This window comes from Polyodon spathula, chromosome 1 (assembly GCF_017654505.1).
Source record: "Polyodon spathula isolate WHYD16114869_AA chromosome 1, ASM1765450v1, whole genome shotgun sequence".
In the NCBI taxonomy this organism is placed as follows: domain Eukaryota; kingdom Metazoa; phylum Chordata; class Actinopteri; order Acipenseriformes; family Polyodontidae; genus Polyodon; species Polyodon spathula.
In genome coordinates, this window is record NC_054534.1 from 87,389,108 (window position 1) to 87,533,286 (window position 144,179).

Here is a 144,179-nt window from a genome sequence, read left to right on the forward strand (position 1 = left end):
CGTAATGTCCCCCGGTAATGGGGAGTCCCTCTGTTCATACACCAAGCGTATGACATCCGTCACCCATTGTGGTAGACGTTGTCAAAAGGGCCTGACCTCTAGAGCGGGACCCGTAGCAGACAAACAGCTGGTTGGACTGTCTCCACGATGCCATCCTATCCAAATAACAGCACAGAGCCCGAACTGGGCATAGTGTATGTTGTCTACGGTCCTCCTCTGACTTGTGCGGGGGAGGTCTGAAAGTTTCCAAAACCACTGATTGGTTAATATGGAATGAGGATACCACCTTTGGCAAAAAGGATGGATTTGTTCTTAATGTTACCCACAAGTCACTTCCAGTGAAAGCCATACATGTGTCATCGATGGACAGCGCATGAAGCTCACTTACTCATCTGGCAGACGTAATGGCTATTAAAAATGCCACTTTTATTGAAACAGGACGCAGTTCTGCTGACGCCATGGGCTCAAATGGAGGACCCATAAAGGCCTGCAGTACCAGTTCTAGATCCTCCTACCAGTTATAGCCCCTTTAAGAAATTGCACTGCCAGGAAATATGCCCCAGGGGACACCGAGTCAATTTTGTCATGGCACACTGATATTGCTACCAGGTATACCTTCAAGGTGGACGCTGATTTTCCTGCGTCAAACAGGTGTTGTAAGGAGGTTAATATCGTCTCAATCAGGCAAGTCACTGGATCGTTAGCTTTGGCAAGGCACCAGTCTTACATTTATATGAATACTGGGTTCTAGTGCTTGGCGTCCTAGCAGACTGTAGTGTTTCTGCTACTGCTACTACTCCATAGACCCAGAGATGGAGCTGGGCTGCGACTGGTTGCCATAATAGCCCCTCCGCTTGGCTCAGGAGGTCCTTCCGCAGTGGGAGCTGCCACGGCTGATCCGACAACATGTCGGAGAGGACAGCAAATCAGGGGCGCCTCAGCCACCTGGGTGCAACCAACAGAACCTGTGCTCTCTCCACCCTGATCTTCTCTAGTGTCAGGGGTATTAATGGTAGCAGAGGGAACGCATACAAGAGCCCCAGTGGCCAGGGGTGATCTAGCGAGTCTACTCCCAGGGGGCCCATAGGGGGCAATGAGTAGACTCGGCTATGGAAAAAAGGTCGACTCATGACTGGTGAGTTATATAGGCTACCACTGTGGTGTTGTCCGTCTGGACCAGCACATGTTTGTGCACTAATTGCTGGTGAAAATGTGATAACGCCAGGCTCAATGCTTGCAGCTCTTGTTGCCAATGTCCCTTCCACTGACCTCTTATTCCTCTCCCGTTCCAGACCGCTCATCCAGCCCAGACTGGAGGCATCTGTAGTGATAACTTCCCTTCTGTGAGGGGATCTGAAGGGAGAGCTGAGGCGCATATTGCCGGGATGGAGCCACCACTCCAATGTCTTCCGGCATTGTCTGGACACTCGCACCAGCCGGTACCAATCTCAGACCAGGTGCACCTTGAACGTATTCACCCATTTTCAGCAGCCCTAGTGGAAGGATTCTTGAGGCGGCTGCCATCAGCCTCAACAACCTTTGATATAGTTTGTCCTGTAGGAGAGAATCTTCTCTGAATATGGAGTGTGGTCTCCAACAACCGAATCCTGTCTTCCGACAGTGAGGCAAGCATGCTCACAGAGTTCAGTTTGATCCCCAGGAACACAGTGGACTGAGAAGGTATGAAGTTGCTCTTCCGTTGATGTATTGAGAGCCCTAACTTCACCACATGATCTATGACCTGTTTTGTGTGTGCCTCTGCGCGTGCTTTTGACTGCGCGCAAACCAACCAATCGTCCAGATAGTTTAGGATCCGAATACCCCGCGGCCTGAGTGGAGCCAGTGCTGCATCCATGCACTTTGAAAATGTGCGGGGCACCAACGAGAGGCCAAATGGCAGCACACAGATTTTGTACTCATTGCCTTGAAAGGCGAAGCGCAGATATTTTCTGTGCGCGGGACGGATCGGGACGTGAAAATAGGCGTCTTGCAGGTCGATCGATGTGAACCAGTCGCCCGGTTGGATGGACTGGAGGATACGCTGTGCTGTCAACATGTTGAACTTCCTTTGTTTGAGGAACAAGTTGAGGAACAGCCATTTTGAAATTGTGTTAAAATTATCAGAGTTATCATGAATCAAAATATATAACTATATATTCATATACAATTATATCAACTACAAGTGCGTATCAAAATTTTACGTATGTTTGAGTTGATTTTGTTTTACTAAGATCTAAAATCGTAACACAATGAAACATGCCATATTAAAAAAAAAATCAGAATTTCTTAAATATCTATTTTCATTTTAGATATGTTTAAATTAAATGAAAACTGTTTGTAAAAGTCAATTCATTACGATTGACCTCCCTATTATTATCCATTAAGTGAAAAAATAAGTGATATCTGAAAAAAAACACATTGGAAATGTGAAAAAATGCAAGTTATCAAAAGTGACCAGCCATTTAAAGTAGAGATAGCAAAAACACAAGCCAAGTTTCAAGAAACCACTGGGGCAACCTTGGCCAGCACAAAGCAAATAGACACAACTGTAAAACCAATGGGGGCCAAGGTGCCCTAATTGTTTCTATTAACTTGGCTTGTGTTTTTCAGGCACAATAAAAGTGGCTCGAACTTGCATCAAAAACACAAGCCAAATTAGAAAAAACAATTGGGGCAACCTTGACCCCCATTGGTAATTAACAAATAGATATGTTTAAAAAAACATTTGGAAGCAAACTTTCCTTTCACTGGGCGCTGTCAAAACTGCCATAAATAAGAACACTTCTACAAACTATATAACTTCAATTGCAACGCATTATCTGAACTGATTTCCGTCTGATCAGCAGAACTATTCACAGTTGGAAAACTGTAGACAACAAAGATAATGTTGCAAGACTTGAAGATCAACAAGCTAATATCCATTTGAAAATAACTATTTGTTTATTGCGAGCGTACACAATACAATTCGTACAACAAAGTACCATCTTCTTTCATTGGAATTTCAGATCCATAGAGCTGCAGTATTCATCTACAAAGATTGACTTCTTTATATGGAAATTGATAAGTATTCAACATATCTAATATTAAATACTCAAGAAAGTAACTGTAGTAAATGCTATCAAGTTAGTGGATAAACTGTTCTAGGAATAGAATATAACTTCCTGTTTTAGATTGTGTAAGAAATGTGCTTTACTGAAATGTGCGGCTCAAAAGAGTTGCCTCGTAAATGCAGAGAATTTGATCATTGCGCCATTTCTGAGTTAATTTAAATATATAATCAACTGAGGTTGATAACACATTATTAGTTTGCTATATCAAGTCTAAACTAAAGAAACACGGTAATTTGCTAAATTAGGTACTAGAATGCTGGATTCCATTCTGAATGGGAAGTTGAATTAATTCTTGTGCATATTGGCATGATTAATTACAATGAGAAAAGGGTATTGAAAATACTAATGCAAAATAGACACTTTGTGTGATAAGCCATATTTAATGTTAGTGTATTAACAATGTAGCTAATGATGTTATAGTCGTTGTAATTGGTGGACTATGCAATCAGTGAACTGTATACTATTCATGCATATATCTAACCAATAGCTATGAAACTATTGTTTTATATTTCTGACACGTCGTGTGAATGTCAGTTATTGTCCAAGGGAATCCGAGTTCTACATAGTCCAGAACTTAAATATGGTATGTCTCATTTTTTACATTTTGACGTTCTTAAACAGGATAACTAGAGACTAATTTACATTTAAATAAACTGTATACCTAATTCACTACACATTGTTCAGAAGTCTCAATATTCAAATGTTTCAATGGGACCAGACTTGCAAGATCCAAACCAAGCTTTATACACAGCTTTAATGTGTTTGCCCTTTTCATTTGTACAAAAATATTCAGAGTAACCATTTTACAATATTGTTTATATGCATAGCCATTAGCAGCTGGGATGTGTTCATTTTGGCAGCTTCTGTTGTTGTGGTGCCAAGTTTCATTCAAATAGAAATCTTATCCTTTGGAAAATAATATTCTGCACCCTTGGGGTACAGCAGGAAAACAAATTAAATCAAACTTAAATGACTAACAACGGATGAATCAGAGTCTTTATCTTTATCTATGCTCAAATCCCTGTTAAAGCAATGTGTAAAAGGGCCTAACTATATAAATGTTAATATGATTTTAACCGTGGCCAGTGCCTCATAGCTGGCTACGGCCTTGTAGACTATAGGGAATTGTGATGGGGTGCCCACCCCTTTTGGATATTTGTGTATGAGTATTGTTTTCATTGTATTATTGTTGTTGTGGATGTTTATATGCGGACGGATGAAGGCCTTCGGTCGTCCTTATTATTTATTATTTGAGACCGGCGAAAAGTAATGTTTAGTTGGCATAGATGAGGTTAAATCCCCATCCCTATAACCTTGTGGGAATGTGGCTGGAGCCTTAGTAAGGTAATTGTTTGATTATTAATGGGTAATTAAGGCTCCAGCCACAGAATATAAAAGGACCAACTCCAGGCTTATAAAAGAGAGCGCTTAGGAAAATGAAGGCATACTGAGAGCGAAGGCTACCAAGCCTGTTAGGTATACTGAGAGCGAGAGCGAATGCTACTAAGCCTGTTAGGTTGAAAGGTGCTCGTTTTTTTTAACATTCAGTTATTGTTTGTGTTTGTTTTGTTTTGGCCAATGTGCCTGTAGCAGGGGGAGATCTGTGCTGACTCTGCTGGCGTGTTCACAGTGCTGCAGAAAGAGGGCGGCAGTCGTCCAACAACCACCTGTGAGTCATGGCAGTGACACAGGGAGGTGGGAAAGTGGGTGTGTGGACTTTCCCCCTCTCTGAATGGCTGAGAGGCGAGTCATGGGAGATTGTTAGCCCTATAAGATAATGCTCTGCTGTTTCCTCAGGTCTGCCCTTTTAAACACACCGAGAGTGCGGAAGCGCTGGTCCAGGACCGACAACCAGTCGGGAGAGAACGAAACTGAGTGTTTCAGAGCGTGACAGTGAGGGCAGGGAACCCTTGGGCAGAACCCGGAATATTATAGCTGAGCAGGCTAGTTAGCCGGCAGTGTAGGTCGGTGATCCGAGTCACACGGGCAGCGGCGACCGGGATATCGCTGCAAAGTGCAGCACCTTTTCTTTGTAGTTTTGTTACCGTTTTATTTTCCCTGTTTCTTTGTGCCTTTGACATTATTGTTTTGAAGCACCTGCGAGTGCGCCTGGACTGTTTACCTTTGCTTGGTATTCTCGTGGTTCTGTTTACCATAGTTGGTAAGCAGACCATGGACCAACAGCGCCCTCTGCAGGTTAAAGAAACCCAAAGCACCCCTGAAATAAAACTGGTCACCTATGCGGTGTTGTCAAGTTCATCTGTCTGTCTCCTGAGTCAGTGAATTACCCACCACCCTTCCACAGTGCCCTTTTCATTTGTGGTTTTTGTAGCAGTGTTTACTTTAGTATTTAATAAATATACTGCTGCTGCAGTTTCAACTCCGTACCTCTGTCTGCACTGCACTGCTTCCAAATATGGTCATTCTCCATAGGCGGCATAGGGTTAATGTGGTAGATCCCTCTATGCCTTCATTAGGCACAACGGTCCTTGATGTTGCAAGCTTGCACCTTGGTTTTGTGGTCTCAAGACGTCCCTCATCTGCTGTCTTCACGCACACTCCCTCGTGATGGCTTTGGTATACTTCTCCCAAAAGTATTGTTAGTGGTCATCTTCGAATTGAAAGGGAACGTTAGGTTATGGATGTAAACCTGGTTCCCTGAAAGAAAAGACGACCACGAACCTGCGAGATTGCATCGGTAGCCTTCGCGAGTTCGATGGAAAAGAGGAAGTGAGTTTTGTGGAGTGACTATTAGTTCCCTCGGAAGGTGGGACCGAGGATGTCCCTCCCCAGAGGGGCCTATCGGCAGCTCTGATATAACATACTCAGTGAATACCTGACCTGTGGGAGGCATATACCAAAAGTATTGTTGGTGGCCATCTTCTCTTTCATGGAACCAGGGTTACATCTGTAACCTAACGTTTTCATTGACGACCTTTTGAAATTCTTGCCCATAGTGTTTTAAAAATGTTCTCAATGTTATGATGGTTTTTTTTTTTTTTTGACTTTCTAAATCTCGAAACCGAATGATGCAATTTCCATTATTCAGCAATTCACGCATAATCGCGCATAGCAAGTCTACAGCATTGCTTCAGCAGGGGGCAGGAGGGTTTGAGTTGCTCTTCCAATTAAAACCAGGGATCAGACTACATCATCTGCCATTGCTAGTACTGTACTGTCTGTTGTTCTAGCTGATAGGAGTTTGTAATAGAGGTGTGTCTCTGGTGAAAAAAACTATATTGGCTCCTCCAATTAAAATCTGTGCTTAGATCACATGATCTGCTACTGCTAGCACTATGATTAATAGCAGATATGAGTTTATAATGGAGACTTGCCTCACCTGAGGAGCCATAACTGCTGTTAATATAGGCATGCTGAGTCTAGGGTTTGTTTATTATTATAACATTATATATATATATATATATATATATATATATTTTTTTTTTTTATTTATTTTTTTTTTTTAAATTATTATTATTTTATAACTTTTAAGGAGGCATTGACTACTCTAATGAGTCTACATTGCTCTACAGTAACAGTGAATTATACATGTTATAGTTCTTACATTACAGTAAAAATATTGCTTGTAAATTAAATATGTGGATATTCAAATCAACAAACATGTTAATTTCAAACCGTCTGTCAGTCAGCAGTTTTTTTTATTGATGCTGTACTTTCCATGCTTACTTTGCTTGCCACCATAAACAATGCTAGATATTAATCAAATAATTGTTTTCTTTTACTTCACAGTACATATTCACTTTCATTATACTGTAGCTCAAGTACGACAATTTAACAACCTTCCTTGTCTGGATGGTCCTTAGGGGGGGTCTGTTGCTGCATAATTTGTCTATTTGCTTGGCACCAGCTCGCTCACCCTGCATTCATTTAAGAATGCCAACAGAGTTGGTTTCACTACCCTGCACCGCCCAGACCACTTTGTTTTTCTTCTGAGTAACATGATGTGCTATTTAAAAAACATGATTAAAAATGCTTTTTTACTCAACTTGTTTGTGACCATATTCAGAGAGTTTACATCTTCAAAGCAGGGCCAATAGCACAATCAAACATGGTTAAATTGTGTTTTAAAGTAAAATAAAAATATAATTTTTAAGCAGTGCTGACTTGTTCAATTTTCATTTGATTACGGTCTTATTTAAGTTTCAGCACCCATTGAGAACTTTATTGAAATTGAGCTGAGCTTGTATGTTACAAACTTTTTTATATTAAATTGACCATAATCATAATAAAAACTTGATTGAAACATTGATCAGAACAGTATTATCTTTCAAGAGGAAAACAATATTTTACTGTGTGCCAATGGCTTTTGAAATTAGACCCTGTATCTTAGTCAAAACCTTCAAATTGAAAGGACATTCAAAATATGAGACTTTTACAGACAAAATGTTGGATTGTGTTCTGAGAATGTACTGATAGTAATGTAATATACAATACATTATCATCTCACTCACTGTCAACCCATTTGTCAGTTTTTTTCAAATGCCCATACTATTGACAAACAGCACTGTAACATGATTTTGAATGGTTTGCATGTTAACCACAAAATAAGCAAGCTCACAGACCTCTTTTTGGCAGCTTGGCTCCTTCCACAGGCTTCATCCACTAACACTCTCAGCCCCCCTGCTGTTGGCTCAACCGAGCAATATAGCCCTCAGTCTGTGCTTGCATTGTTTTCAGTTTCTCTAGTTGTTTTCAATTTCTTTGTGTCACTCTGAACTTCTGCCACTATCTATCTATCTATCTATCTATCTATCTATCTATCTATCTATCTATCTATCTATCTATCTATATATATCTATATATATATATATATATATATATATATATATATATATATATATATATATATATATCTAAATAGGGTTATCATTTTATTACATTTCACATGAAAAGGTATGACTATGTAAAATGAAAATGAGATGAGACTTCTTCAACAATGATCTGTAACCCTTTTTAAATGTGTGAAAAACACATTATTACAAAAGGACATCGTTTAGGGGTGACATCTTCTTCAAGAGTTATTTCAGGAGGTGATACTTCCTCTCAGCATCGAACCATTTTTCTGAGTGCAGTGTTTTTTGCCAATAATGGGCTATCAGAAACATCCGAATACAACAAAGACTAAGGGAGCCTTACATTAGCATTAAAAGAGTATAGGTACAACAGAAGTCAGTACCAGCCACAGCTTGTAGGAATTATATTGCATTATTTTAAATGCATTTTGCAATCTTCACTTTTAATTATTTTAAAATTTGAATGCCACTGTATGAGTGAATCTGTGTTCACCTACTTCTTAATGATTATTTTTATTTTCTATGAGTGTGTAATACAGTCATTTGATGTGCCTTCTGCCAGCTTATAAAATGTTTTAAATTAGAAGAGCGGTTCCATTACTGTGGGCCTGTGGCGGTGTGATTAGAAATGCAGGTATAAATAGAAGTTTAAATCATTTTAGTTCCCACTTGAAGGCATTTCAATAAAACATACTGTGACTTGTATGATTTGTTTGTGTAAGAATATGTACAACATATAGGAGTCCTGGTTCACCTCCATGAATAGCAGCCACTTGCTCTATCATAGAAAAGGATGTTGTTATGTGGTCGGGAGTTACAGACAAAATACAACGGTATTAAAAAGCCCATATTTGACTTCCCCTCTAAACACACTGTATCATATTATCTATATGTTTTGTTTACTTCTTTCAGTGACCAATAACAGCTCCCTAAGCTCCAAAATGGTGCAAACCCCTTACAGAAGTTTACCTTGGTAATTTTACAATGTTTGCTTTTCTCATTCTGGTGCTATGCATTTAACTTGCTTTGCCATGTTTTTTTTTTTTTTTACAGTACCATACTATACTTCTCTGTTCTTTTACAGTACTGTTATAAACCCCTGGTAAACCATTGGAAAGGGACCAGGCAAGCTGTAGGATGTCACTATTGTCCCAAATATCGAACACCTGTCAAACAGCAATTACAGTACAAGACGTAAAACAGGCAAAGAAGAGAAAAAAAGAGAACCAAGGTTCAAAAAGAGAGTCAATGTTGGCAACAGGATCTCTTTGTCAGACCAAGGAAAGTGATTAACTTACATTTGTTTTATTATACACAGTATATTACCATTATTCCAGAACATGACTTTTTTTGTGCTTAAACAAAACGTATTTACACCACGAATGTAGAACCGTAGAAAATGTGCACATTTATAATCGCATTGAGTCTGCCCTGACTCATCTGGTTACTAATGCTAAAACTGGCACTTTAAAAAAAAAAAAAAAAAAAAAAAATTATTAATAACTCCTTTCTGTCAATTATTCCAGATGATATAATCTGAATCCAGTTAATGTTGGGAACTGGGAGCCAAGTGTCTACCAATGTCACCAGATATAATGTGGAGGTGTACAGTTAGACCTATTTGAACCAGATATTCCTCCCATCTTAATGATTTCCAACAGATTAGAACATGTCACTTTAAGCAGGGATATCTGAAGGAAATGTTTCTGAAAGATACATTTTCATGCTTCTAGCTGTGAACAGGCTTGCTGTGGGACGCTTGGAAGGCTGTTTTAAAGTGGATATTATGTTAAATTAAACAAAGCCACTTAAATAAACAATTACATTACATCAGTCACTTCTTGCATGCAATGCATCTATCCTGCACAGCATCAGGAGTAATGAAAATGTGTTTTTGTTTAAGTTTTTTTAAAAAAAAAAAAAAAAAAAAAAAAAAAAAAATGAATCAGATTTTTTTGGCAGTGTCACTTACTAAAAATCCTGCCTGCAGAAAAACACAGTCGTTGGTTTTCCAGCCTTTTCCAACATCACTTTGGTGGTTTGTCTAGAAGTCTTAACACTGGCCTTGGATTGGCTTTATAAAGTGTGATGCTTAGGCTCATATACAAGATAATATCATTACTATGATGTATCCTGTTGCTAAGGTTACAGCTGTATATCATTTGTTGGTGTTATAGTACACTATAGCACCCTGTTTTTAAAGCCTCCTTATAAAATATATAAAATTAAATATTTTAGTAATCTATACAGTAGTGACCACGCTACTAATTTACTATAGTACAATATTCAATGTAGTGTTCTACAGTAAACAATCATGTTTTGGATAACACTTTCAAAAAGTATTTTAAATTTCTGCTAATTATTTTTTATTATTATTTTAAGAGTTTAATAAACTGTAGTAAACTAAACCAAAACTAAAAAGTTCATTTTGCATTTACACCTACAACTTTTCAACAAAAATGAAAAACAGGTACCCCTGTTTATGTTTTTCTTTTTTCCTTTGTTTTTGTTATTTCTGTGTAAAGTATTCTAAAGATTTACGAACTGGCATAAACTAAACATATATTTTTTAAAGTCCTAACAATTTATGAAAACTCAGGACTTCAGTGTGTAATCTGTTCATTATTATATTCTGAGTCACTGCTACAGATATATGCCAAGCCCATGTTCACGTTTCAGCTTCCAGCTTGATGGCTTTTGTAATGTATATCAACTTTTGGAGCCTTTTAACATGACTGGGCATTGTTCTCCTTGTGTCCAGGGAGCAGGTTTGTGGTATTGTTTATGTAAATGAGTGCTGCTGGGTGCACCCCACATAAAGCATTGAGTGTCTGCAGGACTGACGCCGACCCTAACAAATGCTCTGACCCCAGCAGATGGTGGTGCTGGGACTCTGCTGATCCATAACTAATAGCTTGTGCCATGATGTCACATTGTCTGAAACCGACTGCTGAGTCGCCAAAACTCTCCATCGCAACAGCTGTATGCATACAGTGCAAACAGCCCAACAGTCATTAATACACTCTTTCTTTAGTATTGCTTTCTTTTTTTAATTCCTGACATTACAGGTCTCTATCTTGCCTATAAAACTAGTTAGTAGGGTAAGCAGCTTTTATATAATTAGATATTCAATATGTAGACATTTACAAATAGAGTATGTTTTAATATACCATAGTTGTATCACTATAGCTAGATATATATTATATCGATATATATATATATATATATATCATATATCATATTATTATATATATACACACACCCACAACTATTTGTAAATGTTGTACATGTCTGATATATCTAATTATATTATTAAAACTATGTAAAAAAAAAGAAAGAAAGAAAGAAAGAAAGAATTTTCAACTATTTACTTTAGAAGTGTTTATAAACATTTTAGTGTATATATTTAGTTTATTTTAGTTATATAACAATTAGTGTCAATTGAATAATCTGCAGGTCTATTCATAAGGTAAGCACTACAACATGAAATAAATATGGCAATGCTAAATGAATAGGATACAGCTAAAGAGAGGAAATGTTCTGTTTGTATTTGGATATTAAATCTTGGGGTAATTGTCTGAATAGTTTTTCATGCTCCTGATGCCAAAATATAAACGTGCATGTCAGATGTGTGATCCTTAGCCTACTTCAGAGTGATTTATAAAACCTCAGTTCACAGGAAATAGCCTGACAGTGTGGAACTGCTTGTAGTTTTAAGATTCTCACTTGCCAATTTGGAGAGGGTCTCTCAAGACACTGGATGAATATCATCTGTATGTATTTTTCACGATTACTAGTAATGCAGCCATGAAATTCAACTGACTGTTCATACAACTGTAATTAAAAATAGATTAAATGAATCCACAAAGCCAACATGTTTGTGGTGCCATATCAGTAACCAGTAGGGTTAATAACTGATTAATACATTTACTGTACACATTCAGTGGTAATGATCTTGTCTTCATCATCATAATAATAATAATAATAATAATAATAATATAATAAATATAATAATAATACTAATAATAATAAATGTTATGTGGCCAAATCTACAATACTGTTGCTACAATGCAAAATAAAACAAAAACATTAAATGTAATTTTATATATCTAGTTCTGAAAAATTTACATTTTTTAAGCATTTGCAGACACTTGGTAAATGTGCTGTTGTGTTTTTCTTCTGGTTGGAATGACATATATTTTGCATTTTTAATACATTATTACCTGAAAGTACATCAAACTTAAAAAGTGTTGAACTATATATAGTATTCATACCCTTTGATGCTATGATAGTATTGTCTACAAAGTGCTAGAAATTGCAATATGATAATGCAGAACCTAATTCTAGAAAAGTATAGAAAATGCTGGATTGCAGGTGAACATTCTTAGAGAGTATTAAAGGGTTTGGCATAGGATGATTGCTGTCATTACCAATAAGTCAATATGGGAAAAAGTAAAGCTATCTGAAGAACTTAGGCAGAAAATGAGTTATTGTCATAAAGCTGGTGAAGGATACAAGATTTCCAATCATTTAAGTATCTCAATGTCAACTATTGTTTCTATTATCAAGAATATATATATATATATATATATATATATATATATATATATATATATATATATATATATATATACATACACACACACACACACACACACACACACACACACACACACACACACACAGTGCCTATAGTAAATATTCACCCCCTTGGACATTTTCACAGTTTGTTGTGTTACAATCTGAAATCGTGATGCGTTTAAATGGGATTTTTTTTCCCTTTGATTTACACAACCTACTCAACACTTTGTAGAGACAAGAGAATTTTTACTGTGAAACAACAGTTAATTAAAAATAATGTCTTTGTTAGACAGGTATTCACCCCTCTGAGTCAATACTTGGTAAAACCACCTTTGGCAGCAATTACAGCTGTGAGTCTTGAGGTAAGTCTCTACCAGGTTTGCGCACCTGGATTGTACAATATTCGTCCATTCTTCTTGGCAAAATTGTTCAAGCTCTGTCAAGTTGGATGGGGATCCTTGGTCTTCATGGTAGTATATTTACTTTGAATGCACTACCCAACTGTGGGACCTTACAGAGATTTTTTTTCACACATTGAAAGTGACGAGTAGGGTGTGTAAATCAAAGGAAAAAAAATCCCATTTAAATACATCAAGATTTCAGGTTGTAGCACAACAAACTGTGAAAATGTCCAAGGGAGGTGAATACTGTGGCTTTGAAAAGTATTCATCCCCCCTTGGACTTTTTCACATTTTATTGTGTTACAACTTGGAATCAAAATGGATTTAGTTAGGAGTTTTTGCCACTGATCAACACAAAAAAAAGTCCATGATGTCCAAGTAAAAAATAAAATCTACACATTGCTCTAAATAAATTGCAAATACAAAATAGAAAATAATTGATTGCTTTTTAAATAATTGATAGACTATTTGGATAAGTCTCTACGAGCTTTGCACATCTAGACACTACAATTTTTGTCCATTCATCTTTGCAAAATTGCACAAGCTCCGTCAAGTTGGATGGGGACCTTTGGTGATCAGCAATTTTCAACTCTTTCTACATGTTTTCAATTGGATTGAGGTCAGGGCTTTGACTGGGCCACTCCAGGACATTGACCTTTTTTGTTTTTAAGCCACTCCACTGTGGCTTTCGCTGTATGTTTGAGGTCATTGTCCTGCTGGAAGATGAATCTTCTCCCAAGTCCTAGGTGTCTTGCAGACTTCAGCAGGTTTTCCTCCAGGATTTCTCTGTACTTTTCTGCATCCATTTTGCCATCTATCTTCACAAGCTTTCCAGGCCCTGACGCAGAGAAGCATCCCCATAGCATGATGCTGCCACCACCATGCTTCACGGTAGGGATGGTGTTCTCAGGATGATGTGCAGTTTTAAGCTTAGGCCAAACATAGCGCTTAGCGTTGAGGCCAAAAAGCTCTATTTTGGTCTCATCAGACCATAGAATCTTATTCCACTTGGTCTCAGAGTCTTCCACATGGATTCTGGCAAACTCTAGCCAAGATTTGATGTGAGTTTTTTTCAACAATGGCTTTCTTTTTGCTACTCACCCAAAAAGGCCAGTTTTGTGAAGCACCCTGGCTATTGTTACCGTATGCACAGTGTCTCCCAGCTCAGCTGTGGAAGACTGTAACTCCTTTAGAGTTGTCAAATGCCTCTTGGTGGCCTCCCTGACTAGTCCCCTTCTTGCCTGGTGTGGCAGGCTGGCGAGTGGATAGAGGCCCAGAGACAGACTGCAGTTCAAAAAAAATAACTATTTTATTATAAATAAACACAAAAATGAAAGGGCACAAGGGCCAAAACAAAGCAATTTAAACACAAAAAAGATAAAAAGCAAAACTTACAAAAATAACAGTTTCCAGGCTGGGCAATGCCTTCACTGGACTCAAACTTTCTAAACAACCCCAAAAAAACCAACCTGCTTCCTCAGCTCCCTCTCCCAAATGAGAAGCAGAGGCCTCCTTTTATATCAGGTGGCTGGGCGCTGATTGATCGTTAATCAACCTAATCAACTAATCAACCCCAGCCACCTGAACATAATAAACCCAGGCAGGTAGGGGAAATTAACCCCATCCCTGCCAATTTAAAGGGCAGAGCTTTGCTCTGCCACACACCTCCCCCCATGTACAACGTACACTGGCCGCAATCGGCCAACTCCCCCCTTCCCCCCACCCCCCCCACCCCCCCCTCCCCCCAAGAGTCCAATTATGTCCCTTGGGTGGGCTGTTATGGTGGGTGGTGGTGGGCGGGGTTGATGTCGGAGCCCCCAAGCCTTCTTTGGTTGAGGGGGCCCCGAATCTCCAAGGTAGCACGGCGACGGCGGCCCGGCTCCCTCTGGTGGCGGAGGCGGCGACGGCGGCCCGGCTCCCTCTGGTGGCGGAGGCGGCGACGGCGGCCCGGCTCCCTCTGGTGGCGGAGGCGGCGACGGCGGCCCGGCTCCCTCTGGTGGCGGAGGCGGCGGCCCGGCTCCCTCTGGTGGCGGAGGCGGCGGCCCGGCTCCCTCTGGTGGCGGAGGCGGCGGCCCGGCTCCCTCTGGTGGCGGAGGCGGCGGCCCGGCTCCCTCTGGTGGCGGAGGCGGCCCCTCCCTCTCGGGCTCTGAGCGCGCGGCGGCGGCCCTCTCGGGCTCTGAGTGGCGGCTCCTCCCTCTCGGGCTCTGAGAGCGGCGGCGGCTCCCTCTCGGGCTCTGAGAGCGGCGGCGGCCTCCTCCCTCTCGGGCTCTGAGAGCGGCGGCGGCTCCTCCCTCTCGGGCTCTGAGAGCGGCGGCGGCTCCTCCCTCTCTCTGGCTCTGGGAGCGACGGCAGATCCTCCTCCCTCTCTGGCTCTGGGAGTGACGGCGGCTCCTCCTCCCTCTCTGGCGGGAGCGACAGCAGATCCTCCTCCCTCTCTGGCTCTGGGAGCGACTGCAGCTCCTCACTCCTCTCTGGCTCTGGGAGCGACGGCGGCTCCTCCTCCCTCTCTGGCTCTGGGAGCGACGGCAGATCCTCCTCCCTCTCTGGCTCTGGGAGCGACAGCAGATCCTCCTCCCTCTCTGGCTCTGGGAGCGACAGCAGATCCTCCTCCCTCTCTGGCTCTGGGAGCGACGGCAGATCCTCACCCCTCTCTGGCTCTGGGAGCGACGGCAGCTCCTCACCCCTCTCTGGCTCTGGGAGCGACGGCAGCTCCTCACCCCTCTCTGGCTCTGGGAGCGACGGCAGCTCCTCACCCCTCTCTGGCTCTGGGAGCGACGGCAGCTCCTCCTCCCTCTCTGGCTCTGGGAGCGACGGCAGCTCCTCCTCCCTCTCTGGCTCTGGGAGCGACGGCAGCTCCTCCTCCCCTCTCTGGCTCTGGGAGCGACGGCAGCTCCTCACTCCTCTCTGGCTCTGGGAGCGACGGCAGATCCTCACCCCTCTCTGGCTCTGGGAGCGACGGCAGCTCCTCACCCCTCTCTGGCTCTGGGAGCGACGGCAGATCCTCCTCCCTCTCTGGCTCTGGGAGCGACGGCACCTCCTCCTCCCTCTCTGGCTCTGGGAGCGACGGCAGATCCTCCTCCCTCTCTGGCTCTGGGAGCGACGGCAGATCCTCCTCCCTCTCTGGCTCTGGGAGCGACGGCAGCTCCTCACTCCTCTCTGGCTCTGGGAGTGACGGAGGCTCCTCCTCCCTCTCTGGCTCTGGGAGCGACGGCAGCTCCTCCTCCCTCTCTGGCTCTGGGAGCGACAGCAGATCCTCCTCCCTCTCTGGCTCTGGGAGCTCCTCCTCCCTCTCTGGCTCTGGGAGCGACGGCAGATCCTCCTCCCTCTCTGGCTCTGGGAGCGACGGCAGCTCCTCACCCCTCTCTGGCTCTGGGAGCGACGGCAGATCCTCCTCCCTCTCTGGCTCTGGGAGCGACGGCAGATCCTCACCCCTCTCTGGCTCTGGGAGCGACGGCAGATCCTCACCCCTCTCTGGCTCTGGGAGCGACGGCAGCTCCTCCTCCCTCTCTGGCTCTGGGAGCGACGGCAGCTCCTCACCCCTCTCTGGCTCTGGGGACGACGGCAGCTCCTCACCCCTCTCTGGCTCTGGGAGCGACGGCAGCTCCTCCTCCCTCTCTGGCTCTGGGAGCGACGGCAGCTCCTCACCCCTCTCTGGCTCTGGGAGCGACGGCAGCTCCTCACCCCTCTCTGGCTCTGGGGACGACGGCAGCTCCTCACCCCTCTCTGGCTCTGGGGACGACGGCCCTCACCCCTCTCTGGCTCTGGGAGCGACGGCAGCTCCTCACCCCTCTCTGGCTCTGGGAAGGCGGCTCACCCCTCTCTGGCTCTCGGGAAGGCGGCTCCCCCTCTTTATTGGAGTGACCGGGGCATCTCCCATGTCTACAGCCAGGTAATTAACCACCATGAGGGCAACCTCTGGGAAGGAGGCCGGGTGGTGCTGTTCCTCCCACTGTTCCCACCTCTCCCCATCTCGACGCCACAGCGTGTTGATAACTATGGGGAGATCGTGGACGAGGTCTGCCTCAGGGTGCATCAACCAGTCCCAGATCTCCTGGGACGGTGGTGAAGGTGGTGGTGCTGGAGGTAGTGGGGTGGCCCCTGATGCCCGGGGTGAACACTGCACCTCTTCCTGGGCCTGGTTGTAGGGGCATCCTGCCCAGTTGTGGCCGTCCTCCTCACACCGGCCACACCAGTTTGCCGGTGGCACATCTGGGCAGGACCGCCAACGATGGTCCTCCTTCCCACACCAGGAACACCAGGGGAAGAGGCTGGCCGGGTCCTCCAGCGGTGGCTGCAGCAGCTTACATTTCTTCAGCTGCTGCTGCTTTTCCTGCCTTTGCCGCTGTCTGCTCTTCTTTCCCATTTTTTTTTTTTTTTCAAAAAAATAAATAAATAAATAAATTATCCCAAAAATTCCACAAAACAAAACAAAAAAAAAATACTGCTCTGAGCCTCTAGGTGGCGCTATCCCACTTCTGACACCAAATGTGGCAGGCTGGCGAGTGGATAGAGGCCCAGAGACAGACTGCAGTTCAAAAAAAATAACTATTTTATTATAAATAAACACAAAAATGAAAGGGCACAAGGGCCAAAACAAAGCAATTTAAACACAAAAAAAAGATAAAAAGCAAAACTTACAAAAAATAAAGGTTTCCAGGCTGGGCAATGCCTTCACTGGATTCAAACTTTCTAAACAACCCCAAAAAAACCAACCTGCTTCCTCAGCTCCCTCTCCCCAAATGAGAAGCAGAGGCCTCCTTTTATATCAGGTGGCTGGGCGCTGATTGATCGTTAATCAACCTAATCAACTAATCAACCCCAGCCACCTGAACATAATAAACCCAGGCAGGCAGGGGAAATTAACCCCATCCCTGCCAATTTAAAAAGGGCAGAGCTTTGCTCTGCCACACCGGATACTCAGTTTTTGAGGACAGCCTGTTCTAGACAAATTCACAGTTGTGCCATATTCTCTCCTTTTCTTAATAATGGTCTTACTGTGCTCCGGGGGATATTCAGTGCCTTGGAAATGTTCTTATATCCTGTCTCTGATTGATGCTTTTTGAAGAACCTTATTCCGGATTTGGTTTGAATGTTCCTTCATCTTTTTGATGTAATTTTTGTTAGGAAATGTATTAAACAACTGTGAGACCTCCCAAAGACAGGTGTATTTAACCTGAAATCGTGAAACATCTTAATTGCACACAGGTGGACTCCATTCAACTAATTATGTGACCTCTAAAGACAGTTGGTTGCACCAGAACTTATTTGGGTGTGTCATAGCAAAGGGGCTGAATACTTATGCAATCAATTATTTTATGTTTTGTATTTGTAATTCATTTAGAACAATTTGTAGATTTTATTTTTCACTTTGACATTATGGAGTTTTTTTACGTTGATCAGTGGCAAAAACTCCTAATTAAATCTATTTTGATTCCATGTTGTAACCCAATAAAATGTGGAAAAGTCCAAGGGAGGTGAATACTTTTGAGAACCTCAGATCTGATCTGAATACCTGCACTTTAGTAAGTACTGTTGCTGTCCATTCAGTATCTCCCTGATCTACATACTTCCTGATCGCTTTGTTTCCTCGTGTAACTGTTTGTACCATTGTGCACTTAGACCATTGCAGCCCCTCCCACAGCGAGTGGGAGCGACAGCGTGGGAGAAGTACAGGCATGGAAAAGTGCAGAGCAGTTTAGAAGCAGTTTGAAAGCAGGTTGACAGCTGCAGAAGAAACTAAACTTCAAAAAAAAAAAAAAAAAAAAAAAAAAAACATGGTCTTCAAGCCAGTAATCTGTGACACATACATGATGTGGGAAATCCGAGAAAACCCAGCAGAGCTAAACCAAGTGTGCGTAAAGTGCCGCATGATCGAGGACTTGCATAAACTAGTAAGTATACTAGAAATGGAGCTGGAAGAAATAAGACAGCAACAGGATCATGAGGAGCTGGCACACCCACAACTTATGGAAGTCTGTACCACCCCTAACAGACTGAAAGCCACGAGGGAGATAGAAGGTCATAACAGCTGGGTTCAGGTAGGCAGATGCAGGAAAAAAAGAAACTTCGTCAAACACAACCACCAGAAATCAAAACATCCAACAAATTTGAGCCACTTCAAAATTTTGATGAGCAAAACCAACATCAAGAGAATGAAAGGAACAACATCCAGGACCCTATTAACAGTGGTGACAGACAGCAAAAAGAAGGGAGGTCATGATTGTTGGGGACTCCATATTGAGAAACACAGCATGTTCAATTCGCAGTTTGGACCCCCTTACTACAACAGTGTGCTGCCTTCCAGGAACCTCTGTCTCGCACCTCACTGATAACTTGGACAGGATCCTAGAAAGAACAGGAGATGATCCGGTAGTAGTGATCCACATCGGTACAAACAACATTGGAAGAGACAGACGAAAATCCCTGCAAAACAAATTCAGAGAACTAGGAAGGAAATTAAAAGACAAGACCAAAACTGTGGTATTTTCTGGGATACTGCCAGCACCTTGCAAAGGACCATATGAACAGCTGGAAATAATTAATCTAAACACATGGCTAAAGACGAGGTGCACACGGGAAGGCTTCACCTATCTTGATCATTGGACCACATTCTACAACAAGGACTATCTGTATAGACGGGACGGACTGCACTTAAATAAAAAGGTAACCAATCTACTTGGAGAAAAGATCCTCGAGCAGGTTCAGAAGCATTTAAACTAGAAAGGAAGGGGGGAGAAATCAACAAAAAAACAGAAGGGAGACCGCATCAAAACAAGGACAACAACTCAGGTAAGACAACCATTAAATATATTTATCTAAATGCTAGTATCAGAAACAAAATTTTAGAACTCGAAGCTACTGCACTAACAAGTAACTATGATGTGATAAGTGTTACAGAAACTTGGTTGTCTGAGAGTGATGGGGTGTTAAACCTGGACAAAGAAAATAAAGCCAAATCAATATGGGTCAGAATTACGGACAAAAATTCAAAGGGCATAATAATAGCAGCATGCTATAATCCGTCAGATTCAGACGGTGAGCACAATAATCTGTTATATAATGACATTAGAAATGCGTGCAGCAAAGGAGAAGCCATACTAATGGGGGATTTCAACTTCCCCCATATAAAATGGGAAAACCCAGTGGGTAGCATGACGGACGAAATTGAAATGGTGGAAATGACAAATGACTGCTGCCTAACACAATTTGTCAAGGCACCGACGAGAGGGGAGGCATGCCTTGATTTAATCTTTTCAAATAACAAAGACAGAATAACTAAAACAGAGGTCAGAGAACCATTAGCAAACTCAGCCCACAACGTGGTCTCATTTGAAGTGCTTTTTAAAACCCTAAAAGTAATGACTAAAGCTAAGGTTTACAATTTTACAAAAGAAAACTATGAAGGTATGAAACAGAGACTAACAGAAGTAGATTGGAGTAAAATAGAGAAAACATCCACAGAAAAAGGATGGCTGTTCTTCAAAAATGTAGTACTAGAGGCACAAAACAATTACATCCCTAAAGTAGACAAATCTAAATGTAAAACTAAATTGCCAAAATGGTTTAATAGGTCAATTAAAAAAAAATTCAGCAAAAAAAGGCACTTTACAGAGCGTTCAAAATGGACCAAAAACAAAGTACACAGAACTGCAAACGCAAGTCAAAAAGGAAGTTAGAAAGGCCAAGAGAGAAGTAGAAATGAACATTGCTAAGGGGGCTAAAACCAATTCCAAAATGTTTTTCCAATATTACAACAGCAAGAGAACATTCAAAGAGGAGGTCAAATGTCTAAGAGATACAAATGGCAAAATCATAGATGAAGAAAAAAAATAGCAAATATACTAAATGATTACTTTTCACAAGTTTTTACAAAGGAGGATACGAACAACATGCCCCACATGTCATCAAGTTCATATCCAGTTTTAAATAACTGTAGCATAACCAAGGCAGAAGTGTTAAAGGGACTAGGAGCTCTTAAAATAAACAAATCCCCTGGGCAGGATGAGATCCTGTCAATAGTACTAGAAATAGAAATGAAAGAAGTTATTTACAAACCGCTAACCAAGATCATGCAACAGTCTATTGACACAGGAATTGTACTGACAGACTGGAAAATTGCAAATGTAATACCGATCCACAAAAAGGGAAACAAAACTGAACCAGGTAACTACAGACCAATAAGTCTGACTTCTATTATATGCAAACTTATGGAAACTATAATAAGATCACAAAATGGAAAATTACCTATATGGTAACAGTAACACTGTTGCAGCAGAAAAGGTCATTCAAAATGATCTAGACAGCAATCAGAACTGGGCAGACACATAGCAAATGACATTTAATAAAGAAAAGTGTAAGGTACTGCACACAGGAAATAAAAATGTGCATTATAAATATCATATGGGAGATACTGAAATCAAAGAAGGACTCTATGAAAAAGACCTAGGAGTTTTTGTTGACTCAGAAATGTCTTCATCTAGACAATGTAGGAAGGTATAAAAAAGGTTAACAAGATGCTCGGATACATTGTGAAAAGTGTTGAATTTAAATCAAGGGAAGTAATGTTAAATGCATTAGTAAGACCTCATCTTGAATATTGTGTTCAGTTCTGGTTACCTTGCTACAAAAAGGAAATTGCTGCTCTAGAAAGAGTGCAAAGAAGAGCAACCAGAATTATTCCAGGTTTAAAAGGCATGTCATATGCAAACAGGCTAAAATAATTTAATCTATTCAGTCTTGAACAAAGAAGACTACGGGTGACCTAATGCAAGAATTCAAAATTCTAAAAGGTATTGAAAATGTCGACCCAAGGGACTTTTTCAACCTGAAACAAGGTCCAGGGGTCACAAATGGAGATTAGACAAAGGGGCATTCAGAACAGAAAATAGGAGGCACTTTTTTACACAGATAATTGTGAGGGTCTGGAATCAACTCCCCAGTAATGTTGTTGAAGCTATCTCTCCAGTTAAACTGCATTTCCTCCACACTGATTTCGCAATGTGCGACAGCCCCGACCTGAAGCATGCAAGAGAAATGTTGACCTTGTGTTTTTATGAAATACAGTACTCTGTCTAACTGCACCTCCCTCCCTCAGGGCCATTGCGTTACCACAGCAAAGAATGCCAAGCCAGTTCTTCAGTCCTAAAACAATACATTTTTGTTCTTGTTTAAATTGTATGTGATAAATCAAATCTTCTCTTCAGCTGTGGGGAAAAATATATCATACATTTTTTTTTTTGTCGTCATGAGTCTAAATAACAGAGCTTTCACTCAGCATCTTTCAAATAAATAAAAACATCAGTTTTCATACCTACAGTATGCTTGATTCCATTATTGCTTCCTGAAGATGGAGGAAGCTGAAATGTTCTTGCTTTTCAATATAATTTAAAAATATATCACAATACACTGTTATAATGACAACGGCTAACGATCTTATCCTTGCCGATAAGTTTTAACAAGGATTTATCATAGATAAAAACGGTAAACTCACATATAATTTAGCTTCATTCTGGATAATATTTGTGTCTTTACCCTATGTTTAATTCACGGAACAGGAGCAAGGGCTACGAGGAGTAAGCCCTGGGACTTGAAATAGGAATTATGTGCTTGTGACTTTAGGAAGATGACATGCTTTCCCCTTGGCTCTCAGAGAGCTGTCTTCATGGAGGTGAGACCGATCCGATCGGCCTCCAAGGCTGGGGAACAAGTGTTATTTCCCCCAAGGGGATAATTAAGAGAAGGATAGAGGATACATTTGAGAAGACTACAAGCCGCACCGACTAACAAGGAACCTCCTTCGCTTCAGGAGATCCTCATGGCCAGACCTCCGAGACAGAGCCCCGCAGGACGACAGGAATTCTGAGAGAAGAAAATGACAAAAGGGCCAGAGAGAAACACAAGGCAGAGATGAAAGCAAGTTTTTATTAAATAATACAGGGTTGCCCCCTGACTCAGGGAGATGCCACTCTCTCAGAGGTGAGACCGAAACAATCAGCCTCCCAGGCTGGGGAGCATGTATGCTGACCCCCTGGGGGAACCTGGAATGATAAAGTGATTGTTAAGATAGAATTTGACCGGGGGTACCCCCTGGCTCTCGAAGATCTTTCCTCTCAGAGGGCTAGGCTGGGCCTAAGGTTGGGCAGTGAACATCTGCGACACCAATGAAAAACTTTTTCTTTTTTTTTTTTTTTTTTTTTTTTTTTAAGGGTTAGTAAAAAAAAAAAAAAAAAAAAACAGGTTAGTTAGTGACTGTGAATACTAGTGGATGTTTTAAAATATAATTAAGGACTACTCTCACCTCTCAGTGGAGAGGAAAAACCCTTCTTGTGGCCCCCACTTCGGGCATACTAGCAATATTCTGTTTGGCCGAACAGATATAAGAGAGAGGCTGGTATCTGATAAGATACTAGTTAATGTTTACTTTGGCTGCTGAGGTTGTTCCACCTATATAAAGGAATGGGGATGGAGAATAGTTTCAAGAGTTCCCAGGGAGAGGTGCAGCTTGTCTTTTGCGTGAATGGGGAACAATAGAATGACATCCTGGTTGAAAGGAGATGGGGATGCCTGATTTTGTTTGCAGAAGGTAGTGAAGCAGGTGGATGAAGTGAGGCAGAAGGCAGACTGGCTGGTTGCGTAGGAGAATGTAATAAGAGCAAGTGTATCAGCCATGTAAACTTCAGAGGACGTGAGGGAGAATGGATAGTTGTAACTGCAGGGAGGTGGTTCCTGAAGGTAAGAGAGAATGCATCCAGATAAACAGCTTGTTGTTAAATTCAGAAACAACTTTCTTTGAGAACTCCATTATACAGACCCAGTGACAAGCAATTATCAGAACCACCATGTACCACAGTTCAACCATGTGAGAAATAGTCTGTCTTAAATTTTAAAACCAAAGAAAATGAATACCCTCATTCACAAGCAGTTCAGTAATACAAAACTCTCTGCTGAGGACATATCAACTGGCTATGAAATTTACTGCAGCTAGTAATAGCCTGCTCCTGTAATGTCTCATATCAGAAGAGGCACCGTACATACATCTACATGCTAACAGCAGCAAAGGTGGGGATATTATGGTTTAAAAGACCCCAAGTTTAGATTTTTTTTTACATGAGAGTAGCTGTTATTTATTTCATGATAATATTTATTTTTGCCAAGATAAAATGAGATAGTAGTGGTGGGGACCAATCAAGATTTATCTTCACTGTAATATATGAGCCTTCAGCACTTTTCCTCCACCAGGTAATTTGAATTTTGGAACAGCCTGGTATTGATGGCTGGCACTCACAATGTTAGTGATGTTTCATCGACTAACCCACGATACCTAAGGAAGGCTCAACAGTGATGCTGGTGTCCCAGCATGACTCCTCTCCATCCCCCACCCAGCACAGCCCAGTTTACTTACCTTAGCCATCCATTCCTTTTCATTGATGTTAACTTCCTCCATCACCTCTCTTTTGAGATCCCCACAGTCTCTTTCCTCCTCAATCAGGGCCTGTTTCTACCCTCTTGGATAGCCTTCACTATATGCTGCAATACCTGTCCACTGAATCCAATATCTCTGAGAAGCCAGGTCATGGAGTGTGCCACGACAACCCACCTCTACTGGATAAACCCAGACTCTACACCCTTGCTGTTCCACCTCAGTTGATAACTCAGTTTCTTCCTTTCATATGAATCCTGCCATGGTACTTTTAGCTTCACCAGGAGAATAAAGTCTGGTGAGACTGACCACAGGACAATGTCAGGTCGAAGGGTAGTAGCAATCTCAGGTGGGAAAATAAGGCACTGGCCAATATCTGCCTGTATTCTCCGATCTCCAACAGCCTCCAATTGTCCCAGGAGAAGCTTAGTTTTAATAGCCATTCTTGTTGGTTGCTCTCCTGGACAAAGTAATTCTGTTCTCTGCGTGCAAGCTATCAATGATATTGGCAGTAAGCTGTTGATCTTGTTGCGCTTTTCTTCCAGTGCTAATGCCAAGCATCGCAGCACCTGGTCATGACACCAAGTGAAGCAACCCTGACTCAGAGCCACTTTACAGCCTGTATAAATGTGCTTCAGGGTTGTCGGTGATGAAAACAAAGGACATGCAAGGTTTTCTCCTAACCACACATTCACGTCCTGCGGTGATGGAAGAACATCATATGTGGACTAGGAAGCTGATCCTCCTCGGTTCCACTGTCTACTGGTCTTGCAAGCCAATCTTGCGCTGTTCCACATTCTCCCATTTTATCCAGTCTCCCTGCTTAGCCTGGGACACCATCTTCACACCACTTATCCCCTCCTCCTGTTTTATGCAAAAGAAACAAAGAAAATTCCACTATGTAAATTAGAATTTGATTTATCAAAGATGTAAGTGAAATAAAGTTGTTAGAGGCACTGCTACAGCAGAAAACAAAGATCTGTCTTAGACTTCTGTGTCAAAACTGCAGAACCACAGTGTGTTTTTTAAGGTAATGCTGATGACATCTGTAGAATTTAAAGAATCAAAGCAATGTGCCATTTTGAGAGTACAAGAATACAACTTCATCATATCCAAGTGTAGAAACAACATACTCCTTAAAGCAATTGTGCTTTGAAATAACAGGTTTCATCAGACCATTATCAGCAAGGAAATATACATATCTGCACAAACAAATTCAAATTGTTTACACTTTTTAATACAATAATGTATTTGTATTACAGATCAATATGGCATGGTGTGGTAAGAACGGTTGATGGGTCGCATCAGACCAGGAAATACAGACACACAGTACTGTAAGTGAGGAAATACACAGACATTGTACTGTGAGTGAATGTGGTGGTGCATGGATTTATTATAAAACAAAATGATTAAGGAAAACAAAACACTTTTTTAAAGAAAATGGCACGATGGCCAAAACAAATAGAACACACATCTAAACAAGTAGCACGCTGGTGTAAAACCAGCACAGGTAGAAATTTGATTTGAATTCTCTTTACCTCATGACTCGCGTCTCTCGTTCCGTCTCTAACACACTAACCCCGTTCAACCAAAGCTGTGGGTTTTTATACATGTGACCGTCTCTGTCAGTAAACTAACAATAATAACTGCAGTGTACAAAATTGAAGGCATATGAAATAAAAGGCTTTTAAACAATGTACATAAAATGATAAAATATATATATATATATATATATATATATATATATATATATATATATATATATATATATATATATATATATATATATATAATGGACACAACAGGCAATGTATGAACTTTGAGATAATAAATACATCAGTGTTTATGTAGTATGGATTTATGTTATTGATATTTGTATATATTTTATAATATATATAATATATCCATATATAATATATATATATATTATATATATATATATTATATTATATATATATATAGTTACACATATCAGATGTTTGATATATAGTACCTAATACCGGGTTATACAGTCACCTATAGAGAGTCTCACGAACCTTGAAACTTTTTCCACATTTGTGTTGTGTCAGTGCCTGAGAGAGTTTCATGCATGTAAATGAGGATTTTTTTTTTGCCATTTTTAAATGAGGATTTTTTTCCACTTATCTACACACCATACTCCACACTGTTAAGGGGAAAAAAGTTTTTATTGATAAATATATATATATATATATATATATATATATAATAAAAAAAAAACTGAAAGATCATAATTGGATAAGTCTTCACCCCCATGAGTTAAGACTTGGTGGAAGCACCTTTGGCAGCAATTACAGATGTGTGTCTGTTGGGATAGGTCTCTACCAACTTTGCACACCTAGATTTGGCAATATTTCACTATTCTTCTTTACAAAACTTTTAAAGCTCTGTCAAGTTTCTTGGGAAGCACTGATGGACAGCAATCTTCAAGTCATGCTACAAATTTTCGATTGGATTTAGGTCGGGGCTCTGAATGGGCCACTCAAGGACATTTACCTTTTTGTTCCATAGCCACTCCAGTGTAGCTTTGGCTGTGTGCTTTTGATCGTTGTCATGCTGAAAGGTGAACTTCCGTCCCAGTTTCAGCTTTCTTGCAGAGAGCAGCAGGTTTTCCTCAAGGACTTCTCTGTACTTTGCTCCATTCATTTTCCCTTCTATCCTGACAAGTACCCCAGTCCCTGCCGATGAGAAACATCCCCATAACATGATGCTGCCACCACCATGCTTCACAGTAGGGATGGTGTTCTTTGGTTGATGCGCTGTGTTGAGTTTAAGGCAAAGGCAAAAAGCTCCATTTTAGTTTCGTCAGACCACAAAACTTTTTGTCACATGGCTACAGAATCTCATGAGTGTTCTTTTGCATACTTCAAATGGGATTCAAGGTGGGCATTCTTGAGCAATGGCTTCCTTCTTGCCACCCTACCATACAGGCCAGATTTGTGGAGTGCTTGGGATATTGATGTCACATGCACACTTTGACCAGTCTTGGCCATAAAAACCTGTAGCTCTTGCAAAGTTGCCATTGGCCGCTTGGTAGCCTCTCTGATCAGTCTCCTTCTTGCTCGGTCATCCAGTTTAGCTGGACAGCCTGATCTAGGCAGGATCTTGGTAGTGCCATACACCTTCCACTTCTTAATAATCTTCTTGACCGTGCTCCAAAGCATATTCAAGGCCTTTGATATTTTTTATACCCATCCCCTGATCTTTGCCTTTCAACAACTTTGTCCCCTTTTGAAAGCACCTTGGTGCTCATGGTTGAGTCTTTGTTTGAAATGCACTAACCAGCAGAGGGAACCTACAGGAACTGCTGTTTATTCTGAAATCATGTAAATCACTACAATTTAACACAGGTGTAGGCCACTTAACTTGGTGTGATTTTAAAGGCGATTGGTTACACCTGAGCTAATTTATGATTGCTATTACAAGGGGGGTGGACACTTATCCAACCAAGCTATTTCAGTTTTTATTTTTAATTAATTTTCTACAAATTTCAAGAATATTTTTTTCACTTGGAAGTTGTGGGGTAGAATGTGTAGATAAATGAAAAAAAAAAAAAAAACTATTTTTATGCATTTTAATTCCAGGCTATAAGGCAACAAAAGGTGAACATTTTGAAAAGAGGTGTAGACTTTCTATAGACACTAATATATATATATATATATATATATATATATATATATATATATATATATATATATATATATTATAATTAGGGCTTCTAGTTTTTAGGTTTTATTTTTGATCACGTGATGTCCCTTTATACAAATTTTGAGCTGATTTGCTTTCTTAATCAAGCACTAATTACACTATGTAACACAATTTTTGTTCCTGGGTAGTAAGTGTTATTTCCTAATTGCTTATGCCTCAAAAGTATAGAAAATGGCTATTATTCCCCACAGACTTTGCTTTTTTGACCAGGACAGTGATATTTTTAAATATCACTATTTCCAGTGGGAAAACGGGCAAATGTGTGTCTTTTTGTTCACATAAAGTCAGAAAAAAACAACATATGAATCCAAATTAACATGTATTTATACTAAAGTAATACAAAAATGACTACAAAAGATTTAGAAGTGAGTAGTTTTTCAAGATTTACAATTATACTGTATTTATACTGTACTTTTGAGGCATAAGCAATTAGGAAAAACACTTACTACTCAGGAACAACAACAACAAAAAAAATTGTTACACGGTGTTACCAAAGGAAGTTGTTTCTTTTTAACCTTGTATCTTGACTGAGTTAACAAACGATGTGCATTGATCTCACCTGATTCTATTTCAAACTGCATTTCGTTCTGGCTCTAATCACCGAATTCAGCTTATTAATTTCCACTGCGTTAGTTTCTAGTAGTGCATCACTAATTTAAATAATCTGGTATTCAGTTAAGGCTTAACAACTAATAAATAAGGTTTAAAGAGAGGGCGAGAGATGGAAAATAAAAACTGAAAACTAGAAGCCCTATATATATATATATATATATATATATATATATATATATATATATATATATTATACACACAGTGCCGGAAAAATGTTTGTGAACCCCAAATTTTACCACAACAGCCTTCTTGAATCAAAACCAGTCTTTTCTTAAATATCCAATAGGGTTTATATTAACCAATTCCATGTCTTTGCAAAAACAAAATGATGTAGGAATTGCACAAACATTTAGTAATTAAGATTCAGGGGATGTGAAAAAGGAAGTGAACCCCTGGTTTTATCAGCTCAATTAAGGGGATAATTAGAATCAGGTGTTTAAATAATTAGGTAGATTTTCAGGGGTGAGTTTGGGAGGCTCCTCCCCATATAAAGATCAGAAATTTTGTGAGTTTGGTCTTTTGTTTTGTGAAAACATGTTATGCCATGATCAAAAGAAATCTCTGAGGACCTCAGAAAAACAGTTATTGATGCTAATCAGTCTAAAAAGGAATACAAGACCATTTCTAAGTATTTCGAGCTCCGACAGTCCACTGTCAGATAGTCTACAAATGGAGAAAGTTCAAGACCATATTCACTCTACCCAGGAGCAGTTGTTCTACCAAAATCTTGCCAAGAAAAAAATGGAAAATCATCAAGGAAGTCACAAAAAACCCCAGAGTAACAATCAAGGATCTGCAGGCCCTTCTCACATTGGCTTGAGTGTTCATGAATCAACTATCAGAAAAAGACTGAACAAGAATGGTGTTCAAGGAAGGATAGCAAGGAGGAAACCACTGCTATCTAAAAAAAACACTGCTGCCCATCTGAAGTTCACCAAAGAGCACATACAGTGGCTCTCAAAAGTATTCACCTCCCTTGGACTTTTCCACATTTTATTGGGTTACAACATGGAATCAAAATGGATTTAATTAGGAGTTTTTGCCACTGATCAACACAAAAAAATGTCAAAGTGAAAAATAAAATCTACAAATTGTTCTAAATTAATTACAAATACAAAACAGAAAATAATTGATTGGATAAGTATTAACCCCCTTTGGTATGACACACCCAAATAAGCTCTGGTGCAACCAAATTGTCTTTAGATGTTACATAATTAGTTGAATGGAGTCCACCTGTGTGCAATTAAGGTGTTTCACGATTTCAGGTTAAATATATATGTCTCTGGGAGGTCCCACAGTTGGTTAGTACATTTCCTAACAAAAGCTACATCAAAAAGGCAAAGGAACATTCAAAGCAAATCCGGAATAAGGTTCTTCAAAAGCACCAATCAGGAGTAGGATATAAGAACATTTCCAAGGCATTGAATATCCCCCGGAGCACAATAAAATCCATTATTAAGAAATGGAGGGAATATGGCACAACTGTGAATCTGTCTAGAACAGGCCATCCTCAAAAACTGAGTATCCAAGTGAGAAGGGCACTAGAGGCCTATGGCAACTCTAAAGGAGTTACAGTCTTCCACGGCTGAGCTGGGAGACATTGTGCATGCAGCAACAATAGCCAGGGTGCTTCACAAAACCGGCCTTTATGGGAGAGTGGCAAAAAGAAAGCCATTGTTGAGAAAAACTCAAATCAAATCTCGGCTAGAATTTGCCAGAATGCATGTGGAAGACTCTGAGACCAAGTGGAATAAGATTATAGAGAAATCCTGGAGGAAAACCTGCTGAAGTCTATAAGAGACCTGAGACTTGGGAGAAGATTCATTTTCCAGCAGGACAATGACCCCAAACATACAGCCAAAGCCGCACTGAAGTGGCTTTAAAACAAAAAGATAAATGTCCTGGAGTGGCCCAGTGAAAGCCTGGACCTCAATCCAATTGAGAATATCTGGAAAGAGTTGAAAATTGCTGTTCACCAAAGGTCCCCATCCAACTTGACGGAGCTTGAGCAATTTTGCAAAGAGGAATGGGCAAAAATTGCAGTGTCCAGATGTGCAAAGCTGCTAGAGACTTATCCAAATAGACTCATGGCTGTAATTGCTGCCAAAGGTGCCTCTACCAAATATTGACTCAAGAGGGTGAATACTTGTATTTGTATTTGTAATAAATTTAAAACAATTTTATTTTAGATTTTTAGATTTTATTTTTCACTTTGACATTATGGACTTTTTTGTGTTGATCAGTGGCAAAAACTCCTAATTAAATCAATTTGACTCCAAGTTGTAACACAATAAAATGTGGAAAAGTCCAAGGGGGGAGGGGGAATACTTTTCAGAGCCACTGTATATACTGTATATGTGTGTATACACACACACACACACACACACACACACTGATGCACAAAATAAATGTAACATTCGGGTCTAATAGATTTAATCAAATATTTTAAACAGAGATATGAAACAAAACAGAAATACAGATGAAAGAATCATGGTAAGTTTTCAGTATAAAATGTGACCCACTCAAAAGGAAAACATCTGGCAGCGTTGACGCATAGACCTGATCAGTCTCTGGATAGACTGCTTTGGGATGTTCCGCATTTCTTCCTGTGCAGCTGCAGCCAGTTGGCAAAGGTTGGCTGGTCACGGTTGCCCCATTGGTTGGTTTGAACAATGTAACAATCAGCATAATGGTCTTGGGCTGGTGTGGTGACCCTCTGCCTTCCAGGACGTGGCCTGTTCCTCACTGAGCCGGTTTCCTGGTTTCTCTGGAGTAGTCTGTTGATTGTTGAAGCAGAACATCTCATTCTCCAGTCAACTTCTCTCACAGCAGGCCGCCTTAAATCATGCCGATAGCAACCAGGCAACTTTCATTACTCGTGGTCGTATCTTTCACTTCTCTTGCATTAATTAAAATCATGTCTTTTCGAATGGCTATTTATACAGATTCTTAAACAGTTCATTTTGGCAATTTTAACTCAACACAAACACTGAGCACCTGGCATTTGTATGAAATCACATGACTTGAGCTCAGTATTTTGTTATCCCAAGGAACAATACTACTCAAATAATCAACAAACCTATCTGCTCACTATTTAAAATGTAAGCAACATTATGTATGTGCCTGTGGCTAGGTGGCTGCCCTTTTATTATTTATGTATTATTATTATTATTATTATTATTATTATTATTATTATTATTATTATTATTATAAAATGTTTTTGTGTGGATGGACAAAAGCCATCCAACTTTTTTGTTTGTTTGAGACCGGCGAAATAGCCGCTCTCATAAAGTGTAGCTAGTGGGGATAGGGGTTAAATCCCCATCCCAAGAAAGCCTGTGGGAATGTGGCTGGAGCCTTAATAAGGTCATTGTCTAATTGGTAATTCAGGCTCCAGCCACAGTATAAAAGATGTACTCCAGGCTCAGAGAAGAAAGAGAGTATCAGAGGTGGAGATATACATTAGGTAGGCAAGAAAGATTAAGCAATTGCTATATTTATATACTTGTCAATGATCTGTTCTGTGTTTATTTGTTTGGCCAATGTGCCTATTTATTTTGTGTTTTTGTTCAAATCTTTGTTTTATTTAATGTAATAAATATACAGTTGCGGCCGTTTCAGCCCCATACCTTTATTTTGACTACTGCTTCCTGAACCTGACTTCAGGTTCACCACCCACGCACCACTCTAGACATCATTGTGACAGTGCCCAATGAGCTACTGATGTAAAACTTAGACTGTTGTGTTTTCATTGTGCATTATATATATATATATATATATATATATATATATATATATATATATATATATATATATATATATATATATGTAAACATTAGTTATCAAAAAAAGAGATATTGCGCTGTATGTACAAAATAATGCTTATTTTATGAAAAAAAGAATAGTTTAACATGATAACTGTGAAAAATAAATAAATAAATGTAAACTTTTATCAGAGGCAACCAGAATTCATACCCATCAAATTCAAACATTCTCCATGCCCTTGAGGCTCTGGTTGTAAGCATAGGCTGCAGGTTTGGCAGCAGCCACTACTTTGCTAGAAGGACAATATGTGTGAGCCGGTTCAAGGTAGTTAATTTTGCATGACAGTAGAGCGCATACAGCAGGTTCATCCTGTTCTCATTCACAGTCGTCCTAACCATGCTGAAATTTCTCTCACTGCTTGCATTGCTGTGAGGGATTCAAAGAAGTGCCTTCATTAATGATGACAAGTTCCTAAATCTTGCTTGCTTTCCTACAACTCCAAGGAATCTGTCTACCTTCCATCCTTTGGGGATATCTGTGCTGTCTTGTCTGGAACGCAATCATTTCATCTCTCAATCTGTCTACATCAAGTTTCAGCTGTGGAAATGTCTCTGCTAAACCTCACCACTGCAAATAAAAATACAGACATCTTAAAAACACAGAAGCATAAATAATTTTCAGTGTCACAGAAAGAAAAACAACTTGAAATCCTTGAATATCGATAAAAAAAATTAAAACAAACTAGTGTTATTGTACTTTGTGAAAGATAACTTCTAATCAGATATGACTGTAACAATTAAAAACACTAGTGACACTAAAGTAAAGATTAAGTATTGTATTCCAGCAGGATTGGAATTTACAAGAATAGTTTTTTTTTTTTTTTTTTTTTTACTTGACAAATAGGACTTGCATCTCGGGAAGCCATTGTAAGCAATGATCCGAGAGACAGCATTGTCGTGGGCGCACTCACGTCTCCTTAAGCTGCTTCACCAATGTCACCAACTCTGACACGTGCATGCGTTGCCTTCCATTGGCTTCCCCTAGGTCCTAAACTGGACAGATATCTTCCGGTATTGTGCTAAGGACACTATGATTTAGAACTTGAAGAATTAGCAAAGAAAAGTGGAAAAATATTACAGTTAAAATACTGGAGAAAGCATGTCCCGGGAGCTGTCCGGTAGAAGGATGAAAAATACAGGACCCCTGGCAAATATGTGAAAATTGGCAACCGTTATCATACTATATATATATAGATATATATATATATATATAGATATATATATTATATATATATATATTATATCAACGGATATCTTGTTATGGGGGAAAGTTTTTCAACAGAGTTACCTTTTGTTGCCTTATAGCTTGGAATTAAAATGCATTAAAATTGTTTTTTTTTCATTTATCTACACATCCTACCCTCAACTTCCAAGAGAAAAAAATATTCTAGAGATTTGTAGAAAATTAATTGAAAAAAAAAAATCACACACCAAGTTAAGTGGCCTCCACCTGTGTTAAATTGCAGTGATTCACATGATTTCAGGATAAATTCAGCAGTTCCTATTGCAAAGACTCGACCATGAGCACCAAGGCGCTTTCAAATGAACTCCCGGACAAAGTTGCTGAAAGGCACAGATCAGGGGATGAGTACAAAAAAATACACTCAGGAGATTCTGTAGCCATGTGGCAAAAAGTTTTGTGGTCTGACGAAACTAAAATGGAACTTTTTTGGCCTACATGCATGTTATGCTTGGTGCAAACCCAACACAGTGCATCACCAAACGAACACCATCCCTACTGTGAAGCATGGTGGTGGCAGCATGTATGGGGATGTTTCTCAGCGGCAGGGACTGGGGCACGGATAGAACGGAAAATGAATGGAGAAAAGTACAGAGAAGTCCTTGAGGAAAACCTGCTGCCCTCTGCAAGAAAGCTGAAAATGGGATGGAAGTTCACCTTTCAGCATGACAACGACCGAAAGTACACAGCCAAAGCTACACTGGAGTGGCTAAGGAACAAAAAGGTAAATGTCCTTGATTGGCCCAGTCAGAGCCCCAACCTAAATCCAATTGAAAATTTGTGGCATGACTTGAAGTTAGCTATCCATCAACGCTCCCCAAGGAACTTGACAGAGCTTGAACAGTTTTGTAAAGAAGAATGGTCAAATATTGTCAAATCTAGGTGTGCAAAGTTGGTAGAGACCTATCTCAACAGACTCACAGCTATAATTGCTGCCAAAGGTGCTTCCACCAAGTATTAACACAGGAGGGGTGGAGACTTATCCAATTATGATCTTTCAATTTTGTATTTTTAATTTTTCTCAATAAAAACTTTTCCCCCTCAACAGTGGGGAGTGTGGTGTGTAGATAAGTGGTTGTGTAGAAAAAGGTTCAAGGGGGTGTAGACTTTCTATAGGCACTGTATATATAAAACACAGCTTGGAATAACATCCTGATTGGTTAAACAGCATCACATGCCCGTGCATATATATAGCGTGTACCATCGCTTGCATAGTAATGAGGCATTGTACACTGAATAAATTACTACGCACCACTGCATTCTAAATTCCATGACAAACTGCTATTGTATTTGTTATCATTTACAAAACTACTGCCAAAAATGAGTGTCATTCCTTCGATTTCCTTTAATATATTTGGGGATGAAAGTCCAGATAACTGGTACAACACCAACTTTCTGAGTGAAGACAGCAGTACACCTGAAAAAAAACAAACAAATAAAATAAGTGCACCAGCAACTGTCAAGAGTAGACACATAACAGTAGATGAGGAACAGTTAAATTGCATAGAAGAAAACAAAGATTAAAAAACTGCAGCATGGGCTGTTAATGTACTTAAAGACTGGTTTAAAGAAAAATAATCTCTACAGCATTAAAGGGGATTTTATGCCAGTGCATAAAGTTCAACTGGGGACCAGTATTCACTCTCCCATTTTATAATGCTGAGCTGCACTAAATAGATATTTTAAAAGTAGATGTTTTAACATCGCTGCTGACAGCGAATTTAAAACGAACAAGAATGTATTCCTGTCAGTCATGAAAACTACTGGAAAAGAAGGTAAAGACAAGGCCAGACACTGCCCCCCCCCAAATTACTAGCCTGGATTTTTAGAGTCTGCGGGAAAGTGAGGCACTGTCCTCTCACACTGCGGTTGGCTTGGTGCATAAAGTCTAGTATGATATTCAATTTAAACTGGCATGACTTGGAAACGAGGGTGTCCGACAACTAACAAAAACATCTTTTGAGATCTGAATATCTGTGCCTTGCATATAATGAGTACATAAACTCACCTGAAGATACAGCTTCAGCATCCATGGCAGCTGCCCCCCTAACTTCTGCTGTGTCATTTGAAACTCCGCCCATCATCAGCGTGTGTTCAGTCCTCTAGTTTCTAGTGAGATGCCACTTTCGATGCAGAAATTCACAATAAGCGGGCATGTGCAATTTATTTTTAATAAGTGAATAATAAATTAAATTTGGGACTATATTACATTGTGGATGTATACACAATAAAAAAAAAGTGTTTTGTCTTAATTTAAAATGTGACAGTTAGCTGTGTTATAAGCTGCATAAATCATTTTGGGCCACGCGATTCCGGTGATATATACCACTTCAGGGTTGGTTAAAGGCCCTTAGCTGACACCTCGGGGCTTATCACCACCCTAGGCGTGGTATATATCATGGGAACCACATGGCCCGCGTGGTTTATACCTTACATTTATATACAGAAACAAAAATACACTGGAAATGTGAAAGTGTCCAGACTCAAAAAAACAAGCCAAGTTTCAAGAAACAATTGGTGCAACTTTGGCCAACACCAAGCAAACAGGTACAACTGTCAAAGCTTGTGGGGGCCAAGGTTACCCCAATTGTTTCTACTAACTTGGCTTGTGTTTTTCAGGCACAATAAAAGTGGATCAAAAGCATGAAAAACACACTTTTGCAATTGTGCCTATTTGCTTGATGCTGGGCAAGGTTGCCCCAATAGTTTCTTGAAACTTGGCTTGTGCTCAGATTACTGCAAAAGATTTGACAGAAGAATTGAGAAGATGGTCATGAAATTCACAAGCAAACAATTCAACGATACCTTAACAAGAGATATGTACATGGGCGAAAACCACAATGCAAACCAATAAAAACAATACACAAAAGCAAATGATTGGAGTTTTCCATTGAATACTTGATGCCTAGTGATTTCTTCAACCAAATTTTATGTTCAGACGAATCCAAAAAAATACTTTTTTCACCAAGAAAGCAAAAATATGTTTGGAGGAAGAGTGGAGAATAATTTAAAGAAAAGTTCATCATACCCAGACCAATTCCCCGTCTCCAATGTCAGGTATCTCGAGGTCACATCACACTTCATAGCTGCTGGACAAAACTTGGCGATGTGGCACAGGAAGCATTGTGGGGGAGGAGGCTCTGTCTGACTTGTCATGTCCCGATGCTGTATAGGAATCGGCTTAGGGGAAATGACTCTTACCCGGCCTGGGGCCAGCTGTGGCCTCCATCTTTGGGAGGTTGGGTTGGTCATTGGGTTTCTCAGGCGAACAGCTCTGGATGCAGCTGGGGTGCTCGGTGGGTTGGGAGGCTTTGGGGCAGCCTCTGGTGTCGAACAGGTAGGAAACATGAAGGGGGCAGTCACTGTAGCCAGGGAATCTTCAAAGGTCTTGGTCAGTAGGATGACCTGCTCCTGGGACTGTGGTTCATTCCGGCTGACCCAGGCTTGGGTATCGGGCCCCACCACATAATTAAATTGTTTGATGACATTACATACATTGTAGTATCTCTTCTTTTGTTTTATGGGTGGGGTCAATCCAGTGGATCAGATGATCAAACAAGTATTGCCCCACTAGCAGAGGTCTTGTGTTTTCTGGTCTCCTATACGCCTTAAAACGACAAAGATATGTTTCCCCTGCAATACTGAGGCACTGGAGAATCACCTGCTTGACGAGCTGGTTTTCCAGTGCAGCATCAGCTGTCATAGTTATATATGCCGCTTGGGATTCTCCCATCAAGCAGGGGTGAGTTGAATGGCACACGATTCGTAAGACCACCTCGCCGCGGTTGAACCTACTCGAACAAGACAAGGTAAGTCCTGGCGTCATCCTCCAGCATCATCTTCTTCATTTTGGGGAGGGGGGGGGGGGAGGGGGTAATACCATCAATGGTATTGCTGCCACCGCTTCAGGGTTGGCTGCGCAGGTTTCTGGCATGCTGCAAGGGGTGCTGGTGCAAGTGCTGAGTGTAGATCTCAGCTCTAGTCCTCTCTTCCTCTTGCTGCGCTAACAATCTGCAATAAACATGAACAAAACACAGCGCTGTCTGGCCGAACACAGGTTCCAACAGTAAGATGAGAGCCTCATTCACTGCAACCTTAATATACATCTAAATCCGACCCACACAATCAGCACGTCGCCACGTTCTATCCAAATCAGTGAATACAACATTGCTGATTGCACATATGGGATTCAGCTGTACCCTGTGAAGAGCACACTGTTCCCCTTACACAGCGCTTTCTCTGGTCTGAAAGGAGATTTACAGCTCAGATTAATTCTTGCCACTAATTGCATTTTAATTCAAGGCTATAAGGCAACAAAAGGTGAACATTTTGAAAGGGGGTGTAGACTTACTGTGCAAAAGTTTTAGGCAGGTGTGAAAAAATTTTGTAAACTAAGAATGCTTTCAAAAATAGACACGTTAATAGTTTATATTTATCAATTAACTAAATGCAAAGTGAGTGAACAGAAGAAAAATCTACATCAAATCCATATTTGGTGTGACCACCCTTTGCCTTCAAAACAGCATCAATTCTTCTAGGTACACTTGCACAAGGTCAGGGATTTTGTAGGCATATAGTCAGGTGTATGATTAAACAATTATACCAAACAGGTGCTAATGATCATCAATTCAATATGTAGGTTGAAACACAATCATTAACTGAAACAGAAACAGCTGTGTAGGGGGAATAAAACTGGGTGAGGAACAGCCAAACTCAGCTAACAAGGTGAGGCTGCTGAAGACAGTTTACTGTCAAAAGTCATACACCATGGCAAGACTGAGCACAGCAACAAGACACAAGGTAGTTATAATGCATCAGCAAGGTCTCTCCCAAACAGAAATTTCAAGGCAGACAGGGGTTTCCAGATGTGCTGTCCAAGCTCTCTGGAAGAAGCACAAAGAAACGGGCAACGTTGAGGACCATAGACGCAGTGGTCGGCCAAGGAAACTGACTGCAGCAGATGAAAGACACATCATGCTTACTTCCCTTCGCAATCGGAAGATGTCCAGCAATGCCATCAGCTCAGAATTGGCAGAAAACAGTGGCACCATGGTACACCCATCTACTGTCCAGAGAAGTCTGGTCAGAAGTGGCCTTCATGGAAGACTTGCGGCCAAAAAGCCATACCTCCGACATGGAAACAAGGCCAAGCGACTCAACTATGCATGAAAACACAGGAACTGGGGTGCAGAAAAATGGCAGCAGGTGCTCTGGACTGATGAGTCAAAATTTGAAATATTTGGCTGTAGCAGAAGGCAGTTTGTTCACCGAAGGGCTAGAGAGCGGTACACAAATGAGTGTCTGCAGGCAACAGTGAAGCAAGGTGGAGGTTCCTTGCAAGTTTGGGGCTGCATTTCTGCAAATGGAGTTGAGGATTTGGTCAGAATTAATGGTCTCCTCAATGCTGAGAAGTACAGGCAGATACTTATCCATCATACAATACCATCAGGGAGGCATCTGATTGGCCCCAAATTTATTCTGCAGCATGACAACGACCCCAAACATACAGCGAAATTCAATAAGAACTATCTTCAGTGAAAAGAAGAACAAGGAGTCCTGGAAGTAACGGTATGGCCCCCACAGAGCCCTGATCTCAACATCATCAAGTCTGTCTGGGATTACATGAAGAAAGAGAAGCAACTGAGGCTGCCTAAATCCACAGAAGAACTGTGGTTAGTTCTCCAAGATGTTTGGGCCAACCTACCTGCCGAGTTCCATCAAAAACTGTGTGCAAGTGTACCTAGAAGAATTGATTCTGTTTTGATGGCAAAGGGTGTTCACACCAAATATTGATTTGATGTAGATTTTTCTTCTGTTCACTCACTTTGCATTTTGTTAATTGATAAATATAAACTATTAACATGTCTATTTTTGAAAGCATTCTTACTTTATAACATTTTTTCACACCTGCCTAAAACTTTTGCACAGTACTGTGTGTGTATATATATATATATATATATATATATATATATATATATATATATATAATATGGATTGGAGAGGAGGGCTATAGTGGAAAATCATAAAGCCCTGGAGGTAACAACAGTCTTTTCGAGGGGCATTTAATTTTCCACAATGGCCGAGTCTGCAGTACATACTTAATATATGAATGAGTCAAGAAAATAAGTAAGGGAAGGTTGGATAGTAAATACAACTTTATATATTTTGTTTAAATATAGCTAATACAGCATAAGTAAATACATATTTACTCAAATTTTGTTTAAATATAGCTGATACAGCGTAAGTAAATAAATAACAAAATAAATAAATAACAGAAAATGTTTTTGAAGTTCATACCGCATAGTTATCAAAGGTTTTTTTGGTGTACAGCTCTCCATCTAGTTTGCTGAGTGCTGCATAATCCAGTTTCTATCCCGCCAGTCATATTTTTTTTCATCGAGTTGATTTTGTCTGAATTTCAGAAAGTCAGAAAACAATAACATTGACAGTTTAAGTCTTTCGTTTGTAGTATGTTTTGTAATTCATTATCTGTTAAGTCACAGAATCGGGATTCAGCCATTTTCTCTTGTTGTGAGGAGTGGAGATTCAATCTGTTAAACCCCCAGCCTCCCACAGGCAATTTCCGACCTGTCGGGCTATGGCCTTAAATAAATCACATTATCTCCAAAGTATAGACAGCACAGGCATGGTTCAAGGTAACCCCCTGGCCATTAGGACTAAACTCAGATTTGATATAAGTCTTACTCAGTACCACACTGGAAGGAGATATCCAGAAAAAAAAAAAAAAACATAAAAAACAAGAAATGCTTTTCATTTGTTTTTATTCTATTGCCATTTTTTCACCTTGTAGCACATGAAAAGAGCCAGATTTTTTTCCAGTGCTTCCCCAACATGTCTACTACACTGGATAAAAATTTGAAACTGACTGAATAAAGGGATCCAATTCTACATTAGTTTTTACAAAGCTAGGCTCAATCAAGGGTCCCCAAACCTCTCCAAAAATGAATATTGTGTAAATCTTTATGGCCAGTCACACACTAGTTTCTTGAGCGAGTTCTAAAAGGGAGGTTACCTTGTGGCACCTCACATGCTATCCATTGCCACATGAATTAGATTTTGTAATCCTCTTTTTTACTTATTTGTCCAATATATCATTTGGAGCGCTTTGGGGTGCCCGAAATGTATCCATAATGAGTATGCATGACAAATACTCTTAGTTCATATGCCACAACTGTCAGGCACATTGCTCTCACATAACTGTGTGTTTGTGCAGGAGAATGTTGCTACTGAGATTTTTTTGTAGCTCTGAATTTTCAGTACCTGACTGTATTTTTGTTACTCACTTGCTTGAAAGTATGTAAATGTCAAGAAGCAAAATAATGAGATTTTTTTTTTTTTTCAAAATAAAGTGGCTATACTCATTCAAGCACTGCTGACAGGTGAACCTGTGTTAATTATTGGATAAAGGCGTCTGCTAAATGTCTACAATAATAATAATAATAATAATAATAATAATAATAATAATAATAATAATAATAATAATGAGATTGCAGACACCTTTGCTGCTCTAAATCAGGCTGCCAGACTGAAAACACCTCAGTTCCTTTCATCTTTACTTTGATTGACATGTGGCAAAGTAAGGAACTGAGTGAGTGATTGTTGGAGCAGGCAGACAGCTTATCTTGAAAGGCTAAGAAACCTACACTGTCTCTAGGTGAGTAACATCACTCCTTGTAATCATGGAAATATAAAAAAGTTTGCTAAACACTCCCATGCAATAATCTAAATCAATGAACATCAATGAGAAAATAATAGAGATCGTCGGGAAGAAACAATTACTTCTTGCAACGTGTATTGCATTGTAAAGATCAGGGGCCGTATACAGCAGCACAGCACAGATGAGACATGATGTTGCTCTTTACTATGCAATAAAAATTGTTTAAAAAATGTTATTTCTTTGTGACCCTTGAGAATCAAATGGTTGCATTTTCTAATAACATTTACAATTAAAAAAAATATATATATATATATATATATATATATATATATATATATATATATATATATATATATATATATATATATATATATATATTTTACAACACTTATAACAGATCCTGTTTACAATGCACTGAGGAAGCATGTCCCTGCCAAACAACATGTTCGCTGTTTTCCAGTGTAAAAAAAAAAAAAATCAACCACAGGGAATTTGGTTAAACAGACGGGTTGCCAGTATTTTTATTCTTTGTGCAGTGTCCTTGCGCAGAAAACATGGCACGGTTTCAAACAAAACAAACGCAAGTTTTCAAAAAAAAACCAAAACCTAGTTTCACACATAACTTTCTAAGTAAACCAGTTTAGCCTTATCTGTTGGTCAGACAGCTAAGCTTTTTACTGACTTGTTCACGTGTTATCACATTCGCAAACTTCCTGTATGCACAACACAAACTCAGTTTCTTTGTCTCCTAGTCTCCTTCTTTCTCTCTCTGATTCTCTTTTCCCTTTCCACGTTTAAAGCACGTGGCTGATTAATCTGTGCTACAGGCTCTGGGAAACATAGTTCCTTTTCCTCCTCTGGTACCTGTGGGAACTAAATTGGGTACAAACTAACTGCAGAATTTTGAGTCCCACAAACTTCACTTGAATTATTAAATACATTAAATTTATTTGATCAGTTTATTGAAGTTTTACCTTTAAAGCCACACACTCCCATTTGAAAAAGTAATTGGACATTCCAAACTGGGGAGAAAATCGGGGGTAAAATAATTGGATACATTAAATAAAAAATAAAAAAAAGTAAAAAGTTCAAGATCTGCACTAATATTGTAGTTGACCGTTTTTAATTACTTGGTGCAGGATTGCATGCCAAAGAAACAATTAGTGCACACAGTAGTCTCCAACTAAGAGAACACCCCTCAGGAAGCAAACTAAGTGTACTCTTAGCTGAACTGTTCTTTAAGACGGAGTAGACCAACAGACACAATACGAATAAACACAATACAGATGAAATGAAAAAAATAAGAAGAGAAAAGCAATAGGAAAGCATGTTAATAAACTACAGTAATAAAGTAACATACAAACTAACGTTAATAAACTGGCAAATTAATACAGCACCCCTACACACTAAAAAAATGCAGTAGTAGCTCTAGATTAATTATGAATACCTGCTGAGGAGCAATATTCAAGACACACACAACATTATTTAACAGAATAGTGAAGCAACTCACCAGAACTGAAAACACCAAATTGCTCTGGTTCTTTTCAGGAGCTCAAACTATTTCCAAATCTTTGTAGCAAGAGGAATTTCGCTGTTTGTTTATATGCCACTTTGTAGCGATGAGGTGCACTTGCAGAAATCAGAATACAAAACGAGGCAATGATATGATGCTGGTTCTGGAAAGATTTAATAAACCAATCAGTGTTCCTCAAGTCATTCTTGCAATAACAGGTCACATTTGAAAATAATGAATAAACCATTTGAATTTAAGTTTGATGGTGACGGGTTATCAGGTTACAAAACAATACTGTATTAGTTGTGGACGAATTACTAGCAGTGCCAAAAAGGTGTTAATTTAAGCGAAATTCCCGTTCCTTAACGTGGAGCATTTAAGTGGGAAACATGTTTCCACAAGGGAGTTCTCTTACAAGGTATTCCTATGCATGAAGACTGCTGTATTACACAAGTTAAAGTAAGTCACACGCTGCAATATATATATATATATATATATATATATATATATATATACACGCACCTCCAAAATTATTAGCACCCCTGATAAAGATGAGCAAAAAAGTCTGTATAAAATAAACAACACAGGTATTGAGCTATATTGTAATTTTCCAACATTTGGAATATATTGTACTTTATTAATGATTCAAGGGAATCAACCAAAATTACAGTTCTCAAATTATAAATTTATTTCCAGAAAAATTAAGTGTCACAATAATTGCCACCCTTGTTTTCAGTACTTTATGCACCCTCCCCTTGCAAGGATAATGGCACTGAGCCTTTTTCTATAATTTTTTATGATATTGGAGAACACACTGTAAGGGATCTTAGACCATTCCTCCATACAGAATCTTTCCAGATCCTTGATATCCTTCAGTATGCGCTTATGGCCTGCCCTCTTCAATTCAAACCACAGCAATCAACTTCTGTAATTCTCCAACTGTGGCCCTTGGATTCTTCTTTGCCTCCCGAGGCACCATCTTCCTCACTGTGCGTGGGGCATATCACACAGTCATGTGATATAGGAAACATACACTCATTAATACCGGCAACAGCAACACCAGCGCGAGATGTCAAACAGCAACATATCTGTGCAACTCTCTAGTGCAAGAGTGTCAAACTCAAGGCCCGCGGGCCGGATATGGCCCTCGCAGGTACTTTATGCAGCCCAATAGTTCATTCATTACAGAGTAATTTGGCCCGGCCTAATTTGCGTCTACTGGGTTAGTACATGCAAGAACTCCAAATCCCATCAACCATCTGAAAAGTAGCGGGGAGCTCAGAGCCAAAGAAGCACAAGATGGCGAGACAGCCAATCATATCTTGCTCTTGGTGTTGAAGGTGTGTTTTCCGTTAGACACTGTACTGACTGTCAAAAAACGGTAACACCAACAAACAAACACAAATCTCAAATTGATTGATTGTTTCAGGAAAGGTGGGAGGCTGAATATTTATTTGTAGAACAGCAAGAAAAACACATTTGCTTTGTATGTAAGGGAAGTATTGCGGTAATGAAAGAATTCAATTTATGGCTCCACTATGAAACCAAACAAAGAAAAATGTGACAAGTTTGAAGGAAAGCAAAGGCATGAAAGGTGGCCAAATTAAAAAAAAAAACAACCATCTTGATTTACAACAGAACATGTTTAAAATGGCAAAAAGTGAAAGTGATGCAGCAGTAAAGGCAAGTTACCTTGTGTACAGAATCACAAAGCCGTCAAAGCCTTTTTCTGAGGGTGCTTTTGTAAAAGACTGCATGCTTAAAGTCAAGAAAGTCTGTCCTGAGAGAAAGCATGTGTTTTCTAATGTCAGTCTTTCAAGAAATACTGTGGATGACTTGGCTACCGATCTTCAAGATCAGCTTACTGAAAAAGCAAGCGATTATATAGCCTTTTCTCTTACTGTTGACGACAGCACATACTACTGATACCGCTCAGTTATCTATTTTTATCTGGAGTGTAGATGCAGAGTTCACTATTACCAAAGAGCTTTTGAATGCTGCACCTATGCACGGCACACCACAGCAAACAACATATTTCAACAGCTTGAGATGTGTGTGCACAACATGAAATTACAGTGCAAGAAATTAGTTGCGTGGTGAAAAAAGTGGGCTTGTTGCTTTGGTGCGCAAAAAACGCTGAGGTGAATTGTCCAGAGACACTTACCACTGTATTCTACATCAGGAAGCACTGTGTGGGAAGGTGCTACAAATGGATCACATAATGGTCACGGTTGTGAAAAAAGTAAGTTTCATCAGGGCAAAAGGTTTGAATCACCAGCAATTCCGAGGTAAATGTTCAATAGGCTGATTTGCTATGCCACACACAAGTTCGCTGGCTGAGCCGCGGTGCAGCACTTACAGGGTTATTGAATTGCGTCAAGAAATATAACTTTTCATGCACAATAAAGAGAAAGAAATTAGAGAGCTTTCAGATGCAAAGCGGTTGTGTGATTTGGGATTTTTCTGTGATATAACCGTATATCAAGGCTGTAAACAAGTCATAACTGAAATACATGACATTGTAAAGGCATTTGAGCTAAAGTTACATTTGTTGGAAAAACATATGCAGCAAGGAAAAGTTTCCCATTTCCAAGCGTGCAAAGCAATGGCGGATTTGACTTCCTGGTCATGTGTATCCTGCAAAACTAAACTTGTTGTGTGTGAAATTTGAGGCCATTTTTTCAGATTTTCGCAAGCAGCAGTTCCAACTTTTTTCAAATCCATTTGGTATAGCTGTGGAATCTGCACCAGAAGACATCCAGATGGCACTTGAATTGCAGTGCAATTGCTCACTGAAGGCTAAATTTAATGCTGCCTCCGCTGAGCAGTTGTACACGTTCCTTCCAGTCACATTCAGGCTGCAAGCGTCATGTCAATGTTTAGCAGTACACACTTGTGCGAACAGCTATTTTCACTGATGAAGTTTAATAAATCTGAATGACAAGCATCTATATTCCGTGCTAAAGAATGCTTCAGCACAAGACATGAATCCCGATATTGACAGTTAAGTTTGAGAACTACACTGAACTGTATTCTGCGTTATTTTGCCATTCGGGATCCGATTACCGAGCATATATTATTTAAAAATAAATAAATAAATAAATCACACACAGCACCCAGTCGCGATCAGTACGTACCGAACCACGACCCATCTACCACTTCGCTCGCATTGCTGATTTTTGTCCGGTTCTGGAAAAATGGAAAGTTGGCAACCCTACTCACGAAAAATGTGTCAGGTTTCTTCAGTAAATAAGAGCTACTGGGTAGCAAATAGGCAAGATAACAGTTGTTTTAAATGCATGTCACAAAATACATGTGTATGTATTAAAAACTGAATATAAACATGTATTTTTTATTTTTTTTTTCTATATCACCTATTAAAATGCATGTGTATATGTTAAAGCTGTATATTTTATGGCCCGCGAATCAAACGTTAAATTAAGATACGGTAAAACCAAGTTTGACACCCCAGCTCTAGTGTGTAAGTTATAAAGAAAACCCTCCAAAACCCGTCACGTCCATTGAAAATCTGGTAAATCCAAAAAAAAACTCACGTTTCCAACATCGAAATTACCTCGGCAACAGGCTCTCATCATTCAGTCTTCCGAGGGAGTCACTGTAAACATTTCTAAATTGTAAACCCGAAAAATCTCCAATGCGAAGAAAACTATGATTTGTAATACACGCTGATTCTTATTGAAGGTAAGCCACTTCTCACAAAATGGTACACAGAAATGTTAGAAAGACCCTCGGAACAAACTAGTGAACATAAAAATGGCAAAATAGTTAAAAATGTTAAAGCGCGTAATTTTAACACCCTCCCTAACATTTTTTCCAGTCATCTCTAAGGAAATAAATTGCCACAGAAACCTGACTGGGGGAAAAAAAAAAAAAAAAAAAAAAAAAACTGGCACACAGCACGGAAGAATAAAAAATCAGCTCCACAACCCCAAAAAACCACAGGAAACTTGCTATTTTTAAGTTACAAGTTTAAACTGTTCATGCGTTATAACTCTAGTACATACCATTGTAATTGCGGGTTTCTCTGTACTGTCTCACATAATGCAAACCTTATTTTAAATTGTGTTCCAGTTACCAAACTTGTTACTATTTTAAATAAAAATATTTCTGCAGTTCACTGTCTAATAACTCGCCCACAACAAGCAACACATAATTTTAGAATAAAAAAAAAAAAAAAAAAAAAAAGATTATTAAAAAAAAATACCCCATCACAGTGTCAGAGATTATAAAAAAAATACTGACGTACCCCATACACTGAGATTACTCTGAACTTACAGGTGTCCACCAGTTTACGGTCAACCTGCTTGGGGGAAACGGGCGCCCGCGGGATCGTAGGGTAGGGATCCCACCCCGGGATGTGCAAATTTTCATAGCGCACATATATAAGTAATTTAATATATATATATATATATATATTATATATATATATATATATATATATATATATATATATATATATATATATATGAAGATTTGAAAGATATGTTCAAAGGAATTAGTCTATGTTCTTAAATCCTCCATGCAGCATTGTTTTGCAAGGACCTGGCTGACCCTGGAATAGTTTTGCTTACTTAGTGATACCCCTAAATGTTGCCATTTAAAAAAATAAATAAATAAAAAAAAAAAATAGATCTTTGATTTTTAAATTTGCATGTGTTTCCAATGTAGCTGGGAATTAGATAATATAGTACACATGCAATTTACAGAAAGAAAAACACTCACAAACGTCCACTACCAGTAACATGTATGGCGTCTGAAAAACAAAGACCCGAAACGAAGATGTCAAAAACTGGAAATGTTCGTGGATAAAAATAAAATATGATAATATTTGTTTTTTCTGGTGCTGAGAAAAGACAATGTTGTGAAATTTAGTAGCAAACTCAATTCCAGTCTAATTTATTGCCTTGTAAACACGCGGGAATACAATAACACCATAAAACAAGTACCAGTGGTGCACTGGCAAATCTCGCGATGGGACGAGCCCTGTTTCATTCTTGTCTATTGTGAGAATTTTTGTAATCTCGCGAAGTTTGCGAAGTTTCCCACGCCTGTTGTTGTGGCGTCTGCCCTTCTCTCTCTCTCCCTCCCCAGCTTCTGTTGTCTCCGTGTCTCAGTCGGCTGAATAGTGATCTCGCGAGTATTAGAGTTTTGGTGAGAGTTTGTGGAAGATGGCGCCTGTTGTGACAGGGTAAGTCTGAGATTCAGAGCTGATGGAGATTGCAGAGTTAAAGTGAAATTTAATTGGGTTTAAATTCGAAGCTTTTAAAAGAGACGCCGTTTGTGGGACCTCTTCTTGTTTTTTAGCCGGTTCACGGGAGAGGTTTTTGCCACCCCTTTAAATGTATTGTGTGCCCTTTTTTAGTAGTTCCCACTGTTGCTCTACTGCCGTGTTGTTGTGGGTTTTTGTATCGAGCGAGCTGTGTGGTTGCAGTAGTCACTATAATGTATAGTGAATGAGTGTGTTTTTTTTTTTTTTTTGGTCCCAGCCTTAAAATTGAGTCCTTCGATTAAAATGTTTGTTTATGTGTGTGTGTATATGTGTGTGTGTATATATATATATATATATATATATATATATATATATATATATATATATATATATATATGGCCTTCATTCAATCAATATATAAAACACACATTTTGTGTGTGTTTTAATGTTGTGCATTACAAAAATGTGTAAATTGTTTGTTAAAAAAAAACTATCACATTTTTTTTTCTGCCAGTAAAGAAAGCGTATTATCTTTTTTTTTTTTGTTTGTAAATGTTGTAAACATTTAACAAACGTAAAACAAATTTTGTTTAAATATTTTTAAATTTATTATTATTATTATTATCTATTATTATTATTTATTATTATTATTTAAATTAGTACTAACACCTGGCTCACTTTAACAAAACGCATCTTTGCTGTTACGCAGTGTAGACAAAATAAGGATGCAGAGTGCAACTTGAGACATACAGTATCTGAATTACAGGTACAGTATAGATTGTATTGTTCTCATTGAAACCGTTTCATTGATTGACTTTACAAGGATCATTAATCTTTTCTATTATTTTTAGATAAATTGCATACAGTGGATTTTTTAAATAGGAGACATTACTGTAGAATACGTTTTTCAAATTACTGTATCGATTTGAACTAAATGTATTCGACATTGAGTTCATGTTCGATATCGTTTGATTTGTTTTAAAATGTAATCATATAATATACTGTGGTGCTGCAGTTTGCAATAGAGCTACAGTGTTACAGAATTATTAAAGGTAACATGCAGATTCAAGGAGATATTTTTCATCATGTCACTTTCTGCTGCAGGCTGTTAGTTAGACATGTTGTGTATTTGTTTCTGCCCGTGGTACATTTTGTTATGGGAAAATGGCTTAAACTCGCAATTGATTGCTTTTATTCAACACTTTCTTTACTGTTGTGTGTTCAGATACGAAATAAATCATAAAGACAGGCATGCTGTACTTTGCCTTGTTTCCTTTGGCTGATTTATTTGGGAATGGTTGTGTCTTTATACAGTAGATGGCTAAACTGTGGATGCAAACCTGCAAATAGGAAATGTCTGAATGTACTTAAGCACCATTTACATACCTTTTATATGCATTACTGCCCTTGAGAAACTTTGGTACATTTGTATACTGATAAGTCATCGTTATCACCTAATGACAAGCCTCTTTTTTTGGGGTGTTGCGTCTGTCCCACTGAAGAGGGGGAAAAAAAAGAAAACACACTAACAATAGGAATATCCCCACATTAAAGCCAAATTGGTTGAGCTTTGGTGATTCTATTTTACTTTTGGTGCCAGTTGTTTGTTGTATTGACCTGACACTTGGTAGGTATAACAGCCACCAGTTAATATTTCTAGGCTATCTTACACAGCTGGCTAGAAAAAATCTTGAAGGTAGTTATCAATACTCCTCTGTATACTGTAAAAGTGTATTGATTTTTAGGTAGATGTTGTTTTTTTCTTTTTGTATTTAGCAGATAAGGTAACAATGTTGTATCCTACCTTACCGGTTGAGAGCAAACTTAACAACAGTTGGCATCTGATCATTTTAATAATACTTGTCTAAAAGGTAGTTCTTATAACCAACACTGGTTGCAGAACAAGTGAAATATCTTCGCCTTTGGTTTATCTGAGAACCGGTCATATATCGTACTTCTTATTGTAATAAAAGGATGGCCTCTTATTCATTTGGATCCACAGAATCTGTCTTTTATGACATACATACTGCAGTCCTAAACCTAAAAAAACAAATAACGTAGAATGCCAGGTGATGTGTGTGTTTTCTTTGGACAAGGGGGAGCTACAAAAAGAAAACATACAAATAATGATTACTTCACTAGAGCGGTACTGTACTTGGGAAGACATTATAGCTCCGAAAGAAAGAAAAAAAAAAAATTACATTTAGACCATTTAAAAAATGTTGGCAGTGTGACAGGAAACTTGGCACTGTTATCCATCTTGTTTTTGAACTGCAGCCACAGACAACACAGGGGCACACTCATTTGCATGTAGCTTAGCACAAGTATGTAATTTAATGTTTAGCGGGAGGGGTGAAAATACACTTGTTAGCAAGGTTTTGCTGAAGATTGATAAAGCGTGTTTTGAGCTACACATTTGTTGCATCTTACTTTGCCAGTAGCACCTTTTTGTCTGGGTTAAATCATTTTTAAAACATGCGTTACAGTATCTCAGTAATTTAGTGGTTTTGGTATTACACGTACCTTGGTTTTCATTTTGTTCCTGAATAGCCTACATTTCCAAACATGAAATTGGAGAAGTTTTTTTTTTTTTTCCCCCAGTGTGTTTCATGTTAGTTTCATTCAAATAATTGCCATGGTTTGCCATCTTTAAAAAAAAAAAAAAAAAAATTTGCTTAGTTTTAATTATTGTTCTAATGTGAACCTTTCTTGGCATTAATCAATTAATCGTGTTTCATTTTTGGGCTGTGTTCGAAGGTTCGTTTGCTAGCCAGGAATTTGAAGGCAGTTGTAAACCTTCGATACCAGCAATAGCTAATTCACCAATTATATTTGGACAACTTTTCCATCTTCTTTTAATGTTGTTCTATTTGCTAGATCTATCATTTATTTTTCTTATTTCAAGTACCGTTCTCTATTCCACCCTTGGAGCATTTACTGTATCCGTGATTATCTGCAACTTTTTCCTTGTCTTCATTAGTTAAACTTCCAGACAATTTGCCAAATAGAACAGATGTTTTGGCCAACCATTTCTATAATTGTATCAATTTCTTCTTTGGAAAAATAGTTTTTCCTTTGCATCCCTGCCTATATGTACCTAATCGGTCATTGGGCTTTAAAGTGGACTACAGAGTTATTGACTTTAAGAGCAGATCACAAGCGATGGCACTTATGAAGGGCTTTATGAAACGCATGCAGCGATGACCTCTGCGTACTCGCAACCTAATCAGAACCACATCGCAATCGCAGGACTGGCCTATGAAACAGGCTCCTGGTTATTGTAATGCCAGTTAAACGCTAAACTTAATTTGTGGAGTACTATAAATAGGATTACTCTCACATGACATTGCTGGACTGTTACTAAACTCTTTCATATTTAGGCTTCCAGGCCCATAGGTCTGGGAAGCCTATAGTTATTGCTGTGTTTATTATTATTATTTATTTATTTATTTATTTATTTATTTTATTATTTTTTGTTCTTTATGCCAAAACTTGCCGAAACTCACCAGATTTAGTAGGTTGGTAGATGCTTATGGGAAGATGGAAATTGTTAATGAACATATGTTGTAAGTCACATGGTTTGGCTGCCATATTGGATTGAAAAAAAAAAAACATTTTGGTTAAATGTACAAACTTGTCTTTCGAAAACCACTTATTGCAGAGTTCTGAAAGTTGGTAAACTTGTTGAGGGATAGTCCAAGATTAACTGGTGTTCGTAAGAAGCTGATAGGTTGTGTAGTATGGCAGCCATGCTGCATGACGTCAAAATAACACGGTACAGATGTCATAATTACAAACTACAAAGATCTTCTCCTAAACAGCTAGTCCGATTGAAACAAACCCAGTGGCACATATGATTGTAGTGTGGTTGTCTCTAAAGGGTGTTCAAGGGAATTTGCTACAATTAAAAAAAATATGGCGGCCACGTTGGATGACATTATCAACATACAAAACTGGTTTAAAAAAACTTTGTCTCTGAAACCACTAGTCCATTGAACCATAAATTGGCATACATGATCCTAGTGTGGTTGTCTTTAAGCGTTGTTTAAGGGAAGTTGCTACAGTAAAAAAACATGGCGGCCACATTGGATGACATAATCAACTTACAACACTGCTTAATAACTCCTAAAAGAGTACATATAGGGCCATGGTTACTATGGAACACGTGTATGCTCTATAAAAAAAAAAAAGTCATTACCCGAGACCTTTGACCTTTCTTAAAGGTCAAATGTAAAACTGGCTTATAACTCCTAATAGAGTGCACATAGGGTCATGGTTAATGTGAAAGAATTGTGTTCTGCACTATTTGCTAAAGTGTTTGGTACTGGCATTCTGCACTGTTTGGTACTGATACTGGTACTGGAAGCTGTAAAGTTGCTTGCAGCTCTAGTTTTTATTGTTATTGTAATGCCAGCAATAAGCTAAACAGGTCTGTCACGGATAGCTTGGTGGGTCAGACCACAAGTAGACCCCAAAATAGACAGACACAATAATCCAACAAGTATCGTGCTGGTCTAAATCCAGCACAAGTAGTAATTGTTTTAGCTTCTTTGTTCTTTCTCTCTGTCTCCTTTCTCCTCTACTCCAAAAACCCACCACGGTTAGCAAAAGCTGCTGGTTTATATATCGTGGTTGAGGGATTAACTGGTTATCAATGACCTTGTTTATCCCTTGACCACTTTCCGCACAGCTTTTCTAAGATGCCTGGTCAACAGCCAATTTGTCAATAAATTATTAGCTGCCGACCACGCATTCTCACAGGATTTATTTTGGCAGACGAGAAGCAAGCATGTTCCCTGTCAACTATTTAACTAAAACAATAACAATACACAAATACATTAAATAACGACAACAATAATAATACTAATACAACAATAATACAAATAAGCACAGGAGTGAGGCGTACCCCGGCCACGTCTTTTCAAAACATGTTTATTTGTAGACTGAACTACAGTGTTAGTGGAAGACTGTAAATATGATTCTCGCAACAGATGCACATTTGTTTTCTGAACTGTTGGAATATAATTAGGGCTTCTGTTTTTCGGTTTTTATTAATTTCATTTTTTGGTGATTATTTTGAGCTATTTTCGAGTTGTATGCAAATCGACTTTTTTTCGGCTTTCACTTTTTATATACTGTATGAAATTATTGTTTTCAGTTACTTTTGTTTTGTTCTGTCACAATACTGTGCTCCCCTTTTGTAATGATGTAGTCAGGAGCCATAGTTAAGAGGCTGTGCTATTTGTGTTCTGCCTTACAATGAGACTATTGGTGTTAGTATAATGTTATTATGGGGCAAATGGGAGCAGTGACTTATAACCTGCTCTGCAGTATAAAGCGCTTCCTTAAAAAGGGGGAGCACTTTAGTAATGCGACAATACTAGCACACTTCAATTGTACCACCTTTCTTGTGCTGTCTTGCAGAACAAAATCCTTATGGTCACGGGCATATTCTGTTTTTTGCTGTGTGTTTAGGCATTTTTTTATATTTCGCAATTCTGTTTTAAATTACACAAGCTTGTAACTACTACCTATAGTAATGTAATGTAGCTTTAAATCTTGCAAGCATGAACATCTTATTTTAAATACTTGCAAGTGTGTTTCAATCCTCCCAATAGAAATGTAGGAATTTGCTGCAAAACAGTAGTTCATTTTTTTTTTATCAATTTAAAACCAAAAATCGGAAACCCTGTAAGCTAGTTTGAAATTTTGGGTGAGAATGTAAAACTAAAGTAGCCTATACATAGACGTTCAGGTTTTAATTTGAGATGTGTGCTCCATGCAAGCTATTTTTATGAACGGTGCCAAAGGCTCGAAAACTTTGTGCAAGGCTGTTCTTTGTGCAGGCCACTGCTGCATCCCCCCTCTTTCTCTGTCCTCACTGTATTTAAAACTTAACTTGTGGCATTATTCTGAAATATATACAGCTTTCATTAACAGCCGTTGCCCAATGCTGTTTATCTCCACAGCCAGATATCTTTTTAAATAAAAACAAGGTGGTGATGTGTGTGTTTTTTAAACACATTGTGAACTTAATTGTAGATTACAGTATCAGAAGTTGTGAGTACATTGTTTTAATTGTTTTTTTGTTTTTTTTGGTAATTTTTACTTTTATGATTAAACTGCTGTAAAAAATAAATGGCAGGCTCTTAATAATCATACAAAGATTACACATGACGATAAGCCCTGAACTTGTTTGTTTAACAAACCCATATTGGTTTTAAAATGTAATTTTCTCCTGTTGTGTAACACATATGGGTCTGCGCGTTCATGTACCTTTCTGTCCATATGTATTAAATATTCTCACAAAGCATAAATAGCGGGAGTGCAGAAATAAAGGAGAAATATTACATTATACCTAAAAGCCCCGGGAGCAGTCATATTGACGACCACACAGAAAACAATTATATTTTGATTATACAGAACTGTATTTTACTTAATTATTATTTACCAGTCCGCAATGTGTTTATCTGTAATCAGATTAGTCTCTGCTCTCTGCCAGAGTGAATGATGGACAGTCTGTTGTTTTCAATCAGCCTTTTGAAGGCTGGTGCCTGCTTGCCAGCTGCGCAGCTTTGGTTAGTCAATTAATTTTGGTACTATTGAAAATAAATACCAGAGACCGTGGAGTTTTACTACACAACTAAATATGGAGTTGATGTTTTAGATCAGATGGCATGGAAGTATTCTGTGAAAGCTGGCTCCTGACGGTGGTCTGTTCAGGTGTTTTACAATGTATTGAACCTAGCAGCCATCAACTCCTGGGTACTTTACAAATAGTGCAGAGAAGAATTTACCAAGGAGAGAATATATTTTACAGTTAGCACAGGAACTTCGAAAGAAGCATTTGGAGCAGAGAGAGACTGAAGCGTGTACCCACAGCTGTAGCTGGCAACCCCATTGAGAGCCGCAAGAGACGCCAATGCCAGGTTGGCAAGTGCAATAGAAATAAAATTTTGGACAGTTGTGCGCTGTGCGGAAAGGAAGCGTAGAGAAGAGCATTATCTGTGTTGATTGTAAACAGCCTTAGACTCCAGGTAAAGGAATACCTTTTGTAGAAAAAATAAAAATAAATTAGACTTTTTTTTTTTAATAACTCCTTGTGCTGTGCGCTTCTGTAAAATGCTTTTTTTTATCTATGTTGTTCAGATGCTTTTTCTCATCTGATAATAAACAGATTGCTGTTGAAAAGGAAAAAAAAATGTATTGATATCATTTCAGTTTTATAAATATGTACAGTGTTGTAAACCGATGTTTGTTCAGATGTTTATTTACATTTTACACACATATATATATATGTGTATAAATAAATAATATGCTTTGGTTGTTGAGATGCTTGTGGCGTACTCAGTAATAAAAACAAAAAACGGCAGAGCAAATCCTCCTGCGTTCGAAGCTCCATCACTGATCTAAAAATATAACTATTTTTAGATCAGCTTGCTCCATCTATCAAAATGCAGGTGGTTTATGACAGGAGTGTTGCTTTTTACGACATCCCAGCTGCACTGGGACTCTCGCACTTCCAATAAGCAGTAAAATGGCTTATACAGTGATTTAATGTAAGCGTAATTTTAAACATGAATGGTTGCAGAAACATGACTTGATATGACAGCAACAACACGTTTGCCAAGTTTGTGTTTCTAAAAATGAAAACATTCACGGTCGGGTGTCAGAACTACCTTGGAACAAAATGCTGTTCTTGAGCATAACGCTGATAACACAGTGACGAAAATGCTGCACCAAGCAGTGAAACACAGCAAGACCTATTGTAAACATATCTGTTTGCTAGACCAGTTGTCAAGTGATGATCAATTAGTTTTGGACTGGAGAGTAAGCGAGAGAGAACAGGAGAGTAAAAGGTAGAGTGTTTCTGAAAGTGGTCCGAAATGGCTCAGAATGCATCTGAAAGCATGTACAGACCCAAAGCTTCAGACCCCCCGGCCATATGATTGGTTTTCCCCAGGTATTTGTCAAAATGATCATTGGCCACTTTCACCCATGAATCCTAACTAGTTCATATTGTATTTTAATAGTGTTATTTACACTTACTTTAAACGTCACTGTATTTAAATGTTAAGCTTGCATTGTAACCCTTTACTGCCCTGTAACACCTGTAAGCTGCCTTGGATAAAGGCGACAGCCAAATAAATAAATAAAAAGTCCTAATGGGATGCTGTCAGTGACGTTGTTTTAAAAGAACACTGGAGTTTTTCAGTTTGTTATTTGTTGCACACCAGTTGATTGCGGTTATCAGATTCGAAGTGAAATGGAAACATTAAGCCTAACGTATAATACATGCAACGTGAAAGTAGTGTGATTAACACTAACTTATGCCACCACCACGTTGCTTTCCTGCAGCATTCACTCAATCTTCACTCCATAACAGCGTTTGCTATAAATTTGGCCTAACAGGGTGTGATTACGTTATCCCCTATGAGGACAGTGCGTGTGAATTGTGAACGCTGCAGTTTTGAAATCGATGTGTCCGAATGCTGTGTCGACCCATCAAAAAATAACAGCGAGGCTGGAAAAACTTAAAGGAAATCATGCTGTAGCTGTTCATACAAAACTTTCAAAGGGAGAAAATGCTACAATTAACACAGACTTGTGAACCACATTTCCCTGTCTTCCCATAGGTGGAAAGCTTTTTTCTCTTGAAATTGTTCTGTAAGCTTTTGGACTGAATGGCCGTTTAATGTTAAGTACAATTTTTATTCGTATGTTGGAACTACAGGTAGGCCAGGCATCTCTTTTTACAATTTATTGTAAAGTTGTGTGGATACGTGAATTTTAATACTTTGTGTTTGCTCCAGGACTTAGACTGAGGGCCCTGTGGCAAAGTGGTCGGTAGGGGGAACGGGTGTAGCGGTGAGGTGGTGCAGGAGTGACAGGCAGACAACGATAATCCAGTGAAAAGTGCTTTATTGTTTTTCCAGGTCTGGTGACCGACAAAGAAAACAATCCCCGGCAATACACAACGATGTGTAAAGCTCAGGGATAACAGAAACAGGGCACAGTCCCGAACAAAGACAGACGGTCACCAGTCCTGGGTGAGTGCTGTCGTGAGGGTGGGTGGTGAAAACACAGATGCGGTGGTGTGCAGGGGTGCTCCGGACAGTGCTGACCCTTTGCGACAGTTGGAGTAGTGCTTTAACTGTCTACAGTGAAACAAACACAGACAGTTAATAACAAACACAACACGAATCAAAATACTATGAGTTCCACTCTCGCTCCTTCTTTCTCTAAGCGTTTTACCCAAACGAAGGAAAAGATCAGCGTTACCCTGGCACCTATATGTAATACCGCATGATATCTAGGTAAACGGTTGCAGCTGCCTTATTACTTGCAGCTGCCTCTCATTTACCTTTCAAATCAATACAGTCTTACAACAGAGTCTCGCTTCTTTCCATGCTGACCCACTTCTCTGTCCCGGAAACGAACTGCCAGGCCAGCCCTTCCAGATACTTCTCCTCTCGTTCTTTAGCGCCCTCACAGGTCGGGAGGAAGATTTATCACCAGAACTCATATTTCTGTCACAAGCCCCCTCTCAAATTTTTAGGGGGACATTTTCTTCAGTAAGGGGGTCAATATGTTTGATTCAGAACCAACCACCATTTCTTATTTTTGTTTGTTTTAAATATGCCAACAGTTTACTGACATTTTTGTTTCTGAAGAACAAAAAATAAAACTAAAGCTGTAGATACAACCAAGGTGTCTCTACAATACTCACTGTCACTTTTGGGGAAAATATTGGGAAATGCTGGTGTATCACTGAGTAAAGGATATTCATTGTACCAAATCAGTTTAGAACAGGTGTTTTCAATCTTTTTAAACTGCATACCCCTTTCCTAAAAATGTAGTCCATTGCATATCCTCATGAGTCATAATAAAATGAAAACAAAAAAAAAAAGGTATGTACAATAACATGATACAACAACGCACAAGCCTTGAAGTGTGTGATGAATACAATTATAAAAGTTACTGTATTATAACAGAAAAATATATATATTATATTTACTTTTGGATAAAAATAGTCACTTGAACAGGTTTCTAGTTGTTGGACACATCAATATTTTACTAAAATTACTAATTAACAACGAAGCCTCCATGCTAGCCTCAATCACTCAGAAATTACATAGGACTATTCCTTGATAGCAAATGGAAATCATATTTTATTGATTATACAATTACAGAAAAGCAGCCAAAGAAAAATTCACTATCCACGCATCTGTATAGCTGACCTTATTACGAAAACATGTTTATGGCATTTTTAAATTTTTGGTGACTAAAATGTACAGTACAGATGCAAATTAAAAAACCATAATAAAACACTTGCCTAGTATCCGTGTGATGGGTGTCCCTGCTTGTTACCAGACAAATCACTGATGATGGCAGGGAAATTTTAAGAGATCTTAAGTCGAAGACAATTTTGGTGTTTTTAATCTGACAGTATTTTGTCTAGTAATGTACTAGTATTGAGCCAACACACCATATTTTTTCACTGGAATGAAAGCTAAAAACTCTTACTCACACCAGAAGTAACAGCTTGTAAAATTAGACCACGTGGCAATACTTCAGTTTCTGATTGGTCATACATTCTGTATTTTGAAGTGAACCAATAGTACTTAGGTTACAATAAACTTCAATTGGGTCGTAAAAAAAAAAAATCTATTTGCAGGCACGAACGCACACAGGAAATAAAATGGAGTCAAGACTAGGCTTTTAGCTTTTTAAAATATGTATATATATTTTTTTTTTTCCCCAGACAGACTGCAGTAACCACCCAACTGTTTGTATGACATTTAAAGGGCTTATTTCAAAAGTACCTATTTAATATGTAAATTAGCCATGTGTGCACTGAACGCTCTGTCACAGCACATCAGTCTGGTGTTAGCTATTTAAAAGTTGATTACAAGACAAAAGTTGTCCTGACCTGGTAAATTGTTACATTCCAGCTGCCCCTTTAGTTTGACAATTTCCATATCAAAAATGGCATTTTTTTGTTTGACATTTTTCATTCTTTCCACCAACTAAATATTTTGGACAGTTTTCAAAACAATTTTAGCTTTTTTTTTTTTTTAGAACACGTTGATGTTGATATGATAAACGCATATATATGCTTCAGATACTGCATTTTTTTTTTTTCAAAGCAAGATGTATTGTAGGCATATATACAGTGCTGTGTGTGTGTATATATATATATATATATATATATATATATATATAATATATATATATATATATATATATATATATATATATATATTTAGATAGATAGATGGTCATAGATGTGTGTGTGTTTTTTTATATATATATATATATAAAAATCATGCCGTTATAGCCTACTGGCAAAATGGCCAAGAGACAGTTGGTGCTTAACACATACTGAATTATTTTGGCCTTGAATTTTAGCATTTTTTGTCGTAGAAAAAACAAATTTCACATACTTTATAACGTTACCGTTGGCTACTTAAAAAAAAAAAAAAAAATCATTGATTCGGTTTTCGTTTACATTTCAACAGTCACAGCCAAAGCCGATTACTTATTCTTCCAGAAGTAATGGTCGGGTCTAACAGGTTTACAAGGTTATGTTTGCGCCGGGCCATGTTGTTAACAAGCCTGATGTCGTCGTCCAGCCTTTACTATGAAACTGACTGTAAAGGAGTGTGTGCATGCATACTCGACTGGAGAATAATGGCACATGAGTTTAATTATGAAAACGCAAGTGTAAACAAACAAGTGAAAAAGGTTAGCCTGTTTTCAGACATGTCATGTTAATACAAAATGCATTAAATTACTGCGTATTTGTATTGCGTCTGGTCTGGGAAGGGGGACATACGGGCGCGTTAAAAGAAATTCAGCAGGACAATTTTTATTTCAGGGTGGCACTGGCACAATGGCGCGGCCTAGCGCGAGCACTACTTTACGTTATTTAGTATTATTTGACCATATACAATTAACTGCACAAGAAGGCAAACATTATATTAATTACTTAATATGTTACTTGATTGTGTGTTAGTTTGACATTTAAAATATGACTTGTGGCAATGTTTGGGAGGATTATGTACACTAGTGTAGTATGTAGAGGAGAGTGGCGTTTGATTAGGGTACTCAGAAATTGTAATGCTCAAGTACTTGTCTAGAGCAAGAATAGATTTCAAAAATGCCACCCTACTAACAAAGACCAGAAACCTTTAAATCTCTGAGGCAGACTTTTTAATATCAGTCACAGTGCTTTTTAAAATTTGAAAATACTGTGCTATTTTATCGCTCGTAATTACCTTTTCCAGAAGTGAAAGTATTTCCAATTTATTTTTTTAATTGTAAGCACAATTCGCTTACCTGTAGCCATTTTGCATTTTTAGTTACTTCTTAGTTCCTGTTTTTTGTTGTTAAATGAACCTTTAAGACACACACTATTCCAAAAACACCATACTATCCAAAATGTGTTCAATAATATATATGTATATAATTATATCTCCACTAGCAACTTTAATCTAACAACTTTAATTACAACCATAAATATAAACATTTCAGTATATACTTTGATGTGTACATGTGTTTTTTTTTTTTTTTTTTTTACTTTGTAATTAAGTCTTTATGATCTTAAAACGTTATTTACTTATTTAGGGTTTGTTTGCTTAAAAAATACTAACCAGGACTGTCAGAATGTAATTAGGAGAGAGGTTGTAGATATGGTTTAAACGTTAATAAAAAATTATCAAAACCACATCTCAGCTTGTAAATATATGTATCATTTATTTGAGTGGGTGAATGTGTTATGATTTAAATGCATTTTGAGTTTAGTTAAAGACACAATGTATTGTGATTTAAATATGTATGGCTTTGTGTTTATTTAAAACGAGTGGTTCTTACTGTTATTGGTTTGAATGTGGTCTGGCAGAGGCGGTGTTAGTAGCTCGTCTCTGCCAGACAGCTCGTGCAAATGTATACAAACTAAAACCCTGTGTAGAAGGTGACCATCTGGATTAATTTATTGCTAATTCGGAGATTGTCAGAAGTATAAAAGCCTGAAGCTTTTCTTTTTCAGGGTGAGTACAAAGTAGAGGTACGTGAGAATGAAAGTAAAAGCCAGCAATCGCTACTCATGCTGGGCAGACCAACTCTGTATTTGTTTGTTGGATTAGTATTCGTTATTTGTTTTGTTAAACCTTTTATTTTTACGCTGTGAGTAGTATGTTGTTTCAATATTTATTTTATTTTTGTGCCAATAAAAATGGCGCCACAGTGTGCTTTTCACCCGTAGTACCCGTGTGTGTGTGTGTCTCTGTCAGTTTTCTGGTCTGAGGACATAATCACTCCTTGGCTACCCTGTCACAGACCTATTGCAGAGGTGCCAGCTGCTAGGGTTTAGCCGTAGCAGCTGCTGTTTTTGACACTCTGCTACGATGCTACGGGCAAAGGTGCTAATACTACGTTTTTTCAGGTGTATCACAATACGTGATAAAAATATTTTTTCTTGCTTTTTTCTTCTCCCTTACTATGCAGGATGGAAGGGGGGAGGGGCTGTCCCTGTGTGCTCCAGTGGCATTACTGAGCATGTGATTTAGTTTAGTCAATGCGTTGAATCAGAAGTGAGGAGAGATGGGTTGAAGATCACAAAATACAGTGCTTGCAGCTGCTGCCTGTCTCTCTGGTTCATGGCATTGATTTGAACTGCACGAATTATTGCACACCTCCTGAACAATTGCGGCAACTTCCAAAAAGACACGACCAAACACCTAAAAATTCAAGGATGAGTACAGAAGAAAGTTTTTCTTTATTGAGCAAGTAAAATATCAGTGTTTCATGCTTGCTTGAGAGTATTGTAGACGTAATTTGCTCTTGTAACGATGTAAATGACATGTAAAAAAATTAAACGAAAAAATGCAAGGGCAGCCCAAGATAATAGGTTGATCGATCTGTTATCAACCTATTATTGGACCAGACAGCAAAACCGATGTTGTGCAAACAGGAACCCTTTTCACCAATTTAATTTTAGAGCACAACTTACCTATCACCGTTGTAGATCTTGTTGGTCCACTGGTGAAAGCTGACTCTCCTGACAGCAAAATAGAACCTAGATATGGGTGTGCAAGAACATAAACTACTGCTATCATTGAAACCTTAGCATCTACTTCATCTACCTGTGTGGCCTCAGTCATGAAAACAAATGTTTTCGCTCTTGCAGCTGACGGCAGCAGTGATACGGAGACACAGTTGTACCCTGTTGTTGTTGTAAGGTATTTAAGTACAGAGTCGTCACCAAGCTTCTTGCTTTACCATCATGCAATAACATATCGGCAACAGGAGAAAACATCTTCAACACTATAAACACTGTGTTGCAGTCATTTCACATATCATGGAAAAATTGCATAGCGTTTGGAGCAGACAATGCTTCTGTTACGATTAGGGGTCTACGATCGCGATTTTGCTGATTACACAGAAATCGTGAAATTGAGGGGTCACCACGAAATTCACCTCTTTTAGGAGCCAATGCATACCGTTCTGAAATACTGTCTACTGTTAATTTAATGTTTAAACAGGTCCGTGAAATGTCCGCGAAATCCTCATTTTATTCCGCAACCTACCCATGAAAAATACGCAATTTAAGTAGACCCCTAGTTATGATGGGTGCACATAAAGGGGTAGCTGCCTATGTAAAGAAAGAGAACACCACCATCCACATTCAGGGCTGCCCTTGCATTTAATTGGCAAAGCAGCACAGTTGGCTTAAAAAATGGTGCCAGCAAGAGTCAATGAGCTACTTGTTGACATACTATCACTTAAACAAAAGTTTTCAACGCCAGAAACACCTTAAACGATGCCAAAGACCTTTGTGGTACTGAGACGAGGAAGATACTGAAACATGTGAACACCAGGTTTGTGCATTTAACATTCGATTTTTGTTTTTTTAGCAAATAAATCCTGTATAATATAATAATTGACAGATCATGTCATGTAATAATTTGATCAATCTATAAATCATTGTTTTTAAAAACTGTATTCAGTTTTTTTTCATTCTTATACCAGCAACAGCAATTGCAATTTGTATTTAAGGTGGCTGAGTTTAGGCTCAAGTGTTGCTAGATTACTGCAGCAATGGGCCGCACCTGTGGAGTTCTGCAGTATAAAGAAAGGTAGCTATCCCATACTTTTATAGGTCAGTTTTAAAACGACTCCCCCACACCAGCTAGTTTCACTTCAGAACATCATTTTTTTTTTTCTATTAGGTCCAGGCAAGGTAGTTCAGAAAGCCACATGTTGTGAGACACCAACCACAGCTAAAAAAAAAAAACACCAGGCAAACAACTGTTGACCACAAGTAATTAACCACTGTTTTTTTTTTTTTTTTTTTTTTTTTTTTTTTTTTTTAAATATGCCCTCTCTTTTAAAAAAGCATCTTAATTTTTTGAGCATAAATCCACATTAAAGGTAGGAACTGTAGTTAATGATTCTGTTTGTTATTGATTGAGTAGTATGCAATTTTTTAAATATATACATTTTTTATTTATACCTCTTCAGAAATCATCAACCTCAAATACTTAAAATATTAAACAGTAAAACTTACAATATGACCTTATGTGGACTACTTTAGTTTAGGCTTAGCTGTGATGTCAATAGAAATTTCCTTGACGCATGCAGTGTGAAACTCAAGTTTGTTGATTCGTGTTTTGTATGTATTTTTTTCAAGTAGGTCAGAGCAAGGTAGTTCAGAACGCTACTCGGTGTAGTGAGACATCAACTAAAAAAATACCAAGCAAGTAACCGTTTACAGTGGCAGAACCTAGCAAAAGTACTACTATTTAAATTTGTCAAAGCAGTTTAAAATATGTTGACTTGGTGTTAAGGAAATTTGGAAAACTGTTGTAGTTAATTGAATTAGGACATGTTTATGCCTCTGATTTATAATTTTCTCTTTACTTTTTATTTAAGCAGTACGTTCTTACGTTGATATACTTCTCACGTCGTTTGACTTAAATTATGCAAGACTGATGTTATGTGAATTGCTTTATTGGAGTTTAGGCTCAGTTATGATGTCAAGTGAGGTGTCCACTGACACATGCAGTGTGAAACCCAAGGCTGTTGAAACTTCAAGTGGCAAAGGTACCATCTGTTTACCAGAATACCTGTTATTGCAAGATATAACAGTAGCCTGTTACAAAGCAATACTGTAATGCACTACTCAGCAATTGCCAATATTCTAAGGGGGAAAGTAGCCCTCTAACTGTCTGCAAAATTGTATTGGTTCATGAAGTATAAATGTTTATAGTACAAAGTAGTGTTATCCCACTAGATGCATTTGTTTTAGTTTAATTACCCTTATTTTTTCAAGTTAGCACTGGCTTTGCATAAGTGAATGTGTTATGGAAAAAAAAGATGTTTAAGAAAAATGTCCAGGGACTTAAGTGTAACACATATTGCTTGCTTTACAGAGAGAGGCCAGAAGACAGGGAGAGTTGTCAGCAAGAAGAGTGGTGTAAAGCCAAAAGCAGCAGCAGCTAGGAAGCCAGACACAAGATTCAGTAGAATACAGCACAGCCTAGAGAATCCTCTTGTGATGCTGTCTTGCCTGTTTCTTCAAACCTCCTTGCCATGTTTTGATGGGTTGAATACTCTCTTGCAGAGAAATGAGCCATTTATTCATATTTTCAAGCGGGAACTAGATTTGTTGCATTTAGTCCTTCTCAGCAAGTTTATCAAGCCATCAGTAATCACTGGCAGCAGATCTGCATACAATGTAGATGTAAAAGTTAGAGCAAACCAAAAGGACAGAGATGATGTGTAATTGGTGTGAAAACAAGGCAATATTTAGAGGAATCCAGGGAGAGTAGAACATTAGGAAGGGATGAGATGAATGTCTTCTTTGATTCTGTCAAGTACTTCTATTGCCAGAAAATTGCCAGTGCATGATGAGGTTTTGAAACATGCTGAAGTGGCTGACATTAGTCAGTGAACAAGTGCCAAATTTGCATCTGTGCTGTATTTTGTAAGACTATTTGACCTGTTGTCATATGATAAATTAGGTCAGTTGGAAAATTTGTTTGCTGCATATCAGGTGGAGAACTTTCCATCAGTTATTCTTCAGTCACACAGGGTAGATACTGCATGGTACAAGATTGGAAAGATCACATTTGCAGCTGCAGGCCAGCAAAAGTTTGCTCTGTTGACTTAGGTGATGCTAACCATACTGATTATACCACACAGGAACCCTGATACGGAGCGTATTTTCAGTATTGTGCGTAAATTGCACGCAGAATTCCGTCCAACATTGTCCCAGAAAACTCTAGAAGCTCTGTGTATTCAGAAGCGAAACTCCTGACTAGTAATAAGAAATGCTTTGAAGCTACATACAGTGAGACTGTACTGATGAAGTGCAAGAGTGCCACCTACACTAAGTTGCACATGTGAATAATCAGGGGCATGCTAAACCCAATGAGAGACATTCCTTGGTAATCTGTTTGTCACAGATGTGGCATGTAGAGTTGTTTTTTTTTTTTTTTTTTTTTTTTTTTTTTTTTTTGCAAATCCTGTAATTTTTATTTATTTTAGAATACCATTTGAGATATAAGTACCACCACAGTATGTCTATGCTGATAGTTGCATCATTAAATACATTATATTTAACAAATCCTTTTTTATTCTTGCTTTTTATATAGCTTTGTGCAAAAAAAAAAAAAAAAAAAAAAAAAAAAACATTAGCAAGTATATGAAGACCTCAACCGGGGGTGACAGTAACATACATCTGTGTTTCGAATGTGAAACTGTTCATATAACAGCTGATATTTTTTTAATCGCAATTATAGCTTGTATGAACTGGAAAGCATTTTTTGAAACTGTTTTCTTTTTTTTATTTTGTAAACAAGTTAAAAACAAGAAGACACATTACAAGAGATGTTATACATCCACCCCTTGTTATATCGCCCCTCGCTGTACTGCGGATTTGGATATAGCACGGTCCTGGAGCTGGCTCCCTATTTTACTGTCTAACTGCATATGTCTTAGCTGCAGTATACATAGGCACTTACAATTACTGTTTGTTTTATTTCGTTCTGCACATCACAAACAAATATACAAAACAATTAAAAACAAAGCATTAATATCATACCGTTATCAGATACACATGCATTGCACAATAACAAAAAGCAAATTAAATATCAACTTGCTGAAGCATTTTTTTTATTTTAGCCAACGAGGTGTTCACGTGTGGCAGCAATGCACAAGCAAAAGTCACAGGGAAGTGACGTCCACTCCCTAGCAACAAGCATCCTGTGTTGGGAATGGATTATTTCAATGCAGTGGGTTTGTGCATTCGAGAAAGGAGAGGAAGACTCATGAAATTAATTTGGAGATTGAAGTTGACGAGAAGCAATTACCCTCTGCAGTATGAATTAAAATGGTGTGCTCCTTTTTATATAAAAAATGAGAAAAAGCGGGTTTCGTAGAGGATTTATACTGAACCCTGACGCCACCGATAAAACGAGGGAGTGGTTGTACAGTATTTATGCGTTAGCCTATTTGTTTTTCTATCAGTCTCTCACTATATCGCGGCCCTCTATATATAGTGGATTTATATTGGACCCTGACACTCGTGATATATTGAGTGGGTGGTGTATTTTATTTATTCAGCCGATAATCATAATCGTACATTTTGGGGGTACATTAGCTTTTTCTGCCTTCCGAGGGTTACAAAAAAACATTTACTTATACCAGTAGTCATTTTCATGAAACTGTATGTCTTGTATGTATGATACATACGTTTCTAGCTCTGTATTTAATTACATTATTGAAAAAAATGATTTTATTCTGCAAGTTAAAAAAAAAAAAAAAAAAAGGGTCATATATATACTAGGCTACCATTATTGCGCAGCCTCTGTTGACTTGCAGTCAGTGCCAGGGAAAGGCAACTTTTAGAGTAAATGTGTTTATGCCATTTTTAAAGGGATTTGCTGTTGATTGTGTTTTTTTTTGTTTTGTTTTTTTTTTACAAATACATAAAATATTAAATAGCTTAGTACTTCAAAACAACCTTTTATTGTGTCGTTCTTTTGCTTTAAATAAGTTAACCACTTTTATATTTTCTGCATTCCATGTGATCTAAATTACTGCCACTGATGGAGGATTAAAAAAAAAAAAAAACACCCTATGGGGACTTTTATTTAGCCCCACCCACTTCTGGTGATGTACTCTGAATAATCGGGGGTATTCATATGACTATTGGTTTCAGAGTAGAAGTACGAATAGTGGGTTGTGTGCACACCCCTGTGCACTACTTACGTTCCTAGTAACAAGATTATTGATGTTTTGATCTTGGTGGCTCACTCAAAAAGTGGCAGACAGATTCTGTTTGACATCGCTGTGGGGCTGTAGACAGGTTGGGGACTCTGCACTCCAGAAAATGATGATCTGTGCACAGCATGCTTTGAGAAGATTAGAGGTTTGCTTGTTTAGGCTTGGCTTGCCAAGTAACAGCTCAATACATCTTTCATGTCAGCAGGCAAATTGTGTTGTACATAATGTGGTATTTGGAAAAAGCTACTACTGTATGCAAGTTATACTTTTTTTTTTGATCAATTTGTTACAGTTCTGCTACATGGACAATCCACAGTCTACATTGCAAAAGCAATCAATTATTGTTAAACATAATTTTTATATGTTAACATGAATAGATATTGAATCTATAAATCATCCTGTTGAAAATGCATCACAGCAAGACATCGACCACTATACTGTCAATTTGATGGCTTTTCATTTGATACTGTAAAATTATGAAAGCATTTGTGTAATAACTTGCATGGTTACTGAAATATACCTAACCACAGCACTGTATTAGGGATGTGCTTTTGGTACATTTTTATGAACGTTTAATGCTGTGCAGGTGTCTGCATTTAAACCATATCTACATACATACACACACACACACACACACTCTCTTCTCTTTATATTACATTCTGATATATACTTGACAGCCCTGGTTACTATTTTCTAAGCAAAGAAACCCTAAAGCAAGTAACGTTTTAACATCGCAAAGACTTAATTACAAATTAAACAAAGGAGTTTTTTTTTGTTTTTTTTTTAGGTGCAATTTTATGAAAAACATGTCAAACAAAATGCTTGGCATTAACTTTCTTACCCCAGTGTACTGGATACCATGCTACGCCTACTACAACATGAACAGCGTGCACCAATGAGGTGCCAGATCGACAGAATAAAACCCACCCCAGTGTCAATCTTTCTGTTGCACCAATTAGAAAAACTACTTGGAGGCAATTGCCGAACCCCTTCCTTTTTGTAATGTTCGTCCTTACTGTGGCACCACAGCAGTGGGATATGCAACAGACTGCTATATATGATAAATTACTAAAATGAATACATTAAATATGCGTTTGGTGAAATTTGTTAGGTGATTAGTTGTATGTCTAGCGTATTATTCTGTTTTTAACCACTTCTGTAGAGTTTATGTTTTAAATGTTTAAAATTCCTATCCCTACACAATATACCTTTTTTTTTATTATTATTTTTTTTAAAGCTTTAGGTGGATTTTTCATAATGTCAGTCAACTTATAATGTAACTAATTTTGGAAGCTCTTGTACACAAATACATATGTTGTAAATGATAACAAGTACAAATGGGGCAAATTTAAGTTTGGGGAAAACTGAGTTTGTTTGCTTTTATCAATACTGAATAGTTTTTTTTTTTTTTTTTTTTTTCTTCTCACCTCCCTTTGCCCTGGTCTCTCCCACTCATTGCCTGGCATACCGTATGCTGTACAGTACTGTACATCTCCCGTGGAAGCTGCTAAATGAGTATTAGATCAGTACCCAGGGAGCCCCCAATTGGCACTGCCAACGTTAAATAAGCATTTATAGCCACATATAGTAGGTCAAACTCGCCAACTCACAAACAAGTCTGGTAGTTCAGTGTGATGACAGGCTAACACTGGATAAAAAGTAGATACAAGAACCATGTTTTGTAGATACAAGAACCAAATTATTTCCCACCATATTTCATTATAAAATAAAGGAAACAACATGCTGTACAGCTAAAAGTGTGCTTTTATTAGACATGTGGGTTAGCCTGTACTGTAGCAAAAAATTACCTGATGTGAAAATGACAATGTGATCATCTGACTTAACGGTCCACAAATGCTGAAAATATCTGCTTTCAGAAATAGGAATACAACCTGCCCCAAAAAGCTAGAACTTTTGCAATTACTTTTGCTTTGCATTTTAACACTACAGTTGAACAAATGTTTGCAAAATGCTTTTTGTAAGGCAAGTGCATTTCTTGTTAGCGTGTGTTTTCTGTTAAAACATCATGTTCTAGGGGACCATGGTTCCTTTTTTCTAGGCAAGCATCCAACAGTAAAGTTTCAGTCCAAAAGCTGCATATGTAACAGCAGCGGGACTGCTTGTTGTTGGAAGTGGTCAGAAAGTACAGTTTCTTTTGGCTTTTCTTTTCTCATTTTAAAGCCCAGAATGTTAGAAAGACTGGCACAGCAACTCCACAAAAGCCAATGTGTGGTTTGTTGTCCTGGAGCAACCCATCAGGAGGGCATGGTGGGCAGATGTTGCAGTGCCCATGACTGTCTCCTCCAAAGGGGATCTGCAGATTGGTGTGCATTAAAGGTCTCCTGACACACACAATAACTTTGAGTTTAAAATACAATTTATATTGTCGGTGTTGCTATTTTCTTAGAACAAGTACCGCAGACACAGTAGTACTATTTCAATAATAATTCAATAACCTTATCCATGGAAATTAACACCAGTACTTGTGTTTATTTAATTATTTTACCATTTTTTTCTGCCCAATTTGAATGTCAACTCACTTATTCATTATGAGGATGAACTTTGTTCTTTCTGTCAAGCCAACTTTTATCTTTAACTGCAAACAAAGCAACAGATGTTGCAAAGCTACCGAACCCTGGAGGAAAGGCCTAGTCTCTGCCTAGCTTCGTCTGCTTGTCTACAAGGAAGTCAAATTACCCCAGTCAATTTTTCTACCAAAACCACAAGTGTGCTAAAGTCTGTGCTGTAGTGCCTTTATTAGGTGACCACTGGGGATGCTAACTATGGCTTGAATCACTGCCATGCCTTTGTTTCTTTTTAGTCTGCTGTATATGCATGTATTGTGTACTTTTTTCAATGCAAACATCATTATACTGTAAAGTAGTTTCTTGTCATTTGTCTTGGCAAGCTTGACTTAAATAGGATATCATGGAAAGAGGTTTCACATATGACTGTATAGATACACATGATTGAAAATGAAAGTTTATTATGGTTACGCTAAGATGGTTCACTTGAGAAAACCACTGAAAGGGATTTTTTGTCAGTTATGTGAGTTTATATTTATGAGTTTAGTACAATGGTTTAAAGTTAAATAAGTGTATGTGCCATCTCTGAGCAATAGGAACTGTAGGAATCCCCTTGTACTATGGGATTTTTTGTATCAATATTAAACTGATTTTTCTCAGAGATTCAGATGCTGTGGGGAAACTAACCAATGAAAACATACTCGCATAAACGCAAGGTTACTGTTGCGGTCACACGACACATTTACATAGGCCTTGACATTTGTTATTTTGGAGAAAAAACAGGTTGCTTTCCTACTGATGAATGTGAACAAAATGTGACCAAACTGACTTTCTATTATCGCTCTAGCTGTTTCAGTCATGCAGAGTGTCGCAAGTTCAGTGAAAACTGGACCGATTTGAATACTTCTGTGTCCCGAGCGAAGACAAAATTATTTGTTTGTCAGGAAGTCATTGCTGTTTTAAGGAATTAACATACAGAGGCATTATGAAACAGAGTACAAAGGTAAGTACTCTAAATATACGAGTGAACTCGGGAAGGAAAAACTTTATTTTTTTTAAAGAAAAACCTTGCAGCCCAGCAAAATATCTTTGAGTAAATTTGAGGAAAATGTTGCCGCCATCAGAGCCAGCTACCTAATTGTACAGTTATTAGCAGCAGGCGGGAAAGCTTTTTCAGACGGGGAGTTCGTCAAGCAGTGTATGCTGCAAGTGGTAAGTGATAGAAGTATGTCCGGAAAAGCGAGAACTGTTTTGATGCGGTAAGTCTGTCAGCTAGCACAGTTACCAGAAGAGTGCAGGATCTGGGGGGCGAATTGTTATCACAATAAGAATGTAATGCCAATAATGTTTAATTTTTTTCCATTGCTTTGGGTGAGAGCAATGACATAGTTGACACAGTTCAGTTATTTGTGTTCATTTGAGGTATTGATGAAATGTTCAATGTTATGGAAGAACTAGCAGGCCTGCACAGTATGAAGGGTACAACGGCGGGCAAACATTTTTTTTGACTTTGTGCAAGACTCTAACACATTTTAAAGTGGGATCACACATTTCAAGTTGTGCTAGGAATATGACGGGGGGAAAAAAAAAGCTTGGCTGATGGGTCGAATTCACAGCCTCGTAGAATGTATAAATGTAGCGAAGCCAATAGGACTACACTGCATTATCCATCAGCAGTCTCTCTGGAAAGACACTAAACCTTGAGGAAGTCATGAAAGTCGTGGTCTAACAGTGCATTTCATCCATTCCCATGAATTGAATCACAGGCAATTCCAAAGTTATTGGGAAGAAATGGATGCAGTGTACCATGATGTGCTGTACCACAGTGAAGTCAGGTGGCTCAGTTGTGGCAGAGTCCTCAAGGTTTTTGGAGCTTCGCTCTGAAATAAACATCTTCATGAAAGTGTCGACCTGTCAAGGAACTCTTTGACAGCCAGTGGATATGGAAACTAGCTTTCTTCACTGACATAGCACAGCACATAAATTATCTCAAAAGCAGTTACCTGAAAGCAAGCAGGATCATTTTCCATCCTGGGTTACACTTAAACATAGCAAAACTTTGGAAACAGACTTTCCAAAGAACCTTGCAGTGCAGACCATTGCATTGCTACAGCAGTAATTTTCTGAGAGATTCCAAGATTTCCACTAATGTTCTGCTGATGTGCGTCACTTTGAAAACCTGTTCGCTGTTAACGTTGAATCGGCACCACAATCACTGCAAATGGAACTCCTTGAACTTCACTTAAATACTGTTTTGAAAGACACATGCAGTGAGAGAGACTTGATTGCATTTTACAAGCACCTGCCAAATGACAATTTCCCAAATCTAAAAAAAAAATGGCTCTGGGTCTCATTAGTGTCCGGCAGCATCTACATTTGCGAACAGACATTTTCACGATGTAAGGATATCCTTGAAATCAAGGTTTTGATCAAGACTATCTGACGATCATCTACATGCAGGTCTGCCATTGCTGTCTCCAGTATGATACCAGACCTTGGCCGGTTAGTCAGTGAAAAGCAAGCAAATAAATCATACAGAGGGTTCCAGTAAACATTTTCTTCAAAAATTGCACACCCCTGAAGCTTACGTTTTGGTCCAACCAGTCTTGTATGCCATTCATTTTAATACAAGTGTAGAAATAAGTGGCGAAGCAGCAAAACAAAAAGCCACACTACACCTGTACACTCGGAAGACTTAAATGGAAGACTTCAAATAATGATAAAGTTGGGGTTGAGTTTGGATTATTTTGATATAATGACTTCTATGTTCTGATCAAGTTGAGAGTACTTTTGCCTGCACTCTTTGTATGACAGACCGGTTTGCTCCATTCACGGGCCTGACACAGTGCACGAGAAAATAAAATCTGTAGTGAGTTTTCAGTTAATTGCTTATATCATATTGTACTGTTAGTTCATTTACAGAGTAACCATTAAACTTTAATTTTTTACTGGCATTTTAACATTTTTGAAATACTGTACAAGCGGATGTTAATATATCAAATTGAAGTAATCTGTTTTATTTCAGCACTGCTCCACATGGTTTGCCTGCTACATTAGTGAGGTGAATTATTTGCCTAACAGTACTGTTTTCTGTTTGAGTACCATTAAAATTAGCCTACAGTGTGTGTAATGACTGCAAGACATTTGATCCACTGTTTTTAAAACATACAATCTGTAGTCCATGTACTTTGTGTTTCCTCTCGTCCATTAGTATGGTTCAAAATTATAGAGGTTCATACTGCAGTGCCCAGAACAGCGTGTTTTGTGGCTACAGTATTTCAGTGCTGTTTATGGACTTTGTTAGACTTATTTTGAAACGGGGTCAAGTTAATTGACACTTAATACATTATTGTGATGAAACTATTGACATTTTATGAACATGTCTTCCACTGTACATGTATAGTAACATAATTCACACAAAGGAATTCAATGCTCTCTTTTGCAAGAAAGTAAATGCTGGAATTTGAGTCTTTAGGAATTAATTTGGATGAGTCCGTAAGAGAGAGAGATAGATCTGTTAGTGTGTTTTGAAATAATAGAAATCAAATGAAGCACACACTTGTTTAATTGTTGTTCAAAACAATAAGAATGTGGCAACATTATTTATGTCTGTATTTCAAAAAGTGTCATTTATTTTTGCACAATCTGGGTAGGGGTTTCAGTAAAGAACATTACTCACCGGTAAATTGCATCAAACTTAAATTTTAATTGTGAAACCAATGCTTGCTTCAGCTGATGCGCATACCCAGAAACTGCATAGTTATTATTTGAAATAGACCATTTACTTTTTGCTTTCATGTTTACTTACAGGAAGTTTGGGGAGCGACCTCAGCCGCAACGCCTAACCAGGTAAGACTGATTTTTTTTTTTTTTTTTTTTTTTTTCCCCAAAAGTTCTAGAATCCTCCCAGGTTTATTATTATTTTTTGTATAGTCTTTTTTTTTAATTGGAGAAGTGTACAGTTGATTTTACAAGCACCACACTGTAGCTTCAGAACATGTACCTCCTTCTTTATGGTCTATAGTAACACTTCCATTCCCATGGTCTGGAGAAAGGGTCTCTTGATGATAGGCCATGTCAATGAGTCTAACTGGAAACTATACAGTTTTAGGAAGTTATATATTTTATTGCAATTAAGAGATATGAGTCTTTATTTTAAAGCCTTTTTCATCACATGAGTATTAAGGGATTTTACAAGGTGCTGTTAATGGCATTAATAGTTTTAGAGCATTTAGTGTGATGTCTCATTTTGTCTGTGTTCTCAGATTTTGACAAGGCTTTATATTTGAAATGTGATCTACATACAGTCTGCTTAATGGTCCAGAATTTCTGCATTTCAGAACTGGCTTATTCTTTTATTTTCAAATCAAAATAGAAAACCTTAATTCCTGTTAAATTTCCTTCAAACAAGAAAATGTGTTCCACACAATAGTATATTTGTGACAGGAAATTATAATTGCTGTCCATTAGGCTTAATTGTATACATTAAATATTTTATTTTGCTATGAGTGAGTTTAAAGAACGAAGCAAAAACTTAACTTATAAATTGTTTCGCCACGGAACTTTGAAATGTAGATAGGATTCATCTGAAGTGTCCCTCTTTTTGGTCTTGCCAGCGTTTTGGATTCATGAGAGAGATTGTGAAACACTGAAGGTCGCGGTTACTCTTTTAACTAAGTAAATTAAGCTAATGGTTCTAATTGCATAATGTTATAGCAGCCAGATTTCAAAACTTAATGCTAGCCAGCTGTGACCTAGATTACAAGACACACATACATGGATATAGTTGCTTAGTTTTTATTTTTTTTTATTTTTTTTTTTTTTTTTTTTTTAGAGATTAAACTTTTCTTACATTTTTATCTTCATTTGTTTTTTTTTTTGTTTTTTTGTTTTTTTTTTTTAATATAAATTATAGTGCCTCACAATTATGTTTGATTTTATAGCAAAATGACTTGACTGTTTCTTACACATTGTAAGAAAAAGCGAGTGCAGTACATGTATACCTGCAAGTACACAGCTTTTCATCAAATCTTGTTTGCTTTCCAGTTTAACATTCCCTAATGCTTTGGTAGCTTCAGCTTAGACATAACACTTACACACTCCATAAAGCTTTCAGTTTTAAAATGAGTATTTGAAAGATTATGCAATGAAATACCTAAGGGAAAAGTACTGGGTGACCCAGAAAAAAATGAATCAAGAAGTGCTCTCTAAATAATTATATATTTTTTCCAGGTAATGTAGGCAGCAGCCACATCAAATGTTATTGTTAAGCAACTATTGAGAAAGTGAGTTGGTGTGTGTGTGCTGTCATGACTTCTTTTCCACTCTCTACTTTTTTGTAGAACCTTAAATTATTGGTGGGGGTTATAAACATGCACACTGTTAATTTATATTGCCGCCTGACGATTCAATTAATTTGTTGATTAGGAAAGCTTTTCAGCAGCTGGTAATCATGTAAAATGAGTAGCGTGACCCCTGCTCATACACAAACGCGGTGGGGGTCCTGCATCACAAGAACCAAGCTATTGAAGACTCAACAACAGATGTACTTTACAGATGTCTGTTTTTTGTGCTTCATTAAAGCAAATTAAATCAGTTTAAACTAGGAAAACAATGAATAAGCTAACATCTATCAGGCTGCCCCCCCCCCCCCCTCCCCCCTTTGCTTCAGTGATAATTTTTGTGCATTTTTTTTGTCAACAACTCTTCATTTCCTGGCATTGTATAGTTGGATTTAGTTTTAATGTGCCTGTGTTGCAAGAACTGGTGGCCAGCTGTAGGTAACAGTAGTGTTTGGTTCACTGTTAAATGGGTAATGCAGCCCAATGCTGAACAGTGTTGTTGAATATGGGCCAGACTTCAACTTTTGGCTTGAGTAGAGATGTTTTTTCAGACAACTAACTGTGCCTTTATTAATTTGTCTTTGCTTCCAATGATTTCAGTGAGGGAAGAAAAAAAAAAAAAAATACAAGAATGTTCCTAAAAATGTACAATGTTTTTAACTATAAAATATATCCCCAAGTTTCAAAATGTTTAATAATGTATAGTGCTCCCTCGCTATAAAGTTGTCAATGCTATATTTGTTACCAAAAAAAGTAACATTCCCACTCAGGGATTGTTTTAGTTAGCAGTGTTTAAACTATAAATAGCCTGGTTAAACAGAGGTCAGGAGTTCAGTTTGAAGCGACAGACATGCAACCCAAGTGCAAGAAGGAGAGCGGTTTGGGAGAGGGGAAGAGGCAATTGGCTCACCCCAGGTTCAGCTGCTGGAGTGGGGCTGAGGCGAAGCTGAAGTGTCTCATCTCCCGAAGAAAGCTGCAGCTCCTCTCGCAACAAAAAAGTTAATACATTAGGAAGATAACCACGTAATAGGCCTAATATTTATTTAGTTATTAAATGACTGCTGAATAAGATGTCTGTGTTATAAAGTGCCAACGCAGCTTTTCTTCAGTTCAGATACTGTATCAAAAGGGAGAGACAGAAACAGAAGTTAGATTGAGAAGTTGTTTACAGTTTGAATACCGGTACTGTATTTACTGTAGAAATATTGCATGAGTCACTACTATAGGGAATTAGGGGACATGCTATAGGAGCATTATATCCCAGGCGCATTAACGAAGAGCTTTATAGCAAGGGAGCACTGTATACAAAAATAAAAATCCAGCCAGAGAGAGGAGATGAGTTAAGGCAAAGATAACATGAGTTTGTCAGAATTTAATTGTGTGTTTTGCAAAGCTGCCCTTACCACAGTGACCATTAGTTACAGCTACATTCAGACCATACACATTGGAGCTACTGTATTAAAGTAATTGTAGCTAACAAAATAGTTCCATCTTTTTCTGCCATGTCCCTACACATTAGAGATCTCAAATGTACAGTTTTGAAAGAAATTATTTGATATTAAATCTGATATCTGACAATACACTAGAATAAATAAATCTCTGGTTGCGTATCATGCTTTAAACTGCCTTGCATTTCCTGGAACATTTCACAAATAGAGCAAAATTGTCCCTACTCCTTCAGGGGCCATATTTCCTGGTAGTAACCGACCAAATGTTTTCCCCTAATGACTGACAGGCTTTGCAGCCAGTTAGATGTTTTTACCCCCGAAAGCTGCTGGGGTAAAATGACCAAGGAAGTAAAGCAGTAAGACTTCCTAGAAGGGTAGTTAAGCAAATGAGGAAATGTGTTTCACCTAGTGCAATACCTGATTTCATCTTTAAAAATAACATGCTATAACATTTGTTTCTTTCAAAAGTGCACATTTGAGATCTATAAATGAATAAGTATATGAACTCTGGAATTATTTTGTTAGCTACAATTACATTAATGCTTATTTCACAGATGTATTTTTTTATTTTCTTACTTAAGTTCAATTACCATTATTGTACATAAAAAAACTAACTGTTTCACTTCAGCATGGCACATATAAACAATATAGACCACATGGTTTTGGCACACAGGATTTTTATAAATGGTACACTGTTGTATACTGTACTACAGTACTTATCTCAAAGTTCCATCACAGGTTCCATCACATGTTTCAGTGCAACGTTCAATTGACCATATTATTGAGACAGTGTTTGTATAATTTATAGTCTATTCTATTAATAAAGCTTACTGGTAGTGGACAGTAGAAATAAAATTTCTCTGCCACATTGTTTTTAACTCCTGGGTGTATCAGTGATACAAATCTTTTTTACATTTCCATATTATGTTATGTTTACAAACCGTTTGATCTGGGACTTGCCCCTTAAGATTATGCTACCAGGGCCGAGTTTTTATTCACATCTCCCATTTCAAATGTTTTTATTTTTATTTTTGAAAATGTGTTTTGTTTGTTTTAGAGAAGCAATGCGGAATTATCTAAAGGAGCGGGGTGATCAAACAGTACTAATTCTTCATGCGAAAGTTGCACAAAAATCATACGGAAATGAAAAAAGGTAAGACATTGTGTTACTAAAAGAAGAGGTTCAGTTTCTGTTATCTGTGTATCTTAAATTTCATAACAAAACTGTTGATGTTTACTGTGCTGTGATCTCCAAAGGCAGCAGATCTCTAACAATAAAATCTGCTCAGTTTCTTATTGTACCTTTTATATGTAAATATTAAGACTTTTTAAAGGTTTAACGTTTAAACAGTAAATACTGTATCAATCCTAAATGGCATATAGCATGTTACTTAATGTTTTCCATCATTTCTATGGTTTTTTTTCCTTCAAAATTTGAAATAAGTACAATATAAAGATGAATATAAATAAGACAAGTCTACTTTTTCATTGAAAAATGTGTATGATAGTTTAAACACTAAATGACCTGACAAAAAATGTTTAAACACTTAATCTATTAAGCATAGATTTTCAGTAAATATCAGGTATGGCATTTTTTAGAAAATTCTTTGTGGCACATAGTTCCAAACTTATGAAATATATTTGAGCATGTCACAAACTACACTGTGTTTGAATATTGACTAATTTACTAATGGTCTTGTACCCCAAGTTTAGCATTTTACATTGTTGCCTATGGTATATTTATGGGTGACTATATTCAATTAAGGGGTCTGTGGGCATCAAATAGCTGAAATGGCATTTTGTGCACCATAACTATTGAAGATGACATGCTGTAGTCTCATTGGCATGACATAATTGCATATACAGCTTCTAATACAAATAAATTAGCTACAGAAAATACTAGAGTAGTCAGTATTACTTACGTGGCAATATTTGTTCAGCTGATTAATTTAAGGGTCGCCACCATGGGCTATATAAGTGATCAGTACTGCACTAGAGGCAATAACAAGATCATTGCTACTGGTAAACTTTGTCTAGAGGGGGTTGAGCCATTAGGTTTTGTTTTTTGGATTGAGATAATCACCTTTTTGTATAGTAACTGGTGCTATGATGATTTTGTTTTTCATTGTTTAGGTTTTTTTGTTTTGTTTTTGTTTTTGTTTTTTGTATATGGAATAATCCGGTTTCAACAAGTGTAAAAGTTGAGAGATTTTTTGTTTTAGAGGTACAAATGGGATATGTAGTTCATGTACAGGAGAAACATTTATGAGCTGTAGTGTATGCGTCAGTGCTTGGAGTAGGATTTCTGAATGACAGATTTTTGTTTTTATCAAGGACCTAAATATTTCCACTATCAAATAAGAGTTAATACTGTATTCCCCACCTCTGAGACTTCTGCCTTTGTTAGCTTAGCCATGAGGTACAAATGCTTATCATAAACCAGAAGAATCTTCTGTGATTTACAATTAATGACCTAAAACAGCTTCTCCTTTTTTGCTGTCTCTTTGTGGGGGTTTAGAATGTGAAACTAGACAAACTAGTTTTCACCAACCAAAATAAATTTTTCTTGTTTTATTAAGAGTATTGCAATGTATTATTTTAAGTGTCAGTGTGTATGGAGGTTCCAGCACAATTAGGTTGGAACAATTAAATCAGATTCCAGATTTTTTTTAAAAATAATTAACATAAATATCTATACTTGCTGTAGCTCATAACATTTTGTTCTGAGGTAGTAACATATATTGGTAGGAAACTGCCAAATGTAATATTTATGTAGTGATTTCTTTGGGTAAATGATAAAATAACTAGCTGGTATAATCAATATCCAATACGCACTCCTGTAGAACACAATGAACACCATTTTCTGTAACATATTCCAATACCCTGTCAAATTCTGCCATCTGCAGGTGAAACTGTATAAATTTCATCCTGTTCATGGAGTATAAATTAGTTCTGCAGTTCACTGCTTCTGCCCAGAAATATAACAATTGTGAGGATTTATAAGGATATATTGCAAACATCAGGCATATGTAGTCGAGGTTCGACGAGTATGTACAATACATTTTGAGCATTACAGTATCTTGAACATTACATTTGTGATGAAACTTATTGAATTTAATAAAACTTATTTGTTACAAGATGCTAGTACATTATACTGTAAATTGAGGTCACAGTACTATCAAATTATTGTCTGATTTTGACAGACCTGTGCATTTTGAGATCGTATTCCACTTCCTGTGGATGCAAAGTACGTCTTGGTGCGTTAGTAAAGGATTATCATCGAGAACAATTCATTAAATTGTTTAATTGGTTTCTCTACAGTGCATCTTAATAACCTTCTGCATTGTAGGTTTTTCTGTCCTCCCCCTTGTGTATACCTTATGGGAAGCGGGTGGAAGAAAAAGAAAGAACAAATGGAACGAGATGGCTGCTCTGAACAGGAATCTCAGCCATGTGCATTCATTGGAATTGGTAACAGTGATCAAGAAATGCAGCAGTTAAATTTGGAAGGAAAGGTAGATATAATACATCTTTCTTAAAAGTGCAAAGCTGATAATGTTCTCTAACAATATCTGCATTACACAGGATAACGATGGGACAACTATTCTGATATTGCCAAATGTGTTTTTTTTTTTTTTTTTTTTTTTTAACAATTAAGAATTTAATGAGTATTTAAATGGAATGAAATCTCAACTAACACTACTAAAGGTTAATTTGATTTACTTATTTTCAGCACATAGTTTACACAATGTTACAAAACAGTTTGCTGTATGTGTGTTATTATTGCTGATGCTTTTAATTACAAATTAACTCAGTTTAAACCATCATGCAACTACACCCTGTTGAAGTACCTTTTTTTTCGTTTTTCCATCAGAATTATTGCACAGCCAAAACTTTGTACATATCTGACTCCGACAAGAGAAAGCACTTCATGTTGTCTGTAAAAATGTTCTATGGTAATAGTGACGACATTGGCGTATTCCTCAGTAAACGGATTAAAGTCATCTCCAAACCTTCCAAAAAGAAGCAGTCCTTGAAAAATGCAGACTGTAAGTATTCTTTTTATGAAACTCATTTTTTAACCTTGGTTTAAATAACTATTTACAATGGTTTCAACTTTTTTTTTTATATACAGGCAGTCATCGCACTTACGGTACAATTGGTTCCTGAAAGTCGCGTTGTAAGTCGAAGCACATTTTCCCATAGGAACAATGTTATAAATTGGGGTTACGTTCCTGACTCTTCAGCCAGATAACAGTTTTACAAAAATGACCCGTTATATTGTACTCATGCAAATATTTATTTAACTCTTTACACCAGTGGTTACACGCATCTTACTGAGACACCTACCTGGCTTGTTTAAAAGTACAGACTCTGATCTTTCCAATGACTTATTCATTGTGTGTATACAGTACTGTTAGCAGGAAATACGATCGCCTGAAGTTAAGCCCCTCATCGTGTGACAGAGTTCACAGCTTAGGTTTCATTTTGAGTCAATTGCTCATCTCGGACGTTGTTAACGACAAATAAATAATAAAAAATAAATAAAACGCTAGATTAACTCAGGGCAATCAGACAGTTACTACAGTTCAGACACATGACGCATGGACGACTGGGGTTGTCTCAGTTTTCAGCATTTTTTGTCCCAGTCGGAAAAAGCAATGTTATTTTAAAGGCTTCAGAGTTGCTACGGCATCAGGGAATTGAAGAAAAAAAAAAAAAAAAAAAAACTCCCAGTTTCACTGTGGAAATCTGGTAATATAAGTAAAATATATTCAGTTAGTCTTTTCTCAAATTACTTTGTTTAATGCCAACAGTAGGAGAACCGTGCAGAATTGCGTGAACTGCATTATTCTCTTGATGTAGGCGTTTAAGAAATGTATTCATTAAGTAAGTGAAGTGTTCCCCCAGTGGTTTCTTCCACAGCAATATGTAAGAATCTAAAACATGCTATGTTAAAAACTGGAGCAATGCCAATACATAAATAGCTGCCATCTTTTAATATGCCTTGCAGGGTATTGTAAACATCCGGTTCACAGACCATATAAACGAACCGAGTGCGCTTGAAAACTGCATTGTGTACACATTTGAACTTGGTCCTGAAAAAAATAAACTTTAGCTTGAATCCAAACGAGCCTCTTTGCAGATAAGTGTGATACATTGTTTCAAATTAAACGAACCAGACGAGTCAGTTTGAAATGGACCCAGTGTGAATACAGCCTTAATGTAAATCTACAGTATTACTTGATTTTTATATTGTGTTTTATGGATGAAAATTATGTGCTTGCAATGTCATTGCAATCTGCTTAGGTGGTACTATTATGCCTAAAGTAGGTCACTCATACTGTACTATATGTAGGGAAGAATAAAAAAAAAAAAAAAAAAACCTTTAAGTATTAAAAAAAAATAAAAAGAGATATTGTAACAGTGTGATAGGCAAGAGCGACAGAGCCTTGTTTAAACTCGATTTTAAGGGATATGTTTTCTCAGCCATTTCATAACGGATCGGGATGGCATTTCATATGCTCCATGTTCCTGTGACAGATCGTCCATTCTTTTTCTTTGTTTTTTTTTTCCCCCGCTAAAATAACTCAAAAACAGCTGCGTGTTTTAAAAACTATATTATTTAATTTTTCTTTGCAGTCTGGCTCCAAAACCAACAGTAGGCTAGTGGGTATTCCTCGATTCTCGGTGGGCAATTTAATTTGAATTCCTTAGGTCACTTAGGTCTTGTGGATCGTGACTTTATCCATTTAATTTTTTTACTATCTCCAATGGGGACTCCAAGTTGATGTAGCAACAAATTAAATTGTACCTCTTTTTAAATATTTACAGCCAAGATATTAGTCAGTTGATATGCATTGTATACACTTTAAAATGTAAGTGTGTGTGTATATAATATATACAGTGGCTTGCAAAAGTATTCAGACTCCTGACCAATTCTTTCGTATTACTGAATTACAAATGGAACATTGAAATTTCGTTCTGTTTGATATTTTATTTTTAAACACTGAAACTCAGAATCAATTATTGTAAGGTGACATTGGTTTTACGTTGGGAAATATTTTTAAGAAAAATAAAAAACTGAAATGTCTTGCTTGCATAAGTATTCAACCCCTGTGCTGTGGAAGCTCCCAGTTTGCACCGATGAAAGAAATTGCCCTAACGAGGACACAGTTACCTTACCATTGGCCTCCACCTGTGAACCATTAAAGTTGCTGTCACATTTTCTGGATAAAAAAACCCACTGTTGAAGGATCATTGGTAAGGCTGTGAATCTGAAGGAAAATGAAGACCAAAGAGCATTCTACAGAAGTTAGAGAGAAAGTAATACAAATGCATAGATTAGGGAAAGGGTACAAAATAATATCCAAGTGTTTGGGTATCCCAGTGAGCACAGTTGGATCAATAATCAGGAAGTGGAAGCTGCATCACACCACCCAGGCACTGCCAACGAAAGGCCATCCCTCAAAACTCAGCGCTCAAACAAGGAGGCTTGTGAGAGAAGCCACAAAGAGGCCAACGATCACTTTGAAGGAGTTACAGAGTTCAGTGGCTGGGAGTGGAGTAGTGATGCACCAGTCAACCATATCAAGAGCTCTGCATAACACTGGCCTGTATGGGAGGGAGGCAAGAAAGAAGCCGTTACTCAAAAAGTACCATCTGAAAGCACGTCTGGAGTTTGCCAGAAAGCATGAGAGTGACCCAGCTGCGATGTGGGGAAAAGGTTTTGTGGTCAGATGAGACCAAGATAGAGCTTTTTGGCCAAAACTCAAAGCGCTATGTGTGGCGCAAACCTAACACTGCCCATGCCTCAAGACACACCATCCCTACAGTGAAGTATGGTGGTGGCAGCATCATGCTGTGGGGATGCTTCTCATCAGCAGGGACTGGGCATCTTGTTACAATTGAAGGAAGAATGGATGGAGCAAAATACAGGAAAATACTGCAAGAGAATCTGCTTCAGTCCGGAAAAAAACTGAAGCTTGGGAGGAAATTCACCTTTCAGCAGGACAATGATCCCAAGCACAAGGCCAAAGCAACATTGGAGTGGCTCAAGAACAAAAAGGTGAATGTCCTACAGTGGCCCAGTCAAAGTCCTGATCTCAATCCCATTGAGAATCTGTGGCACTATTTGAAAATTGCGGTCCACAAGCGTCGTCCAACCAACCTGAACAACCTGGAGCAAATCTGCCAAGAAGAATGGGCCAAAATCACTCCGACACTGTGTGCAAAGCTGGTACATACTTACCCCAAAAGACTTAAAGCTGTTATTGCAGCGAAAGGTGGCTCTACCAAATATTAATGTGTGGGGGTTGAATACTTATGCAAGCAAGATATTTCAGTTTTTTATTTTTCTTAAAAATATTTCCCAACATAAAACCAATGTCACCTTACAATAATTGATTTTGAGTTTAAGTGTTTTAAAATAAAATATCGAACAGAACGAAATTTCAATGTACCATTTATAATTCAGTAATATGAGAGAATTGGTCAGGGGTCTGAATACTTTTGCAAGCCACTGTGTGTGTGTGTGTGTGTGTGTGTGTTTATATATATATATATATATATATATATATATATATATATATATATATATATATATATATATATATATTCGTAATACTAATATATTGTATACAATAATGTATTAAAAACAATATAATGTGCATGATAGTTAATATTACCAAATGATTAAGATTTTGCTTCCGAACACAAAGATCATGTAATGAGTTGCTCACAAACACTTATTGATCGTTTATGTTCAGAGCCCCCCTTCCGCATCAATCAGATAGCTAGCTAATCAGAAGTCAATGTATTTGTGTATAAAGAATCTAAAATGTGGTTATACTTGGGAATATTTGTTATAATAGTATAGAATTTTTCTTATACAAAACTTTAACATCAACTTTCCATTGCATATAAATATTATGTTTTAAAATCAGCCTTCCAATGAAACAATTATTGATATTAAACACAAAAAACTATGTTTGACTTGACAGTAAAGCAGGAAATTGTCAGGTAAGGCTGCTGTTGCGCCTTTACCTGACCCTTGTTCTGACGAGGCTTTCCAGCACACACTACTTAACTGGTCTAGTAGGTAGGTACACTTCACACAACATGTGTAGTTACCAGTGGGTTGCCGAGGATTCAAAAGTTCTCTTAAACAGCATAATAGATATCCTTTAGAAGAGTCACTGTCACTGAATGGATAAAAAAGATCTATAAAGGATTGACTGGTTCTAAAATGCTTGAGTAACATGTCCCTAAATTAAAAAGGGGGGCTACTATCTCATGCACACGACTTTGGTTCTGTGAATTGTTGATATACCTTTCTTGTACAAAGTCAGTGATTTTGAAACGTGTTTGATATTTCCATGGATAAGTGTCACTGAATGCTCAGGGATCTGTAGAATATTGTGTCCTTAATATACTTTAATATTTAATTGATGCAGGTTATGGAGAATTTTTTTTTCTTCTATTTTTAAGTATGTATTGCTTCAGGGACGAAAGTGGCATTGTTCAATCGACTTCGTTCGCAGACAGTCAGTACGAGGTATTTACATGTAGAAGGAGGGAATTTCCATGCCAGTTCACAGCAGTGGGGAGCCTTTTACATCCATCTTTGTAAGTGTCTTTGTAATTTTACAGTTATAATAATGCCATTTAAAAAACACGATTGATGATTTTAAGATGTATTATAACATGTCACTTTTGCCAAATGTCTAAAGTTTTATAAACACATACATGGGCATGGGCTGTGATGTGTAACTCCCATTAGTTTTTTTTTTTATTTTTTGGTCCCAAATCTGTAACTTAAGCTGAATAACCTGACCTGAATTTATTGCATTACTATTATTAAATCCTACCATTCTCCCCATATATTATCTTATTATGAAGGTCACTTTCTGAATTAAAATAGCTATTAATGGATATTCTCCCCAGAAAATAATTTAAAAAAAAGTATTTGGTCCTTATGTTGAATATGCAATATTTATTTACTTCAGTGGATGATGAAGAATCCGAGGGTGAAGAATTCACAGTACGAGATGGCTATATTCATTACGGACAGACAGTGAAACTTGTGTGTTCAGTAACTGGCATGGCACTCCCCAGACTGGTATAGTAAACTATTTATAATCTAAAACAGATTAACAACAACAAAACAATGGAAAATAAAATTCCTGCTTTAGTATTGAATTAGAGACTAGTTTAATGAGAAGTGAAGGGATTGAACAATGGGAAAGAAAACAGACAATTCGTGTCTACCACCGATTTTGAAACAGTTTCCTACACTGTAGTACACTAAAGTACATTGGCATTTTAGGAAAACCCTGTTTAGTTAAATCTATTTTGTTACCTGTATCCACTTACATTATTCTGATAAATAGTTAAACTATTTGTTAAACATAGTGGGCCTTCACTAAACGGGAACTCCAGATATTTTTTGCAGTTGGTCTCAATTATAACTGAAAGAAAATAAAATCTTCAAAATATTTAGGATCGATGAATAAATCACTTTTATTTTGCAGATAGCCATGAAAATACATTTTTTGTCAGGTTTTACAGTGCTTTCAAATGTTTAAACGAAGTTGGATGCTGATGTTGTAACATTTATCTTTTAATGCATTTGTAATTAAATGTCCTTTGTACATTTGCAGATAATCCGTAAAGTGGATAAACAAACAGCATTGCTAGATGCAGATGATCCAGTATCGCAGCTTCATAAGTGTGCTTTTTATTTGAAGGACACAGAAAGAATGTACCTGTGCCTTTCTCAGGAGAGGATAATCCAGTTTCAAGTAAGACTTAAAACACTGACAATCACTAAAATGCTGTATTTGAAAACCGGTCGAGGTTTTTTATTTTTTTCATTTTATTTTTTTCAGGTAAAAGCATCTTGGTACATTAGTCATGATAACTTTGTATTTAAAAGCTGAAAATGCTGCAGTGGGTACCCAAGGGCTAGCAACAACTTTCCATGCACAGCATACAGTAGACCATTCCAAATCTTTTTTGTCACACTTTTTTTTCCATTCCATTTAAAGTGCTACATGCATATTTTTTAAATGCTCAGGAGTTTATTTAATTGATCTAAACAATAACTGATCTAAATCAATCCATCATTTTGGTCATCCAGTGGTGACATTGGCGTCGTTTTACTTTTTTAAAATGAGTTACTCCATGAATGTTATGATGTCTACTAATGATAAAAACAAATGTATCTCTTTATCTAGTTATCATAGCTCAGAAGATCCGTTTGATCCACAAATAATTACATTTGACATAATAATTGAATATTATGCAAGAAGTGAATTACACTTGGTGCTAATAACGTTTTGTCTTTTAGGCCACTCCATGTCCAAAAGAACCAAACAAAGAAATGATAAACGATGGCGCCTCTTGGACAATCATCAGCACAGACAAGGCAGAATATACTTTCTATGAGGGGATGGGGCCTGTGCATTCACCAGTTACTCCAGTGCCTGTTGTAGAAAGCTTACAGGTGAAACAGACTTACAAATCTTAAGAAAAACTTGCAACTATCCTGTTGCTTTCATTAAAAATTTAGCACTATTTTTTAACAAACAAGCTAAATCAACAACCAGTCTGTAGAACTCTCTAAATCCTCGAACTGGTGTTATTCTTAAAGACCCTGTATAGTAACTGTAGATAAAGGATATTCTTTATTTCTTGGGGTTGTAAACCAGTGCATATATCTTTGAGCTTTAATTGTTTATTTTTTTTGAAACAGCTAAATGGAGGTGGGGATGTGGCCATGCTGGAACTTACAGGACAGAATTTCACACCAAATCTTCGGGTTTGGTTTGGGGATGTAGAAGCTGAAACTATGTACAGGTAACATCTTCCTTGTTTTTCTTGTTCTAACCTCAAAGTTTCAGCTTCAGCTTTTCACTTCATGGGATGCACTTTTTTTAACAAAAGATTTAAGTTAGGGTATGTCTGCAGTGCATGTAGCATCACATCAACCAACCATACTGAGGGCTGTCAGATTCAATCGGGTAGGTCATAACTTTTGGTTTGTTACTATATTAAAATTAATACCGTCTACATGCAGCAAAGTGTGAGATTAGTTCCCATAAATACCTGACAGCGCAATGCTGAAACTACTCTTTTTCACTGTACAAAAATAATTGGTACCAGTCCACGTTCGTTTTTATCTTTTGCCGGTATCATTTGGTTTGGAATTTTATGCAAATGCTACGTTCCCGCTATGAGGGCGAAGGCTTTTAAAAATGTACTTGTGTAAGACTGCCAGCATGATTACTTTCAATGTGGTAGATGAATCAGTACAGACCGTTTAGTTTGATTTCATTTCGCTCAATGAACGCCTTTTAGCTTGTTCACGTAAAAATGTATGCGACAAACATTGTGTTTGGCAGGAGGACGGAGATTCTAATTAGAAAGTCAGTGAACGGCGCTGCTTGTAAAAAATATATTTTTTTAAAAACATGGCATCCAAACGAAAAAAATTCTTGACATTTTTTAAAAATAAATTGTACAGACAAATTATCAGAATCATGTTCCGAAAGAGGTAGCCCATACCAACCATGTACACACAAATAAAATATGACCGTGATAGTCACAGGGAGATGAAGCAGTCATGGTTTCAAACATACCCTCTGGTCCCAAAAGGATATTTTCGCAAACGGCAAGCCAGAAACATGCAGCTTCAAAAGATCACAGCTAATTTATTAAGTCATTTGTATTTTTTTTCCCCCCGTTGTTTGCTATCTCTTTAAAATGTGTTGATATATATTTTGAAAATAGTAACGGAGTGTATTCGAAAGAGGAACAATTTAATAAAAAAATAAACACATTTATTATTTTAAAAAGGATTCGTCTCACTATGATATATTGAGTTTTAATGTCAGAATCGGTGCAGTATTACTGTCAGTAATCCCAGGTGAAAGAACACAGTAAAAAAAAAAAAGTTTTTTAAACACAGTAGTGTCTGAACAATCCTACTAATATTATTAATCACATTAGTACAAGCTTGTGTAACTAGAGCTTCAGTTGGCCAGGTAGGCATTAATATTAATATACACCTGCAGTGGAAAGAAAACCGCATCACAGTCAAAATAGTATAAAGGATTATGCAGTACATGAATATCTCTGCAAACCTATTCAGAATTTAGGAAATCTGTAATGACGTTTTTTCATATGGGACTAAGTTTGGCATTTATTAAATGGGAATCGGAGTTATAGTGCACTTTAATTATACTGTTTATGTGCATTGTAAAGGGTAGGGTCTGGCATTTAAATATCTACTTGTTTTCAAACAAAATACATGTCTTTTTGCCTTGCGAAACAGTATGTTTAACTTGTCTACAGTATTGTTAAGTGGCTTAAGTTATTCCAGTGTGGCAAAAAATGTTAACTAAATGAAAGTGTTAGAGGGAATGTAGAAATGTAAGTTTCTGTTCGGTCTGGGAAAATCATAACCATTGCATCACTAGTGCAGATCCGATCTGCTATCTTGCCCATCAAGATTAAAATTGAGTTGCAGGCAGACTTAAGTAATTTGCTGGTGTTAACTAAACACCTGGTTTACTTTACACTAGTTACAACACGCTATGCAATTCAGCATTCTTAAGAAACAGCCAGAGTGGGACTGTTCAGGTCAAGATTGAAGTGCTGTCACAGAGCTGTGAGGAGAAGCTTTCCTGGCAGCTATGGGTGCAACTCTCAGTGTGCTCTGTACACAGTATTGACCTAACTTGGCATGGGAACATATGATACTGTATGACATTTAGAAACTTATGTTGCCCTGAAGTCTTACATTTCTTACAGGTGTGCAGAGAGCATGCTGTGCGTCGTTCCAGATATTTCTGCATTCCGCGAGGGCTGGAGGTGGGTTCGGCAGCCAGTTCAGGTCCCTGTCACTTTGGTTCGAAACGATGGGATTATCTACTCCACCACCCTTACTTTCACTTACACACCAGAGCCAGGGCCCAGACCACACTGCAATGCTGCTGGGGCCATCCTCCGAGCAAACTCAAGCCTGATGGCATCAAGTGAACCCAACACAAATAGTGAGGGAAGTTACACAACTCTCACCACAAATTCTACCAATGTCACATCTTCAGCTGCAACGGTAGTATCTTAACCTACCAACTGAAACAAAAGACTTTAAACTGACTTAAGTGCTACATAAAGGAAAAGGAAGAAAAGAAAACAACTGTAATCTTCAACACCCATTGTGGTTTCATAGGGACAAGCCTGTTTTGATCTGAAAGCATAAGTGAACTGATGGGAGCCTAGATCAAATAAAGGGTAAAAAAACAAGAAACCACAAGATACATCAGCCATGTATAAAACTTTAATAAAAAAAAGTCTATTTTTCAGTTTTTTTTTTTTGTAAAGGGGCAAGATGTATAAATGTGGGTGCGACTGGAGGTTCAGCAAAGTAGAACGCATATAAAACATGATAACATAGTTTTTATGGACCAATGATCTTGTATAAGCTTTAGTAAAGGTACATTTTCACCATACCTTTTTTTTGTATTAAACATATAGTACACTTTTGTTACCAAATAGTTTATATTTTTCCTCAGAGTTTTGGCTCTGAAGTATATCCAGGTTCCAGGGTAGAACTTGCTTGTATATTATAGCTACCTTACTCTTCCAGTAAAACTTGTATTTTGGTCTCCAACTGGAACTACTTTTTTGTTTTTTAAATGAAAATCTTTGTGACTTTACAAAACTGAAGTTGTGTTCATTTCATTTATATGAAGTCTATACAAAAGCTTTAAGCAACGCCTCTGCCTTGCCTGCAATACATGCTGTACGCTAACCTTTTAAACTTTTTTTTTTGTTGTTCAATCATTGTGCATTGGAGCAGTAGTGTTCCATCTAGCTCTTCCAGTTCCCCCCTACCCCTAGGCTTTACATGTGAGGTTCTGTCTTTATCTGAGTTCAGACATGTGGCAAAGTATTCGTGTTAGCAATTGTTGCCTTAGGCCATGCCATGGCAAGCTCAAATAGTTTATATGGTTCATTTGCATTATTTGCCTAATGTTAAAGAATTCTTAAAGGATTACTCATTTCATTTAGTTTTTTTCTGAAATCATGTGACCCATATAAACAAATTTAAAGGCAAAATTAACCAAATATATATTTTTTAATGCTGTGTGCAGTCCTGTCAAAGTGCTGCTGTTAATATTTATTCACCTGTTTTCTAACCACCCTGTCTTCCCAATGTCTGAGTTATTGTATAGACCTAATCCCCTGTCTTCTAAGGCCAGAGTGATCATGAACAATATGCTCCATATAAGAAGTTTGAGACCGATATTTGCATTTGTTGTGGCCTTACTGCTGCTTTTGTGCTGCAATGCATTTCTGTAAATGCCTCTAGTTATTTTGTTGCTTTTAATCGCCTTTCAATTTTAGCAGTCCCCGCCCCCCATCCCCCGTCCCCTTCTCTTTAAACTGTGCTTTGGCCAGAAGGTTGAGAACTAAGTATATGTTAAAGAGCTTACTGTTTGTAAACGCTATCTTTCTTATACATGTTGTTTTATAAAATTATAAATCTAAAGATGGCTTGCACTGTACGACTGGATCCTGTTATGGTCCTACCGGGGTTATTTGGTTACAGTTACATTTGTTTTGTATTAAATTAGTTTAGGCCATCTGTATCTGCAGCTGTGATTCCCATTCATTGTCAATTTAAATAATTGGACTTTGTTGAAGTAACACGCTAGTGTAGTAATAAGCGAGTGAGGACATTTTCAATCAGTTCACTTTTTGTAACTAGTACTGTACATGTTCATTATCTACATATGGTGCAGTAATTCCTGCTCAGAAAATCTGGGGGAGCTCTTAAAGGAACGAAATATTCCCCATTCTATAGTAACCATGCCTTAGTAAAACTTGTATGTGAAAAATTATGATATAGAATACTAATATGAGTCGAATGCAACAGGCCAAAAGGCTTGCTAAGCCAGTAATCTTTGCTGAAATACATTGTCTACTTTTTATACCTGTAAAATGTAGACTACAGTAGTCCACCTGAGGTTTTCTTTAAGTCTACCACTGACCCCTTTCCAATGTGCTTTTAGTCTCAGTGCATTTTTTAAGTCTGTATTACAATATTAGTTTCATTTTTGGGTTATTGAGGTGAAGAACTGTAGCTGGCTTCTTGCAGATTTTCAATCCTGTCCTTATTATTTTATTTTCCAGTAGTGTTAGCTAAGCTGCATTTAGGAATGTCTTCCATAACTCTAATAGCTGTGAAACAAAGATAGCATATACAAATAGACTGAGATTTTCAAAAGTTCATGTTAAGCCTTTAACAGTTTTTTTAAAAATGTTGGTCTATGTAAGTGGTGATTTTTGAAAGTCTACATTATATACATAGTCCTAGCAGAATATTACATTTTCAAACCACAATAGGGAGGGATGTTTTTCGCATATTCTGAGTTATGTTATTTTTAATTTGTTTTTTTTTTAATTTTTTTTATTTTTTATTTATATAATATATATGCCCAATGTACAGTGTGGTATTTGTATTTTTAAATTATTAACTCATTTTGAGCTTTTGTTTGTTCCACCAGCAAACAAGTGCATTATGCCCCAGGTACCTGTTTTGGCCTTCATTAGCTGTCAATAGGCAGACTGCTGCAGTGATGATGAATGGGGTTGGTTGGGTTTTTGTATTTCTCCAGGGTGGCATTAAACTACATTAAAGCAGCAAGACAACTTTTAACAGTAAAGTTGCTTTAATATCAGAGTGAAATTGCTTTATTTTTTACTGTGTGCTGTTTGCTGCCTTCATTTATTTACCATATGTTCTGTAGTTATTGAAATCAAACAAAACCCTTCCATTATCTCCTGTTGGTTTCCATGTCTTCGAAGGTAGCATACCAGAAGGAATAGATAATCTTGCCTCCATTATTATAATGTAAATTCCTTATCATTAAACTTGAGGTGTACAGCTCTAAAACATTACAGAATTTGAACATATCTAATAGACCATCTTTTCTGGTTTGACTGTTTACATTAATTTGGTTAACAAGGATGTAGTAAACTGAACAACTAGTAAAAGCTTGTATATGGTTTTTGCTGCAGTAATTAATGGTCAACAGTAATAACCATAACCATCTGACTATTAATTTGTCTTCTGTCAGTTTAAACAAAAGCAGCACAGAACAGCATATCTGTCTATAGGACCTCTTTCTGGTGAGCATTCTAATGTTACAAGTGTTACCAGATCTGCAGATAGTGGTACCACAAAGCTGACGGAACAAAGATTTTGTAAAAATAAATAAATAAAATAAAATAAATAAGAATAATAAACATTTGTCAGTCACACTTTGAGGATATACAGTTAACATATTTTCATTGGTGTTTTCTTCAGAAAGCAACTGTGTTTTTTTTTTTTTTTTTTAAATGAGCTCTGAACAACTGTGTATACTTTAATATGCCAAATGTTTTACTTTTATGTTTTCATGCACTGCAGTGTGGGATTGAGAGGCAGCTTTGTTGAAAACGATATGTAATAAAACAATAGTTTTCATACTGAACCCTTTGAGATCTGAAGTGTCTTCTCCACAAAATGTATAGATTACATTTTTACTAGTTCCATACTGTACTGCATTCTTAGTAGTACTCTAGCCACTGTTATATATAAATGCATTCAAAAATAGTGTTCTCAGTACTCAAAGGGTCAATTAGTAAGAAATGTGCACATGTAATATTTTAGCAATAACATGAAATAAGGGGACAGTTTTTGATAACAGCATTGTTGTACATATTGCACCTGCTCAGTTCCATATTTCATTGAATCAAAACCTACAACATGGGCAAAATCAAGAAATAAAACTGAAATATAAACCACTTATGTTTTTGTTTTCTGTTTTTAACACAACATATGTAAATTAATTAATTTTTATGAGCAGAAGTACGTGTCATGCAAAGGTAGCACATGAGGACTTTGGTTAATAAGAAGAATTGTACTACAAGTTACATTTACACTGCGATTAAGGATACATGTGTATGACATCCAGACCCATAAGGGACCCACTTCCCCAAAGGGGGCCCTGGAGAACAGCCCGAACAGGACCATTTGCATTCGCGCCTACAACCACTTAAAAAAAACTTTTTTTGCATTTGTTTTATTCACTACATACTCTACACTGAACTGATATACTTCTGTGATAGCCTAAACTACTGTAGACCAACGCGGCAGTGCAGGCGCTATCAAAATACAATTCGATATTTGAAATCTGCAGTGAGAAACGTTGGATGTTTGTATGACTTGCACTGTCACAATACTCCATCTTGCTCTACGAAAGCATTTTACAGTAGCTTATTTGAAACTCTGGATTCATTGAAGAGATTGATCTGCTTCCGTGTTTTTGCGATATCGTTTAGGATGCTGCACATGCGCTTTCCTTGATATGTGGGTGAACTGGTGCTGAACTGGTCCCGTGCAATTGGGCAACTTGGAAAATATAACCAAGAGAAATATTTAGGAGTCACGGTAGCTAGTTTCTGGGCTAATTCTGCCAATTTATTTGTCATTAAGCTTTAATAGGTAGTTTTAAGAAAAATCGAGGAAAATACAGAAATGATAAATTTATGAAATACAGGTCAAAATATTTCTGCGTATTACCTTTCAGTTCAGACAGTGAATGTCGGATGTAGTAGTCACTAGAGGGTGTGAAACAAACCGTGTTGAAATAATAGTAAGTTAGTTTAACACTAGAACCACTGCCGGCAGTCATCATGACAGTTACATTTTAACAGCATCAACATTAAAATGAAAGACAAACTATCATATATAACTCAAGCATGACATATCAAACATCTGCACAGCTGAAACGCTGTATTTTAAAAGAACAATCAAACATCAAAGGGTTTATTTTCTAACTTACCACATAAAGTACTACTTGAAAAACTATTTAAAAAAATAAATAAACATTTCAAAAGTAACTAGTGTGTAAACAGGTATATCTACACACAAAGCTGCACAAACTTTTTTTTTTTTTTATTTAAAATGAAAGTAACATGTTTTCTCTTGTGTGTGACAGTCGGTGCAGCACTGAATCCAGGTTGAGCTGCAGCACTGTTGCTGCTTTGCAGTTTTCTGTTTTCTGAAATGTTTCTACTGAAGCACTGTGGCTAGCTTCAAGATGAAATCTCTCCTACTGATATTTTCCCCAGTGCATTCCTTAGCGGCATTAAGAAACTATTAATGTTGCTGATGCCCATGCACAATTATTTATACATAGTCTAAAGGAAATGTACCATAGATTTGAAAATGAGATTTAGATTTACGGGTTGTGTAGGGCTGTGCTGTGTGTTTACGGGTTTGGTAACAGAATGCATAGCTGCTCTATAATGTCTCCTCTTCACAGTGGATCGGCAGAAAATGATATTTAAATGAAGGTGTTACACAACAGTATTAGATACATTCTGGTTGAAAAGTACTGATATATTACTATATTGCTTAAATATGCATTTATATGGAAAGAAATGATCAGTGCATTCTGTTTATAAGAATCATTGATATAAGAATCAACTGCATATAGTGATCAAAACTGCTGGGACAAAGTCATTCCTATACTCGCCATGCTAAAATACTCCACTAGTAAGAATCATGTCAGGGCAAACTGACTACATGTAATATGGTACTGTATCAAGTGCAATGACATGTACAGCCAATAAAGCTGTTTTTGAATTTGATCACATCTCGCATGATTAAGCACATACACAGCATGCATCGTGCAATGATGCAGGCAACAGTGGACAAGTTTGTAATCAAATGTTGACTGCCACTGCATTGTGCAGGTATGTTTTGTTTTTTGTTATCTCTGATTGTGAAAATGTGTTTCAATAAAGTGAATACACATTAACTGAATACATACTGAGTACAGCACTGCTGTGTGGCGGCACGGTGGAGGGGATTGTGGAGCTTTGCATCTTAATGAAAAACTGAGATTTGCATTACAACTGAAAATAAATAAGCCACAGATGATTAAATGCAGTGGTAGTCGTGATAGAAATACTGTACTGTAATGTAATTTTAATTCAAAGGCCATTACACGTAACACTGCATGGCTGTTAAACTAGGCACCCTCACGAGACGATTGCTTCTCAAGTATACTGTGGTAAAATAGGATTCTGCAGCCCTGAGTAAACATAATAAGTTGCTTACCCACGAGGACTTGTTTTGATGTTTTGTCCTCAGTGATTGAGCACCATTGACATTTGTATACTGTATTTAAACTGATGATATGTGGGTAAAGGCTTTAACACTTACTGAATTGCTCTGCTGCCAGCTTCCGATATCTCAGTTAAGTAAACATTTCTCAGTTACATACTATAACTACTGCTACATTAAACACATAGTGGTACAAGATCACTTTTTAAAAATTGTTTAGAGTAGCAGCAAAGGGACATTGGACTACTTATTTCAAATCATTAAAAAGAAGAAAAAAAAAAGTAATGTATGGGCTTTACAAAAAGAGCCAGGGTAATAATTATTTTAGATCTTCCATCTGAATACATCTCACCAGATTTGATACATACTTACAACCTCGTTAAGGTTTGATACATTTCACCTGCTCTCCACAAAGAGTGACACTTTGTATTAAATATAAACCAAAGAACATTAACCGCTAAATAAGCACTACAATTCTGTGAGTGTTGAAAGTAGAAATACGTTTTAAATAACATGTTTAAATGGATAATCACAAATAAAATAAAAGGGGGTAGCATCTTGCTTTCATTTAGGCGAATTTGTCAACACCAGCCTGTAAGTCTAATGTTTTGGTTATATTGTAGCGGCAGTGTAATGAAGATGCTGCAACAGGATTTTTGGTCAATGGCAATGATAGTTTATTGTTTAGCAAATGGCTTTAGTTCTTGTCAGGAATTCAGAGAAACGCAACGCAATATGAGGTCCTTCTAACTTGCTGGGGCATGCTGTAACAGGAGAGGGGGAAGCTGGAATCGGAGATGCAGGGCTGGCTGGCCGGGAGACAACACGGTGGCAGTGTCGCCTTCTCAATCCTAGGTGCTGCTGGTCAGGAACTAAAGAGGTGGAGGGTTGGAGGATGACTGGAAGGGATTCAGAAGAGGGAATAGAAGCAGGCACAGGGATGGTGGCATTGATGGCGCTCAGGAGCGGGAGGAGAAGTGGAGAGTGGAGGGGAGTGTGGAGGTGAGCGGGGGGAGGTTTGACTTACCGGTGTTGTGGCAACCTTGGTAGGGAGCGAGGCGATCCCAGTGCTATATAACTTGGTGGCCATGGGGAGGCATCTGAACCTGGTATATGACCTCTCCCGTTCACTCCAGTTAAGAATAAGTCGATCTATGGGCTATCCAGCTTTGGGCAGCGCCACCTCCTCCTCTTTGGCCCAAACACCCAGGCTTGGTCCCCTGCTATCAAAATGCCATCCTTTCTCACCACATCATAATTTCTCTTCTGGTGAACTCCAGGCAACTGGAGCTGGTCCCAGGCGAACTGGTGGGTTGTGTCCAGAAGATCCTGCAGCTGGCAGGCATATTCTGGGGGGTCGTTGGTCTGGTGGGCGCCTGAAGGCAGCTCTGCAAGCATCTGGAGTTCCCTGCCCAGCATGAGGAGAGTTGGGGTGCAGCTGGTAGACTCCTGCACCACGCTTCTGTAGGCTAGCAGGATAAGGGGCAGCTGGAAGTCTCAATCCTTCTGGTTCGTGCTGGTGGTAATGGCAAGCTGAGCAGATAGGGTTCGGTTAAAATGCTCAACCAACCCGTCACTGGGGGTGGAGCATGGTGGTACAGGTTTTCTTAATTGTCAGACATTTCGCAACCACCTGACTCAACATTTCTTCCCCCGGTCAGAGTGCAGCGCTTCTGGCACTCTGAACCAGGCGAAAAATCTCTCAATGAGGTCCTTTGCAAACATGACAGCTTCTTGGTTGGGTAGAGAGTAAACTTCAGGCCATTTGCTGAAATAATCCACGGTCACCAGCACGTACCTGTTACCAGACTCGATGAGAGGAAGGGGGCCTTTTCTAGCTGCGCAGTGAACGCAGTGCCGGCAGTAGTCTTCCGTGTTGCGCTGGCAGTGGCCCCAGTAATAGCTCTGCTGTAGCCACTGCAAAGACTTGTCCCATCCCTGGAGCTCTATGCACTGCAGCCAGGACATCAGGCTGTAAGGTGCTGGGGACCACCAGCTGACATATCTCCACCCGGGTGACTGGCTCCAGCCAGCACCACTGAAGCACTCTGTCTCACTCACCGCAGCTTCCTTCCTGTTGCTCTCGCTGTTCCCTAGCCACAACCTTCAGGAGCCCAGGGGTGGCAAGACAGGGCAAATGCATTGGTGTGTATACTGCCAGCATGGTGTTGAATCTCAAAATTGAACTTCTGCAGCTGTTCCAGCCAGAGAGCAAGTTGTCCTTCAGGTTCCTTAACCCTCTGCTTTCCTATGTTGGACCAGGTCGAACATTACAATTTTCCCTTTCCATTCCAATGCTCAACCCTGTCCGACATCATCAAAAAGACGTAAAGCACAAGTCTCTGGTCTTATTTTCTCCGGAAAAAGCAGAGAAAACCTTTCAATGGCTAGTGAGACTGATAGGAGCCGAATGAAACCGAAAAAAGGGAGTTTCTCATAGCCTCAGGCATTACAGAGAATACGGACATAACAAAGGAAGTAGCTGCTTCTGCATCCAGAGCTCAAAGAATATCATTGACATCTGCAGAGCTTTTTGAGATGTTATAGGAACACAATAATAACTTGGATCGCATTATTGAGGAGTTTGGTGATAAAACGAGTGATCAGGAGAGGATTTATCAGTATGCCCGTCTATAAAGAGTTATGTGAAAAATACAGCGAACAAGGGGTGGGGCTTACAGTACTGAGTGGTTTTTTTTTTGCAATTCAAGGCCTTTTAAACCTGTTTTACTCTGAAAAAAAAAAACATTTAAACAGGGTGTATAAAATAAACAGCGCATGGGAAAATAAATTGGACCTGATGACCGCTGAATAAATGGACCGCTAAGGGTTGAAGCTGACCAGCCATTGAAGAGAGGCATGACCAGTTTGCAGTGTAAGATGTTGACCAGTGAGGTATGCCTTGAACGGCCGCAAGAGGGCAAAAACAGCCAGCAGTTTCCTTCTGCAATACCAGCACTCTGCTGTGCTGAATGTGCGGCTGTAAAAAGCAATGACACACTCACCTCTGCTGGGAAAGAACAGCGCACAGACCTTGATCGCATCAATGAACATTACAGCAGGAGCAAGTGGAACCAGAATGGATGCTTGGATCAGGGCCTCCTTCAGGGTGTTGAACGCTTGCTGTTTGTGAAGCAGCTGATGGAGCGCCACAGCGACTGTGGCAAACTGGGGAACAAAGTGTCTAGTAGGATGCTAATCCTAAGAACCCTCTCAGTTGACTCACGTTGGCAGAGGCTGGCCAGTGTTGTATGGCCTCCTTTGTTCGGGTCAGTCCTGATCCCACCTTTGCCCAAACAATGGCCCAGGAAGGCAACCTCTTGCTCCATCAGGCTAACTTGTCAGGATGGAGCTTAAGCCCGGCTGCTTGTAAGCAGAGTAGCACAGCATCAAGATTAGTCAGGTAAAGGTGGCAGCGTGTACCAGTAGGTCGTCCAAATAGACAATGGGCTGCTGAGGGGGAACGCCGGTGACACCAGATGGGGCCGTCTTTGTGATAGGTGGCAGTGCATCTGGAATCGAGTCAGTGGCAGTGGAGCTCCAGCCATGCTCCGTGACTGCAAGCTAAAATTGGGTCAGGAAGGCTTCTAGGGAAGCTGAGCTGAAGAAGCGGGGAAGCTTCAATCCAGGTCTGGTGGGCACTGGCCATGAGGAAACATTTTGCATTCAGAATACAGGAATTAGATACAGAAGTTTATAGTCCCGCAATTGCTCCATCATCGCTGAAAGAGATGGCCCCCACTCCACGCATACAAGCAATATTCTGTTGGGCAAAGATATATCATGGAGGGGAACGAACACAAGGCCACTCTGAGTATGACTGGGGCATAAGGTACCAACAGTTCCTGCAAATATGGCCCTAGACCATGAAGCACCTTATAAGTAATAAGAATAATTTTAAAATCAATCCTGAACTTAACAGGGAGCCAATGTAGTTATTTTAGAACTTGATGCAGCATTGTGAACTAGTTGGAGGTGATGCTGTTTAGAATAAGGAAGGTCAGCAAACAAATCCTTACACGAGTCTAGCCGAGAAATAACAAAGGCATGAACGAACTTCTCAGCATTTTATCAGATAGAATGGATCTCAATTTGGCAAAGTTCCTCAAATGATAAAATTAGGCCTTTATAACTGAGCTCATGTGGGTGTTCTGAATCCATAGTAATTACCACATTTTTCACAGTATGAGATGGAGTCTCATTTGTCATCAATATCCCCATCAAAAGATATTTAAAAACTAAGCGATTTAGCTAAATTGTGTCTAGAGCCCACTAATGGCACCTCTGTCTTATTGGATTAAGTTTTAGACAATTGATAGCCACCCACGACTGGATTTCACTCAGGCACGGAGACAGCACAGAACCCACCATCTCCGATTCAGTAGGAAAAATATATCCGAGTATCATCTGCATAACAATGAAATCCAAGGTTTATGTATGTTAATAATTGATCCAACAGGAAGCATATAGACACTAAAAAACAGGGGAGCAAGGATTGAGCCTTGTGAATGTTAAGAAGATGTTTGATATCATAGCAGGTTTGGAGAAGCAATCGGGAGAAACAATGAGCAGGTAACACGGAAGGCTGGAGATCTAAGTAGAAAGAGCAAGACCGAGAATAATGGCATGACTTAGGGTTTAAATAGGGAGATTGGCAGATATTATTGACAGGGCAGAATGGGGGAGGTTGTCTAATTCTTGCCCCCTGAATCACATTGAGGTTACAATAAACCTGCTTCATTACCATCTTACTTTTGCAAATGTACCAACAAAGAATGTAGGTTATGCATTATAATGGAATTTTATGCAGCAATGGTATTACGATGAATATTTGAAATACTTCATAAAGCTGTACTTTTTAACAAATACTGTTTTCCTCCCAGTCCTTGTAGAATAACTTTACTCGTGGTTCATACAGCCAGAATTTCAGACCAAATAAATGTCATCAAAATTTTATGGCATTGATACAAAATGACTAAAAAACAAGAGTTGACAATGCACTTGATTTAGTTAGCTTGAAGCAATCAGACATGGACACTGCCAGAAATAGTGCATGGTCAGAAAAATGTATTGCGCCATATTTTTACAAGATTTTTTGTGATCTCAACTTTCGAACTGGAAAATACAGCAATGCCTGGAGCAGGCAACCTTATTTGAAAACCTGGTGTTCAGCCAAATAAAGATAAACTAAGCCTATTCCTGGTCAGCATCACCATCATCTTGTCATGATCGTTACCGTGATCATGCAGTGTGTTATATTTGATTTATGTATAGGTATTATGTAAATATCAGTGAAGAATAAATATGTCATACATTTAAGTAACATGTATTTTTGTTCCATATAATGAAATAGGGATTAACGCCATTAATGTTATTGTTATGGCACAAATAAAAATGAATCTAAAAAATATAGCAATTTGAAAGCAGTGAGCCTTATAAATTAGGATGCAGGAATAAATATACATTACATTTTAGTTAATGTTATTTTTCAATCAGCAGAAAAGCAACAAGGATTTTCTCAGTACTATATATTTAATGACATATTTAGACAGCTTTTTACATATGTAGCTAAAAATGTCTGTGGGGGGTAAACATTTACATCTGTTTATGTTTTCCTTATACCAAATAGCTGAAGTTTTAATCTGAAGAGGACACTTGCCACATAATGTAAACCAATATATAAAATTTTTAAATAACAGACGAAAGTCTAATATTTTCACTAGCAAAAAACATTGGACAGGAATAGTCTCTTTCAATTGTGATAGATTTAAACTGCAGAGAAACTTGTTCTGCAAACAGTATCACATGTATCCTCAAACAACAATGCTAACTGATAAGTTACATTGAGATAATCCTTTGAAGTTTTCACAGCTGCAACAAATCCCACCAAGTAGAGAACACTTTCTTGCTAAGAGCACAAAAACATATACAATGTTACACATAGGTCAAGGACAAAAAAAAGGAATACATTTAAAGAAACCAATTGATTCTGGTTAAATACAGACTTCGTAAACACAGAGATTACAACACTCCCAAACTCACAGGAAGTATCATGCAAAGCACAATAGACATGTTGCTCCATCTTGTTCACCACTTGTACAATTGACATTTTAATGTTACTATAAAGTGTGTATTTAGCAGAGACAGAGGGACAAGCGATAACTGAGAACTACATGTTTTTTTTTTTTTTTTTTTTTTTTAATTAAGTGCTAGGTATGTCTGTTCTAAAGGCTGATGAGGGAAGAGTTTGTAAAATGGAGATGGAGAGTCAGTCAGAATACATACAAATAATCTTCGCATCAGTGTCTGGGAATTTATTAAACTGACACCAACAATATCTCTTGAAAGGAGCACGGAGAGCTGCCACAAGCTCTCCTAGCATCCTGCATTTGCCAAGACCTGTCTAAAGAGTTTACTAACAAGGACTGAACTTCATTTCCCACTATCCGTTACAGAAGGATCATAAAATGTACTAAGATGTAAACTACAGCTGTTATCATTTGTTATCACTGAACAAAAGCCTCCCCATCCCAAACACAAGTAGAACTTTAAAGACAAAATCGTTATTACATAAGTGTAAGTAGGATCATCTTAATATTATTTTACATGTCTCATTATCTTTAGAAAGTAATGCTGTAGAGTAAATGTATCCCTCAACAAATATAATGTTGGAATCACTTTATTTACATCATTATTTTTTTCTGTAAGAAAAAAGCTAAAGCAAGGAGTATAGTATTAAAATCAGACTCAGTTACTACAGGCTTCTGAATTACCCATCAATATCAATGTTGGTGCAAATTTCTCAATGTCTAAATTAACTGCAGCCAACAGGCTCAGCATGTACAGCATACTGTTTCTTTAAAATAGCAATTGTTTTGCACCCTAAAGGTCTTGCTTATCTTTAACTGCAAATGTGGATGCTTTTAAATGGACCTGCAATTCACAATATTTTTATGTATCCAATCCAAGTGCCCTTTTTTCAATTAAATAAAAGCTTCTTAAAAGATGATTCTGCCATACGCATTATGCAAAACCCACCGAGTTGAAGCTACTGGGAAGTATTGAGCACAAATTTAAATCCATTAAAAAATATAAAGGTTATGCAGCCCAGTTTTCTGCTGTCTAGTTCTATTGTGTACAAAGTAGCTTTCATGCAAATCATTACTACACTGACCCCTCCCCCAACTCCTGTTACATTGTGTACAAGTTCATAATTTCAACAATACAAATACATTTTCATTTAAAAATAAGTCATTTTATAAGGATGTTCATCTTTAATTTAAGATGTTTTACCTGCATTTAAGTTGTCTATACTAGTTAGCAGCCTACTGCAAAAGCTTGGGAAATTTGCTCCAAGGCACATTCCTAACACCCTCTAAAGGTATTAAACAGCAAAAACATGAGCCACACACCTAATCCTTCTTTATATTCCAAACACAAACAAACCAGTAACAGTAGTTCCAGGGAACTGCTATAGATACAAAAGGGAGAGCTTTTTGCTTGCACGGAGCTGCAGTCACTGTATATAAACACAAACTGCAACCAGGCACTAGTAATCAATTTATGCTGGATAAAGGACATGGCAGATTTCTGAAACAGTTGTGCCTATTCTGACTTAGAAGTCACCAGCTACCGCTGGTACAGAGCGGTATATACAGTAATTATTTTGGTCAACAAATTAAGTCAACAGGATTTTCTTGATTTTTGTTTGCCTTTCTCCTGCTTTAACAACTTCATTTAGAAAATATGTTAGCAGGGTGCGACTTGATTAGGGTGGGGGTTCCCTGGCTCTGCTCTTTCAATTTTCATCCCCGGCAGGGAAAATAGATTTTGTACTGACAATATCTTTCTGCTGGAAAATTTCATTTATACAGCTGATGTTCATGCCCAGATACATGTATTCTTCATCGCCTGCAAAAAATAAATAATGAGGACTCAGAGTTGGGTTATAGAAGTGCAATCATTTTGCATATAGAATGGCAATTCTGTGTATGCACACACAGCATACCGTCACTAAGCCTTTAGTTTTACATTTTAAATAATGATTTGGAATCAAAAGGTGTGTTTTGCAAATTGTGTTTGTAGTGTTATAAGCGTACATTGATAGTACCTTTCAGTTATTAATAATAATAATAATAATAATAATAATAATAATAAAACATGTTAAAGAACAATAACTGCATTTGCATGGTGTGGTGGCAGATGCTAGCATTGTAGTGATGTATCAACGTGCTGTATCTTTGTTATAGGCTTTCCTACTGTTTGGTAATTTGTGTATTTTATCCTCCCCACTGGAAATTTGACAAATGGCACCCTGTATGTTAGGTCTTGAAATCTAAATGCTCTATCAGTCTTGTATATATGGTGCATTTGTAAACACATGCTGGCAGTGTGAACAGTTAAGTTTATTAGAATAAACAATAATGGGCTACTGTTTTCTTTTCTCTGCTGGCTAGTGGAGAAAATGCATTTACAGCCCAGTTAGGGTAAAATGTTAAGACATAAAAAGTGTTGTCAGTCAGAATACAATAATAAGATTCTACTGCTGCTGGGGGCTTAATGGCCACCAGCTGCCTCTCTATATATATGTGTGTATGTAGCTTTGTGCAAAACAGAAATTCTCTGGTAACTGAAGCATTGGCACTTGGCAGCAGTAATTTGTTTTTCTTAACTCAAAATCCATTCTTCAGGTGGAAAACAAGCTTGGACTATTTTCTATGCCAGCCATTTCAGAAAACTTTGACAAAACCTGTTGAATAGTGGTTACTATACCATCTTGAACAAAGCATAACAAACACACAGAGCAGACCATATCATTAACATCAATGACAATACAATAGAATTGGAAAAAATATTGCAAGGCAACACACAAGTGCTGAAAATACATCATGGTAATGCAATGAACATTGTGTATTATGGTTCAAACCACTGGTATGCCAAAATATGAACTGTTACCACTGTGCTAACAATATATTATTGACTTACTGTATACCATTGCAGCTGTGCTACCATTGCTATTAGTACAGAATAATTGCATTGTCAGTGAATATCAAGGATTCACAATTACCCCCTCAAATCAATGTTTCGAAAAAGGGATTCTATTTGGTCTACAGCATTTCTCTCTGAACTAGAGAAAAAGAGACACATCAGTGTTCACAACAGCTGTTGCTTGCTGTCTGCACTTTTAAAAAGTTCACAAATCAAAGTACAGTAGAAGTTTTTTTTTATCACTTCAAAAGCTCAACAGTACATTAACCGTCTCCAACACCTTGAAAGACATCCCACAATACTTTGATATCACTGATTAAAATATCTCTTGTCTATGCTTGGGCAGGTATGATGATTTTGCTGTATGTGTACTTGGAAAGACTGGCCCCTGTTGTAGCTACATCCTCTTCCACATCTCGTGGCAAGTCATGGATTTGCTTGCAACAGGTAAAAGTGGTGAGAAAGGCCAGCCGGAAACGCTTATTCATGAAACAGTAAATGATGGGGTTAACGCATGCGGATGTATAGGAGAGTAGGTGGATGAAGGATATGGGTGCCCCAGATAGCAGCCTGTCCGCAGAGATCCTGTCAAATGCTCGCCAGGCATTGACTGTGAATATGGGGGTCCAGCAGGTGAAAAACATAATCACAATAACAATCAGCATGCGAATCACCCTCTTCTTTGCCACCAGGTGGGCTGTGGAGCTGTTGCTTCTGGCCCTTTTGATCTTGATACTATTAGTGCCGGGTAGCTTCTGCATTTCCATCTTCTCCTTTTTGGACTTATGGAAGTAGCAGCCATCTCTATCAATGTGTTTAATGCTGCTGTTACTGATTTTTCTTTCTGTAAACAAAGCATTGGCATATTTGAACATCTGTGAAGTGACATATTGTTTGGATATCCAAGAACCTGGGTGATCCAAGGTTTTGTTTTTGAACAGTGGGTTGGTGAAAAGGGCAAGTGCACATACTGTCAGACACTGTTTAAACAGTGGTCTGAAATGAATACAAGCAGAACGGTAGCCAGTTGTGCTTGACTTATTTATCAACAAATTTTATTCAAAGGAGTGCTAACCATGGTTTTAGGATTAGCAATATTATGACCTAATTGTAAGGAAATGGAAATCCCATGTGCAGATATGATTGCCAGTTTAACCTGACCAGGCATATAAAAGCACCTGGGACACTGAGCAGCTAGGTTCAGGGCAAAGACAGTGACCTGTAAGCACTGACCAAAGATATTGTTTTGGATATTGTTTTAAAAGCCTGAGTTTTGTTTGATTGTTTATAAAAAATATTTATATATATATATATATATATATAATATATATTATATATATATATATTATATATATATATATATATAATTGGGGGGGGTATTTGGAATGTAACACTTTCTGTATTGGCATAAACTCTATCATAAATGTATGTTCTTAATTTCCAATGCCCAGTTAAAAGTATGCACCACTATACATGCTCAATCAAGATGCCAAGTAACGTGCAGGACTGCAAGCCAAGACAGTCTGGAAAACCCTGGATTACATGTGCTGAAATAAATTGGGATTAGTAATACGAACCCTGTAAATTTCAGAATTTGACTGTTCAAAATAGTTTCTATATATCTTTTAAGCTTCCAGAATAAGAAAATAACTTGTTACCTCGGGATGATCTCCTATGAATTAGTTCAAACTTTATTCCTCTGTATAGTTCCAGAGAGATGAATCCATATGCCGTCATCATTACAATTCCAGGTACAAGGAAAAGAATCAGCAACAGGAAAATGTACCTATAATACAAAAGAAGTCAAATAAACCAGCACTGTTGCCTGTTGAGACACAGCCCTGCTGCAGGGGTTAAACACAAAACAAGTGCTGGATGTAAATTGAACAGGCATTAGCTTACTACACTGCATATGCTGTATTAAAATATTACTAGATTAGATATGAAATTACTGTCACTTAATATATTTAATATGACCTCTTCGTTCAAAGATGCTAATATAAGTGCCAAACAAAATATTAACAAATACTTTTGAAAAGCAAAAGTACACAATTCAATAAAGACAATATCATGTGAGCATTATTAGAACTGGCCTTCAAAGTACATTCAAACATGTATTAATAACACATTTCATCAGAAACATTTAAACAAAATGAATTACCTATTTCATGCTCTGGTAAATTTAATAAACTGCATAGTTACCATGTATAGTTTCAGCGTAATCTAAAAGAAAACAATAAAGCGATGATTGTTGTCCAGATTTTGTAGAAATTAATTTGAAGGCGAGAGAGTTCTGCAGACTAGTTTTTGTAGACATGGATATAGGATTTTCTTCCCAGCTATTACTGGTTTAGTTAGTTTTGACGTTGTAATTTTTACTAATATGTTTAGCAAAGTCTTACAATTACCAAAACTTTTACCTCAGACTTGCTATTAAACACTGTTGATGTTAGCACAAGTTTCAATAAACCATGTCTTTGGTTTGTTTGTAGAAAAGTAATTTTTTTCCCTCAATGTTCAAATTTAAAGTTGCTTACAATTTGATAAAGTTTTTAAAACTTTTTACTAATCTTCAGCGATCTTCACGATACAATGTAGCAATTCTTAGGTGTGCCGATTCCACTTTCTACAGCATTTTTTTTAGAGAGAGAATACAGCATAGAATACTTTTCTTGTCAAAACAATAGGTTATATTTAGGGCGTCTGTTTTTTTTTATTTTTATTAATTTAATTTTCGGTGATTATTTTTAGCAATTTTCGAGTTTTAAGTAAATCTTTTTTTTTTCCACCACAATTTGCAATTCTGTTGTAAATCCTCTGTATTTTAACTGTAATACAGCTTTAAATCCTACAAACAAGCCTCCATTCCTAACTGTAATCTCATTTTAAATCTCGCAAGCGGAGTCTCCAACAGGAATGTGCTGCCACTCAGTAGTTGGGGTGGGTTTAAAGTATTCAGATCGAATCAATGACAGATACAAGTCAGGCAGGAGGGACATTGCACAGCTGCACTGGGAAAGGTCGTTTCTTTAAATGGGAAAGGGGTTGTCAGTGTGATTAGCGCATTTTATCCCCAAGCTGCCCATTTAGTTTGTCAATTTCCATGTTAATTTTTTTTTTTGTAGATTTTTCATTCTTGGCCCTCAAGAAAGTAATCTGGACAGTTTTCAAAGCAATTTTTTATATTTGTTTAGTTTTTTATCGTTATTAAGAAAAACAGAAATATGTTAGTTCAATAGAATTAGCATTGCAACAGCATTATAATAGCATTACAATATTATAATAATTGTGCAGCATATCACTTTTTAGAAATTATTTTTTGTGTGATAAGATTTCAAAGCAGACGCCCTTCAAACTCATCAATGCTAAAATCTTTTGCACATATACATCAGAAAACTTGCGTCGCAAATTTTCAGTCATGTCATACACTGTATCTTCCAGTTTCAGCTACAGATGTATATTGTTGTTATGTGCATTATTATCTGTGAAGTGTTGGTAAAAATAACTAAATAAATTGATCATTTTGACCTGTACCAGTCCTGACAACGCGTTGCAAGGACTGTTCTGCAAAGGGCGCAATGTTGGGCGCCCCCCCCCCCCCCCTCGCGCCCACCCCCCCCCCCCCCCCCCCCCCCCCCCCCCCCCCCCCCCCCCCCCCCCCCCCCCCAACACCTTTTCAACAAAAAAGAAATCCCCTCATCTCATTCTCTGTAGAGGCAGGCATCCATTTTTCACTCTCAGCTGTGCTTTCTACAGATGAGCAAGCACATTTCTTAGGGAGTCCTGCCATCTGCCAGTGAAAATTTTACTATATAGTCTGCTTATTTATGCACTGAAACACGTCAAAAAGATGTGTTAAACTTTGCAAATGCACATATAACCCCCTGCAGGCTATTTTCACGGGAGTGACAAATTTGGACTCGCTTGCAATCCACATAGAAATTGTGGGATATACAGCTGGGTGTTCAAACTTGCAGCTTTCTGTGTACGAGTCTCTCCCTGATAATACCATCTGGGCTGTGATGCTATCCTGACAAAGTATGTTAACATGAACTGTCTATATTCAGCACAGTGTGTGATAAGCCCCTGAAAATGCCACCGGCTTAGTGCTAAAACTGCAGTTCGGTTTTCTCTTTTGTCAGTTTGGTATTTTATATTGGTATTTTATGCAAATTTTGGTTTGTGAAAATCATTAGCGTTACATCCCTAATTTTACTACACCTTAAAGTGAAAATGCCCTATTTACAAAACACAACCATAATTTTTTTTGTGTTTGATTCTGTTTACAGTTCACCATTAATACATAACCAGCATATCATGCAATATTTAAAATGTACCCGTGTGTATGTGGAAGAAAAACTTTTTATAATATGTTTGAGTATAAAAGTGCTTCTTAATACCTATATAAAGCGGCTCTTTTTCTCCCAGTTTTGGCCTCAGCATCCTTTGCTCTGGTTGTGCAAGGCACCCTGGTAGTGGAAATGCTGCTAGTGGCGCTCCTGGAGGAGGCAGTTGAACATGAAGTGCCCACACTTCCCGCAGGCGAAGGAGCAAATTGAGACCTCCAGAGCACTGGGGTAATTGTCCCAGCTGCCCTCCTGCTGTGTAGCTGGCAAAGGTGCGGAGTCTTCAGACAGTGGTGATGGTGGCTCCTCCCTATGTGGCTCTGGAGCTGGCACTGGCTTCTTCGCTCGCCTCTGGGGGCAGCCGCTCCTCCCCTTCCTCCTATTTGGGGCAGTGGCTCCTCCTGGTATAGTGCCCGGGCTATACACAGCCGTGGCACCATGGAAGTGTGTTTCTCAATTATAGGCTTCCCACCAGAGGGGGTCACTCCATGGGCACCCCTTGTAGACATGCCCGAAGTCCCCACATTCTTCAAATACAGCAGCCCCTTCTGCCTCAAAATGGTGCTGTTGCTTGTCCACGATTCCATCCCTTTCCATCTTTTTTCGTTTTTCTTTTTGTCTTTTTAAAATAAGCTACAGTTCCTGATCTGAGTCTCTAGGGGAGCTATCCCACTTCTAGTACCATATGTGTCATGGTAGCATCACAGCCCAGATGGTATTTTCAGGGAGAGAGACTCAGACACAGAAAGCGACAAGTTTAAATGAGCTAGGGCTCTTTAATCCCAAATAAACAAAAATAGCAGACAAAACACACTTAACAAAACAAACTGCACAAGGGACAAAACAAAAGGGTTTACGAAAAACAAGAGGGAACAGCACATCACGGAACACGCGACACGGACCACGGACCTCCACCTCTATCACCAACATTAATTCTCTAATCTAACTAACACCCATGAACATCCTATTTTATACACCTGTGGCTGAAGCCTAATTAATCATTCAATCATTTATTCAATTGTTGGCTCCAGCCACATTCCCACGTGTTTTAACAGGGAGAAATTGAACCCCCTCCCTGCCAACCCAATATTCCCCACACCAACACATACATTAACATGCATACTTTAACAATTTTAATATGATAACGTAATAACGTTTGATTTATAATACCTACCTTATTGATTTTGACAGCCCTCTGTAGGGATAACCGCAGCGTCATACTTAGTCTGGTTGTTCAGATGTCTAGGGCTGTTTTCATATGCAAACACTCAGCCTGTGTACCCTAACTTTTGTTAAAAACAATGTAACCTAAAAAGTGCTAAACTGAAAGTTTTTGAAAAGTTGAGTCTGTCGTGTCTGTGAAATCAGTCTGAGCAGACCTGTGGCAAAGTGGTTAACAGTGTGCAGGTGCAGGTGATCAATAAACAGACAGACAATTACAATCCAGGTGCAATGTTGTTTAATGGTTTGTAATCCGATTGCTTGATGGCATAACAGTAAATAATAAACAATGTTAACAGGCAATACAGCAGCGTGTATTGCTCTATTTAAATCCCCGGTTGGTTCCAAAATAATAAACAGTCCCATTCTTATTCACACATGCGTAACATATAACACAAACACAAACACAAGTCCACAGTGAGTGATCGAGTGCTCGTAGTGAATATACAGTCCTTAATGAAACAAAGTGCAGTGATGTTGTCTGGGTTGGTGCTGGCCTTTGGCAACTGCTCCAGATCATGTTAACAGTCTAAACAATAACAAACAGTATTTTCAGACAAGACAAAATAAACAAAATGTAACTCACAATATCTTTCAAAACATTGGGTGCTCCAGGTCGTTCCGCAACCATAATTTAAGGAACAGATTACGTCGCTTCGTCCCCTATTTATACCGTCACACATGATCCCTTGGTAAACGACTGCAGCAACTCCTCCGATCCGTGGCTGCTAAATAATTTCCCTTCCGGGTTGATGAGATAATGCACCGAAGCTTTGCCCCCCTTTCTAAATGACCGACTTTCTTTTAACGCTAGGAATGAAGTGTCAGGCCAAATAGTCCAGGGTACTCTGTTCCCGTAACTTAGCACCCTCACAGGTTGGGAGGGAGATTTACCACCAAGAATCATTGTCTTTCTGTCACAAGACCTAATAAAAAAAATGAAGCAATCATGCTAAAATTAATAAAACTGCCAAAAGCCTTGAATGAAAATAAAATGTTAGTTGAGTCCCAAACCATTGTGGAACTGGAATAAACAGTGAACTGGGCAAAGCTGCAAAATGAAAGGGATGCTGCAGACAAATATCTGGGAACTGCTTTAAATTAGATGTTTCTGTGAGAAGGTCAGTTTATTTTTTATTAAGGCAGCTTCATGTTCTGTGCATGTATTGCAAAGTTTTGTTTCTTGCTTCATTCTATTTGCATATTGATTGAATTCAAGTGTAAGGGCCTTATCCAGAGTCATGTGTATATGCATCTCATAAACTGCAGTTCTACTCAGATGTGACTTACATGTGATTTGTCACTTACAACTGACTGCAGCGACAATGGGGGTACCAGAAAAATTATAAATACAAAAGTTTAATGTCTATTAATACATTATTGTATTATTTCTACTTTGTATGTAATTGTATAATACATTGGTATGAGTGAAGCAATAACACTGTATTGAGCTTACTTGTCACAGTTAAAAAAAATACTAATGGTATTCCCATTCCCTTGACTGCATAAATGCAGTTTGGTTTAAACTTTCATTTTGGTTTTACCAAAAAACCGACTGGATGTCTAAAAAAAGCTGAACCAGTTGACTAAAAAACAAACCGATCATAACCGACTTGTATCCCCAAGGAAAATGCCAAAACATTTTAATTTATATGTTTGTTTAGTCTTGGTTTCTTAGTGGTTTCCCTTTTTAAAATCCCTAACAATTGACATTTAGAAATGGTTTCACAGACCCTGATTATCACTAATTATGAACCGCCTTGCCTAAAGTATGAGGTATTTCTAAATTGGCCAGAGGTATTTCTAAATTGGCCAGTAAATATAAGTTTTCTTTCATAAAATCAGGTACAATGTCATGCAGTCAGGGGAGCACAGGTTTGCATCCTGGCTGTGTGAAGTCACCAGTCTTTGCTGGGTATTCCTAAGGGAGCGTTGCATAGCTCTGGTTCTCCCGCGGGTTATTAAGTAAAAACCGTCAGGAACTTTCTTCACTTCGCGCTACAGCGAACCCTGCTTGCCAGGTACCTAGTGAGCTCACGCAGACACCTGAGGCTTCTAACTTGCTGACATCCGCTCTCAAGTTCCTGGATGTAAAAGAGGAAGCTGGCTTGCTCGAGGGATCGGAGGAAACCCACTGAACACTCAGTTCTCCTGAGCTGTGGGGAATTGCTGCGATGAGGTAAAAAATGATTGGCCATTCCAAATTGGGGAGATAAATCGGGGGGAAAATAAATGGTCACATTAAATTAAATCAGTATGTTTTGTGCGTATACAATTGACAGGTATGGCGTAAAGTGATGATGTAATGCTTTTGACTGCTTAAGGTAAGAATGTGAACTGGTGCATGTGAGGTTAAACATCAGTCAGTGTATAAGGTTTCCCACGTTTGAGTGAGGACCCTACCAACTACAAAATTAAAATTCATATTTGCTATAGCAATAGTACACATTTGAAACCGATACAGCGAACAGAAATGCACAACAGCTAAGATTTATAGAATTATTTTGCTAGCTAAAACCACTTTGTGATGATAGTGCTTATAATGTTTTTTTTTTTTTTGTTTGTTTTTTATTATTATTTTTTTTTTATTTACCAAGGTTGCCAATCCTATTGTCTGGGTTTACATGTTACCATCAGAAAGACCTTTACTTTGTAACCATGATGCATAAAAAAAAAAAAAAGATCTTACCAGGATTGCTGGATGATGTCTGTTGACCAGGTAAGACGACACATGTTACCAGTGCTGTTATTGTCTCTGGTGAAGGGAACCAAGGTGCTTGAGATTGGATACGGTAGCATAAGAATGAATGAGACAAACCAAGTACAAGTGATCACTTTCAAGGCATGGGACTTGGTTTGCCAAACTCTGGACTGCAGAGGGTTACAAATCGCACTGTATCGTTCCAGGGAAATGGCAACCAGACTGAAAGTGGACACGCTTACAGAGATACCTATCAGACAGAAAGAAAATAACAGAAATAAAAATCACTAAAAAGGATGAAGCCTGCAATCTTTTAAAGCTTCCTTGACAAGTAGAAATTTGTATTGCATGACAGGACATGTGTGATATATAACTATTTTATATGGTGGACCTCTGTGCCAGTGCAGCTGTATTATTTAAAAATTAAATTGAAAGACAGCATCAAATAAATTTAAAAATACCACTATAACATTTGCAACGCATTATCGACCAAAATTCTTTAACGAAATCTTCAAAATGTATTAAGATATACTGAATTGATAATTTAAGATACTACAGGGAGCCAAAATGGCAAATCTCATGTTTTCACCAAACAGAATTTGTGTGAAGTAAACTTAAACTTTTTATGCATAGTCTAATACATTAAAAAAGGGTCCTAAGTAAACTTTTGACCCTTAAATTAAAGGAATAGTGAGTTGTATTTATGTTTTTTACTCTCTTCTCTTACAAAATCAGCAAAAAGACATTGCATGTTATAAACATAGGTGGAGAACTTAAAAATATAAAACATAAAACATTTTAAATCCCAAACTTGCTAGAATGTAACACTGACTGACTGGTGCTGCTGTCTCTATTGTGTAACAACTATGTTAGCTTTAAAACTGCCGCTAAAAAAAAAAAGTACTTTTTATCATCGAGTAAATTCCAGCACATCAAGCCCAGTGTCTCTAAATAAATAAAAAGGGCAGCTTGCTCCCACAATAATATTCCAAAGAAGTAGAGCACAATGTTTACACTAGCTCTGTACTGCAAACATTTAACCTTTTCCTAACCAAATCCAACTGTATTCCACCCGTTATTACCTCTCTCTCCACAATTACGTGAAATATTGTTAAATGATGACTTTTTCTAAGGCTGGTATTAAATGTTATTTATAGGGCTGCAATATTTAAAGCAGATTTAAAGAAATGCCAAAAAAAACAAAACTGTGAAAACATTAATTACATTAACTTGTCAAAAGCATCAGATATCTTAATGGCAGCTTTATTTGTTTTGTTATTTTGTACTTACTACCATAATTAGTTGCCATAATTATATTTAGATTTTAAACAAACACTCCTCTCATAAATCATTAAACGTGCAGTAATATGGGTTACACCATACACTTCAGGGATTGAAATAAGACTCTCATTGCATTGCAGTTTGATTCATTCCTGTTTTGTTATGAGTTTAATAAGATGTGCCTGTGCTTGTTACTGACAAACTGGGTCTAATCAAGCTCAAATAAAAACCTGGATCAGGTTAAATTTCTATAGACTAGGATCTTATGCCCATCCCTGCACTTACAATAAAACCTCTATCACAGGTCATCTTTTCCCCATTTTGGTTTAATATATGAATGCCGTGACTCTAAATGACTGTAAATAAAAACAAGCTAAGTAAGCTACAGTATTGTGATCTCTTTACACAAGTAGACCAAGATTGTCTATTAAAATAGCTAGAATCACAACCTGCTGTCATCATTATGAAACAGAAACAAATATATATGATCCCTTTCAGACTAAACTGCAATTTATTTTCTCAGCACAATTATGTTTAAAGTTGATATGGTTTTCAGTCTGTTTAAATTGTACGTGCAACAGTATTTAAACTGTGATGTATTTAATGGCATTTATGTGATATTTTGTTATGACATGTAAGTCAGACATACCTTAATTCCCTCGTTAGAGAAAAGGTCACATCAAGGGTAGTTAATTCTACATAAACAAACCTCATCTTATTTAAAAATAAGATGAACTGTTAACGAGACAGCTTGTTGGTGTGCTGGAATGAAACCTCACTGTGTATAATTGTTAAAATCTTCGTTTATATCAGTTTATATCCAGTTTTATTACACTTTTAACCAACCATGCTATAAATAAAAGAAAGGGGATACACACATAAAAAATTCCAGAGGACTGACAATTACTTTAGTATTACTGGGATTTAAATAGTCATTACTTATAAAACTATACAGTCAGTGTGTGGTGACCTGACAACCTAGAATGAAGGTATTTTACATCCCAAGTATACTGTCCAAATACAAGAGATATGGGGGGGGGGGGGGGGGGGGCACCTGCTATAAGGCTGCAAATAGTGTGTAGGGCCACCATGGATAGCCAATATAGGTTTACATTGTTCTAGTGGCTAACCATACTTCAATACTAGTTCTAATTACTTCAAGAACTTCAATTCTCTTGAGTGGCCCACAACTGTTTCAGACTGTTCCTTGTGACAGATCAGTACTTTGTCATGCTTAGATATAGAAGTCTCTGGCAGATAAGCACAAACTATTAGTCCTTTATCATTGTCAGTCATATAACAGGGAGATGCAGCTTTTATATATTACAGAGAATGTGTCAGCGATCTAACTGCTTTGTCAGTTTAATACCTGACCTTAACACTTTAATACATATTCATAAATATTAACCCTTAGCTTGTCCAGATTACATCTCTGTTTATAATCCCTATGCATGTCTGGGGCAGAGTATCCTCAGAGTGAAATGGAAACTACTCTTCATTTGGCTTTAACAGGTTACCCTTTACTTAACATGGCTGTGTGACAGAATATTGAAAATGTAATATTTTGTCACTCAAGTTATGTGCCGGTATTATTTTTGTATTAATTATTTTTTATGAATTAGAAACTTTTTAGTTCTGTTTTTTTTTTTTTTTTAGTAACAGCAGCTCTTATTGTAACTTACCCATGAAGTAGGCAGCAATTTTACAGACTCCACTGCCAAATATGAAATCCTTCATCAGATTTGGGATGAGGGTGAATGGCATACAGAAGAAGCAGAGCATTAGATCGCTCACAGCCAGGGACAGCAGGAATATATTGGTCACAGTTCTCATCCGCTTGTTTCGCACCAGGACTGCTATGATCAAGGTATTTCCCAGGACGCTCAACAAAAATATGAGGCTATATAAGAAAATCCTCACTGTTTGATTCATATCTGTAAATTTTCAACTTAGAAATATATATATTATAAAAATATAACTACTATATATATATATATATAGATATACTATATATATTATATATATATATATATAATATATATATAGTATTATATATATATATATATATATATATATATATATATATATATATAATAACCTAATTGTTCTATGCATATGCCATGTTGGGCTAACTAAACCCATGTATATAAGTAGGTAGCAACATTAAGATTAACGATTTAGGTGGAATACAATCTAGAAATCATAAATTACATGATAAAAATGACAGTTTGTGTCTATGCATTGTATCAGAATTGAAATGCATACATGCTATGCCATTAAATTACATTAACTAAATGCATTAAGCTTAGTTAAACCAATTATTATGATAATAAATCAAACACATTATGTTTAGATATCGTTTTAATCATTTATACAATTTCAAAATGCAATTCATATGTTATTGACCAATGTCATTTTGTTCACGTTGATTTTCTCACTACGGTACAGTAATTTCCCCGTTTTGCAAATAAATTGTCGGCTTTGTCCATTCGTTGTCAATGTTTGTTCATGTGACACTGCAGAAAGCAACGAACCATTAACTCAATAAGCATTCAGTGATATTTCTCAAAACACCCTCACATCTTCTGCAAAAACGGCAATGTTATCAGCCTTTTTAAAAACACAGGGATCTTAAATAATCTGCTTGTTCTTTTATTATAATAAAATGCATTTCATTCTTCTTCGATTAAATATTTGTTGGATTAAATTGATCATAACCTACAACAGCATTTATTAAACAAAACAAAAAAAACTTTTTTTTTTTTTTTTTTTTTACCTTTTGGTGGAGGTGGTGGTGTTGGAGGTGACCCACAGTATTCGGTCTGGTTGTGTAATCCGAGCTCGCATAGCATATTGTCAATATCGGTAGAATTAAAATCCATATCAGAATATGCAAATGTTTCCATTTTTACAAAAAAAAAAAAAAAAAAAAAAAAAAAAAAAAAAAAATTAAAAAAAACCCATTCCAGTTAGTAATTACTAAGAAATGTCTGATGCTCGATAATTATATGGTATTTCGGTGGTATGGTTTAACCAATGTTTGATCGATTTATATCTAATTATTATGTGGTATGCACCGTATTTAAACGCATCCCACTCGTTTCAATATACTTGTGTTTGCACAGCTTTACTTTGGACCTGTTCACCTGCCCAGCTGAGTTCTGTGCTCTATGCCTGTTAACAGGTTGGAATGATCCTAGCAGTGTTAAGAGAACCCAGTGAGATCTGTCAGCAAACCCCGCCTTCAAAGTTCCATTTGAAAAACCTCAAGAATGTTTAGATTGCGCTAGTTGTAGGCCTACTCTTATTTATTTTCTTCTCCCTGTTGATGTTTGATCATTTTCTTCGGCGTTTTGCTATAGCATAGTATGTGCCCAATTACTGCGATATATATATAGTATATATATATATATATATATATATATATCTATATATATATATATATCTACACACCTGTGTACCACCAAACACACACACATATATATATATATATATATATATATATATATATATATATATATTATATATATATATATATATATATAGAATACGTATTGTCCTTTTTACGGTGGGTAAAAAGCGTACTTGTCTGTAAAACGTTTTGCTATATCATGAAATTGTAATTGGGTTATTTAAATAAAGCAGCATTTTTATACATATTCCTTCTGTGTTTTTTTTGTTTTGTTTTTGTTTTTTGTTTTATTTGTTTTTTGTTTTTTTGTTTTTTTCTATGCCATGACTCCAGCATTAATTCCAAATGTTTTCTTAAAAGAAAACATGTTGATTGAATTTGGCCCTCGTGAGTCCCAGTCCCCGCAGAAAACTGATCTCCAAAAATATTTTTTTACAGGTTGCATAAGAATTGACTGTGAAGTTAGTTGACCAAACAAATAAACAGTTAATAGAACAGAACGTGGAAACGATGACTACGTATTGCTTAAAGTAATTATTTAGTAAAGGTAATAAAAACATCAATAAATAAATAAATCTGGTATTATCTTTATGCAGGGCGGAACTGATTCTGACCAGCATAAAGTCTATTACATAAATGTTTCTTGCAATGGTGTTTTCATTTTCATCTAACTTGTGTCTGATCTATATTCTCACATTATAATATATTTATAGAACTTGTCAGCTTTCCTACATTTTTACCCACTGCACGAGGAAGTAGATAGGAAACACACTTAAAACTTGGTACCTTATACTGAGAAATAATTAGTCAGTCACCAATTCGAATCAAAATGTTTAAGTTTGTTTTTGTACTTTCCACTTATTTTTATTTTGTTTTAACAGCACGTGTTTTTTTTGGGGGGGGGGGGGGGGGGGGGAGATTATAAACAAACTAGACTGCCAATTTGACAAGGTTGGTTTTCTTATAAGGTTCAGAAAGTTAAACTATGAAGTAATTATCTTTCAGTGTACCACTGAACAGTAATAACGTTTGGTTATTTACCGTAACCCTGGTCCCTGAAAGAGAAGACGACCACCAACCAATAGTTTTGGGATATGCCTGTGTGGCGCGTCATTCTTGCAATGCACAGGCACGGCAGGGGTAAAGTAAGTATATAATTAGTGCTTCTTTTTTTCGGGATTTATTAATTGCATTTTCGGTGCTTGTTTTTGCAAAATTTAAAAAAAATAATTGTATTTTATTTATGTGTAACAAACACATTTTTTATGTATATATATATATATATATATATATATATATATATATATATATATATATATATATATATATATATAGTTGATAGTGAATGACACTTTTGCACACATAACTTTAACATGGTTATCTATTGTTGATAGTTTCTATTGTATACTGTTGAAGAAATAATGTTGAATATGGAATCATGATTGAATCTGGAAATGTCAATTGCATTATGCTGAATCAATTATTATATTTATAAAAAAAAAAAAAAAAAAAATCACTTTCATTTATGTGGCAGATTGCTGCAGAATATACTTAGCACCCGGGAGGGGCACTTGTTATTTCTGATCAGGGTGGGATCAGCCAGGCAGAATACCAGAAGAAAAATATAAAGTAGACCATACTACTATGTCAGGCAATGAACACTATTTTATTAAATACAGGTTGTAAACTATACTTAATAAACAGGGCAGATCGAGAATACACAGTCAAGGCAAGCATTTTGCACTGTCCGTTAATTAAAACAATAACTGGCAGAGAATCCCGCTCCGCCAGAGGGAGAATACCCCGTGCCGCCAAATAGGGCGTGCCCTATCCTGCCAGCGCCAGAGTCCCAGAGAGAAAGACCATCATCACCAGAGTGCGCAGTGCTACCGCCTGAGAGACCGTGTCTTGCACCACCCGGCACAGAATGTCCAGTGCCGCCTAACAGAAAGTGCCCCACGCTTACAGGGAGAGCCAGTTTTACCCTAACCAAACGGCAATACACTGACTCAATATAGGTTGAACAATTTCCCTATTCTTGTAATGTGTGCGTGTATGTGTGTTATAAAGTAAAAAAAAAAAAAAAAAAAAGTGATATCTGAAACAAAAAACATTGTAAATATGAAAAAAATGCCAAGTTATCCAAAGTGCCCAGCCATTTAAAGTGGAGCTATCAAAAACACAAGCCAAGTTTCAAGAAACCATTGGGACAACCTTGCCCAGTACAAAGCAAATAGGCACAACTATAAAACTGATGGGGGCCAAGGTTGCCTCAATTGTTTCTGCTAAATTGGCTTGTGTTTTTCATGCGTTTGATCCGCATATATTGTGCCTGAAAATTTTTTGGGGGGTAGGCTGGCCTCATTATAAGCAGTCAATACTGTGTCCACAATCCAGTCGGCCAGTCTTTGCTTCGAGAGGGCTTGTCCCAGGGTCCCTTCACCATAGCAAATGACGAGCTGGTCAGACAGATGCAAAAATTTCATCCTATCCATATACCCTCTTAATGCCCTCACCATTCAGAGAGAATTCTGTTTCCTAGCCTTCTCTGAATCAAAAGGAGTGGGATGGAAAGCCTTTAGTTCCACTGATTGATTCGAGTGGAAAGCTGTAATCACCTTGGGCTGGAATGAAAGGTTTGTGCGTAATGATAGCCTGTTTCCATTATCATAGATGGAACTGTGCACAGACAAAGCCAGCAGCTCACTGACAGGCTCAGCGGAGGTGATGGCCAATAAAAAGGCTGTCTTCATAGAGAGGTATTTCAGCTCTATGGAATGTATAGGATCAAATGCGGCCTTAGTGAGAGCCTCCAGTACTACGTCCAGACACCACTCAGGGAGGACGTCCACTGTAGGGGGACACAGTCGCCGAGCACCTTTTAGAAACTGGATCGCCAGAATATGGGTTCCCAGGGGACCTGCCCACGTCTAGCAGATCTTGTAGAAACTGCAAAATGATTTCTATTGGGTAGTAGATAGGGTCATGGCCTCTGGCAATGCACCACTTCTTTTGTACGCATATAATGCTCTTGAGGAAGCCATAGCATTCTGTAGTGTACTAACTACCGCATCTGAGAGCCCTAAAACAGACAGACTGTCCCTTTCAGGGGCCAGACCCACAGTTAGAGTCTGCCCCGTCCTGGGTGCCAGAGGGTGCCTTGTGCCTGATCCATGCGCAGCAGTATGTCCGAGGGCTGGCCCTGTAGCAGCTGGCAAAGGTTCGAAAACCAGATTCTCCTGGGCCATCTGGGAGCCACCAGGAGAACTGTCCCTTTCTCTCTCCTGACCTTCTCAAGAAAGGCAGGTAGCAGCTGTATTGGTGGGAAAGCATATAGAAGCGCTTTGGGCCATTCGTTGGCTAGGGCGTCGACATCTAGTGGACCTCTGCAATTGTGGAGAGAGATCCACAGGGGGAAATGAGTCATCTCTGCCTAGGCAAAGACGTCGACCACAGCTTTCTGGAAGTGATCCCAAATGTGCTGAATGGGGCGTATATGTAGTAACCCCAGTTGGATAGCTTATGAGGCTGCGCCATCAGTCCCAATACTTTTTGACACAACAGCAGCTGCACTGTGGACCACAGTTGAAACAGGGCCAGACAGTTTTGAATGGCCTCTACTCTGTTGTCCAACAGATAGACTCGCATGGTGAGAGAATCCAGCCGGAGTCAATTAATACACTGCACTGGTATTAATTGACTCTAGGCCTCGCTGAGAGTGAAACCCAGTCTCACTAGATGGTTTGTCACTGTCGCCGTGTGGGCCACTGCTCCTTCCTGTGACTGGAAACAGATCAACCAGTCGTCCAGGTAGTTCAACACCCTGATCCCTTGCATGTGGCAAGCACCCAGGAATCTGAGGTGCAATTGTGCCAGTATTGCAGCTGATGAGGCAGGGGCAGAGCACACTGAGGCGAATCTTTTGGAGCGCTGCTGCGTGGGAGCACCATGCCCTGCATTCCCTCTTCCTTACGGAAGGGTCCGGTTGCCTGCTGCCGCGGTGGCCTGCAGGTCATCCAGCGGAGCCTTGGGAATCAAGACCGTCCGGGTTATTGTGCGTGCCTGTAGAGATTGCCAGCAGCTTCACCTGGAGCACCCCGGAGCACGAGGTGGGAGTAGCACAGCCACTTGCCGAGATGCCTCGTGTTCTCAGTGAGGGTGCTACAGAATCTCCTCTACTGCTGGCCCAAAAGTATGCCCCGGGGATATTGACACATCCAACAGCGCCATTTTATCTGTGTCGGGGACCCTCGCCTGTGACAGCCATAGATGTCTGTGAGCTACCAACAGGCTTGCCAGTCTCCGGCCCAGGGCTTGCCCTTGAAGGCCAGAGATGTCGAGCAGCGTGCCTGAAAGGAGGTGTAACTTGGAAGTCACCGGCTCAGGGAGTGGGGCTTCCAGCAGTATGCCATCCATATAGGCAGACAGGATACTCATCATATTCGCCAGGCGAGTCACCTGTGCTTCTGCTGCATAAGCCCACCTCATCTCCCTGACCCTGCATTATGGGTTCGGGCATGCAGGGTCCTTGGTACAGCCATAATGGTGGAGTCCACTGGGGGAAAACCCTCCAGACCCAACTTATCCGCACCCTCTAAAGAAGCGAGCAGGGCAGCTTGCTTCAGCACACTTGGCGCTGAGGCTGTGCACAGGGGATACCCTGCGAGGGGCTCTGGGACAGTTGGAGGAGCGAGGGGAACCGGGGCTCTTAGGGCATCAGACGGCTTTATCACAGGGAAAAAAACATTTAGTCCCCATGACCCTGTCAAGCCGCCTGCGAAGCATCCAGGGCTGAAAAGCCACACAGATGTTGCAGAACATCTTGTCCTCTAGGGCTGAAGTGGAGTGCTGGTCACCCAAGCACCGTGCTCAAAATGTATGTCCATCCTCCTGGGACATGTTCATTTTGCAGGTCGTGCAAGCATTGAACCAAGACATTCCAGCTGGTGTATAACCCTGGCACTACACCATCTTCCGCTTAGTGTAAGCATGTAATCGACTAAGCACCTTGTGTACCGAAGTATCAAGGCACGAGGGTCCCGCACATATCAAGCACCACGTGCACAGTGCATGCCGAATGCCTTCTGTTCTGCTTATCGTGTGCACTGAGTTCACCAAGTATCGTGTGCACTGAGCACCAAGGTGTTATGTGTGCTGAGGCATCGCAGTACCATAAGCACCAAGCGCAGTGCTCACTGAGTACTCTCCACATTGCGTGCACTGAGCACCGAGGCGCCGAATGGCATGCGCACCAAGTGAGTACACCAAGGACCATGCACATGAGTGCACCGAGCACCACGTGCCCCAAGCACCGAGGCGCTATGTGTTCTGAGGCACTGAAGAGCTGTACCATGCACACCGCGTGCATCAAGCATTGAGGTGCTAAGCACACCGAGGCACCATGTGCACCAAGCACCAAGGAACTATGTGCACCAAGGCACCAAGCACTGCGTACATGGAGTGCACCGAGCACTGAGTATTGAGACACTATGCGTGCCGAAACACCAAGGCGCTATGTGCACCGTGCACCAAGTGCACCAAGGTACCAAGAGCTGAGCGTTCACCGAGGTACCAAAGCACTGGGGCAACTAATGCAGTGATGCCTACTCAACCCGCATATAGTCAACCACCTGCATGCACCAAGGGAGACACAAAGGCCGAAGCTGTGGTGGACGAGAGCTCAGTTAGTTTCGAAAAAGAACAGAGCCAAATGCATGGAGGCGGATGGGCTGAGGCAGTTGGCGAGGTCTACATGATAGCGGGACAGCCTAAAGCACAGCCCCGATGGAGGAACACACGGCTGACTGACTGTTTTCTTTTTTTGTTTTTTGCCAAAGCTGCATGAGTGACAGCCAGCAGAGTCACTCAAGGGCAGGGCGTCAAGCCGAGCCCTGGTGGAGGAACTGTGTTCTCATTGAAGGTGTAGGCTGAAAGACAACACACGCACACACTAATACTGCACAGGCAGTCACACTAACATGACGGACAACTGAGAAAAGGCAGTCTGCGACACAAAAGTGAAGCAGACCATAAGAAGAAGGAAAAAGACGCTCAAAATGGAGCTGCTGATTCCACAATAGCGATAAGCCAGCTCTCAGCACGATTGCAAGGGAATTACAGTCGACTCAGAAGAGCTCTTTCGAAAAACACACTCAGGTTAGTGACCCAGAAGCATACTTTACTGCAGGTGAGAGGCAAAAGAGGAACTGAGCTCCATGGAGCCATTACTTATTCTCTCAGCAGGCTGTACCAAGCACATCACTCCACGGAGGGGCCTATCGGCAGCTCTGACGTAAAATGCTCAGCAAATACCTACCTAAGGCAGGCACATCCCAAAAGTATTGGTTAGTAGTTGTCTTAGAATTGAAAGGGACTCTATATAGCTTTAAGTGCACATAAGAGGCAAGTACACTGTACCTTTTAGAAATGTTGTATTGTTCCATACTTAGAAAATATACAGTGCCTTGCAAAAGTATTTAGACCCCTGACCAATTCTCTCATATTACTGAATTACAAATGGCACATTGAAATTTCGTTCTGTTCGATATTTTATTTTAAAACACTTAAATTCAAAATCAATTATTGTAAGGTGACATTGGTTTTATGTTGGGAAATATTTTCAAGAAAAATAAAAAACTGAAATATCTTGCTTGCATAAGTATTCAACCCCCACACATTAATATTTGGTAGAGCCACCGTTCTCTGCAATAACAGCTTTAAGTCTTTTGGGGTAAGTATGTACCAGCTTTGCACACAGTGTCGGAGTGATTTTGGCCCATTCTTCTTGGCAGATTTGCTCCAGGTTGTTCAGGTTGGTTGGACGATGCTTGTGGACCGCAATCTGCCACAGATTCTCAATGGGATTGAGATCAGGACTTTGACTGGGCCACTGTAGGACATTCACCTTTTTGTTCTTGAGCCACTCCAATGTTGCTTTGGCCTTGTGCTTGGGATCATTGTCCTGCTGAAAGGTGAATTTCCTCCCAAGCTACAGTTTTTTAGCGGGCTGAAGCAGATTCTCTTGCAGTATTTTCCTGTATTTTGCTCCATCCATTCTTCCTTCTATTGTAACAAGGTGCCCAGTGCCTGCTGATGAGAAGCATCCCCACAGCATGATGCTGCCACCACCATACTTCACTGTAGGGATGGTGTTCTTGAGGCATGGGCAGTGTTAGGTTTGCGCCACACATAGCGCTTTGAGTTTTGGCCAAAAAGCTCTATCTTGGTCTCATCTGACCACAAAACCTTTTCCCACATCGCAGCTAGGTCACTCTCATGCTTTCTGGCAAACTCCAGACCTGCTTTCAGATGGTACTTTTTGAGTAACGGCTTATTTCTTGCCACCCTTCCATACAGGCCAGTGTTATGCAGAGCTCTTGATCAGCCACTGAAATCTGTAGCTCCTTCAAAGTGATTGTTGGCCTCTCTGTGGCTTCTCTCACAAGTCTCCTTCTTGTTTGAGCGCTGAGTTTTGAGGGACAGCCTTTTCTTGGCAGTGCCTGTGTGGTGTGATTCAGCTTCCACTTCCTGATTATTGATCCAACTGTGCTCACTGGTATATCCAATCACTTAGATATTATTTTGTACCCTTTCCCTAATCTATGCATTTGTATTACTTTATCTCTAACTTCTGTAGAATGCTCTTTGGTCTTCATTTTCCTTCAGATTCACAGCCTTACCAATGATCCTTCAACAGTGGAGTTTTTATCCAGAAAATGTGACAGCAACTTTAATGGTTCACAGGTGGAGGCCAATGATAAGGTAATTGTGTCCTCGTTAGGGCAATTTCTTTCATTGGTGCAAACTGGGAGCTTCCACAGCACAGGGGTTGAATACTTATGCAAACAAGATATTTCAGTTTTTTATTTTTCTTAAAAATATTTCCCAACATAAAACCAATGTCACCTTACAATAATTGATTCTGAGTTTCAGTGTTGAAAAATAAAATATCAAACAGAACGAAATTTCAATGTACCATTTGTAATTCGGTAATATGAGAGAATTGGTCAGGGGTCTGAATACTTTTGCAAGGCACTGTAAGTGAAAAGAACCCTAGAATTCATATTATTTTTTCAGACTATTTGCAGGATACCACACGTGACATAAATGTAAACTTTTGAATAAATGTAAACATCCTAAAAGCTAACTTGAATACTTGCCAGTCTCAAATGTTATGCATTGCAGCAACTACTAGAAAACAGAAAGAAAATTATAGAGGAAAAGACGATTATAGAATAAAATAAATTGAAATTCAAGTTTCAAATGTAAATTCCATTAGGATTAGACAGATGTCATTTTATTTTGAAATGTTGTTTACTTCTATAAATACATTACAAATCAATGTCAAAACCTATAGCAGAAAGTGATTAGATAAACTAACCAAATATAAACAAAATATGATTATGTAATACAGTTTCATAAAATGAATACCATTTTGTAGTTTCCTGTTAGGAGTTTATTACAACAGTACATACTTATTTCAATGGGAACACTGATGTTTATCCATTTATGTTGTTTTGTTTGTTATCAGATGTTCTTGTATTCTGTTGAGGCATATAGTTACTAACGACTTTTTCATAATTGTCATTATCTTTTGGCTAATCACTCTTATAGGATTTATGTTTACATTTCAGTACAATGCAATTGTCCAGCTATAAACTTATAAATGTTCTTTTGAAATTGATTGCTCTACTTTAAAGGGATATTCAAGTAAAATGCTCATAGTGAAAGTGTGCATTCATTGCGCATGTATGAATTCTTTAGTAGATACAGTTAATTTCATAGTTACACCACCACTATTATATTAAACAAGCATTCCCAATTGTATTTTGTATGTTTGTACATCCTTCCATAGCTAAGTCTATACACATTACCTTATTAGCAAACAGGCACTGATTAAAGTCTAGCTTCAAGGACACAAGCTTCTGCTTCACTTAATACTTGTTTGCCTGTGTGGGCCAATAGAGGCTATCCATAACCTTTGACATTTTTCAGTTTTTCTCTAAAACATGTTTTTGTTAGAGAGCATTAATTCAGTGGGAGTGGATGGGTAATCCAAATTCAGGAAATAAATCTCGATATTTTCAACATGGGCTTATAAAGTAAGAAATATGTAAATATATTTATAGGAATGTATTTTTTATTTTTTTTAATATCATAGGCAGGCATGATGTTGGTTTTATTCATGAAAAACAAACAATAAAGAGGATATGGCTTTTGTGTCTTAATGGCATTTCCAGAAAAAAAAAAAACCTTTTGCTGCTTTCCAAAGTGCTTGCTTCACAAGGGCAGCTATGTGAAAGATGGAGATGCCAGGATGACATATTTGCCACTCATAACATTTGTAATAACTCTTATTTAAAATATAACTGAAGCCCAGATCAATTACTAGTCTAAAAAATACAGTAGTACTAAAAAGAAAATAAGTAAAATGTTTTGAGAAAAGACTTGACAGTCATTCTTTTAATGCAAATGTAAAACAGATTCAAACTAAGTAGTCCTCTTAACAATGTGATTACATTCCATTATACACACCAACAAATCCATAAGCAAAACAAAAGTACCTCTTTCATCGTCTAAATCAATTTCAGCATACCACCACAGGGATATAAGACAGGCAGCCAGAGAAGTATGGGCATTATCATACTTCTTATTTTCCAGTACTCACATTTGCACATGCACCAGATGCATTTTCAATTATGCTCTTGTATTTTTCCTGGTTCACTGTAAAGATAAGCTAAATGAATTTGGACTATTTTTTTTAAGAAATGATAAACAAATACGTATGCTTAATCCTTCAGTGGAAATAATTATTTGCTGTGGTAGACACTACTTTGTACCTATTATGTTCAAAAGCGATCCTGAATGTGGTAGTTGAACACTTGTATGAAGGTCATGCGTTAAGGCATATGTTTAAATATTCTGATTATGTATGAATGATAGATCATGGAGGACATCATTTAACCCACATATTGTACATTGTTGATAGTTCAATTCAAACCCTATGCAAAGGTGTATTGTCAGATGAATTTATGAATCTAGTAGATGGTGCCCGTTGCAGTGTATTACTTATAACAATGACAGTGCCATTGTTTTACTTATAACAACAACATTGATTTTTGCAAAGATTTGTGTGCGCTGTACTTTTTTAATTAGTTTATAAACAGGGCACTATAAATTAATGAATCGTTGGTAAGCTTGTTGTTAACAGCTAATAAATTAACAATGTTCCCCATAAAAAAGGGTGACTGAAAACCAAACTAAATCTACTTGGCTGCAAAATCTTGTGTGATTAGCTAGGTCAATTGTTAACATCAGTATATAATGCATGAGTTCTTTCAATACATTGTTCAATAGACTATAATAAGAATTAAATGAAATCTAAAGTAAAGAAAATTGCATTTAGCCAACTTACAGAAATGTTGTAAGGATGCATAATAATCTTCTATTTACTTTTCCTTAGGGGAGGACTAAATATGCAACATGCATAAGTTAGAGAATAAAATATAAACATCTGCCATAACACTGTCATTGAAATGCACATTGATTTGACATAAAAATTAAAAGTAAAAATCTGCACGGTCTTTACAGTGTTCTTCCTGAATTAGTGCCTCTAATTTTCACTACTCCCATATTTTAATTTACAAAAAATGTGAGGGTCCACAATGCATATAAATATATGCTTGATTTGCAGAATAATTATTTTAGATAACCTTGGTGCCCCCTGGTATTTAAAAACAATAATTACATTTTGTGTCAGTACCTTTTTTTATGGAGGAAAGGAGTCATTCTCTGTTCCATTGTTTTATTGTAGCTAATTAATTTTGTTTCACAAACCATAGTATTTCAAATAAACCTTAACAGTAGTTTCTAGAGTAAAAACATATTCAAGATAGTGTATGTCTATTTAGTAGAAAGTCATCCAGTTGGTATGTGGATTTGTGTTATCAATGAAGATGAATTGCCGACAGACTGTTCAAGTATTGCCCCCTAAAAGACAATGATAACTGATGAACATGCTCTGTGTTAAATATGTTTTAAAAAATGCTCTTGACTATTTTTGTCACTGTAGAAACACATTTTATTACTCTCTTTACTATAATGTCAGCAAATAAAACAGAACATGGCATTTTCCATTGCATAGTAGGCATTGCATTGCGTAGTGTTTAAAGCATTCATACATCACTTTATTTACATTTCAAACCTCATTCTAAACAGAGTTCCACTGTTGTACAGAATGCAGAATACAGAATTTCATTTGCGCAATGGCTTCAAGTTTAAACTGTGGCTATTTGAAGAAAACAAATTGATAGATAAGATTAAACAGTGTTTTATAATTGCTTTAAGAATCATGTTAAACACCTGGCGCCATGCAAGTGGGAGTTTTCCCTGCAGACTATTAACAGAAAATCAGCGGGACTTTTTCCTTTGAATAAAACTAATTAAACTAATTATTATGTGGTGTAAAAGGTCCTTGATACCCACTATTTGTGCTGAACACATTAGAAGAGTAGTCCATATACAGTAGGGCATCAGTTCTGTAGTATACATATCATCTTTTACTAGACCCATTCTCTAACTTCTAATAACAAATATAACTATGGATATTAAAGCACTAACTGACAAGTTTTTGGTAGCAGAACTGTTATTAGTCCTTTAGTCCCACATTATTCTTATGTGCAGTACACTGTCACGTACTTGTGTAACTGAATTTTAGAACACATTACATTTGCAGTCAAGACTCACCTCTCAGACAGCAGCACTTGAGGGACATAACATTGAAAAACATGATCCTCCTCAGTAATGTACCTCAGTGGCACTGCTGTCTGGGAAAATGCTTCCACCTTGAATTTGATGTGTTAGTCATCACCAGCTCCCAATCCTGAGCTGTAGTAAAAATGCAATCAGAAACCAAGCAGTACATTTACTAAGATGTATTGTTTTGAGTTAATTGTGGAAATATTCAGTACATATTTTACTGAAGCGCTACAACCACTATCGTACTGCCCCAGTGCTTTGGATACAATACATTGCTCCATACACAGCAGCGGCACCATATAGAATTGCTACCTATAATGATTTGATAGCAGATTTTAATACAAAAACTTTTGTTTACATAATATGCGCTATACAAATCAATGGTGCTTGATGAACCTTTGAAGGTCAGCTCAAGGACAGTTCCACTTGCCAGTAGCCACTTATCAAGTCGAGGTAGCTGAACCATGATAAGCCAGAGAAGCAGTATAGTCCCTCGTCTATTCGGGAAAGCAGGTAGGAATCTTTGCAAGTAGCTGCGCTGAGGTGCCGGTGAGTTCCATCCTTATTCTACACCAACAGTGTGGGAGCTCCCAGGGTCTGTTGGACAGTACAATGACTCCGGCAGCAGCCATCTCTTGCACCATCATCTCCGTGGTCTCCCGCTTAGCTAGAGGGAGCCATCACGGTCACTCCTGGCCCATGTGAAAGGAGTGTTACACCAGACTCATCTGACCACAGTCCTGGGGTGTCGCTGAGAAAAAGTCCCGGAACTCAACCAGGAGGGATCGTAGCTTCTGTTGCTCCTCGACTTGAGCTCTTTGATGGCATCTTGACAACAGGTCCTGCGCTGTTTCCATTCAAATGTGTTTAACTCCTCACAGAAGCGATATACCGAGTACCTGGTGGAACAGTGGTACTGTAATTGGGATACCTGTGGAAAGGAAGGACAATTATATTTAACAGACAAGTTAAATATAATAAGTAGATGCTACTGCTGCACAAATGTTCACCTTTTGTTGCCTTATAGCCTGAGATTAAAAACTTGTAGAAAATTAATTAAAAATAAAAAAACTAACTGAAATAGTTTGGTTGGATAAGTGTCCACCCCCCTTGAAATAGCAATCCTAAATTAGCTCAGGTATAACCAATCGTCTTCAAAATCACATAACAAGTTAAGTGGCTTCCACCTGTGTTAAATTATAGTGATTCACATGATTTCAGGATAAATTCAGCAGTTTCAAAGTCTCAACCATGAGCACCAAGGTGCTTTCAAAAGAACTCTGGGACAAAGTTGTTGAAAGGCACAGATCAGGGGATGGGGATGGGTATAAAAAAACATCAAATGCCTTGAATATCCCTTGGATCACGGTCAAGACGTTTATTAAGAACTGGAAGGTGTATGGCACCACCAAGACCCTGCCTAGATCAGGCCATCCCTCCAAACCGGATGACCGAGCAAGAAGGAGACTGATCAGAGAGGCTACCAAGATGCCAATAGCAACTTTGTAAGAACTACAGGCTTTTATGGCCAAGACAAAGTGTGCATCTGACAACAATATCCCAAGCACTCCACAAATCTGGCCTGTATGGGAGGGATGGCAAGAAGGAAGCCATTACTCAAGAAAACCAATCTTGAATCCCATTTGCAGTATGCAAAAAAAAAAACGATCAGGAGATTCTGTAGCCATGTGGCAAAACATTTTGTGGTCTGATGAAACTAAAATGGGACTTTTGGCCTAAATGCAAAGCGTTATGTTTGGCACAAACCTAACACAGTGCATCACCCAAAGAACACCATCCCTACTGTGATGCATGGTGGTGGCAGCATCATGTTATGGGGATGGTTCTTATCGGCAGGGACTGGGGTACTTGTCAGGGTAGAAGGGAAAATGAATGGAGCAAAGTACAGAGAAGTCCTTGAGGAAAACCTGCTGGTGTTTCTGTAGGTCCATTTTTACAGTTTTATACAACTGAAACTGCATTAAGTTTAGTGATATATATATATATATATATATATATATACAGTGCCTATAGAAGTCACTACACCCCCTTGAACTTTTTTTCACATTTTGTTGTGTCAGTGCCTCAGAGTTTCATACATTTAAATGAGGATTTTTTTTTCCCACTTATCTACACACCATACTCCACACTGTTAAGGGGAAAAAAAGTTTTATAGAAAAAAAAATGTATATATATATATATATATATATATATATATATATATATATATATATATATATATATATATATATATATATATATATATTAAAAATACAAAATTGAAAGATCATAATTGGATAAGTCTCCACCCCCTGAGTTAATACTTGGTGGAAGCACCTTTGGCAGCAATTACAGCTGTGAGTCTGTTGGGATAGGTCTCTACCAACTTTGTACACTTAGATTTGACAATATTTGATCATTCTTCTTTACAAAACTGTTCAAGCTCTGTCAAGTTCAATCGGGAGCATTGATGGACAACAATCTTCAAGTCATGCTACAAATTTTCGATTGGATTTAGGTCGGGGCTCTGACTGGGCCACTCGAGGACATTTAACTTTTTGTTCCTTAGCCACTCCAGTGTAGCTTTGGCTGTGTGCTTTGGGTCATTGTCATGCTAAAAGTTTAAATATTGCATACTCGCTGGTCAGTTTTATAAGGCGCTATTTTGTTTAATAAGTAGATGCAGCTGCTGCATATAGTTTATTACATGCTGAGTGAGACTCGCGTGGTGATTTATCTGATGGCTTTTGAACAGTGTTACTGCTACTGCTTGCCTCTGAGTTGTCTTTGTTCTGTTCTCTGACTAAATTAATACCACAGTATATTTGCCAATTTTTCTGTAATTCTTAGTAACAGAGATGAAAAAAAAAACAGATTGTTGAATGATTTAAATGCTGTTTCAGTTGTATGTTGACATTTTACCTAATGAAACACTGTTTAGATAAATGTTACTATTAAGGCATAGTAATATTAATAGATCAGGTAAGTAAGTTGTTCTATGATGTCATAGCCATGCAGTAAGACAGGTGATGTGATCTTATTCAGCCAATCACAGCACTTAATTTATCCAAGCCATTATATATATATATATATATATATATATATATATATATATATATATATATATATATATATATATGTAAAAGACTCCCGCCACTCACACGGTTCGTTGCTCTTTAAATTCCGACCCCGGACACCAGAAATGGAGTTTAAGTGCTTACGCTTAAAAATAAAACACAAACAAACTAAACAAAACAAACACCTAGCTCTTCCTTGAGCACTAACTACTACACACAGGAACCTAATTAACTCACATGATGGCTAAGCCGTTTACCTGTCACACAAATCGCTTTTTTTTTTTTTGCCCAGAGCAGTGTAGCTGCCTCTCTTAAATACCCTGCACCTGGGTTTAATTTAACAATAGCTACCAGGTGCAGGGGATAATTAATAATAAAACAATTAACAAAATGTGCATACGCATATGTTTTTTGCAGGGAGGCTATTAACCCCCTCCCTGCTGTATTACAATATATATATATATATATATATATATATATATATATATATATATATATATACACACACACACACACACACAGAGAGACACACTAGTATTCATAGTTTTTAAGGCAGTATTGACCCTCTTTTCTTGGCTTATTTCTTTCCTTCTATTTAAGAAAAGTCTTCATACGTGTGCCTAGTTGGTAGATGAGTATATTTCAAAGTATCAGACAAGGAACTATTTTTCAGCTTTGTTGTTTTCAGCCATGTTTTTTAGGCAGTGGGGCACAGTTGCTTAGTTACTGATGCAGGTGCTATGTAATTTCAGGAATGTATAGGCAAAATAAAGTTGCACTACTATAGTAATATAAAACTACTTATTGCAAACAACGGATGAAAGAATGGAATTGTCAGTGCCAATTGCTCAGATGGTCCAGAAACTGAGGGTCTAATTTACACAGTGGCACACCAAAGTGAGTACGAGATGACAGAGGCTAAAGGTTAAGCAACTGTGTCAAATCAATTTCTGAGTGTGTGTAAATCAGACTTTATAATTTAATATACAAAAGTCTGATTTTTAATATATTACTACTAATAGTTTACACTCAGATTGGATGTGATTGGATCTGACTCCGTAATTACTTCTGCCTCTACAGAGTCATCTTCCTGGACAGGGATCAATTAATATTGTATTGTACCTAAGGGAGTAACATGCACATCTACATATGATGCCTTTAAAGAACACATTTTTTTAAAAAAATTAATATAAATACATTTTATAATTTTACAAACACCTAATTTTTGGTAGAAAATGTCTGCCCACTGTATTTTTACCATGTCATTTTTATGATTATAATTCAATTTATTTATTATAATGCACCTTTATTTTCAGTAACAAATAGATTTTTGCATAAAGCCTATCAATTTCCCTTGAATACAACGAAGCCTTTATTTTCATAGAAACCCAACTTTTTATAGCATTAAAGAAACTAAAACAGTGGTATTGTTGTATTGCACACATGCTATTGAGGGGTAGAATACTTTATGTGTGAAGGTCAAAGAATTTGGAAAAGCAAATGAGTGTCTGACCCTCAAGATGAGTGTCACTTGTGCTAGAAGATGGAGTATTTGAAGTGTGGGATCTAAGTACCACCCCTCTTGAACTGTAAATAGATTTCCTTGTTGTTTATTTGAATTGCTTGAGAAGGCACTTTAGTGCGCATATAAAAATACAGCACAGGAAAGGCTCGAAGTTAATGTATATTTGGTTTCATTTTGCTACCCAAAACTCTTCATTTGCTACTAGTTTTTTTTTTTTTTTTTTTTTTTTTGATGCAGTAGTATTTTTCTGATACCTTTGCAGTCTATATGACAACCCTGAATGAACACGTACATAATTACCGGCATTAGCTTCTCTAGTTTTTTTGGGTGTTTTTTTTTTAAACACCTATATTATTAGTATCTTTCATAATGCGGAAAACCATTGCTAATAGAGCTTCCTCATTTGTAGATGACTGAGGTTTGTACCGCCCCATGTGCGCGAGGCACACAATGCAAATCGTATTGTTTGTATAGTGGAATACACATACATACCAGAAAAATGTGGATACAATTTCAAGGTATAAAGTTTATTTTATTGACGAAAAATAATATCAAATAACTGTTAAAAACTTTATGATTTTATAAGATAACAGACAATGACCTAACAGGATATTATGTTTATTCAGTGTCTATAAAATGCTAATTTAATCTGTCATGAGGAATGGCCACTCTGGTTTTGTTAGAATGTCAACCCTGCTTTCACCCGAAACAAAACAAAAAAACCAGGAGGAAATAGCTAACAATAACATTACCATGATCCAAGTAACAGCTTCCTTGTTTTATTAGTACAAATAATAGATGAAATATAATCTTATGGTGCATTCACTTATCTATCTTTTCTTTTTATAATAGATTATTACTACCTTGAGTACTTCTCCTGTTTAATTAGTGAAATGTGTGCTTTAACAAAAAATTATATATATATATATATATATATATATATATATATATATATATATATATATATATATATATATATATAGGCAAAAACTGGAGAAGACTTGTTGCTTGCAGTAATTATTTTTATTCATTTGAACACTATCTCCACATCCTCTCAGAGACCACTGCTCTGTCTGCCAGGAACAACCCCTGAACGGTGCTGCAGCGCCTCCTTATAGGCTTAGCCCACCCCCTTATACAAAAGGTTACCAGGCTTAGGACACATTCCATTGGTTGTACCAGGACCAATGGGCAAAGACAGACAAACAATAACAAGTGAGGGTGCACAGATAACAACCAATGGGAACAGATCAGGGCAGACAAACTAACAGCCAGTTACATGGTTTGGGAATACACACACAAAAGGTAAACAAGTGGAATACAGCAAGGACGGAATAACACACAGTATGCAAACACAAACAGACAGCAGGGAGTACGGTACATAAACAGAAATGCACTGATCGCTACATTGCCCTCACCTTAGTCCCCATCAAGTCTGCAGGGTGCAATGCCAAAGACTCAAGCTCCACAGTTGGAGCGACACCAGCGCCGACTGTGTCACTGTGATCCTGCACAGGTTTTCCAAGTTGCCACTGTCAGTCCACAACAGTGACTGTGGCATACAATCAAGTCACTTTGAAAGAGCACAGTTCAATTGCTTAACTGGGCTGGCCAGTGGAGGACACAAAGTCCCTGTATCGAGTGGGTCGTTACGTCTGCACCTCGCGTTCGGGAAAGTCTCTCGCAGGTCCCAAACTGGAGGTGGAGGGCTGTGCTGTTGGCAAAACAAGGGGAATTGCTTGCGGGATTGAAGGTGGTCTCGCTGTGGGCTCCAGCCATGATAGGGGGCAAGGCGTATGTGGTGGAGCACAACCTTTTGATTCCGGATGCAAAATTTCACCCGGTAGACCACCTCACCCACTTGCTGCAGCACGGTACATGGTCCCACTCAAGGATCATCTAGTTTGGGAGACTGTCCCTTCTTTCAGCAGGGGTTGTAAACCCACACCAACTTCCCAAGCTGAAAGTGGGTCTTCTCTCCCACAGGTCGTAGTTCCACCGCTGTCGGATCCCGGTGGCTTGGAGCTGTTCTCTGGCAAAGGCATGAGCGCTATCCAGGAGGTCTTACAAGCACTGTCCATATTCCATCCCCGGCGGTCCTTTACCCCTGGCAGATACCCATTCGGGATTGCAGCTGGCGCCTGCACCTCCAGGCAGGGATGCAGTGGGTGGACTCCTATACGGTCGTGCAACAGGCCAGTAGTTTCAGCAGCAAGTGGAGATCCCAATCCCACTGGTGCTCACTGGTGACTCAACCAGGCCATTGCTTTTGGGGAGAAGGGGGGTGGTGCATGTCTTGCTGATTTCCAGCCACTTACAGACATTGCCAAAGACCTTGCTTTCAAAGTGGAACACTGCACTGGGAACAGAACCTGCCGATGAGCGCGTCCGCCACTGTCTGCACCTCATGGTTAGGCAGCGCGAAGGCTTCTGGCCACTTCATGAAGTAGTCTGCCGCTGGCAAAATGAACCGGTTCCTGCTGTTGGAGGTGGGGAAGGGACCCATGATATCGATGGCCACCCTCAACATTGGTTCACCGACCTAGTGTGCGACTGTTCTCCGTGGCCTTTCTTGCAATGCGCTCATTACATCGCCAGCAGTGGGTCTGCATCGTGCCGGCAGCATCCCCGTAGTACCGGTCATGAAGCCGGGCCAGCGTTTTGTTCATGCTAAAGTGCCCTGTTGATGGTCTTCCACTTCATCAGCAGGCCAAGCTCGGGGTCCTGCTTCTGCTGCTCCTGCCACTCAATGGGTGATAGGGGCTGCATCTCTCTCACCATCACCGTGTCTCCTTCTTCCAGTGCCTCTCTCTCCCTGGCTTCCTGGCGATCACAGTAGCCACATCCCATCTTGCTGCACGGTCGCCTGGACAGGGTGTCAGCATTGCTGTGCTTCACTCCTGGCTGGAGCTGGATGTCCAGCTCATAGCACTGGAACATTTCGAGCCAGCTGGCAACCTGTACTTTGGGTTTCCTGAACCGTAACAACCATTGCAGCACTGTATGATCAGTGCAGAGCACAAACTAGTGACCACAGAGGTAAGGGCAATAGTGTTTGATGGCTTTTACTATCGCTAATAGCTCCCTCCAGGTCGCACAGTAATTATGCTCAGTTTTAGTGAGGGCACAGCTGAAGTATGCCACGACACGTTCTCTGTTTTCAGGGGTGCCTTGGGACAACACCGCACCCATATCCTTGTTGCTGGCATCGGTGTCCAGGATGAAGGGGGCTGTTGTGGATGGGGCTGGGAGCACAGGAGCGCTGGTTAGGGCATGGCGCAGTTGGGACAAGGAGGCCTCATGTTCGGCGGCCAACTGGAAGTGACAGTTTTGATGCAGGGGGCTGGCGATGGTGGAGAACCTCTGTACAAACTTCAGTTAATAGTACGCGAGGCCCAGGAAGCTGCGGACTTGTCTGGTGTTGGCCGGGATGGGCCACTGCTGCACAGCGATTTTTCCCTGGTTGGTGTCGATGCCCTCCTCGATTACCTGATGGCCGTGGAAGGTGATCTTGCACCTGATCAGCTGGCACTCATCTGGGTGCAGTCATAGTGTGGCAGCCTGGATCCTCTGCAGCACCTAAAAGTCTAAAACTATTGTGGAACAGTAAAACTTTAATAGCACATTGACACAGATCCAGGTTAAAAAAAAAAAAAACATAGTTTTCTAGTCAGTATTTGGCAACGCTGTTCCAAATAAACTGAGGCAACATTTATTAAATATTCAGTATTAGAAACCCATTCATAATTGCATACCAAACGTTGCTTAGATATTACATGCCCAGGGTACAATGCATATTAAACAAATAAAAAAATAAATGAGTGTTCTACTGCACAGCATCACAGCCTCACATCATAAATATTTATCACTTCATCCAAAGAATAAAAACTGCCAATTTACAATCCAGAATAGGAATGTCTGTTTTATGACTCTGCTAAAATGTTTGAAAATGTGCTGAATAGTTTTATTTAGCTGTAGGTCAGACTGTAGAAATCATAAAATAAAGGACCAGGGAGAACATTTCTGGTGAATGTAAATGCCAAGTTGTGCTTATAAAATGATATGCACAGTTTTGACGTTAACACTTTATTTTTCCAAAAGTACTTATTTAAACATGAATAAAAGACTGACCCTTTTTGATTAAATATATGCATAACTTTAAACTTACTCATAAGACATTCAGTGAAACTAAAAATACACTTAGGTTTTCTATAAAGTAGACAAAACTGTTCAGTTAGAAACACTTTGACAAAGACGTGTCTGAATGTTTCTCCAATCTGTCTTTCAGATTTGTGTTTAGCATACTAACACTTGCATTATAAAAGTACACTTAATTCAGTATTTATAATATTTTATATAAATAAATGGGAGGACAGTATGAATTTGGAAATACAGTGCTGCTGATAATATGCAAATTTATCATAAATCCTTTGCTTTGACCTCTGATCTAAGATGGCTGCTCTATTGGTGTTATGTGACTTTGTGCTTTTTGGATGATAAAGACCTAACACTGAGATATTGGCTTCATACTTGGTTTACAGCTTCAAAGATGTTATAGGTCAGCTAAATCATGGGTATTGTTCAATAGAAAAAATAACCCTTTTGCGTCAAACCACTCTCTTTCTACAGAACACAACTGCGTTCTATGATTCCATTATTGGTGGTGTCCAGTGGAAACTAACCATTTCAGTGCCACATTGTTCAAACCTCTAGACATATCAAGGGTACACCTATTTTTCATACACTTTATCGATTTTGTATCATGTTTACAAACCATATGACGTTCCTCTTACATTATGCACCCGGTGATGCTTTGATTTTCTAGTTTAGTTTTATATTTATTTTAACATTTCATATTACTTTTTCACACAGAGGTTACAATGGGAAACAACTTTGCCTGTGTGTCAGCATTTTTGATAGCATTTAATAGAAGCCTTTTAGCGGTATGAACCTTTAATATAAATTAAATCTTGTATTGTTATTTTTTTTACTCTCCCAGTAATACAGAAGCACCTGCTGAGCACATTAATGAACCATTGGTATAAATGAGAAAAGCACTATTTTATTGAAATGATATTGTTCATAATTGTTTCATTGCATTTATTTTAACAATTTAAATAAAATACAAAAAACATAATAACAAGTGCTCTGGCTTTTCTGTTTTGAACCACATCATGGATCATTATTGCTGTGTTACCTGTTTGACAATGTCAGCAATAATCGTTACACTATCAGTGCACTAGAGCAGACATTTTGAAAAGAGCTTTGAAATAGACTTTAATGTTGTCACGATGTTAACAATGAAAATACATACAATTTACAGGGACGTATAACACTATATTTTTCAGAACTGCACTACTTTTCTTTAAATGTTTTAAATGTTGTTAGTTTAATTCCATAGTTGAATGCTAAAAACAAATGTAATATTTACTGCTACAGGGCAGCTGGGAAAGGCTTATCCTCAAAAGTCTGATCATCATCTGATCTGAATTAAGTGTCCCACTAGCACGAAAGGTATGTTTGAGTGTTCTCTCAAAGACATATTGTGATTTATACAATGTGCATACTGTACTACAGAAACACATGTAAACTGTAAATATTATAGCAATAAATATTGTTTGTACAGAGATAGCCTTGGATTTCCATGGGCATTTCAAATTTAACTGAGATTTAAACACTGATTCCTGTAGCTTCATTTTTTATGATAGTTTGTGTGCAATGTTTTAAATAATCCTGTTGAGTCTTTTTAAAGGAATCTGAGGAATTATTAAACTCCTTGCCCCATTGATAGACATGAGATACTGCTAATAATAAAATAGGTGAATTTAAAACTTAGTAACCAGTAAATTTCACCTGTGTGATTAAGTCGAGTGTTTGAAGTTGTTCAAGTGATTCAAATACACTGACCCTCAACTTTTCAAGATCATTTAAAGATTCTGAAATTCTGAAATCTCAATAAATGCAGCAAGGTGTTTTTATCTGAACAATTTCTTGATCAGTAAATGTACCAGGCTCATTTAGCATGTATTCACGTCTTATCATTTTAATTCATGGTACGGGAGCTGCCCACCATTTGGAGCACCCTCAGGAAAGTCAGTAAAGATTGAACACATATAAGAGAGGGCCCTGCCGCTTGTGAAAGCCCAACATATGGAAGGGGGGTACCTGCCGTTTGGGGGACCCGACACACAGGAGAGGTCTCTGTCGTTTGGGAGATCCGACATATGAAATAAGGTTCCCCCTCATTTGGGGGGCCTGCACATAAATAGAGGCTTGAGAACCTGCAAGGAAGAAAGAAAGTGGATCTCTAGCTCGTTCAGAGCTGCCCTCGATGAGATGAATTATAGACTTCCAAAGCTGGGATGGAGATGCACCCCCAGACAACCTTAAATGCGAAGATTCCCTTGTGTTATGAAGGAAGAGCTCCTTCTGCAATGTTAGCTAGAATAACTTAGATCCTCGGATTGCAAGGGGAGCAATAGTAAAAGGCTGGGTTTGGCTGGGGGTCCCGTCTGACACAGAAAACCTCCCTCAGTAAGTAAAGGAAGTGTAGCTTGCACAAAGGTCGCGGAAGTACGACTCACTAACCCCCTCAAAGGATGGACCCCCGGCTCCCTGTTAAAGATTCTTATGAGTGCAGACAAACAAAACAACCACCAATGCATATACAAAGAATGAAAGAAAACATTACACACAACAAAGGTTAGTAAATGGATCCCCACTAACTATGTAAAAACACTCCGCTCAGTGGAAAGAAAAAAAAAAACTTTTCTTTTTAAGGGAAACCTTTGATGGCCCAAGCAGAAGAATGATCCCCTCTCTGGACATACTAGCAACAGACTGTTGTGCAGAAGATATCACAGATGGGGAAGAACGTATGTATGATTCAACTGCTGATGCTGGTTAATCTTTGTTCTTGCTGCAGTTGTGGCTGCCCCGATTCTGAAAGAATGAGGTGTATAGAATTGTGGGGGAAGTCCTACTCTGGAAACCAACGTGGACAGATGAGATGTGAACCAATGTCTAGATATAACAGTCCGGCTTGAATCAATGAACAGGGAGTCAGAGTTTGAAGTAGGATTCCGTTCTGTGATATATTTCTGCATGGAAGCATGTGTGCATAGAGGAGAGTCCATTTTTGATAGCTGAATAAACTGACCTGATAAGCTGATCCATTTCCGAAATGCGCAGGAAGAGGATAAAGTGGGAACGTAGGATGAGCATGAGATCACTGCAGTGAATACCCAGCATAGGAAAACTGTCAATAGAAGGAACTGCATATTCTGAGCATCTTTAAAAAACTAAAAATGATGCATATAGTTTCCATTGTTAGTGTCATCAAATGTAATGAAGCAGCCTTGAAGGTGGATTGAAATCAAATTGCCCAGAATATCTATTGAGATAGGCAGACGAGGAGGAGAAGCAGTCAGAGTTCTTAGAGATTCCAAGCAGGAGGAGACAGACAGGTATTGATAGGAGAGTTAGGGAGGTAATGGACATCAAGCGAAATTGGTATTGTATTCCTGACAGATAGGATTTGATTATAGCTGGTGTAAGATGTAAAGAGTCCTTTGCATGCACTATAAAAAACTATAATCCAGTTCTGTTTGTAGGGGGTCGGATTATTCCTGCTTTGGGAGTAAAAAGTCAAATAGGTGATCCAGCTGGTGGAATAAGAGGATCTTATGGAAGGAGCGAGTGCTACAGCCATGTATGTTTGTGCTGTATTGATAAGTTTGCTGATAATTGGGTTCAGTTGAAAATAAGCTGGTTGAAATGGGGTGTCACTGCTGGAGTTGGCAAAGCTGTAGGGACCAGACTATGAAATCTGGAAATCTGTAAACAAGAAAGAGCATCAGCTGCATTATTATAAATGCCGGGTAGATGGCAGGCTTGAATTAGAAAATTATTTGATACTGAAATCCATATTAACTGCCGCAGTAATTGCATAACATCAGTTGAACTGGAATGGCCTTTATTGATAATATGAACTTTGTTATTGCAAAAGAATAGTATTGATTTCTTTGATCAAAGATGACCCCATAGATATGCTACCGCGACTATTGGGTACATTTCAAGAAGAGCTGATTTAGATGCAATGATAGGTTTTCATTTTCTAGAGAGCACCGATTGTTTAAAAGACCTCCGAATCCTGTGAATGAAATGTCCATAAATAAAGCCAGATCGTGAGGTGCTGAAATGAAATCATCATAGAACATAGACAGGCCGTTCCAATGCTGTATGAGAGTACATCACATTATAATGTCTTTCCTCGCTTCTGTTGAGATATTGAACTAGGAGTCCAAGTTTTTTGCTGTCGGTTAAAGATCAAGTAATCGAGTTATAAATGTCGAATTGCAAAATTGGAATGGCCCATCAAAGAGAACAGTGGGCGTTTCCTAATCATTTCACTGATCTGAAAGTTCTGAACAAGAGAACTAATATGGTCAAGTTTAGATACGGGAAGGCTGGCTTCAAACTTTTTCTGTGTCCAATATGATTCCTAGAAATTCCAGTGAATGAAGGGGGTCTATTGATTTTTCTTCTGAAAGCAGGACGCCGACTTCTGAAAATAAACTTTTAAGATTGGTGATCGCTTCTGCTGGCGGATCTGAGGGCGGAGAGATCAAGAGAAAATCATCAAGTAGGTGGAGCAAAAATGGAACATGAAATGAATGGAGAAGTATCCAGCATAAAGCTTCTGAAAGTGTATCAAATATTTTCTTGAATAGCAGTATGGAGGTTTTTGCTTTGGAAGACAGAGAGAGGGTTTTGACTGAGTCCAGTTGAAAAACCATTCTCTAGTGCATCATTAGGTAGTTGACAAAAATCTTGTCTGGATGATTGTGACACAGATGGCTGTGTGGTGATGTCAGGCCAGAGAGACACACAGACAAGGAGGCAGGTACTGAGGTGCAAAGGCACGGTGGCACCATGTTTATTTAAACACAAAAATAAAATAAAAGGTTTGAACAAAAACAATGCTGACAGAGCAAAATAAAATAATAAACAAAAACAAGCCACCAACACAAAATAAAGTCGATGATGTGGTTATCTGATGCCAAAATAGCTGCTGCTTTTGCTGAAAAGGATTTGTGGTAGTCGAAAAACATGGTCCCTCCATACCTGACAGACAACTCCATGATGTAGAATTCACAGGAATCCAGTTCCTGTCTGCGGTTCGGGTATACAGAACATAACACATCTCTGTATATAGTGAAGACTACCATGAATTCCCCCAGGGTAAGATTCTTCAGTAATCTCTGGATTTCAGTGTGACTGATAGACCTCTGCAATCCACAATGGTCCAGAAACTGATGTAGCCATCAACAGTGAAACCAGGTTAACTTCCTTACCTTCTATTATGCTTTTCCTGGATTTGTAGGGATATTGGGTGATGACGGGCAGTGGTTGAGGTGGTGGAACCAGGTGCTGTGGCAGTTGCAAGGTTGTAGATCAGGGACTCCACTGTAGGGACTGGGGTTGGTATAAAACTGGAATTGAAGGTAGCTGCTGCAGCAGCAGCTGAGTTTACTGCAGGAATGGAGGAAAGTACTGTAACTGAAGAACCTGCTTCTCTAGCTCGATGTTAGACACCCATTTATCCAAATTGCTGAGTTTGGTACTGACTGAGGATAAGGTATCCGTGAATGGTTGCATGAATGCTTTTATTTCATAAAAAATCTGAGACTGTTCCTGTTAAGTTTCGTTAACTGGAGCTGCTGCCTGATGTGCTGGCTAGAGTAGAGTAGCTTGCTCTGAGACTGTCTGAGCGTGGCTGGGGAGTTTTCTTGGGTGGAAAAATTGATTCTGCCTAGATAGAATTGAAATAAAAAATGAAAAACTATTCCCGATTGCTCCCTTCTGGGATGTTTGATCCCTGCTGTTTATTTTACACACGCTGTTAAATTTTTTTTTTTTTCAAA

At 38.2% G+C, this 144,179-nt stretch overlaps 2 protein-coding genes across 4 annotated transcripts; one reads left to right on the forward strand and one right to left on the reverse strand.

The window, feature by feature from the left end:
• Nucleotides 1–48,063: 48,063 nt before the first annotated feature.
• LOC121323806 (suppressor of hairless protein homolog) lies at nucleotides 48,064–93,616 on the forward strand. Of its 3 annotated transcripts, none has more exons than XM_041265030.1 (11): nucleotides 48,064–48,127; nucleotides 73,777–73,815; nucleotides 77,814–77,909; nucleotides 80,106–80,271; nucleotides 80,631–80,805; nucleotides 85,247–85,384; nucleotides 85,765–85,877; nucleotides 86,419–86,559; nucleotides 87,108–87,263; nucleotides 87,513–87,616; nucleotides 89,573–93,616. In XM_041265030.1, exons 1-11 carry the CDS (start codon nucleotides 48,108–48,110, stop codon nucleotides 89,886–89,888), a joined length of 1,464 nt encoding a protein of 487 aa, XP_041120964.1. In that variant the 5' UTR covers nucleotides 48,064–48,107; the 3' UTR covers nucleotides 89,889–93,616. The 3 variants fall into 3 exon arrangements, with proteins under 3 accessions (XP_041120964.1, XP_041120972.1, XP_041120981.1); XM_041265038.1 differs by lacking the exon at nucleotides 48,064–48,127 and adding an exon at nucleotides 57,167–57,198; XM_041265047.1 differs by lacking the exon at nucleotides 48,064–48,127 and adding an exon at nucleotides 75,199–75,251 and having other exon boundaries at nucleotides 73,779–73,815.
• An 11,649-nt stretch (nucleotides 93,617–105,265) lies between these two features.
• On the reverse strand, nucleotides 105,266–117,388 carry LOC121325911 (cholecystokinin receptor type A-like). The gene is made up of 5 exons (XM_041269022.1): nucleotides 117,259–117,388; nucleotides 116,165–116,416; nucleotides 113,190–113,451; nucleotides 106,592–106,719; nucleotides 105,266–105,777 (listed from the first exon to the last, which is right to left on the reverse strand). Exons 1-5 carry the CDS (start codon nucleotides 117,386–117,388, stop codon nucleotides 105,266–105,268), a joined length of 1,284 nt encoding a protein of 427 aa, XP_041124956.1.
• Between the last annotated feature and the right edge of the window lie 26,791 nt (nucleotides 117,389–144,179).

Coding starts and splice junctions, on each gene's coding strand:
- LOC121323806 (XM_041265030.1), top strand. CDS start 48,108: ATGGCGCCTGTTGTGACAGG. Junction 85,385..85,764: donor AGCCTTTTACATCCATCTTT/GTAAGTGTCTTT, acceptor TATTTACTTCAG/TGGATGATGAAGAATCCGAG. Junction 87,264..87,512: donor CTGTTGTAGAAAGCTTACAG/GTGAAACAGACT, acceptor TTTTTGAAACAG/CTAAATGGAGGTGGGGATGT.
- LOC121325911 (XM_041269022.1), bottom strand. CDS start 117,388: ATGGAAACATTTGCATATTCTGATATGGATTTTAATTCTACCGATATT. Junction 113,452..116,164: donor AATTGCTGCCTACTTCATGG/GTAAGTTACAAT, acceptor TCTGTCTGATAG/GTATCTCTGTAAGCGTGTCC. Junction 105,778..106,591: donor TCATAGGAGATCATCCCGAG/GTAACAAGTTAT, acceptor CTTTGTTTACAG/AAAGAAAAATCAGTAACAGC.